The sequence below is a fragment of the Syngnathus scovelli genome, chromosome 10, assembly GCF_024217435.2.
Source record: "Syngnathus scovelli strain Florida chromosome 10, RoL_Ssco_1.2, whole genome shotgun sequence".
Taxonomy (NCBI): domain Eukaryota; kingdom Metazoa; phylum Chordata; class Actinopteri; order Syngnathiformes; family Syngnathidae; genus Syngnathus; species Syngnathus scovelli.
Genome location: NC_090856.1, coordinates 9,632,514 through 9,754,409, shown reverse-complemented (window position 1 = coordinate 9,754,409; position 121,896 = coordinate 9,632,514). Strand labels below are relative to the sequence as shown.

General features: G+C 44.2%; 5 protein-coding genes, 2 long non-coding RNA genes and 1 pseudogene across 8 annotated transcripts; 4 read left to right on the top strand and 4 right to left on the bottom strand.

The window, feature by feature from the left end:
* Positions 1-500: 500 nt before the first annotated feature.
* LOC125966908 (uncharacterized) lies at positions 501-39,492 on the top strand. The gene is made up of 4 exons (XR_007480565.2): positions 501-771; positions 848-952; positions 1,354-1,455; positions 39,158-39,492. It is a non-coding gene; the product is annotated as an uncharacterized lncRNA (long non-coding RNA).
* On the bottom strand, positions 38,906-43,503 carry LOC125966900 (kynurenine--oxoglutarate transaminase 3). Its single transcript, XM_049717476.2, has 13 exons — positions 43,447-43,503; positions 42,374-42,443; positions 42,227-42,291; positions 42,005-42,149; positions 41,573-41,809; positions 41,371-41,493; positions 41,184-41,304; positions 40,813-40,889; positions 40,468-40,554; positions 40,205-40,394; positions 39,924-39,997; positions 39,714-39,800; positions 38,906-39,610 (listed from the first exon to the last, which is right to left on the bottom strand). The coding sequence occupies exons 2-13, from the start codon at positions 42,440-42,442 to the stop codon at positions 39,542-39,544; spliced, it is 1,344 nt and encodes a 447-aa protein (XP_049573433.1). The 5' UTR covers position 42,443; positions 43,447-43,503; the 3' UTR covers positions 38,906-39,541.
* Positions 43,504-43,838: 335 nt separating this feature from the next.
* Positions 43,839-47,751, bottom strand: LOC137839513 (kynurenine--oxoglutarate transaminase 3-like). Its single transcript, XM_049717487.2, has 11 exons — positions 46,575-47,751; positions 46,269-46,410; positions 45,879-46,115; positions 45,677-45,799; positions 45,505-45,610; positions 45,188-45,264; positions 45,011-45,100; positions 44,764-44,950; positions 44,589-44,668; positions 44,094-44,180; positions 43,839-43,995 (listed from the first exon to the last, which is right to left on the bottom strand). Exons 1-11 carry the CDS (start codon positions 46,670-46,672, stop codon positions 43,927-43,929), a joined length of 1,296 nt encoding a protein of 431 aa, XP_049573444.1. The 5' UTR covers positions 46,673-47,751; the 3' UTR covers positions 43,839-43,926.
* A 194-nt stretch (positions 47,752-47,945) lies between these two features.
* Positions 47,946-53,022, top strand: lrrc8c (leucine rich repeat containing 8 VRAC subunit C). Its single transcript, XM_049717464.1, has 3 exons — positions 47,946-48,094; positions 48,886-49,028; positions 49,599-53,022. The coding sequence occupies exons 2-3, from the start codon at positions 48,891-48,893 to the stop codon at positions 51,825-51,827; spliced, it is 2,367 nt and encodes a 788-aa protein (XP_049573421.1). The 5' UTR covers positions 47,946-48,094; positions 48,886-48,890; the 3' UTR covers positions 51,828-53,022.
* A 139-nt stretch (positions 53,023-53,161) lies between these two features.
* lrrc8db (leucine rich repeat containing 8 VRAC subunit Db) lies at positions 53,162-58,744 on the top strand. 2 transcript variants are annotated; one of them, XM_049717462.2, is made up of 2 exons: positions 53,162-53,523; positions 54,671-58,744. In XM_049717462.2, the coding sequence occupies exon 2, from the start codon at positions 54,673-54,675 to the stop codon at positions 57,178-57,180; it is 2,508 nt and encodes an 835-aa protein (XP_049573419.1). In that variant the 5' UTR covers positions 53,162-53,523; positions 54,671-54,672; the 3' UTR covers positions 57,181-58,744. The 2 variants fall into 2 exon arrangements, with proteins under 2 accessions (XP_049573419.1, XP_049573417.1); XM_049717460.2 differs by having other exon boundaries at positions 53,162-53,704.
* A 36,332-nt stretch (positions 58,745-95,076) lies between these two features.
* Positions 95,077-97,477, bottom strand: LOC125972555 (vitellogenin-1-like; the record flags this gene model as incomplete). The annotated part of the gene is made up of 10 exons (XM_049726315.1): positions 95,077-95,418; positions 95,505-95,630; positions 95,710-95,875; positions 95,941-96,098; positions 96,187-96,337; positions 96,420-96,568; positions 96,645-96,806; positions 96,875-97,126; positions 97,212-97,363; positions 97,450-97,477. Coding segments are annotated over 10 exons (1,671 nt in total), but the record flags the coding sequence as incomplete, so codon positions are not given.
* Positions 97,478-100,737: 3,260 nt separating this feature from the next.
* LOC125971798 (uncharacterized) lies at positions 100,738-102,426 on the top strand. The gene is made up of 2 exons (XR_007482616.1): positions 100,738-101,524; positions 101,598-102,426. It is a non-coding gene; the product is annotated as an uncharacterized lncRNA (long non-coding RNA).
* A 1,020-nt stretch (positions 102,427-103,446) lies between these two features.
* LOC125971790 (vitellogenin-like) lies at positions 103,447-105,532 on the bottom strand (annotated as a pseudogene).
* Positions 105,533-121,896: the final 16,364 nt, after the last annotated feature.

Below are 121,896 nucleotides of genomic sequence, written 5' to 3'. Positions count from 1 at the left end.
GTAAATTTCAAACCAGCAATCCAATGTGAAATTGCAGTAGATATATTGGATAACAATATTTAGGCGTATATTTAAAAACACGTTATTTAAAAACTACGATAAGTGTTATAAAATCAAGATCACCCAAAGAGAAGCATAATCTCCCCGTTGTTGCATAACGGCGCATCCCTTCATGCAATAAAGTTAGCCGTTAGCTTGGAGAAAACGCGCATGAAAGAAGTGGTGTTTCAGTGAGTGTTTCTTTCTTTCCATGGCAGTCGTAAATCTACATTCTGGCTTACATAGTTCACGCCAGGAGGGAGACGCAACAGGTTCACTGACTGATCCGTTGATATACGGGAAGGAAGGCACCTGACCCATTGACTCGTTCGCGAACGGGAAATTCAGGATTCGTTCCCTCACTGATCCGTTCTCGCGATGAACTGGAAATGCCAATCACTCACTCACTGATTCGTTCACTCACAGATTCGTTCGTTGGTGAACGGGAAATGCAATTCACTTTAGGAAGTGATTCGTTCACTGAAACGATTCGTTCTTTTGAACCCATCGTTCACTCACGAGCCAACACTATGTCACATCTCGGACATGTTCCGTTGACTTTACACGTCGCATTTGTTTTTGTCATGTAAACAAGTACATAAAAAAGACGTTAAAACAGCCCAAAGTACATATTTTTCCACAGAATCAGCTTTTTTTGCACATGGTTCACTAATTACTGCACCTGCTCAGAGCAGTCTGCTTTCAGCCGAGGCGTTCGCCGCTTGATATGTGGTAAGAGCACATTTATCGATGGGTTACTTTGTTTACAAACCATTAAGCAACTCAATGTTTTTTCCTACAATTAAAGCAGTTCCGAGATGTGTTCAGAAAAAAAAAAGTGTGATGCGCTTTGGTTAAAATGGCCCATGTAGGTCAAGAATGACAACACAACTTCTTCACCCAGCGAAACGTGGTAAGAGCACTTTCGACACAATCGATGCCTTGGTTTTTGTGTAGCCCAAATGCTTCACGGCAAACCAAATCAAGTTCTTCTTTTATAAGACACAATTGTTCAAACAGGAAGGAAATTCGGCGTTAGGACTGTAACTCGTACACGTTTTGGACAAATATCCCATCCATTAATACCGGGGGCCAGATACGTCCTGCCACATCATTTTATGTGGCCCGCGAAGACAAATTATGCATCAAATTCGTGTCATTACTAGAATTGCAAATTGTCTTCACTTTTAATATCTTTTTTTTGAATATTTGAGTTTTTACATGTCTGATTTGAAAACGAGTTATTTGTCAGTTTGTTTTGTAGCTGTTACTGTTTATAATATGAGGTGCTCATACATTTATTTGCGTTGACAGTCATAATGGCCCTCCGAAAGAAGCTACGACTACAATGCGGCCCGTGAAAAAAATGAGTTTGACACCTCTGCACTAATAGATGCTAATCCTGTGAAGTGTTAGGTAAGTCATCTTGTTTAAACTCAAACCTGGTTGTTTTTACCAGATGATTTTCTACTGTGCCTCTAAAAAAACCCTTAAACAGTTGCACTAAATACAACTAAATACAGTTACACAAAATATAAACTCTTGGAACCCATAATAATAATTTTAATTTAAATATAAAAGCGATAGTAAAACTTTATTTAAAAACAGTCTTGCCACCCAGACAGGAACGTTAAAGTATTTGCAATGTTGTCTAAAGAAATGTTGTGAACTGAGCGGTTTATTGGTATTGTGATTCTCAGAAGAGGCAAAGCAGTCCAAATGGACCTGATACAGAAACACAAATAAAAGGCACACAAAAACAAGCCGATGGAGCAAAAAGCCAAGTCACAAATGCATTTAGGTCGACTTGATCCCAAATCAAACAATCTAAAGGGATAATTCCGCATTGAAATGGCGCTCTGGCAGCAGCGTCCAGCGACCACTTAACGCCAAAACTGCCCTTTTATCTATTTTATTTATTTATTTATTTATTCATCATTCCACATTAATGACTTCGGAGAAGCATCATCCTCATTTAGCTGAGCCCCTGCTTTTACATTTAAGGTGATTTAAGGTGATTTCGACCACTCAACAAAAAAAAAAAAAAAAAAAAAAAGCTCACCAAGCGCTCACACACTCAGGTGCCGACGAGACGGGCTGCAGCAGCGTGAGGTCAGGAAAAAGTAATGCTGACAATAATCTTTCATGTTTATTTTGGGTCTGATTTTTGGCTTTAGCTTGTAATCCACATCCTAACAGCATTATGCCGTGCCGCAGCAAGCTGGATTTTTCCATTAAGAGATCTGCTTGCGTCCATTAAGCTTGTTTGCGCCGACACGCACACATTGACACACGTATTCACACTACTTTTTCTCAAAGTTAACTTTGTGAATGATCGTCTCGTACGTGTTTTTGTGTTGAAATTTAATAATGTCATTAGTACATTACCATTAGGATTTACTTACTTGTGGAATTTGAAGAATAAAAGTGGTGTTAGCTGTGAGCCCTGAGGCGCACACTTACTTGGAAAAAGGCTAAATCAGGTGAGTACAAAAAACCCCACGTAACGATTCAGGTATGTAAGGAGAGTCAGCTAGCGAGTGTCGTCTTCCCACAGGCGATCCGTCAGGTCGTCGGCTTTGAAGCCGGCTGGCGGCGTAAGCCGGCTGGCGGCGTAAGCCGACACCTGCAAAGACGCCCTTAATGGCCGCCTTAATGCGCTTGATGATTGTCTGGCAGTGGAGGAGGTGCCGTTAAAAAAAAAAAAATAATAAAAAATAGGTATCGTGAGTTTGGCCTCGAGGAAGACACGGAAACTGGATCCTGTCCATTATGTCTGCTTTTTACTAAAAAGGCTGCTGACAAAAAAGTAGAAGCTCCTCTTACACGCTTGAAGGTGGAACTGTACGTGCACGGAAAAAAAAAAACAGCTGCTCGGATACGTTTACTATCGGACGTGTTAAAGAAGGTCACTAGTACAGAGTTGAGGCGTGAAAAAAAAGAGGATTCGATATCCGATCTTGAGATCTTTGAAAGTGGAACCATTTGATTTGCACCTTTTGAATCAAAACCGACTTTCCGATTCAAAGCTATTTTTGGGTACACTGCTAATGTGATTGCAGAACCGAGTTGCAAGTTTGTGATTACGTGCATATTTGCGCAGTGGATGTATAGCTTTGGATTTACTTTCTTTGCATCGCTGATTTATGTGTTGGTGTCATTCAAATACGTGTTTGGATGAGCATGTGTTCATACCTCAATTTACATGTTTGTGTATTTGATGAACAGGTTTGCAATGTGGTGTCTGATTAATTGATACCTCGTACATGATTTGTTTGACGTGTTTGGAGTCTTTGGCTTTGTTTTGTGTGTTTGTGTCTCCGGTACCTTGTGCTTGTGTTAACGTCTAATGTGGCGGCGGCGGCGGTTATCATGAATAACTGGTGAGTAGAGAGAAGCTGCGTGTCCTCTCCGTCTTGTTTCTCGGCATAACGAGCCGCCTCATAAATAAATGCATGGCCCTAATTAGCCGGCACGGTGGCGACTTCGGAGACGTACAAGATGAAGATCATGATGATGATGATGAGGGCATGGGGAGGCATCCTTTTGGAGCAGATGCTAACCTCCAGCAGCTCCTTTCATGTAAATCTATTAAGCTGCTCCTCACTGGGCGCTGATCCTTTTGCTTCTCGGCCCACCAGCTGGACTCCGGCAATAGCGATAATCTCGAGACCGCGTACCGTCAAAGCACTGAGACACGGAGTGTGAATGAAAAGGAAAAGGCTAAAAAAAAAAGACCATCAAGGAAAAAAGGGAGTGTGGATAAAAATTGTTCAGCAAGCGTGGATACTTGACCTGGTTGTTATTAAATTGAATTAAAGTCCAGAGTTACTAAAAAAAAAGAGGACAAAGACTAATAAGACATTTTCAGTGACAACTTTAGCCGGTTATCATTCAAAATAAATGAGGTACTTGGCCTGAAATGATAAAGATCATAAAAAAATCGAAAGTGGTAGAACACCGGCAAGGAACGCAGTCTCTTTTGACCTCAGCTACCATTGACGCTTCAGCCGCTTCTCATTAAAAATCAATTCGTCTTTTGGCCTAAAATGTCTCACGAAAGTCAAAGGATAATTGAAACTGGTTGAAAAGAATCATGGACTAATTTCTGCTTCTACCAACACTTTACCCGCTTCTCATTAAAAATCCATCAAGCTCTTAGCTTCAAATGGTATCTGAAGAAAATCTGGAAAATTAAAATGAGAAAAGTGACAAGAATTGAGTACCAATTTGACATTTTTCAACTTTACCTGGTTATCATTAAACATCAACAGGATACGTGACTCAAATGTCATCATTGGAGGAGTTGTGCCTTTACAAAAAGGACCTCATCGAGCACGTCATTGACACTTTACTCGATTATCGTTAAAAATCCATCGGCCCAAAAAAAAAAAAAAAAACGACCTTAGTAGGAAGTTGACAAGGGACATTTTGTGAGTTTGATGCTCATTCTGGTGTGTTGCGTCCTGACAGGAAACGGCGGCAAAGTGGGTCTCATGTTGCGCTCTAAGTTACACCACACACGCACACGCGCACACACACGCGCACACACACACACACGAGCATCAACATTTGTCCCAAGCAATTTGCCGAGTGCTGCGGATCAGCAGCAGTGCATCAGGGCCGGACATTAGCAATATTAGCGCTCCGTATGTGCGCCCGGTCACCTGACGCTCAAGGTCACCTTCATTAAATGCCCGCCCTCTAATCAAATCCCGCACGGCAACCCGTTTATTTATAGCCCCCCCCCCACACACACACACAAAATAGCTTTTGGTTGTTTAACTGTGATGGCAGGAAATAGGATTAAAGACAAACAAATTACCTAAGTGGGCCGGCCGCTCTCTGAACAACGAACATGACATCCCTCCGTTATTGGACTCGGACCCACAAGTTCCAATCTGGACTGGGAGTGTTATGAATGAAAAAAGGATCTTCACTCCCATAGTTTGTTAGTGTGCCACCAAGTGGTGATGGGAGCTGTCCCCCCAAAAGTATGATGGGCTTATGCGTCGCAACGGCGCAGACCAGCTGGCCAACTATCGCCGATCATGCACAAAAACAACAAGCGCTCGCCCTTAAAACTCGTCATTCTCAATCCAATCACTTTGTCTGGAGTAATTAAAATGATTATCTTAATGAGCTTAATTAACTACATTTGACTACGGGACACAGCCATATGGCGGTGGAAAACAAAGACGGCAGCTAATTAATGTTAAAATAATGCAGGTTTTAATTAACTCAACCCCGAGGCGTCAACATTTTCACATGTATCCCAGCTGATAATTAAAAAGTCCTCCTGCCCGAGCTGTTTTTTTTTTTCCTCCTCCTTCTCTTTCTCGTCGTTGTACTTGTGAGCTAATTAAATCTGGAAATAAATTAGCAACGCCGCAACGCCACAACGCTCCAAATATGAAGATGACTTAACTTTCTAATGAAATTAATTAGCTACGCTGGACGGAGGGACGGACGGAGACTCGTCCGTCAGCCTCGGGCGGTGCATTTGCAATTGCAATCAAGATGTGACTCTCTCAGCCAATCAGAATGCAGGTACAGCAGCCCCCCTCCCCCTGCCCCATACCAAAAAAGAATTTAGCCTGTAGCATTCAATAGTCGCACATAGCTTGTAACCTGTAGCATATAATTTAGCATGTAGCCTCTAGAATACAAAGTATGCAATGAACATTGGGTATAAAAAGTCTGCACACCCCTCTTTAAGGTAGTATGTGCTGCTGCCCGTTGAATGACTTGAACTAAACTTATTTTATCCATGAAATTATTTATCTTGGTCTAATATCTTTCACATCAAATCTGGCATTTGTACAGGGGTGTGTAGACTTTTTATGTCATTCACTGGGATTCTGATATATTGATGCCCCCAGTTTGTACACCAGGAGAGGGAGAAAGTGATGTGAGTATGGTGGGGTTGGGTGCCCTGCCACAAGGCCATGTCAGGACCTGCTCCACAGCCGGCGAGGGCCTTCATGTTAGCCTATTAGTGAAGACCCCCACCCCATGGCTCGGCGGCTCTGGGGCGTGATGCCGTGTTCACAGGGGAGGCACAAACGTGATAATGTGTAGTGTGTAGCCTGTAGCATACAATGTAGCTGGTACAACACAATGTAACATGTTGCCTGTGTAATGAAATGCACCCGAGTACGCATTATTTCTAGCATGTAGCTTATAGCCTGTAGCAGACGTCATGTTTAGGATTTTGGACACTTGGTTCATTAAAGTTCATTAACATAAAATAACAAAAAAATGTCAAAATGATTGTGTGCTTCACTCTGATTGGCCTACCGGTGTTTCAGGAGAGTGACTGAACAACGGCTTCAGACCTTCTTGAATCTCTTTTAAGCAAAAGGGCTCGTCTTGCTTAATTGAGAGAACAAGACAGAGGTCATGTCGGCCACCCGAAGAAATGAGCAAAAACATATCAAGATTTTATTTCGAGGCCAACGCACCTGACAGGGGTTAAAAAGTAGCCTCCCCCTCTCCGCACGGCGTAACGTTGCAATTACGCTAACAACCTGCCCAAGGGAAGAGAAACGACGCTGATAAAAGTCAAGAAGATAACGTTCTTATCTTCATCTAACGACCAGGCCGGCTTTCATTTGTCAGGCTGGAGTGTGAACAAGTGAAGCTCGCCACGTCGTATATGTTGTAGCGTGTAACCTACTACAGTGTACGATGTAGCATATAGCGCCTGGTATACAAATTCTTTGAAGCTGGCTCGCAATCCCGAGTAAGCGACACGTACTAACAGCAATCAAGGGAGGGATAACATTTTCTTGTGTTTTTCTGTGTGCTGCTAACAGTTGCTAATTAGCACCTTATCACTCTCCGCGAGTATTTATAACTCGTCTCCCGCAACAAACGGGATCCGCGTGGCCAACGGCCAGCGACGACATTTTGCCGGAGCTAATTAGCCGCATCGTTGCCCTGACAACATTTGTGAGCAAAACGTTGCAGCGCGTGTGTCATGTCATGTAAGTGTTACTCTTAATTTTTGTAACCCTCGACACTTGAAGTGGTTCTTTTTGTTACACCTCTCGTCATCTTGGAGCTAATGAGTCAACTGTCCCTTTAAGAAACAGACGTTCATGTGATTGGTCAATGTTGCATGACTGAAAAGACCAACATGCTCAAATCAAATATGTATGTACAAGCTGTTCATAATTCAAAGTTGTTGGCGTATCAAAAAAAAAAACTAAGATCGAAATTTCTCTTTATATGATTGTTTGGTGTTTTGATAACTGCTTCCAGGTACATGGTTCATTAAGACAAAAAGAATGTTTGCATGTTTGGTTATTGGACACTTGGTTCATTAAAACCAAGTAATGGCAAGCATATGTCTCCAGGAGAATTTTGTTACTAGCTCACTGCTAACCCAAATATATAGACTTGTTCGCTGTCGCTTTTAGACAGCGGCGTCATGCTCAGCTGGCGGCATCTTACACACACGCATACACACACACTCTTGTAGATTCATTTGAAGGGCTGGCTGACTTGTGATTCCTTTTAATTAACGGGAGAATTAGCGGCTTTGTTAGCGTGCCCTCCCGCAGGAAATGAGCCGCAGGGCTAACAAAAGCAGGACGACGCGCTTGTGACATTTTCAGCAAGTTTTGCCAAGCGATGCCCCCCAACGCCTTGAGGCTAAAATTCACGGTGCAAAAATGTTAGCAGACGCTCTAGATCACAGTTTGTTGCTGGTAGCGCAAAATGCTACCACGACGGGTATCTGTGGCGTTAGCTAGGTCATTTCAGAATTGGAGGATAGTTCAATAATTTTCTATTTTAAAAAAAAATCTCCATTTTATTTTATTTTTATTTTTTTTGCCTTTTCAAGAAAACTACATGCACTCTGGAATTTTTTTTTACTTCATCTAATCTAATGTTTTAAGGTTGGCTCAAAGTTTTCAGGTTGTCTTAATTTGAATCTTTATCCATATGGCCTATCCCCATTACAACTAATATGCTTACATTAGCACCAAAGGACAACTCAGAGTCTTCAATGAACCCATAAGGGAGTGTCACCTTGTCCCGGCAGCTGCTCAGTTATTCCCCCCGCACTACCACTTTGCCACCCCAGACCGCTGCCCCCCCAATACTCTACCTCAACGGGCCTGTCTGGTGTGATGTACGCGGCGGCTACGCTATCTCCCGCCGCAGAGCCCGGCGCGATTGTTCTTGATATTTTTATGACGGCACCCTCAATCATAAACGTAGATTAGCGATTAGCTATCGCAAACTTGGTAGCGCATTAGCATGGCGCGAAATAGCATCTGCATGCTATTATGGAAATGCTAACATCTGCTAACCGGCATGCGCGTGTTGAAATGACCTCTCGGGTCTCTCGGTCTTTCTGCTACTTTCTCCTACCTCCGGGTACAGATCAACAGCTTGAAGCAAGCACATGTCGATTTAAGTGTTTCTAGAAAAGGGCTATCTTTTTTAAGTCGGATGCACTGATATTACTATTGTTGTTGTTATTATTATGAATTACGTAAGTGATGTCTCATTTCTTGACCACGAAAGAGTTCAAATAGGCGCTAAGAAATGTGTTACAAATTGGTGTTTTAATAAGTTAACATTTAAATGTTTATCGTGATCGGAAAGATTGAATCTTGGCAATCTTCACCTCTTTCGGGTGGTTTTGCAGCATATCACACCAACAGTTGCGGACAGACAACATGACGAGGGAGTAATCCTTTTCGGTTTGAAGCGTCCATTTTGGGTCAATTTCCAGTATGCGCTCTTCCCGAGAAAAAGGCTGTCGCTCGTCCCGGGGCATCCGTGCAAAGTGCTGTCGACAGCAACGTGAGGTGCGAGGACAGCGGCGGCCACATTGGATCACATCAGCGCTGGCGGTCGGACGCCATCGCCCACCGCGGTGTCCCTGTCACCAATCGCGCGCATGCACACACGCACGTACACACATGCAGCATTATCACGTCAATGCTGCTTAACTAATGTTATTAATGACTTCATTAACATTTCCATAATCTATTTTAATAAATCCGAGGCGTCGTTAATGAGTGCTGGGGGGGCTGTAGGCGATGGCGGCGAATGGAAATTCGAAGAGCAGCCTGACTCATGTCATGTGACTGATGTCATGTGACTGGGGGGTATGTGCCTAATAACGGAGTCCTTCTTATAGTAGCTGTCTTGTCCCGCTCAGGTGTTGCTCAAAGAAAAGAGTAGAAGTCTAAAGACTATCAGTGTATGAGAAAGCACTTCCTCCTCCCATCTCCTATAGTAGACCATATAAAACATTTCAAAATTTTTGTACTTCTGGGTGGCAGAATATTTACTAGCTACCGCTGACCTTAACCGAAATATGACAAAATTGCGCCGCCAGATAGACTGTACCCTAAAAGGTTGAGGTTATTTTTTCCTTTCATTACTATCAAACGTTCCAGAGTCTGGAAAACTGAGGAAAAGTATTTCTCCAATGTCCAGTCTCGGGACGATGAGTTCCAGCAGTGTCACACGGCCGGTGCGGTAAAAGGTCCTTATGAGGAGAGGTGGTCTTCACAGTCAGGCCCCCCTGCCAGCTCCCCGCGGCACTGGTGCCAGCGCCCTGCTGCCCCATGTCAGGGATGTCAGGCTGCATCCAACTCACCCCTTGGGGAGCTGCAACGAGACACCCCCCCCCCCCCCCCCCCCCCATCCCTCCCTGACAGACCACATCAGGGTAGGAGAGCGGTACGACTTCCGTCTACTAACTCAGCCTTACCTCCTTCAACCATCTACTACTTCCTGTCTTGGATTATACAGTACATAATATTCTCCTGGTACTTGATACTAGTTCGAACCAGCATGAGTGCAAGTATTGTATTTTTGTTGCTAGCATCGCAATAAGAAGTCCGACCAAGTCGCGGTTCGAAATGCGGTGCTGTTAATTACAGGTATATGTTTTATGACTCTGACCTTTATGCGCTAAACTAATCAATCAATATGGGAGGGAGGCAGCCTATTGGGAATATTTACATATGCAGATTCCCAAAGTAGGCCACGGTTTATCCCCACACAATCATTATTAATATCTGGACAGTCAACCCAAATACATTTTCTGCATATTTTACACAACCGTCATGTTATTAATTAGCCGCCGCTGTGGTAGAGTTGGCTCAGCCATGTTTGACCCACATGACTAGGGTTTTCTCGGACACAAAAATATTACTAATTAGAATTTATTCTTAAATCACTCAGATACATAAAAGTAAGCTCACAGCTAGTTTTAGTGTTCATCATCATTTTAGTTTGTTTGCTAGTGAGACCCTACTTTCTGGTTGATGAAAAATGATGTCCTAGTCCCATTTTTAATTAACAAACTGACAAATGAGGAAAAGAATAATCAGTGCCTGCGTAAGGGCTGTTAATACTCACCCTCCTCTTTGTTTGTTAGCTAGCCGGCCACTTCCCGGTTCAGGGACAATGCTTCCTTCTATTGCTTCCTGATATCTATTGTAAGTCTTAGTGTCATTAATTTAGCTTTTTATATACTATTTTTATTGTCTTTGTAGTTGTATTATTTTATGAGGTATGTACAATGCTTTGTTACAACTGCAGCTGTTGTGAAATGTACATACATTTGTACTGCATTATCGTATATCATAATGTGCCTCTTGTAGCATGTTCGGGTTAGTCCGTCACATCAGAGGCAAACGTGTTACACAAGCGTCAGCTGCGATGCACTTTGAACAGATGAAGGTTCGAGTGTGCAGCTGTGCATTCTTGCTGAAGACACTCAGACTTGCTGGTGCATGAGCTACTGTAGCCCCCTGAAAAGCACGCCCGCAAATGCTACACAAGCCGACGTGTTCTGACAAAGAGGGAAAGTCGTCATGTTTGATTAAAAAGTTGAAAACATGTTTGCTTTGGCACTGGAGCATCGGAAGTTATGTCTTGCCTCCGGGTACTGCGAGCCCCGTAATAAATCAAAAGATTTTCAGGAAAACTAAGGCCCATTGGCCATATCGGGACACCATTTAATTTTCAAAAAACTAAAAATACATCAAAGGAACAATTCTAAGTCTTCCAACAATGAATCCACACACCAAATAACCAACCAACAAAACAGTAACTTGCTAGCTAAGTAGCTAACGAACTAGCTAACTCACTCAATCGTTGTGATTCCAAAAAATGAAAAAGTCAGTGAGCAAGCTAGCTTGAAAACGGTGTTGTTTTGAAATGCTTGTGTCTGTCTATCTGCTGGCTTACCTGCCAAAGTCTAAATAACCTGATGCCATTTTTTATCATGTGAGCATAGTGCTGAGCAAACAGGAATGTGTGATTAGGACTTTTAATGATGACTCCAACTTGACAAAGTCTTGTCGCAAAAATAAATCACAAGCTCGGAGAGTCACATCAGATCTACTTTTTTCTTCAACTTTTTGAGACCAACACTCATCATCATTCCTCATCATCATCATCGCCATAATGGCAGCCGCCCACGTCCACGTAATTTAAAAACTCATAATGTGCAACGACGTGATGGCTGACGTTTTATCGTGAAAGGTTCAATCAGGATCCTGCCGATACGCGTCGTAACTATTGCAATCAGACGCCCCGACATTGGAGCCACATCTTAATTGACCAAAACCGCATGATTTACTCTGTTTCCCCCCCGCACACTCTTTATGTTAGCCCAGCTTCTCCATATTTTTAGTTAGTTACTATGGTTAGCGTACATGTTGGAAAATTGTAGCGTACTCAGGCCAATCAGGCCTTTTATGTCATGATTTTGTCCTTAAATTTGTTAGCTTGTTATTTGACATACTAAATATGTATGATTTGCGTGAAAATAAACTAAGATCGATTTTCGAGGGTACTTTACTGGAGGAAGAACTTTTGTTTAAAAAAATTAAGTCATCACTTGTTAGCATAGCCTGCCAATGAAACGTTTCAACATGCTTTTTGGATAACAATGACCAAGAATTCAATATTTAGCTTTGGCATAATGACATATTTGTCCTTAAATTTGTTAGCTTATTATTTAACATGCTAAATATGTATGATTTTCGTGAAAATAAACTAAGATCGATTTTCGAGGGTACTCTACTGGAGGAAGAACTTTTGTTTAAAAAAAAAATTAAGTCATCACTTGTTAGCATAGCCTGCCAATGAAACGTTTCAACATGCTTTTTGGATAACAATGACCAAGAATTCAATATTTAGCTTTGGCATAATGACATATTCACAATATTTGCATGATGCGTTTAATTCGCCCATTAGCATCACAAGGTTACAAATCAGTGATTAGCATAAATGATGCTAATGTTCTTTTCTCCCCACAGTTATTTATGACACATTATGGTGATAATGGTGATCCTAGCAATGCATTTAAGCCTAATGAGCCAAGACGGTGGTAAATCAGCGGCGGATAGATTGATACATTGCTTGTCTTTGCCAGGATTTCTCCTGCCAGAAGGCCACCGCTAATGCTAACACTACCACGCGAGGAGGAACTAACCCTAACCCTAACACTCCCTTTCCAGATGGATAACAGGCCCACTTTAGGAGCATAATGTTAGCATTAGCTAACAACAGCACAATATCAATATTTTATAGAATGTTTACAACATTGTTTACCTTCGTGCAGACCAAGGTGTTCCTGTTTTGTTTTTTTAATTAAAAAGTTTTGCAGCGATTTGAATAGCTTTAGTAGTTAGCAATAGTTTTCACAGACAATGTAGCAGGAAATATGGTGCTCTTTAGAAACAAAATGGTAAACGCTATGTTCTAAATTTATAATCAGTTAGGAGTACGGTAATTACAGCTTTTTTTTTTCAGTATGTTCTATTTGTATTTTATGATCTCAATATATTCTGCTTTACTTTGTTTTGGAATGAGAGATAAAGTGCATATGGGAGCCAAACCCCAAACAGTTGTTGTGCGTTAATTCCTTAGTAAACCATTTAATCACCTTCAGATGGGAACAACTTTAAAGGTCAGTCAGCAGATGCTTCCTGGTGGTCGGCCATGAGCAAAAACAAAACAGATATATGACAACAAACCGAGCAAAAAATTACCCCCCTGACACCAGTTTGACATAAGATGTGTGAAAAATTGTTTGAAAATAAATGTACAAAATAAAATTTGAAAAATTGAGGAAGGCAGCCATTTTGATTTGAAGCAGCCATTTTGTGATGAATATTATGGCTCAAAAGTTTAAAAAAAGAACCCCTGGCACCAGTTTGACTGTTGAACAAAAAAAAAACTTGGTGTAACATGTCATTCACAAAAAAAGCTTTGAGGCCCCATGCCCGGAATGGAGCAGGAAGTCGCTCAACAAGGAGCCAATTCAGTGCAAACTCTTGCGAGGGAAGGTGGCCAAATACGCCCTGATTTTTCATAATAATCAAAGCTCAGGTTGGCAAATTTGGTGTTATTTTTCACAGTACTAATGTCATTCATTAGAGTAAGAGGCACAAATGGACATATCGATTGTCCTATGAATGCGTTGGAAGCACAGAAAAGAAGAAACAAAGTGCGCTTTTGCTAATGCCTGTCGCTGTTAAAAAGACTCTTGCGCGTATTGTGGGATCAAAGCTATGGGGTGGCAATTACTGTTCATTTGCAGCCTGACGCTCATCAGTGGCCACAAAATGAAAAGACGATAATAAGCATTATGAAATATCAAAGGAGAACAGAAATCCAAATAAAAGTGTGTGTGTGTGTGTGTGTGTGTGTGTGTGTGTGTCTGTGTGTGCGTGTGTGTGTGTGTGCGTGCGTGCGTGCGTGAGAGAGAGAGAGAGAGAGAGAGAATTAACGTGTATAATAGAAATAATCACCATCACATGGATTTCAATTCACTTCGTTATAATCATAGAAAATTGCTCCTCTGGAGAAAATTTTTATTAATTTTTTTTATCTAAAAGTGCCTAAAACGCGCACAAACCAAAGTGATTATCGTAATAACACACTTTAAAAAAACTGTCAAATGCACAAGTTAATCATTAATTGTTACATGTAGGAAATACGTAACTCAGATTTTAAATGAAAATTTAATTACTTTGGCTTTGCTGCTTAATTTGGTAAATAATGATATTCTCAAGATGTTTTTACAAAGAAAGCTTTCTTGGACATAGATTTGGTTTCATTCCATTGAATAAAAATCAACAATGTACACGTGCCAAGGTATCGCTAACCCTGCTAGCTGAGAGCTGTTTTCATTTACCCTCCCGCTTGTCGGAAAACTGATCCGGCCTTCATGCGTGTGATGACATAAAATCTTTATGCAACGAAAAACAATCGGCACCAATAATTAATCTATAAACAAACGTGTGGATTCTCGTTATTCTTTCCCGTACTCTTGCCTTTTCACTAATGAGCGCACTTTTGCGTGGAACGAGGCTCGTAAAAGCTGGCCTTGGAGCGGTCTTGAATGAAATACGGCTGCCATCACAGCAATCAGCGCTGGCCTAATTGTTGTTATTGGCGCTTTCAAGGAGAGCAGAGCAATTAAAAGTAGTTGAAAGCGCCAATTAGCTCGCACATGTCTAACAGCTAACAACAAAATATGTTCGCTGATGAATGAGCGTACTTATAGCTGACATTCAGAAAAGTTCAATGCGAGTGACTTGAAAAGCCAAGCCTGAAAAGTCACAGGGAGTCGGCCAAAAAAGTCAGATCACTTTGGTCCTTTCAAGATGTCCTTCCAAGAAGTCCTTCCAAGGTCGCCTCCTCATATCCCTTTGCCTCTTTGCCACCAAATTCAGAATAGAACATGTTTTGGTCACTGTGTATGAGTGGAGCGTGACAGCAAAGTTTTGCTGACTATTCTTAGCTTTGCGTGGCTTGGCTTCCATTTGGCCGGTAGGGTAACGCTGCGAAAAGATGTGCTGATGCGGCAGATATCGTCGTCGGCGTGGCGAGCGAGCGTGTGATCGGGCGGGCGTCTGATGTACGGCCACGTTTGCGGGTAATAACAGCGTCTCTCCACGCCTCCTGCTGATTTAGATCAAGGTCATTAACGCTGATGTGTCAGTGGGGGAGGGGGAGGAGAAGGAGGCAGTGATTGGGACATTAATCCTGCACAAATAGTTATCAGCCTGCAGAGGGGACCATCCTAAAAGAGAAAAAACAAAAAAAAAAAGACTGGAGGCTGAAAAATGCGCCGAGTCGCGGTGGGCAGACACTATCTGTCGCGACTTTTCACAGCGGCGACACGTGTGCTGCTCAACAAGTCATCATTCTCAGAAGCTGGCAACTGTGCTTAGAGACAACTCAAACAAAGCACAAAAAACAAACACCAAAGTTCGGATAAAACAGACTTGCATTTATCACTCAAAACGTTCTTGAACAATATCCGCTCACAAGTGAAATGAATCATTAGTTGTAGTTTGTGCTCAGCTACTATTTGCATCAGATACTTTTTGGCTATTGTGACCATTTTTTACAAATCAATGCTCTGAGAAATGAAAGAAATTTAAGAAAAAGGTCATTCCGCCCTTGAGTAAAAGTTATTTTTAGAAAATTTATTTTTTCTGAAAAGAAAAGACTTGTCACCCTAAAGAAAAATCATTGAAGGCTTGACAACTTCTGAATCAAAGACGGCAGCCATTTTGCAGGTAAGCGTTACACAAAGGAAGATGTCGGAAGATTACGCCCAAGAAATTATCTTCATAGTAGGATATTCCCAAATTCTTCTTCCTTAGACGGAATTAAATTAGATAGCGCTTTCATTTCTATTTTTATTCAGTCGCCAGGTTAACGTTTGCACGCTTTTAATCAGCCGGCTCGCCTCCAAGACAAAGGCGGGGTCAGCCCTCACCAATCGCACTCTCTCGCTTCAAATGAAACGGATCAGTTTTACATGCCAGGATTAAACGGAAGTTTCTGGAAAAGTACGCCGTCGCACCTGAGTCCGTGCCTTTTCTTTTACTTCGCCTTGACAAAGGCGAGAGTGGTCACATAAGAAGCCAAATTTTCAGAGGTTTAACGCGGCGCCGTTGAAAATTCCCACCCTCGTCAAAGGTGAAGCGGCAACACTTTGTCCGGTAAACGATACGACAAGGCAGCGTTAACCTTTAACGGCAGTGGTGGCAGAGAGCCTCCTTTAATGAGAGTAAATAATCTTCTGGGCTGGCCTTTCTTCTCGACAAGCGTGCTAATTAAACGGAGCGTCCGAAGGTGCCAATTAGGAGCGCTCGAGAGGCGGCAAGTACGACAATGCCCCGCCGGTGTGCAAATGGCAAGCCAGTGCGTAAATCACAAATTCTCAAAAAATACAAAGTCCGGGAGAAACAAGCCAGATTTTGTCATGTAAACATTTTCAGTTGTGACTTGAAAAAGTTCATAATCTTTCTTGACATTTCTTGAAGATTGTTTAACTTTTAAAATACAACTTTTTTGTACACGTTTAAATGTGATTATACATATTTTAAAAGTTAAAAGTCGATGCCATATAGTATGCTATAAAGACAAGTCTAGTGAATATTTGAATATGGTGTTTGTAAATCGTGGTTCTTACATATTGACGCCAATTGAGGCAGGTCAACTGTAATCCAAATTTTGAAGCCAATCAAATTCCAATGTCCGCTGATAGTTTGACTTCCGCTGTTAAAGTTGCGCTTAGCTTGTATTTGCTCGGCGTTCGTATCGTCTTCGCTCGATATGATGAGTCGTGTTGTCATGTCACCTGCCGCAAATTATTTTTCCCTTTGGTGACAGGTAGTAACCCGTCAATGACCTCGTTTTGAAGATTCATGCTGTTAAAGAAGAGCAATAACGCGCAAGAAGTGACGGCAATCGGTGGCAAGCGTGCTGTTGAAATTTGATCAAGATGTTATTTTTCATTAATTAATCATTTTTCCTTTTTTCGCTGAGGTCACATTTCCATCAAGGTAGCCCGTCTGGGCTTGATTAGCATCCGCGGCGCATCCCCCGCCGTAACCAAGCGGGCTACTTAAAGACGATTTACGATATCTTTAAAAGTTGATGGCCGAGGATTTGGGAATTATTCATAAGAGCGCCCCCTCGTTCGTCACGGAGCCCGCGAACAAACGCTCGTCTTCGTACTTTTTCAAATGAAGCGGCGGTCTGATGAGCTATTTGTATGCGCGCACGCGTCCAAGCCGACAGCGTAATTAAGGAAAATGTGTCTCAGCTTACAATTTTTTTTTTACATGCCTGCAAATGATTCACCAATGAATCTTTTGGACGAAGCAATCGTGCCCCAAAGATTTTTCTAGAAAGAAAACCATCAATTTTCATTTCCTCATGAAAAATGACCCCCAAAAAAGATTTGTTTGAGAAAATAACTATATTTTGAAGAAAATGCCAAATTTTAAAAACATTTCGAGAAAGAAAATCATCTTTATCAATTTTAATCCCATGAAAATCTAAACAAAATATTAGGAAATAAATATTCTTTTCTCACATTTTTTTTCAACAGATACCAGCATAAAAGTCCTATTTTTTTTAAAAAAAACATTATTTAATTACAAAAGTTGTCCATCCTCCTCTCCTCATCTTCATTCTCATCATCAGTATCGTTGTTGTTGTAATGGTCATCCTGGGCTGGCTGCCGAGGCGATGGCGCCGCTGCTCGAGTGTCCTCGGGCGGCGCCAGCTCACTTTTGTGCAACTTATCGTCTCGCAATGACACCATCACGCGGGTCCTCGGGACCGCTTATTTTACGCGCGTGCACACACACAAATCTACATACTTTGTGAGTGTACAGAGAACGAAAAAGCGTCCTTATCTGGATCCACACGTAATTACGCGGTCTACATTTCAAACGCTGGCAATTTCATATGCTCCATTTAAGCGTCCTGCGCAAGACGTTTGCTACAGTCGAGGCACAAAGAAATGTTCTTTGACAAAACATAAAACTTCCAAAGTATGTTTGATTTTTGTTGATAAGAGCGCTATTGTTGTTTGTTCTTCCGTCAGTAGCATCTCATTCCCTCAGTCCTCCCCTCAGCCCCGCTAATCAGGGCCAAAGACAGGAAATCGCCCCCCTCCCCTCGCCGCCGCCGGAGTCCCACGACCGCTCGTTAGTGCCGCGCCCTCCTGCGCTGACCAGCTACTTTGTGCTAATTAGTGGCCAACGTGAGCCGCGGACATGCCAGGCCGCTGCCAGCAGGCCCCGCACGTGCTCGCAACCGCCATCTCCATCCTGTCGTCCGTGGGCGACTTGTGTCACATGGGGTGGAGGGGGGTTGGCGTCCCTCCCCTCCACTCCGCTCCCGACAAAAATCTGAATAATGAAGCGCAACGCGGCAACATGATTGCTTGTGACACACCTACTCTGCTAATTATTGCTGTAAGGCCAAAGTGCTAATGAAATGAATGCATTCCCTTGCCCCCCCCCACCTTCCTCCCATGCATTAACATAACTCATTGCCTCATGTGGCCCACATTCGACATCCACCGAGATCATCATGAGGGAGGCTTAGTGATGCGCTAAAAATGAAGTGTTTTGTGAAGGTGAATTTTTTTTTTTTTACATTTCAATATCTAAATTCAAAATTTTCCACAAAAAACAACCCCTTTGACAAAATATTGCATGGTTTAATATTGTATTTGTCTGTTCTGAAATCTTGCTCAGAAATAGTCTGGCAAAACATCTTGAAATGAGTTTGTGTAGTGACACAGCTACTGTGCTAATTATTGCTGTGAGGCCAAAATGTTAATGACATGAACGTAACCCCGCCTGCTGCCGTCGCTGCCGCACGGTCACATGACTGGCGGCGATGGCCCACATTCAGCAGCCACCAAAGAGAAAAGGACAAACGTCTTAATGGTGGTGGCGGCTTCTTAATGTTAAACATTAGCTGGATGGAGCGAGTGATGATGGCCGCCCGTTATGATCATGATGGTCATTGCTGGCCTTCATCTGGCGCTTGTGCAAGTGGCAACATTAAAACTCGATTATATTGAGAGATGAAGTCATCACAAGAACACACACAAGAAAAAACTTTGTCCAAATACAAAACAAGATTTTTTTTTCATAATGCATAAGAAAAACCTTTACTTTCATTATTGTCAAAACGTAAATGTATCCAATGCTCGGATTTTTATTCTGGTGCAATGAGACTGGTATGCCACTAAACAGCGCACCACATGGAACCTGACTCTTTTATGTGAATCCAAATAATATCAAGTGAGAAAAAAAAAGACAATTTAAGCAGGCAGCTGCCCTTTGCCCAGCCAGCGACGTCAACATTGAGCAGACGCCTGTTGCCATAGCAAACCGTTCATTTAGCCGACGTTAGCGCGTCCTGTTTCATTTGGTATCAGGTGCGCACGTACGCCCGCCGCGCCCTGAATAAAAACAGCAGGCCGCCGGCTGGTGACGCTCTGACCCGCGCCGCCTCCATGAATACAGGCGAGGCATCAACGCGGCTCGACTGTGGCGCCACGTCGGCACGCCAAATAAAAGGCGCGCAAACACCGCAGCGGCGCCAGCATTAGCACGAGGGAGGCAAACGCGCCATTAGCCGCGGTGCGTGAAGCGCATGGCGAGTTTGTCATTAGGCTGCTTGTGGTAATAATAATCAGAAGGAAGACGAGGTGGCGGAGAAATGGGCTAATACACGGGGTAGCAAAAAAATAAATAAAAAAACAGCCAATTGTGGATGTGGGAGTCGGACCGATGACGCACGCACATCGCCAAAACAGGCTGCCAGAGGAAGACAACAAGAAGTCCACAAAATAAATATTCACTTAAAAAATTGCATTTTGTTAGTTCAGACCAAACTATTTTTCTGCCTCCACAGGTTGCCTTAGAAACCGAAAATGGCACCATTAAAGCATTGTTTTGGTTAGCTATGTTCTGCCCTTTTGCTGTTTGTCCTTCTGCATGCTGCTATGCAAATGAAAGTCGCGGCGTCCATGCTTGACATGCTAGATGCTAATGGCGCCTAATTAAGGAAGTCCGCCGCTTAGAGGGAACGTGATTTGCTAAAGAGGGGCATCACCCCCCCGGCCCTGTGGCCTGATTGCCGAGTGCGGGGTTAATGAACGCCAGGCGAGGCCCTCGGCCGCCACGAGAACGAGCCGGCCGCGAGGGACAACGGGGGTGGCATGACGCCGGCGGTGCTGCCAAGACATGCCACATAAACGGGTAGCCGCGTCTACTATTTGCACTTCTGTGCTGCCATAGCCGTTTTGTGTGTTTGTTTTGACCATGAGGCAGGATTTGGACACTTTTAATTTGGCGGTGAAGCAGAGGAAACAGCTTTGGCGTCCTTGCCTTCGTCTCCTAGAGGTCCGTGTGGACTTCCCCAGCGCCAGAGGTGGTGCACGCATCAGGCCCGACTAGGCTGGTGCTTCACGACACATGCGTCCTTGCACTTTGCGCCGAAGGGGGTAGAGGGAGGCGATGCGGGTGGGGGGTGGGCTATTTGGTGGGGTCAGGTCTTGCACCCCTCCAGGAATGTCCCCCCCTTTAATGAAAGAGGGTGGGTTCATCTCCTCGCTCTCTCTACAATGAAATCCCGCCTCAGGTCGGATTCTTTAAAGGGCGTCTAACTACTTCCTGGTTGCTAATTAGTTTTGGCCCGTGCTATTTGTCTTTTTAAAGGGGGGGGGGGGGTCGTACAGGGAGTGGGTGTGCGCAAATGAGTCGCTCTAAAAAAAGAAAGCGTATGGCTCGCCTCAGCGCACATGATAATTATTCACATAGTCCTCTGCTGCCATGGCCATGACTTCCAACCATGAAGTAAATAAGTGACGCTGGCGTTAAGTGCGATGTAAACATCCAACATTAAAGCTAATAAATATGGCGTAAATATGCTTCATTACAGATGGATAGACATGAAACGTATGATAAAGTACTGCACATATGCAATTGTAGTACAAAAGGTCTCTTGGAGTTGCATGAAATGATTTTGAAGTTGTGTGGCACAATAAATGTGATGTTCACATGCAAAGTTGCAGCATAGAAGGAGGAGAGTTGCAGAAAGTACTTTTGATGGAACATCCAGGAAGTGCGTGGTCAGTAATAAAAATAAAAAGTGCCTACATGCACGAAATGTTGTGAGAGGTTACTCGAAGGTAAAAACCTGATCAAAGGATTCCTCGTGTACGTTTTTACCCGAGGCAAAGTGCTTTCGCCGAAAGGCCTGCAATGAGAAGGGGAAGAAAAAGATGGCAGCGGGTTGACATGACAGCGGCTCTTTAGTATTATTATTACGATTACTATTATGGAATGGAAGTCCCGCTCATGGCTCCAGGCTAAGCTGTCTGCTATCTTCGCTTCAAAGACGCTTGCTCGTCTCGTGCAAAATCTGACATGTTGCCGCTGCTCGGATAACGAACCGCTGCATGTCTCATCTGACACCTCCACAACCACCTGACATTTTAAAAACGCGTCCAAGGAACACACGCAAAGCTGTGTCCCGCCGCATTGTCGTAAAGTCCTTAGGCTATGTTTAAAATAAATCAAAATATAAGAACATATTAATATTTAATTAGAATGAAAAAATATCTAAATAAATAAATTTAATTAAATAAATAAATACATTTAAATAAATTAAGACATACAATTTTATAAAAAATATAAAGAAGTAAAATTTGTACAAGATCAAAATACAAGAAACAAAACATTGAATGAGGTTAAATTAAATACATGAAAGTTACCTTCCTGAGGCACCGCTAACAATGAATGGCTAATTCACGACTAACTTTTCCTAAGAGCCAAAGTGCTGATTTCTGTGTGTGTTGGATTCACCGCCTATGCTTGATGCTCTCCACTCAGCTGTCAGAGTGCGGAGCCACTTCCATTAAGTAGTCTTTACACACGCACACGCGTGTGCACACGCACTCGCTGAAGAGACTACTTTGCAGTTGAGAGCTTTTAGCACACTGCTGCTAGCGAGCCTCTTTGGCCTTTTTAACCGAACACAAATGACCAATTGACCTGTCACTTTGCAGTCACCATGGCTGGCAAGCACACGTGTGAGTGTCTGTGTAGAAGACACCCACTGTCATATGTTCAGTGTTTGATTTGATATCAGCCCCCCAAAAAAGCCATAATCCTGTGTTGTATCTGCTTCTATTGAACCATACTTTAATAATAATTTGAATGAGTTTTCTATTCATTTTAATACATTTTTAATCTATTCAAATTTAAACATTTAAACACATATAAACAGCTACTTGGTAACATGAGCTAATTATTAGCGTCAAGCTAGGGGACACTTTGACCAGGAACAGACTACTTAAATCACGTGTAACATGATGTAACTCGTTGGCTTTTAGCATTGCCTGCAGTGATTCCGTTCAAAACCGTCCGCCTTGCGCTTTTTAAGCAAACATGGGAAAGAGGAAAGACGGGAAGAAAAGAAAAAACGTCCGCTCTCCACTTTTGGTTAATGTGAACATTTTCAAAAAGTGAAGTAAAGCCCAGCTTAAGCGCTGATAAAACACTTTTTTCTCTCTCAGGGGAATAAATAATGTAGGCAGCGGCGCTTAGCGTTAGCCTCTTTGCATATTTTAATGGCGTTAAAAAGGGAATTTAGGCGATAAAAGGTATTTAAGACACTGACCTGCTCAGGTCATTTCGTGCTTGTGTCAGGTACAACTGAGGACCAACACCAACAACTTTTGGCCATGTCCACTTGGTCAGCGCTGGCAGGGAAAAAAAAAAAATCTTGGACTTTTCTGTTCAGTGTGGCCTTACTATTCCTTCGCATTGTATAGACTGCATTAGATTTTCTGGACAAAAGTCAGACTTATTTCTTGGAAAAAAGAAAACTTCTCTGTCAATCAATGAGATCTGATTTGTGTATTTGTAGGCGCGGCATTTCTCTAATTGTATTGATGAGGGCCGGCATGCACGTCCATCCGCTGAGGCCTATTTGGCCAGCTCGGTGCGGTTAATTAGCTGCTAGCATGCCGCGCCCGTCCCCACCTTCAAACGTACACAAAATGGCGGCCGTACATGAGCGTGAATACATTAGTACATTTTGACACACCGGACGAGGGGGGCGGGTGCTCGGCAGCTTCTTTTTTTTTTTTTTTTCCTGATGTCATTTGTCTTCCTCTCATCAGGGATTTGACAGAAGCTCGCAATAGTCAGCGACACATTCAAGGAACTTCATGAAGGTGCCTTGACGTACAGTTATGAGAAAAAACATGTTCCTATGAGATTACAGTTTTGTTCTAAAAATAGTACAATTTAAGAAAACATATTTTGTTTTAATTTTAATTTTAACTGTACGATGCACATATTTTTCACAACTTCTTGCCAATTGTCACCAGTTATTGTAAAAAAAGCAGTCATTAACTAAAACCGTTACAAAAAAAGTAAGTAATCCCGCCTCCAAATATGGTCGGCAGCCGTGGTAATTGGATCGTCATCAACATTCAGGCTACTTTGCTAAGATGCTATCTCCAAAGGCGGCGTAGATATGAGAGGCGTCCTCGTCGTCGTCGTCTTGCTTTCTATCTAAATGGATCTGCTTTTCAAAGCCTCAAGGACACGTCGCACTTCCACGCTTATCTTCATCTAGTGCTCCACGTCTGTAAACATTTGCATGCCGTGCGCTAAATAAAACGCTCGCGCACACACACGCACACACACATAAGGATATGTTTTCGCCATCTATCACAGCAGACGTCGACATCGACGCGTCATCAGAAAGTAGCCGCTACCCTGCGAGTCGGGGCCGCAACTGTCGTCAGCTGTATTGCGGGCGTCAGCTTTGTGCAATTTTGTCGCTTTTGCAAGGAAGCAGGGCAGCACTCATTTCCCAGAATACTTTGCGATCCAACATCAAAGCACGGGGAAAAAATATACTGGTCGTAGTTGTCAAAAACAAACGGGGAACCTCAGAAGTGCGAGGTAGTCGCGTTTCCCACTAGTGACTGACTGCGCAGTCTAATCGGATTTGTTGCACCATGCCAATTTTTACTTTCATTGGGTACCTCCCTTCATTTATTGGGTGATTCCCCCCACATCCCCACCCCGCAGACCAAATGTCGTCAAAGGTCAAAATCCACTCCAGCAAATAGCATAGCTCGTTAAGATTTAATCAATCAGATTTTTTTTTATGGTAATGTCAGAAAATGACATTTCAAGAAAAGAAAAGAGGATTTTTATTGCATTTTTTTAAATTAAATTTTCTCTCTGAGAGCACTCAGCCTTAGAAAATGTCCAAATCAAACTGTCTTCAATCATCGACAAATTACATTTGAGACAACATGGTGAGGGACTGTGGCCATGTTGGCAAAGGTCGTAGTGCATGTGTCCCGAGGAAGTCGCGACAAGGCGCTGGGTTGGTAACCACTTTGCAGTGTTAGCAAGTAAACATAGCTAGCTAGCATAACTGGTCGAAAGTAGATAACATGCCAAAATAAAACACGTGCTGCTTTTAAGGTGAATGGGAAGTAGGAAGTACGCTACAACTTCAATGTGAACGGACATAGCATCAAGAGCTAGTCTAGCTAGTGAGCTAGCATATCATGGCTAGTAAATGTAGACAGCAAGCTCCAAGCCCGCACCTTCATTCGCACACCTTCTACCTTGGCGCCAATTTGCCACTGCTAAAGATTAGCCCACTACACCACAGATTACATTCAATCATATCAGTGGCGTGTTTAGCACGTTAGCCTCTTAGCCAGGCAGTATGCTGATTTCCTGGTTTAAAAAACGGCTTATTTAAATCTGACACATGACACCTTTTGATGGGATTTTCTCCCAATGTGTTAATTTTTTTTTCTTTTGCAAAAAAAAAAAAAACGTATCATAGCCGGGCTGAGATGATTAAAATATTTGGTTTTCCCTGGTAGATATATTTGTTGGATATATAATGGCTTTTTTCCTGGAAAAAATTTATACAAATCTAAAAAAAACAAAAAGTACCACTTTCTTCTTAAAATTAAAATATAAAAAATATTCCTACAAGGCTCCTTCAATTCTGGAGTGACCCATTTCTCTCTATATTTGTATTCAAGTTGTTGTCTTTCTATCAGCCTAGCTCATTAGCAACGGACACCAGGCTGTGGCGGCGCTACCGGGACAGATGGTGTTCCAATCTGCCTCCATGTGAACACTGACTCATCGTCATCATTCTCGTCATCGCACATAAGATGCTGTTCAACACATGCCTTGCGCCTCATTTTTTGTTCAATTCTATGCCATTTTGTTCTGGAGCGGCCATTTCGGCCTTATTATGCCCATTTTCAGGGGTCCTTCAAATACAAACGCACTACCAAACCGGAACCAAGCATACAAGACAGATTAGGCTAAACTGTGATCGATTTAGATTTTCATACCTGTGTGTAGCCAGAATGTGGCGGTGAAGTTTGGTGAGTCACAATAACAGCTCTAAATCCACAAATTCGTTCTCCCCTTGTTTCTGGGCATTAGCGTTAAAGCCCCTTGACACAACAGGGGTGTCTTCGTTGTGTTTGCTGCTCTTTCATCTTCATTATGAAGCTATCATTATAACAAGGGTATTTGCTGTACTGAATCAATCACACTCATCCACGTTGGACCACTTCCTTTCTTTCCGCATATTTTGTACCCTACCTTATCACATTTTTCTAATTACGTTTGTCCCCTTCGCTAATGGGACGAAAAAGTCCCACCTCCCTGAGCTTCCCAACCTTGAACATGTGACCATACGCCAGGCTATTTAATACTTCAGTGTGAAATTGAAATTAATAATGTTTTTTTAAAAATGAATGAACATTGTAAATTTTATAAAATTCAATTTAAATTAAATTTAACATTGTAAAATTTCTACACACTGTCCCTTTAAGAAAACAAAACTGTCTTTACCAGAAGTCCGAGACAAAAAAAAGTAACGTTGTCATGCTGTTTAAACTAACGTAACATATCTTATCGCTGATTGATTGACGAGCTCGTCAGTGCTTCTCATTTATTTCTTTAACGGAGCATAACTCTATTTGGCCGCCGAATTCCGAACGCGTGCGACAAGGAAAAATTAGCCGGCGTCAAGCGGATTGTTGAGAAAGCCGGCGACAAAATGAGGCGTCTAACCCAAAGTGACGTTTACAAATTACCTGTTAATTCGGAGGAGGGGGGAGGTGGAGGTTCGGTTGGGGGGGTAGTGAGGGATGATGGGACTGAGTCGCAGTGACAGGAGGCTAACTGGCTAATGGAAGTGGCTAAATAAGTAACACTAGAAAAGCGATAGAGAAGAGGAGAGAGCGAGGCTTTTTGGGCCTTTAATAGTCATCGACGCCCACCTGAGAGTTTGTCGACCGAGCTGCAATTAGGAGCGTCGGGCCGGATGATGAATAGGCACAATCACGTCGGAGTTTTTGCCAAATAACTCCAGAGAATTGCAAGGTGTCACGGTGCAAGGTGAAGGTGAACCTCCCCTCCACACTACCGACGAATAATTTTCACGCAAATGAGGCGTTATTTACTCATAATTTCCACCCTTTCCCCGGCTGGAAACTTTTATTTGAAACCTTCACCTGAGCTAGGACGTTAACATCTAAACCCAAATTCTTATTTTAAAACTCATTAGAAACATTAAACCAGGCAACACTATGCTTGATTTAAATTGAAGATTTGTATCAAAATATACCCTGGTGAAAAACAACAGTTAAATTATCATCTCTGCAAGGTAGAATTTTTGAATTGGCACTTTTTGGATGGCGTGTCTAATGAAGTGTCCAGGCTATGAGTGTGGTTGCCCAATTCCGGATGCACTGCACAGCGACGCTCCCAGTTGGAGAGGAACAAAACCATCTGGTCCCCGGCATGCCACTGTCCCAGGATAGAAGGAGGAGCGCAGTCAGCAAAAAGAAAAAGAAAAGAACAGCAGGAAGTTAAAGTGTCCCGTTCTATGAAGACGAGCCTTAAAGATCAACTCTTCTATGGATAATGTCATCAAAATGCAGAGAGAATGTTCAAAACCAACAAGGGATTTTAGTAACTAACAACCAAGTATTTATTATATTAGATAGCCCATCAACTAATTTAAGAAAAAATTATATTGTCCATTTTGGGCCATGATTCTACACTATATTAGTATCTACTACACAGAATTATATAGGCATTTAACTTGGACTGGATTCACTATGTAGCTAATGCTAATTCGCGATCGTGCTAACACGCAAAAACGGACTTCTAAAGGAATGTAAACGAATATTTGCGTTGAGAATATGACCAACCACGACTAAAAGTGTTGAGATAAAATTTTGCAGTATCCAGCTTCATACTGAAAAACAACTTCGACTTATGCAAACGTGTGGCCTCAGGAAAGGCAACACGGTGATAGGATCAGCCGATAGAATCGCGTCACGTCGACAATCAACTCGAGTTAACAACATCAAAGCCACCTGCGCTAAACCTGCTCTGCCTTTCATGTTTATACACGTTAACCACACTGCTAAATTCACATAGATAACCTGATTAAAAAATAGGTTGTTGTGTTGCCAAGTTTGGCAACATGTAAACTAGGACAACATGACTCTATTATGTTGTGGTTTTATCTGGCTAATGCTAATGTGGCTAAAGATAATGCTAACTGTATACAGTAATCCCTCGTTTATCGCGGATAATTGGTTCTAAAAACCACCCGCGATAAGTACCAACAAGAAGTACTGGGCAGGCTAACGAGTTAGCGGAAAGATGCTAAATCGCGATCATGCTAACACGCAAAAACAGACCTCTAAAGGAATGTAAACGAACATTTGGAGCAATACTACATTGTCCTAAAGGTTAGACACGAGTTTCCTCAATTTAGAAGTTTTATTTTGACTTTTAAATGTTTTTTTGATTTGGAAAAAAAATCCGCGATCTAGTGAAGCAGTGACAAACGAAACGAGAAGTAGCGAGGGATCACTGTACGTGAAAAAAGAAGTGGACGTGAGCTGGCTAATGCTAATAGACTATGTAAAACAGAAATGCACAGTGGTTGTGTCAAATTGCTAAAGCTAATGCTAATGTACTACTGTCACGGCCTGTACTGGGAGGTTTCCCATGGCAGGCAGGCGTGGGGCCACCTGAGTGGTGGCACCTGTGCTGTTAAATTGTTTGTGCTGTGCTCATTCACTCTTTCCCCAACAGGTAACACCTTTGGGTTTGTCAGTTCATCTTGCGTTGAGTTATCGTTGATTTACACAGGACAACACCTTCACATTCACCCAGTCATTCGCATTCATGCACTGCATGCACCACTGATTCATACTCGTACTACCTTGTATTTATTTTGGTCTTAAAACTATTCTTAGTATTTGTGGAATAAACTGTATTGATTGGCCCGAGCCCTTTGAGTTATTTTCCCCACAGTTAGTTTGTGTTGCGACTTGCCGTCGAGCCAGGCTTGTTTCACTCCTGACTGTCGTTGTCATCAAAACTCATCACAGTGATGAAATCCATCAATTCACTTTATTTTGTTTTGCCATCTGGACAACATCAAGAGAACATCTTTTGATTTGATTGACAAACTCATTCCCATCTCGTCAGCGTCCAATCATCCTTCTCGTCGCTAACACGATACGATGGCATTTTAAAATCATCAAATCACGTCTCTATTGCATCATGACCGGGATTAAGAGGAGTGGAACATCTGTGAATCATTCCGCTAATTCTTTGGTTGTGAGTGCTCATTAAGGAACATTGTTAGCTGCGGCGAGCTCTTCTTATCGTGCATTTAGGAAATGAAGCAAATAGAAAGCGAGGCAGTAAGCGCACAATCAATAGCTCTTTTCATTTGGCCTTAATGCTCGCCTCCATTTTGTCCCTCGTTGAGGAGTCGAGCTCGGCGTTCCAAGACGGGATGTCTCCCATCGTCCCTGTTCTGGCACGTTCCGCCGACATTCAGCGCGCAAATGAGTATGGATTTAACATCACCAGATGACACGATTCCCTTTTTTTCCTCCAAATGAGATATTGAAGTCGATATTTCAAGTGGCGGCACGGTCACATGATATGAGCTGGCGGGTAACATAGAGCTCCCTGAAAATGACAAATAGGGAGAAAAAAAACAAGGACACCGGAAAAGCCTTAGGAGCCCACAGACTCACAAAATCAAACTCAAAATGGACCAGTTCCCCCAAATTTGCAAAGACGTTAATCCTCGAATTAATCTAGCAGTTGTGCTAACCATGCTAACAGTGGTGGAATGAAGATGTCAAGAGGAGAGCAGAGTTGTTCCAGACACTCAGCGTTTCTCCTTTCAGTTTTTGCATAAACAGGCGTCCAATCCGTCACGAGCTCCCTCATTTGCCGGACGCAGATTATGCTTATTTTTCATTTGGACAGAGCGACGCGGACGCCAGGTGTTTGGCACCAGTCGAGTGTTCAGGTGTAACCGCGACGCTGACGGGACATGACGAGCGCTCGCACATGAAGGATGAGGCGTGCACGGCGATAGGCGGGTGGGGGCGGGGCTGCAGTCCACCGCAATCTCCCCTGAGAATATGCCCCGCCTTCCAACCTATGCTCGGTTGCTACAACTTTTCAGCGGAGTTGCCCGAATCTGCTGCAGTTTGTTAATTAGCCGAGCCGCGAGCATATTGGAGATCCAGCTGTTAACGCGGGAGATCGGCACGCTTGTACCGGCAAGATTAATTCCCGTCCCTCCGTTGGATAATGGCGGCGCGTAGCTGTAACAAGTCCATTAAGCCGCAGCGAGCGAGAGAAAATTAGCATGGAAAGCGTTACGACGAGTTGATTACAGAGCTTGTTTGGCCGCAATAAAGACGCTCTGACGTTCTTTTAATCAAAGTTCAGCCGTTGCAAAATGCTGACTGAACACATTAAACAGGGGCCAACCTTTACCAAGGAAAATGCCTGAAAAGCTCACATTTTTGTGATGCGGTATTCATGTTATGACTTTATGGGATTCGTCTACTCATGATAGACATGCCAACCAAATTTCAAGTTGCTTAAAATGTATTTGCGAGCTGAATTTTCGTAGCAATTGGACACAATCTGAAGTCCAAATTTGTCTTTGGAAGACCACTAAAAATGACCCAAAAGCATTGTTTCAAAACAAAACTGCAGATTTTCTATTCGGCATGAAACATGGCTTCATTAGACTTTTTTGTGGTACACTTACCAAATACTCTGCTAAGTGAAAGTTGTTTCAGGGGCTGCATTTTTTTAAACTACTGAGCGCTCAAAATGTTATTTTATTTGAGCAAAGCAAAACTACAAGAACCAATTTAAAGGATGAAAAAAAAAAACCTTATGGCAGACTTGTTTGTTTTTTTCCTCCTATTCCTGTTGTGTTCTTGGACATTTCCTCCGTCACGACTGTGCATTTAGCACTGACAGTATATCCCGCTTTGGAGCTCTTTAACCGTTGCTTTAGTGCATACAAATAGTGGGACGTTAACATCTTTTAGCGTGTGTGCACTTTAAAGTCGCTTTGCGAGCATTAAACAGTTTGAGCGTTCAAACGAGCGGCAGCTTAATGGACGGCGAGTACCAAACACGGCCGCACTCTCACTTAGCTCGCGTCCGATAGCACGAGCGCTAATGCGCGTAAACAAAGAGAGCCCCGCCAAACGTAACAAACGAGAAGAGCCCTCGGAAAGCCGTTGACATATGAGCGGACATTTGCATAGCTTCCACAGAGAGGGGGCGCGCAGGAATAATTTAATATTCAAGGCATTAAGGAACAAGAGGCTCGCGGCTAATTAGAATTTGCACATTTCCAAATGGGCCGTGATAGCGACGCAAATGATGAAATATAACCGGCGGTCACGTGAGCCATCTCGGGCCAATGGGTGGGCGGCGAGTCGCAAGACATCACGCTGCTAATGCACTGGCAGCGGTCGCGTATTGATAGCTTCAAAGTACGCGGCGCTAGCTCATTGCGCGCGGCTCATTAGCCTCACGTCCTTTCAAAGAAGAGCAGAAAAAGAGAGCAGAGGAAACGGCCGCCGCTGTTGTTGTTGTTGTCGTGGTGGTGCCGCTGATTGGATTAGGGATGCCTGGACGTGCACATTTATCAAACCATAAAAGGTCCACTCATTTTCACTGTGTTTGTCACAGAGACTAAAAAGTCACATAAACAAGCAAAGTGCATGATGGGGAATCAAAACTCATATCCCCAGTTTCCTTCCTTACTTGCTTGCTTCCTTCCTTACTTGTGCTCACTGAGCCATCACAGCGGACCACCACATGAAGGTTGACAACGTCGCAACACATTCGTTACGGCGAAAGGTCACCTTTTGATCCCCCGATGGGCCATCGCTCCACTCGTGATGCTCCTGTGATGACTGGATTTTTAATTATGACCCCCGCCAAGGCACTATTATGTCATCATTAAACTTTCTTTCTTTTTTTTTTTTACTTAGAAAGCAATACCTTTTAGTTAATGAATTTGTACAAAGCGTTACTACAATCAAGTGGGGGCATTTCTCTCGCTCATAATCGACGTAGCAAGCAGAGTTTCTGCCCCTGATCTTGATCTTGTACTCAAAAGCTGTGCCTTCAACGTTGGCAGCAGCGAGACAGAGACGAAAGCATTTTGACAAACAATCTGTAATGGAGGCAGCATATGAGAGGCTTTTTAATTATCCGACTCAATCAGCTGAAGACGGCGAGGACGGATCGATGTCCGCTCCATTACGCTTTGCTTCCAGCCACCACGTGACGGATTACGGCCAGGAGCGAATCGAATGTTCTGCCTGAGCCTTCGTGTCACTTCGCTGCGACGACGTGCCCCAAAAGCTGCCAAGCCCTTTTTTTTGGGGTGTATTAGTCAGGTTGCAAACACAACTGCATCCCACTTCTGTTAGCGTACCTAGCATACCTTGATCTGAACATAAGTTTATTCAGGTTGAAAAACATCGTTATCGTCAGTAATTGAACATTGTAATTGTTTTTGAGAGTTAACACTTAAACAAACTCGATGGAACACTTAAGCGAGTTACACGTTGATCATCACTGGTGTCATCGCAGGCATTCGGTAGCTAACTGTTGACGTCCCCCTGCCAAGCTAAACGCGACAGAGCAAAGCAGAGTTGGGCTTGTATTGATATAATTTTGGGAGCTGCCAATCGAAAGTTATGAATTTGGGGGGGATTCATTTCAGCGCAACAAAGTGAGAGTTGCTTCCAGGAAGAAAACGCGGTAAGCTGATCACACCGGCGAGCCTCGAGTACCTCGTGACGCATCGATCCGCTGTCGTTGTAACGACACCCGACACAGCAAACGTACTGAAACAAGCAATTTATTGTGGGCAGGAAATAACAATAATAATAAGTCTACATGGGGAGAGAATGGACTAGTTCTGACAGCGTGCGTTTGTCTGAATGAAATTTTACATTTGCTCTCTCAGTGGAAGAATTTATCACTTGACACCAAAAACACAATACGCCGTCTGCCAGTACATTTTATGGTCGACTGATTTTTCTCCAGTCTGAACTTTTAACTGTTGGCTATCACTGCTTATTACTGCCCTCTAAGTTGAAGCCACAACTTTTTTCAAATGACTGCCACACGCAAAAAAAAAAATTCCAGTCAAACAGGCTACTGTACAAGTTCAACATTTGGTCTAGCAGGAACAATTGTTCTTTCGTAATCCTTTTATTTATTTTATTTTTTTTCCACTGTGGAACATTTTTAGTCTTAAATCCTAACCAGAGAGCTGAGATAATTTTGTTTTAAATTATTGTCGTGGTAACCTTTCCAGTGACTCTTTAAAAGGCGACCGAGGCGTCACAACCGTCGCCTGACGGATTTTTTTCTCCTCCCCCAGTGCATCAGAGATATATTTCTGTTTCTCTTCCCATTAGCCAAGCTTTAAATAATAACGTCAAATAAATAGCCTCCATTACCGCCATCACATAGTGCTAACGCACATGCTGTTTATTATGCTAATGGGACTTGAAATTAAGAAAAAGACCTCCGATGCCAGAGGATTTAATTAATGGGCTCGGAGAGAGAGAGGGAGAGAAAATAAGGGCATATAATTCATTTGTGAGTAAGTCTCATTTGCACTTTGCACCACTGATTGCCTCTGACTGCTTCTTCTTCTTCTTCCTCTTCGCCTCCATTAGACGTGAACACCTCGTTATAGCAACAGGCTAATTAAAGCTAATATGGCGCTGAGTCATATGAGCCAAGCCTCCTTTCACTCTCAAGGAGACAAAGTGCTGTTGTAGGGGGCAGGCCAGATAAAACACCATCTGTGTTAAGATCATCTTTAGACCAAAAAAAAAATAAAAAATTTTGACGTTTACATGTAACGTTTGTGAAACGCCATTTTAGGTATTTTTGACACAGACTGTTCAGGCAAGAAAACTAGATTGATTACACTCAAACTTATTTTGTAATCATAATCCTATCTTGAAACACTAATTTGAGACCCAAACCCAAGTTTGAACTCCAATTATTTTAAACACCGTTTGAAATCCAGAACCCAAGTGTGTAACCCTGCATTTGAATCCCTTCCCCTTGTTTTTATACCCTAATTTTAAATGCATCTAAACATGCCGCCCAGTATAATGACCGGAGGCTCAGACACTGGCTGACATACAATAAACATGTCTCCAGTACTAGTTAGTACAATGGTCATATGCTAAAAACACAGGCTAACATAAAAATGTCTATATATAAGCTAGCGTAGCCATAATGACCGTACAATAACATAAACATGTCCATGTTACCAGCCAGTATAATGACCGGAGGCTTGCATGAACATGTCGATGTTACTCGCGGCTATAATGACCAAAGGCTTAAATCACCGTGTAACATAAACATGTCTACGCCGCAAGCTCGCCGGGCGCTAATGCAACGTAAAGAAGAACAAACGAGTGATGTGCAAACGGAGGAAAAATGAGGCCAGAACGGCCCGGCTCTCCCTAACCAAAAAAAAAAAAAACACTGCCTCTAACCACCCCCAAAGCCCTGAAAGCAAAGCAAACAACATTTGCGTGAGTGGCAATAATTCAACGCTAATTAAGACACCAGCGTACACAACCACTTTCGGGGCCGCGCTGTCATCAATCGCTGACACGCAGTTGTGTTGCTTTCCTTGTGTGGGATGTGCAATACATTTTTTTATCTGTGATATTTAAAAAAAACATGTTTCCTTGACTTGAGCGACCACTCATGAGTAGCATCATAATAGTTTTGTCATTTTTATAATCGTTCGAAAAAAACTATAGTCCGGAGTTCATTCCGCTATTAGTCCAATAAATTCGAGCAAAACAACAAACTTTATGTGAAGTGAACCAGACGAAATGCTTTCTTTCCCTTCCTTTTTTCCCAGCCTGGGTCGTAACAACTTGTTTAAGTGCACCACATATTTCCACAAGGAATGGAGGATTAAAAGATTATTTGCCGCACTAACATAAACACTCACACACCCACAGTCATATTTGATAAGTAGCATTAATTAGCAAAAGATAAAAGTAAACAGAAAATGAAAAACATGGCAATTGATGGCAGGGGCTATTAAGAATTTACCTTCTTAATTAAGCCACGCTTGAGCTTCACAGTGTGTGTGAGTGTGTGTGTGAGTGTGGTGCCGGATGCAAACAAGTCATCCCCAGACCATAAAGTGCACATTAGACGCCGCCGCCGTAATCGCAAAGGTAATTCACAGCCGCCGCAAATGCAGATAATTAGTCTGCTATTGGTAGAAATGAGGCCATTATGAAAGCCTTCCCCGCGTGATTATCTGTTAATAATGTCGCCTGTTAGGACGGATTGTGCTGCAGCGCGCACGCATTAGCTCAGTCCTGGAAATGACGTCAGCGACGCCGTTAAACCTCCACACGGGGGCGTGGTCGAGCGTGGCCGCTCACTTCTATTCTTGAAAATGACCACGGCGTCCGGCACCGCTCCGGCCGCCAGGAACAGCTGCACGGCGCTAGTGAGGCGGTGTCCTAGTGAGGCGGGGTCCTAGCTCGGGCTCGCTGAGGCCCCCCCCACACACACACACACATATATGCCCCACCCCCCACCTCCGGGGTACGTAAACAATGACTTAATGAGAATGGCTGCCATTACTGTAATTAACACAGAGCACGTCAAAGTACTGTCAAGAGTTTCAGGAAGGTCTCGCGTTCGAGGGGGCTGGCATGCGATGACCAGAGGCCTCCCCCTCCCCTTCCTCCTCCACCACCACCACTACCGAATCGTTCACCACCACCCGAGACATAAATAGAATTAATGAACACACAAAACCCACAGCAATGAAACCAGTCAGCCTCACAATCAGACGTGAAATATTCTCTCTGATTTGTCCTGAAGCATGAGAATGGTCAGCAAGCTCATAAAAATTTATTGATATTTTTCTTCCACTATTTTTTAAATAGACAGACAGATTTTACAACATTAAAAAGTTATATTAACTATAAATTGCCTTCACTAATTAAGAAAATGAAACTCAACCCTATTGTGGAGTTTGTTCAATAAAATCCAGGTTAGCATATAAAGTATTATAGATGAATTCTTTAAGACTAAAATCTGCATTCCACCTTGAATATTTTGGAAAATAAAAAAACAGCACGACTTGAATAATTTGTGCAATAAAAATCATGAGCAGCGTGTCTTCATTGAGCGATGTTGTCAGCAACCTTGTCTACTAAAAGATCATAAACCAAAACGAATTTCTTAACAATAGCTAATGCCCCAACCTCAACCCTATGGAGAGCTATTTTTGTCTAGTAAAGTCTACATTAGTACATAAATTCATTTATTGTTTGCGATTGAAAAAAATCACCGTGACTATTTCAAAAAGTAAGGAAATAGCATCACATGAACACAGCATAACTTAATGAAATGATGTTTTGTGGAACTTTTTGCCAGGTCAAAGGTTATAAACTACCATAATGAAATGTTTCTAAAAATAGCGAATCCATTTTTTTTTTAATAAATAGAGAAAAGAGCATTTGTAGAAAAAGATTCATGTTCTTATCGTACGGCGAGAAAGATAGCGACTGAAGCGTCTTAGCAAGAAAACAGCGGCGATAAAAGCTTTAATTTGCTATCGTCGTCCGAGATCTGAACGTCGATCTGTGTGTTCCTTATTTCGGCCCGAAAACCTTTCAACGGGCTGCTTCCTGGAAATGAAAGGCAGAAGATTAAAATATGGTTAGGTGCCCCCTAATTGAAAGAAACTTGAATTCAATTCTCGGGGCGCTTGAACGCGGCCCGTCTGTTCTTTCGCTCTCCGTGTGACTGCTTTGTGCCAGTTTGAAGCGCTCAAATGGAGTTTGTGCACCGCTTTGATTGCAGCAGATGGGCCACACGAAAAAAAAAAAACACGTAATAATATTTAATAATCAAAACCCTCGCAAACAACAGCCGCCAAGTGAAGTAATCTGCAAAAGTGTGCAGCTTCATTTGCATAATTGACGCATGTGTAAAGCCCCCCCAGCCTCGCTCGGCACCCCTGCCCCCCGCCGATGAGTGATGAAGACAATAAAAGAGGCTAAAATTGGGAACAATAACAGCAAAATTTCATCAGGGCCCGTGCACGCTCTGATTAATCTGCTCTTGCAAATCAGCGCTGCGGGGGGGGGGGGGGGCTAAAGGTGGGGGTTGCAAGATCTTCAAGGGAGGCAGGTGATTAAAACTCGAGGCCCCTGTTCTCACGTTTCCTCATTTGACTTTTGTTGCTAACCAAAACAGCAGCACGTGTCCCCTCCAATTTTCATACCAGACAGGGAGTTGTTTCAACGATTTAGCTAAGCTAATTATTATTGTTATTATTATTATTATTATTATTATTATTATTATTATTATTATTATTATTAGTTGCTATCTGTAATCACTCGCTATGACGGCCTCCAATTCAACTTATTACTGTAAGACAATGAGAGCGCCTCATTCATATTCAGCTTTTCTAATTAACAAGTTATCTCTGCGCAACCTCGTCCATCTCGCTGATCACCCAGATAACAAAATTATAATCAGAACGATAAAGCAACCTCCATTTGCATTCGTACCACGCAAATTCTGCTCTGATTTAAATGTCAAGTGTTAACTTTTTTTCTATTTTTGACCCAATTCATAATCTAACTTCACATGAGTGGGCTTTGAGACGACAGCTGACGTCTTTCTCTTCTTTTAAATCCATGATAGTTTCCTGTGATTTAACGCTCAGCTGAAATTGACTGTGCTTGCGCTCTCTCTGCTGGCTCAAAGACGTACTGCAAGTAAATGACACCCTGCAACTACGTCTACACGCACGTCTACAAAGAACTTTTACAACCAGTTTTTCTGAAATGGAAATATGGGACGAGGGTGCAAAGACACTCAGTGCCTAGTTTTGCTGTGTTGAAAACTAAAGTTGCTGTATTTTTAATTTCTTGTCACACTAGATGCCAACTTTGGAATTCCATATTCTACTTTTCCCACTCTGATATTCAAAGTTCTGCCTGAAACAGTAAAAAAATAAAATAAATAAATAAAAATCCCGCAATAATGGATCCTTGTCATGGACGCGATAACAGGCATTTCCGCCTTGTGAGTGTCAAGCGTCAGCCTCCAACATGTCACCCCTTAACTGCCGTATTGTCCCATAAAGCCCGTCGGCGTCGGGACGACATCCCTTTTGAGTTGAACAGCGTCGGCGCAATTAGGGAAATGTAGGTTGGAAAATAAACAGGCAGACGCCAGCACAAATTAATTATGCGTCCGGCAAGCTGTCGGGCAATGGGCCATATGGCCAGTGTGGGAACGTGTATTATTGGGGGCTTTATTGGGGATTGTATGTCGGCCTCAAATTCTCACAGATATTTGAGGGCGGGACCTTCTCACCACTAACAGGACATGGACGTTGGCAAAGCCAGATGAACATGTTGAGAGGTCAACAAGAACTTCATCATGGTGCTTGAACTCAGTTCGTCATTTCTTTATTTTTCCCACATGGGAAATTCCAACAATAGCTTGAAAGACTAATTGGAGGCCCGAAACCGTAACAGAGTTCAAATTATACTTTGCGATGCAAACTTGCTAACAAACTGGGCTTTAAAGCTGTCATGCCACCTTACTTTGAATATATGCTGAGGTTAAAAACCCTGATTTGAAACCTAGACTGTCTTGAAACCTTACTTTTGAAGGACTCATTTTTTTTCAAATGCCTAACCCAGTTTTCATACTCCCAGTTTAAATCCCAACATTGTCTTGACACCCTAACATGAGCTTGACCAAACCCTGTCTTGAAACCTGCCCAACCGTTTTGAAACTCTAATCTGCAATCCAAATAGTGTCTTGAAAGCGCAGCCCTGTCTTGATCCCCTACTTAATGGCCTTAACATTATACGCACCTGGAGGACACCGAGCCTGCACTGTCAGGTTTGCGATCCACCGTTAACCTCATTGGCGGTGATAGCAGATTGTTGGCACAATCAGTGTAATTTGCATAAATGACGGCGGGATTATTACGGCGGTGGCAGACAACTAATCTGCGAGCGTGTGATGACTGCACGCTATGTGTCTGAGAAAGACGCAGATAAACTGCTTGATAACACACATTGTGTCAATTGATTTGTGCATTAAACAATGCTAGCTGCTACAAAATCTTACTTTGATACCCTAATCATTGTTTGAAATTGAAACGGTAACCAAGAGTTTCAATCCTAACTGTGTCCAACATGATTACACGACAAGGGCCCGCTCAAAACGGACACCACATGCATGGAAAGTGTCGAGGCGGCGAGCTCACGTAGGCAACAAAACTCTTTTGTTTATTTTGTCCATAAATAAACACGAAGCGGGCCATCTGCTGCACAGTTTTGACTTTACACGGCAATTAAGATGCGTCGCTCCCACACGATTGCAAAGGGGATCAAATGACAGCATCGCCGCCAAATACATGGATTATTCATTCCAAATGGATTACCATATTTGCATAAATACACACCTCTGTTGTTTCCATGATGACGTCATTGACCAGAGTATCTTTGTATCACTTCACATGTACCCTATAGAAATCAAAACTTTGTTGATTTTACAGGTCAGGCCCAAAAATGTCATTTTAATTAATATTGACCATTTAGACAAATGATTTTTTTTATAGTCTACAGTATGATTAAATTTTACAATTTTGCTTTACATTGATGTGTTAAAGGTTTATTTTCCATTAGGTAACACACACAAGAAAATCCGATTCAAACAAAACAAACAAAATACTAAACGTACAGTACAATAGTGTTCAGTACATTATTTCTTTTCAACTGTTGTGCTTTGTCTCCCTCCAGTGGCTTGGCAGGTACGCTGCAAGCAGATAATATCACTCGATTCAAGACGACCAATGCTCGGCAACAAAGTAGGACAAGAACGTGATTGAATGTTCTTTTGACTTGTTGGGACACCACATACTAAATACTGGATGGATGTAACGGACAGTACGTAAAATGTAATGTACTGGACTGTTTGAAAATGACATTTCATATAAAGTATGCACATCTCTATAAAACTCTAGTGTAGAAAAGTTCATTTATATCAGTAATTCAAGTATTTCTTTGTTTTAGGAATATTGCAACATTAGAATTCATTATTTTTACTATAACTAAGCCAAGTTTCCACTAGCTAACAGAAAGATGTTTTATGACCCCTGCAGGGTTAAAAAAAAAAAAAAATCTTCAGCTGTTGCTTCCAGACAAATTCCAATTCTTCAGGATGAGTTCTGCTGCGTCCAGAGTTTCATCTCTCTGTCATCACAAATCCCAAGAAAAATATATACGGTAAATAATAATAATCATATTGAAATACATTTGTGCTGTTAAATAAAATTTTCATCAGCTTGATGTTTACCTTGATGAAGCAAAGACGAATATATTTCTCAAAGGCCTTGGTGGATTCTTCCCCAACAAACGCAGTGACAGGAATGGCAGCCAGTTTCTACATCAAACATCACATTATTAAAAAACTATATCAATAAAGATTAATGTAGCGGCCCTCGGAGTGTTTTAAAAAGTAACCCACTGAAGCCATTTTTACTTTGCAGCATGAAATTTAATTTACCTTTTCTTTAATCATCCACTTGACAAATTTGTAATCGTAGGCTTCGTCGCTGGCCATGTGAGACAGGTCCAAATCTACAGGTAAAACAACAACAAAAACATGTCAATTGCAGTTCCTTCCACCCTTAGAAATGCTATCCTTAAAAATAATCGATTCATTGATCGTTCATTTTTGCCCAAGCCTGATCAGAGAATATTGTGATACGCTCATCCTAGCTGTGACAGTTGTTAGCATTGTTTTTTTCCCCCATTTGGCTGGCTAGCGTTAGCACATGAGCTCACTTAGCGCGGTGACGTCAGCCAACATGAAGTAACCCCCTTCGGGGATGATGGGGGACAGTCCAGCCTCCCTCAAGATGGCGGCCAGGCGGTCCCTCTTCCCCTCGAGCTCCTCGGCCAGCGATGTGAAGTAGCACTCCGGCTGACCCATCAGCTCATAGTTGAGGAGTAAACCTTGCGCCACAGCCTCCTGCCAGCAAAACAACTCATGGTTACAATTTGATAACTTCTTAGGTTATGTTGCCGCATTTTCCCCAACTTTCCTGTAGTGGTGTCGGGCAGGTGTACAGCGTGTTTTGCATGACGGTCTGAAGATGGCGGATCAGGTGTTCGGGTCCGATGGACCAACCGAGCTGAGAGAAGGGGTGACAATTCCAACATTACTCAATTCGGGAAATCAAACAGTAAAACAGTAACAACACATTTTAAAGCAAACGAAACTATATTCGATTAATCGATAGAATAATCAATTCTAAAAATATTGAAACAAGAATGCCTATCCCTCGTCGTGACGTAGTTTACTGTCTGGGGTTCAAGGAGCCAATTCAGAGTTTTAATCAAACGACATGGTCATGGATGAGCATTGTGAACTGTTCAAAATGGCGTCTTACTTTCCATCCGGTGACACTGAAGGTCTTTCCCGCGCTGCCGATGGTGATGGTTCGATCCCACATTCCTGGGAAAGTGGCTGCAAATATGCCAAAAGTTTCTGTCAGTCAATTAGCCTTTTTTTGCTAGTAGTAGCTACCATAACTACAACTTTATTTTTATTTTTTTTCAATTTCAATACTAGAGCAATGTATTTGTTATAATCCATATAATTAAGATTAAGCAATAATTTAATAAAATACATGCACATTGTTATAATCCATACAATTAAGATTAAGCAATAATTTAATAAAATACATGCACATTTGTGAGTTTACAAACATCTTTTAACATCACTACTTAAAAAACAAAAGCAGATTCCCATGTCACGTACCAATTTTATGGTGCTGGTGTCCACGATAGACCATCCACTCATAGACCTCGTCGCTGAAGCACAGCGTGTCATGCTTGACGCACAAGTCGGCGATCATCTGCAGCTCATCTTTAGTGAAGACCTGCAGGAAGAAAAAAATCACCTTGTCAGAGGCAGCACCCCGATTAGTTTTTTTTGTCCAACGTGCCTTTCCGATGGGGTTGTGGGGGGTGTTGATGAGGATGGCCTTGGTCTTGGAGTTGAATTTACTGGCCAGCTCCTCTGGGTCCAGGAACCAGTCAGCGCTAGAGGTGGTTTTCTGCCCAGATTTCTGCCACATGAAGAAATGTGCGTATGAATCCATTTCAACTGTTACTTCAACATTTTGGGAAGTGTCTGATTGCTCTTACAGGTCGAAGAGGTATGAGCACAGGTTTACCCCCCGCCATGCGGACCATGGGAACGTAGCAGTCAAAGAAGGGTTCTATGATGATGACCTCATCACCCTCCTCCACCAGAGCCTGTATGGTGCTGAACAAGGAACCATAGCCGCCCACCGTTACCAGGATTTCCTTGAGCGGGTCAACGGGACGCCTGTACACTTTGCCGTAAACCTGAGAGAGCGCCTTCACCAATGTAGGGTGCCCCTGAAGTCAACAAGACAGACAATCATGGTTGTGTTAGCCAGCTAAAGCTAAGAGAATGTGTGAAATTGTAATTTGATCGGATTAGCTGGCTAAAGTTAATGGTGAATGTTAGAGAAGTGTGTTGTGCAATTGATAGTTGACTAAATGGTAGAGGGATAACGCTTACTGTGACTATAAAGCAGAGGTGCTACTCACAAAGCCTCGGGTGTACTGGTTCATTTTGTCCACTGACACTGCCTGCACCAAAGCATCCTTAACGTATGGTGGCAGTGAAATATCTGGGAAGCCTTGACCCAGGTTGACTACTGAAGGATCCGCCGCCAACGATGTAAACGCCACCCTGGGTTTTACCACCGTCAACTCATTTTACTGTACTTACTTGTCAGACAATAAAAAAAAAGGCTAATGTTCACTCACCAAACATTCTTGTCCAATCCTTGGATCCTCTTGGTGTTACCATGTCGAGACGCCATCAGTGTATACTGCAACACACCAGTAGTTTGCGTTGTTTTGGGGTAGTATCATGCCATGCTAAGCATTGCGGCCACTGTTAGTCACTTATACCTGTGACGTAGAAAAACTTCTTCGGAAAGGTAACCTGCAGCAGAGTCTGAGCTGCCTGGCAAGGCTCATTCTGCAATTTAATAATTTAGTTAACCATGTTTCAATAAAACTACGAAGCAAAACCACTAGCATAATGAACACTTAGCATAATGTGGGGAACAAGATCTCATTTGTAGAGCTATACTGTCTTCTAGGGGTTGTCTATCAATATAATTGTGTTTATTGCACTAAGCAATTAGCGCTACTTCTTGTTCTATGGTTATGGTCACGCTTTACATAAGCATCAAGCACAACAAGGCAGGATGTCATGTCAGATGTCGCTCTTCATATTAGGGAAAAAATGTCCCGCCTAGATCCAAGCCTAATGAGTATCATTTCTACCTTGCAGTCAATGAGCAGTCAGTGATTAATTAAGTCGCACAAGCAAATTTGTCTGCATAAGAAAATCATTTTTTCTGTGACAGCAAAATGCATCTTTTGATTTTCTGAGCATTGTTTTTCACTATATGAAAATACTGTTTTGAAAAATATATTTAAAATGTATTTTTTCTGTCCATAACAAGGCCTGGATGTCATAATTTTTTATATTATTATTGCGCCACTTTCGCCTGAGCGCTTCATTGTCATTACTTGCAGTAACGTGGTGATCCATTTGGCGGCACTGCTGCGTATTACATGCTCATAAAAGACGATGAAAAAAGGTACAGGAAGTAGCCACCGTGCTGCAGGCGCAGACAGATATTGGAAAGGGTCATATACGGACGTATATACAGTACATGTAATATAAGTTCATGGGCGCAGAGAGTTTCAAAATAAAATGTATCAAGTCACTCCCTCGTTATACGACAAAAAGTATTCGTAATTATTGGCACCATATTGGCACTTAACCGCTAAAGACGAGCTGTTCGAAGGCGTTTAGGAAATAATCGTCAGCTAAGCATTAAAGTAATTTGCAGATATTCTAATCGGAGTAATACTGGCGCCTCTCCTGTTCCAACAAAAAAAAACATCCGAATGTTTTGCAATGTTTATTTAACAAACAGAAGGACAGAGACGTCTGCGGTGACTCCTACCTAGAACAGGAAAATGGATGCGTTCAAGTACAATCAAGGAAGACGTAGTATTGTCACAGCCACCTGAACATTTTTTAAATGCCTTAAGAAAAATATTTTTGGGGGCCGATGAAGTATTACAACGTAATACCGTGGGACTGTCGATTTTTTTTAGGAGTGAGAAAAACGACTTACCTCTTTTCTATCGACGGGTAACGATTGCGAATCTCTCCGTTCTGTTTTTATGCGATCGTGTGAAGGCACCACCACAGTACCACGTGAGCGGCAGAAGTCGAGTTTGTCGCGATATTTGCTTTTTAAATTAAAAAATAAAAATAATTTAATGCATAAAAATGATTCAAGTCATTCTAGTGTACTAATGCATTGCAATACATTTAGAGCTGCTTCTAGTATACGAATAACTATAGTTTATTTCCTGAAGTTATTTAAAAAAAGAAAACAGCTTTGAGAGAGTTTACTGATCATTGATATTGATCGTATTTAGGCACTGCTTCTGGTTGACTTCCACTTTTTCAGGATGTGCTCAGCCGCATCCAGAGTATCATCACGCTGTTGGGAATGAATAAATAAAGAAAATAATAGTTTACAAATTGTAATATGTATACGTATGGTTCCAAATATGTTGTTTGTTGTTGTCTATCATTTACCTTGAAGAAGCAAAATCGAATATACTTGTCAAAGGCCGAAGTGGAATCCTCACGAGCAAACGCTGTCACGGGAATGCCCAACAGTTTCTACAGAAAATGGGGGTTGGTTCAGAAGTTGGTTCGTTAGTTTGCTAGTTGTTGGCTTTGTTGTTTGTGGTTACTTTTTTTTTTGATTAGTTGCCCATTTGTTGGCTTGCCTGTTTGTTTACTTGGTGGTCGGTTGGTTCGTCAGTCATTTTGTAATTTTGGTATTTAGTTGGCTTGTCAAATGGTAGGTGAGTTGACTGTATACTATTGTCAGATGGTTACTTAGTTGGCTAGTTATTTTAATTACTTAGTTCGATAAAAAGAGCCTGCCATCCGCTCTTCTTCCTGAGGTAAGTCATGTTGATACATGGTGACGTATCAGCCCGAGGTGATAGAGAATGTAACACTCGTGACACCACACGGGACAGCTAAGTTGTTGTCTCAGCGGATCACGTCAGCTCACTTCACCTTTTCTTGAATCATCCATTTTGCAAACTTGTAGTCGTAGGATTCATCCTTGCCATCGTTGCCATGTGGCAGGTCTTTAGCTAGAAAGATGAAGTGCGTCTTGATCAGCTGCACATCGAGCAACCGAAGATTGCGACCTGCGCTTGGTCTTCATATCGGTCTGGCGAGAACTCACAGAACGCTGACACGTCTGCCATTATGAAGAAACCTCCCTCGGGAATGACCGGCGACAACCCGGCCGTCTGTAGCATGGCTGCCATGCGGTCCCGCTTCCCCTGCAGCTCGTTGGCCATGGCCTTGAAGAAGCACTCGGGCTGTCCCATCAGCTCATAATAGCGCAGTAGCGGTTCCGCCAGTGCCTCCTGCGGGGAAACGTGATGTCACAGTGCCATTTATGTCCGGTTACCGTTTGAGACGCTTGCCTGCAATGGGGTGGGGCAGCTGACCAACACGTGCTGTATGACGGTCTCGAGATGCTTGATCAGGTGTTCTGGTCCGATGGACCAACCGAGCTAGGTTGGGCGACAGTTACAGGAGAGCACGAGGTTTCGGATTTGATGACTTTGAGCTGTGCGGGATTAGAGGTGGCAATATCTCACCCTCCATCCGGTGATGCTGAAGGTCTTCCCAGCGCTGCCGATGGTGATGGTTCGATCCCACATCCCTGGAAAAGTGGCTGCAAAGATGCCAACATTTTCTGTCAATTAGCTTTTGCTCGTTAGTAGTAGCTACCATCACACCATTCTTTCATGTTTTTTTTTTCAATTTCAATATGTTAGCAATTTATTTGGAATAATCCATATAATTAAGATTAAGCAATAACTTAATAAAATACATGCACATTTGTAAATGTTTTGAATTTGTAAACATCTTTTAACGTTACTACTTCAAAAAAGCAGATTCCAACCTCACGTACCAATTTTATGGTGCTGCTGCCCACGATAGACCTCATCGCTGAAGCACAGAGTGTCGTGCTTGATGCACAAGTCGGCGATCATCTGCAGCTCATCTTTGGTGAAGACCTGCAGGAAGAAGAAAATCACCTTGTCAGAGGCAGCACCCCGATTTGTTTTTTTTGTCTAACGTGCCTTTCCGATGGGGTTGTGGGGGGTGTTGATGAGGATGGCCTTGGTCTTGGAGTTGAATTTACTGGCCAGCTCCTCTGGGTCCAGGAACCAGTCAGCGCTGGAGGTGGTTTTCTGCCCAGATTTCTGCCACATGAAGAAATGTGCGTATGAATCCATTTTTACTGTTACTTTAACATTTTGGGAAGTGTCTGATTGCTCTTACAGGTCGAAGAGGTATGAGCACAGGTTTGCCCCCAGCCATGCGGATCATGGGCACATAACTGTTAAAGAAGGGTTCTATGATGATGACCTCATCGCCCTCCTCCACCAGAGCCTGCATGGCGCTGAACAAGGAACCGGAGCCGCCCACCGTTACCAGGATTTCCTTGAGCGGGTCGACGGGGCGTCCGGACACCTTTCCGTAAATCAGAGAGAGTGCCTTCACCAACGATGGGTGCCCCTGAGACGTCAAACAGATGAGACAAGCTAACAGGGACAGCTTTGGATTCTTAGTCTGGCCTTAGACATTAGGAAAAGTGTCGCTGGTGGTTTTATTTTTTCAAGCCCATATCCTGACTTGAAACTCTAGGCTAAAATTCTACTCAAGACTCACAGCCCCCCTGGTGTACTGGTTCATCCAGTTGACGGAGGCGGTCTTCACCAGTGCCTGCGTGATTAGCGATGGCACCTCCGTGTCCGGGAATCCTTGGCCCAGGTCGACCACTCCAGAGTCCATCTGCAACCACGTTTGTGACCTGGGAAAGATCAGAATGCGTATTCTTCAACGATAAGTCACAAGTCGACAGAACATCCGAAGCTCACTTTCCCAGTGGTAGAACCCGTATTCCAATTTCCTCTTTAAAACCTTCACCATGAGTCCATGACCATAGCTTGAGGTTGTCATCATCACCGCACTCACCAGAGGCTCTTCTTCAGTCCTTGGATTCTCCGGGATACTCCGTGTCCGGACGCCAATGATGTGTACAGGCGAGAAAAACTCATTCCGAGAGTTGTCATGCTAAAAGCAACTTGACAGAATTATACTGGTGGACTTAGACCTTGGTGAGCTCGCGTTCAAGTGAAATCGACTGCACACACCCACCCCATCCGGATATTTGTTTGGAAGTAATGAGATGCATCATTTGCAAATTACACATGCTACAACAAGGCAGGCAGATCCAAGTGTCCTGGAAAAGATGCAGTATAATGAATAGCATGCGTTTGACATGATACGTATGTTAGCATTAAGCTAACAGACCAAATTATTCATTATTCATCCAATCATTTCGGGAGCTGCAGCCTGTTCGAGCTGACTTTGGTGGAATGGCACACGACACCTCACTTTGGACTGGTCACCAGTCGGATGCACCGAGAGACGACCAGTGGCGCTGAAGCAGGATTCCTGCACCTTAATCAGGTGAATGTACCACTACACCAGGGGTGTCAGACTCATTTTTTTCACGGGCCGCATTGTAGTCATAGCGTCTTTTGGAGGTCCATCATGACTGTCAACCCAAATAAATGTATGAGCACCTCATTATATACAGTAAACGCTACAAAACAAACTGACAAATAACTCGTTTTCAAATCAGACAAATAAAAACTGGTCAAATATTTAAAACAATATTATTAAAAGTGAAGACAATTTGCAATTCTAGTAATGACACACGAATTTGATGCATAATTTGTCTTCGCGGGTCACATAAAATGATGTGGTGGGCCGTATCTGGCCCCCGAGCCTTGAGTTTCACACACATGTGCACGACACTATTAGTGACGTGTTTCAAGATGGAATGTCTGAAGGGCCACTGCTATGCTACTGTATGCTAATGTGGTAACTCAGAGCAAAAAAAAAAAAAAAAAACCTATAAAAAAATTGCAAACCATATTACACATTAAATAAGCGCTGCAACAGATGGATTAGTTGAAAGATAGGAAATATACGTCAATTAATCTATATTTATTGGAAATTGCATGGGTTAATTCTAATTTAACAGACCGCAATTAGATCCATTAAATAATGAAAAACAATTCATACAAGCATATAAATGACGCATCAACATTAGGGTGATAACCACCGAGATGCAAGTTCACGTTTGAAGAAATACATTCCTCATAGTGGCCAGAGGAAACCTCCACAGTCTCCACTTGCTCGGCCAGGCTCGATTCGGTTCGTCTCGCCTCATGTTTCTCGCGCGGCAGTCCACGCCCCGATCCACGTCCAGCCCGCCTCCGTTCACGGCGCGCACCCACGCCCGACCGGCGCGTGCTCGGCTCGGCTCTGCCCTGCACTACGCCGCCGAACCTCAATAAGACGGCCAGGAAAAAGCATTACGGGACCGGACACTGCGGAGCACGACGATGACGAGGAGAGCCGACCTGGTTGCCGTTTGAGAGAAAAAAGACGACCCTCAAAAGAAAGGTGACCCAACCCCCAAGGTAACGTTACTTTCTTTTTTTTTTTTAAATATATATAATTCGCTGCAGCATCCTCGTTGATAGCGCTCGTTCAATTCAGCCGTTTCCATTCCACGAGTCTGCATGAGTATTTTCATTCTGCACTGCGGTGAGACTGTGTAGTAGGTTTATTTATTTATTTATTTATTTATTTATCTCTCTATTTGAAGGGGGGGCGGGGGGGGGGGGGTGATACCGCCCCCAAGGACACACTCATTCACATCCACATGTGTACTTCGTCGTAAGAAGTCTGGGTGTGTTCCAAACATGTCTTTTTTTGGATTCATCTGGGATCGGCGACAAATTTCCTGTCAGGAAAGGGATGAGGTGGAGGATGTGTGGCTGGGCTGGCTGACTCATCGGGCAGGAATGGGAATTTTCCTTTAGACAAAGTGGACTTTATTGGCCTCATCACTCTTGTGACCGTCATAACAAGCTAAAATTGGCATAATAGTGTTGCTTGAGTTAGTTGGAAATTCATTGGTTACGGCCCCACTTTATCACCAGAGGGGCCGTTTCTGAACCAAAATAGCCGGCCTGCCTGTCTTCATGCATTTTTCTTGAGTCTTCAAGTCCACCAAATTTCATCTGAAGTTCAACTCGCTGTCTTTTCCAACAATAGCATGTTGGTTTGTTGTTGACGGCACTCCAGGGAGTAGTATCCCACCCTTCTTCGAAGAATCAATAGAAGCATCCTGTGCGAGGCATTCCATCAGTAATCTGACCTCCTGCCAGCGCTCCACTTTTCCAACGACTGTCCTCTCTCGTTGCAGGCATCATGATACCCGTGATGGAATTCCGCCAGTTCTCGGAGCAGCAGCCCGCCTTCCGAGTTCTGAAGCCGTGGTGGGACGTGTTCACGGACTACCTCTCCGTCATTATGCTTATGATCGGTGTGTTTGGATGCACGCTTCAGGTTGGTCTCCTTCGTCCGTGGTTCTCGGCCGCGCTAATTTGCCGCCGACTTTTTTTTGTACAACCTGAACGCGGCAGCAAAGGAGCCATTCAGCAGCGGAAAATTTCCCCCGCCCAGTCTCCTCTCATAAACACGAGGCTGTAAATTGTAAATGCTTGACCTTTTTTTCTGTGTGCCTTTTCTTGTTATTTTAACAGAAACTTGGCAGCGATCAACGTAACAGTACGCCGCGTTTTTACACACTCAGAAAGATAGAGTGTGCAAAGCGGCCTAGCTTTTCTGTGTGTATTGGTCCTTTTCACATGGAAAAGTAGACATGACATGAATCTGGCTTTGAAGGACCTTTCAAAGCCATAAAATGTGGGGATCAACCCAGTAGAAAAAATTGTGGGTTGAAAAGGAGCTTTCACAGCCAATTTTGATATGGGACCTTGGAGGGAAAAAAAACAACAACAAAAAAAAACGAATGGCGGTTTTGTTTCTATCTCCAAAATAGCCCAATTTCCGCCTCAGGCTGGAAAGAAAAGAAATCTAGACGTTCAACACGATTGTCTTTGCGTTCTTTTGTAGGTCATGCAAGACAAGATCATTTGTCTCCCACACAGAACGTCGTCCCACGACAACACGAGCGAAGTGGCCACCAAGCCTCTGCAGCTCCGCTACAACGTCTCGAGTGGGCCCAGAGAAATGAGCGGCCTCAAGACAGACCTGGACCTCCAGCAGTACAGCTTCATCAACCAGATGTGCTACGAGAAGGCCCTGCACTGGTACGCCAAGTACTTCCCTTACTTGGTTCTCATCCACACGCTGGTCTTTATGGTGTGCAGCAACTTCTGGTTCAAGTTCCCAGGCTCCAGCTCCAAAATTGAGCACTTTATCTCCATGTTGGGCAAGTGCTTTGACTCCCCGTGGACCACGCGGGCTCTGTCCGAGGTTTCCGGAGAAAACCCAGAAGAGACAGACCGCAAGAAGAGTGGCGTGATGGTGTCCCCCGAAGGCGTGGAATTGGAGAAGACTCAGTCGCTGCGCTCCATCCCGGAAAAAATTGTGGCGGACAAACCGTCGGCGAGCGCTCTGGATAAAAAGGAGGGCGAGCAGGCGAAGGCGCTTTTTGAAAAGGTGAAGAAGTTCCGCTTGCACGTGGAGGAGGGCGACATCCTCTACATCATGTACGTGCGGCAGACGGTTTTCAAGGTGTTCAAGTTCCTGGTGATTATCATCTACAACAGTTGCCTGGTGGACCAGGTGCGCAACTGCGTCCCCTGCGAGGTGGAGATCCAGGATATGACGGGCTACAAGGACTTTGAGTGCAACCACACCATGGCGCACCTCTTCTCCAAGCTCTCCTACTGCTACCTGTGCCTGGTGGCACTCTACGGCCTGACCAGCCTATACACGTCCTACTGGCTCTTCTACCGCTCCCTGAAGGAGTACTCCTTCGAGTATGTGCGCCAGGAAACGGGCATCAGCGACATCCCCGACGTGAAGAACGACTTTGCCTTCATGCTGCACATGATCGACCAGTACGACCCGCTCTACTCCAAGAGGTTTGCCGTCTTCCTGTCGGAGGTGAGCGAGAACAAGCTGAAGCAGCTCAACCTCAACCACGAGTGGACAGTGGAGAAGCTGCGGCAGCGGCTGCAGGTCAACGCCAACAACCGGCTGGAACTGCAGCTCTTCATGCTGCCCGGCCTGCCCGACACCGTTTTTGAGCTGAGCGAGCTGCAGTCGCTCAAGCTGGAGATCATCAACAACGTGAGCATCCCCGCCTCCGTCTCCAAGCTGGAGAACCTGCAGGAGCTCTCGCTGTATCAGTGCTCCATCAAGCTGCACACGGCGGCCACATCCTTCCTCAAGGAGAACCTCAAGGTGCTCCGCGTCAAGTTCGACGACAGCAGGGAGTTCCCCAGCTGGCTATACGGCCTCCGGACCCTGGAGGAGCTCCACCTAACCGGCTCGCTGTGCCCGGACGCCTCCAGAAACATGATCCTGGAGTCTCTGCGGGAGATGAAGTGCCTCAAGACGCTCTCGCTGAAGAGTAATCTGACCAAGATACCGCAGTCCATCGTGGACGTGTCCAGTCACCTGCAACGGCTCTATCTGCACAACGACGGCACCAAGCTGGTGATGCTGGGCAACCTGAAGAAGATGACCAACCTGAGCGAGCTGGAGATGGTACGCTGCGACCTGGAGCGCATCCCGCACGCTATCTTCAGCCTGAGCGGCCTGCAGGAGCTGGACCTGAAGGAGAACAACCTGCGCTCCATCGAGGAGATCTTAAGCTTCCAGCACCTGCGCAAGCTCACCTGTCTGAAGCTCTGGTACAACGGGATCATGTACATCCCCGAGCACATCAAGAAGCTGGGCAGTCTGGAGCGCCTCTACTTCAGCCACAACAAGATCGAGATCCTGCCCTCGCACCTCTTCCTGTGCAACAAGCTTCGCTACCTGGACCTGTGCCACAACGACATCCGCTTCATCCCGCCGGAAATCGGCGTTCTGCAGAGCCTGCAGTACTTCTCGGTATCCTGCAACAAGATCGAGAACCTGCCCGATGAGCTTTTCTTCTGCAAAAAGCTCAAGACGCTGAAACTGGGCAAGAACTCTCTGTCTGTCCTCTCGCCAAAGATCTCCTACCTGGCCCAGCTGGTCCACCTGGAGCTGAAGGGGAACCACTTTGAGCTCCTGCCGCAGGAGTTGGGATGCTGCTGGGCACTCAAGCGCAGCGGCCTGGTGGTGGAGGACGCCCTGTTTGAGACTCTGCCGTCGGACATCAGGGACCAGATGAAAGCGGAGTGAAGACGCCTTACTCTTACCGCCGTGCCTGCTGGTTGCCTCCTCCCGTCTTTTGTAGGATCTCACGAGGGCGCATCGAATGTGCACTATTTTTTTACTACGTCTGTTTTCCTGTACCCATTTTCGTAATTCAGCCCCCATGGCCAGTTTCACTTAGCAACGTGGAATTTGGTAGCTAGTACATCTATTTTGGTCAGAGCCACAAAAAAAGACTCAAGATCTGTAAAGATACAGAAAGTCTGCCGTTTTGATTTGAAGCAACTAGTTTAGGGACATTTAAATAATTTGCCTTCAAAAACCAAACTCATCTCAAATATTTGGCTTGATGGATTGCTGACAAGCAAAGCAATTTGTGTCTGTCCGCCTCAGGTTAGAAAATGGCGGCAAAGATGGATGACTCCCCATAAAACACTAAACGTCAAATTCACATCCTCTGACTGACTAACATTTCTATTTTGTGTCCGATGCAATTCAGTCAGAAGAGAAAAATACCAAAGATGAAATAATACGTAATGCAGTACCTCATCTTCTTGTTAAGCTACTTTTGACATATTGCTGCAATCCCCTGGAGCTTCGAATCTAGGGCTCCTTGATTTTTACCGCAACTAATTAAAGGCACTGACCTTATTCAATCCTCATTTACATCGATGGTCACTGGTCACAGCATTAGGTACACTTGCATGATGTAAGGTGACCCAAAATAAGACCTGCATTCAAAATTATGAGACAAAAATCTTCACTTTGGTCAGCAAGCTGTCGTTGTCACTGGCGTATAATAAAGTTTGTTACCTTGTGTAGCTAAAGGAACATGTATAGCCATGTTAGCAGAGGTAGCAAATCCAGATAAGGAAAGTAATGACCCTGCCACAGTTTGGCAACTTTCTGAACCTGGATTTGACACCTCTGCATGTAAGTAACTATCAAAAATCCAAACAGTATTATTATGTCATAACATAAATTATACTATATATTTTTTAATTTTCTTCATGTTTGCTTCTGTAACTATGGAGATTTTATTGTACGGGTCCTTGCTAAGATTGTGCAAGTATACTTAAAGTGACTAGAAAGCATTTATGGGTAGATATTTATTTTGTACACATACGTATACTGACAACAAGGGGACATAGCATATTTTACATCCAACCATGCCTTAATTAAAGCCTTATTTACAAGGTTAAATAAAACTTTGGGAACTTTTTTCTTGATTGCTATCAATTCATACCTGACTTTGCAGCCCTCCATTTTCTATAGCACTTGTTCCATTATTACTGTTTTGTGTTTATGCTCTTACTTGTCCTACCACATTTCTCATGTTTTCTTTTGACGTGCCTTTATTTACAAGATGCTCTGATTTAGGTTTTTTGTAACAGATTTTTTAAAATTTTGTTGTTTGTAGCGTTATATTCCGCTTTGCACTTGTTGGATGGCCCCTGAATGTAATCTGCCGATCTGGTGCCAGCTGCCGTTGCTTGACACTCCCTTGGGTGCGGCGGGCTTTGGGCGTCACGCGATACGCGGCTTCCACCTGCCGTCCGCAAGCGGAAAGCAGCACAAGAACATCAGCGCGTAGGCACGCCATCGCGGTCTTCACTTTCCACACAACTGAGAGTTCACCTCCCAGCCGCCTACCCCCCACCCGCGCCCGGCGGCGGAACAAACCGGACCAGACCATCCGCGGCGAGGCGAAGCAGGACAGCCGGTAGGCGGAAAAGGGGGTGGGGGTAGGGGGGCAGCAGCCGCCCTAAGCCGCTTAGAAGCGGCCCGAGCAGCGCCTTGACCAGGAAGAATGGACGCCTTCGACACGGTGGTTGACCGGCGACCAGCTTCGGTTCTGTCGTAGCAGGAGGACAATAACGCGCGTCGAGCAGACCTCTGTGAAGGTTCGTGTTACTATTTTCTGTCAAATGCAAAATAGTCGCGTGGCGCCTTTGAAGCAGCGAGTTGATTGATTTTGCGTCTTTTATTTGTTCTAAATACATTGGAGCGAGTACACTGTTTTTCAACCCGGCTAATGCGGAAGAGAGCGTGCGGCGTTTAGGGAGGACTCGGACATGGGGAAACTTCTTGCTCATTGTCTCCTGAACACGCTGTCACCCAGGAAAATGTGAACATACAAGTAATTTGTTATATTAGAGACTTATTATACACTCAAAAAACACTTGTTATTGTAGTGCTAGCTATTGAGCTTGCTAGATAGATAGCTTAGTAATATATTAGAACCCATAAAGTACAATAAAAAATAAAGAGCAACTTTGACAAGAAATTAAATTTAGGCCAAATCTAATCTTAAATGAAAAATAAATCCTCAAATTAGGATTTTACATGTTGGTATGATCTTGGTAATGTATGTAGTCTAATTATGATGCAGTAATTATGTAGTTATTAGTAGTCAGGCCAATAACTAGTATGTGGAGCTGATATTTATTTTCAGTGAAAGGGGGAATATTGACATAAAATAGATATATTCCAAACACTGTTTTTTAAGACGCGCTGGTATACATGGCGTATTACCGAATAATAAGTGAAACAAACCAGTACAGCAGATGAGTTCAGATGTCATTTCTGATGAACGTCAATGCCTCCATTTTGTAAAATCTTGTTTGTAAGGCTCCGATGACAGCGCCTTTTTGGAAAAGCACATCTGGTACAGTATGACAGCTTTATTTACAGACAACAGGCACAGGCTTGTTAGCGTTAGCATGTCTGTGCAGGAGGTGAAGGAGTGTTCAAAGGACAAGATGAGATATTCCTCTATTTGTCCCACACAGGGAAATACCAATATACTACAGTGGCAGATGTCTGAGCCACTAACTCACCATCATCATTTTTGTTTTTCGGTTCGGTAGGAATGTTCACCCTCACCGAAGTCGCCTCCCTGAACGACATCCAGCCGACTTACCGCATCCTGAAACCATGGTGGGACGTCTTTATGGATTACCTGGGCATCATCATGCTCATGCTGGCCATCTTCGCCGGGACCATGCAGCTGACGCGCGACCAGGTGGTCTGTCTGCCTGACTTGGACTCGGACCCCGACAAGGTGGCGCCCCTGCCGACCGAGGCGCCCGACAGGTTGCAGGGTAAGGAGAGCGCCGCGGTGGAGCAAGGGGCGCCCCTGACGCCAGCCCCTGATCAAGCACCGACGCAGCAGCCGCCCCCCGCCGGGATCCGAACCAAGCTGGACTTCCAGCAGTACGTCTTTGTCAATCAGATGTGCTACCACGTGGCCCTTCCGTGGTACTCCAAATACTTTCCTTACCTGGCGCTAATCCACACACTCATCCTGATGGTGAGCAGCAACTTCTGGTTCAAGTATCCTCGCACCAGCTCCAAGATCGAGCACTTTGTGTCCATCCTGGGCAAGTGTTTCGAGTCTCCCTGGACTACCAAGGCGCTCTCAGAGACGGCGTGCGAGGACTCAGAGGAGAACAAGCAGCGTCTGGCGGGGGCCACTGCCCAGCACAAGCACTTCTCCACCAGCAGCGAGGAGGGCAGCCCCAACCAGTCGGCACCCATGCTGAGCAAGTCCGGCGTCACCTTCTCCACCGAGAAGCTGGTGAGCGAGGCGCCCTCCATGACCATCCTCGACAAGAAAGACGGCGAGCAAGCCAAGGCACTCTTCGAGAAGGTCCGCAAGTTCCGCGCCCACGTGGAGGACAGTGACATGATCTACCGCCTGTACGCCCTGCAGACGCTCATCAAGACCGTCAAGTTCATCGTCATCCTGTGCTACACCATGAACTTTGTGACCTCCATCGACTTCTACCACTTGTGTGAGCCGGAAGTCAAACACTTGACCGGATACGGGAAGTTCCACTGCACGCACAACATGGCATTCATGCTGAAGAAGCTGCTTGTGAGCTACATTGCGCTCATTTGCGTCTACGGCGTCATCTGCATCTACACGCTCTTCTGGCTCTTCCGCCGCCCCCTCAAGGAGTACTCCTTCGAGAAGGTCCGCGAGGAGAGCAGCTTCAGCGACATCCCCGACGTGAAGAACGACTTTGCCTTCCTGCTGCACATGGTGGACCAGTACGACCAGCTCTACTCCAAGCGCTTCGGCGTCTTCCTGTCAGAGGTCAGTGAGAACAAACTGAGGGAGATCAGCCTGAACCACGAGTGGACCTTTGAGAAGCTCCGGCAGCATGTGACCCGCAACGCTCAGGAGAAATTGGAATTGCACCTCTTCATGCTGTCAGGCGTGCCCGACGCCGTGTTTGATCTCACCGACTTGGAGATCCTCAAGCTGGAGCTCATACCCGAGGCCAAGATCACGGCCAAGATCTCGCAGATGATCAACATACAGGAGCTCCATTTTTACCACTGTCCGGCCAAAGTGGAGCAGACGGCATTCATCTTCCTGCGGGACCACCTGCGATGCCTTCACGTTAAGTTCACGGACGTGGCTGAGATCCCCAGCTGGCTGTACCTGCTGAAGAACTTGCAGGAACTCTACCTGGTGGGCAACCTGAACTCGGAGAACAACAAAATGATTGGACTCGAGTCTCTGCGAGACCTGCGGCACCTGAAGGTCTTGCATCTCAAGAGCAACCTCACCAAGATCCCCACCAACATCACGGATCTGTCGCCGCACCTGGTCAAGTTAGTGGTGCACAACGACGGCACCAAGCTCCTGGTGCTCAACAGCCTGAAGAAGATGACCAACCTGTCCGAGTTGGAGCTGCACAACTGTGAGCTAGAGCGAATCCCGCACGCCATCTTCAGCCTCAACAACCTTCAAGAACTGGACCTCAAGTCCAACCTCATCCGGACCATCGAGGAAATCATCAGCTTCCAGCATCTGAAGCGGCTGACGTGCCTCAAGCTCTGGCACAACAAGATCATCTCCATCCCGCTGTCCATCACCCATGTCAAAAACCTCGAGTCGCTCTACCTGTCGCACAACAAGCTGGAGTGTCTGCCCAGCGCCCTCTTCAACCTGCTCAAGCTACGGCACCTAGACGTGAGCCACAACTCCATCGCTGTCGTCCCCCCCGAGGTGGGCTTCCTGCAGAACCTCCAGCACTTTGCAATCACCGGCAACAAGTTGGAGGTAGTCCCCAAGCAGCTCTTCAAGTGCACCAAACTGCGGACGCTGTGCCTCGGCCACAATTGCATCACCGCCCTGCCGGAGCGGGTTGGGCAGCTGGGGCAGCTGAGCCACCTTGAGCTGAAGAGCAACTGCCTGGACCGTCTTCCGCCGCAGCTGGGTCAATGCCCGTTGCTGCGCCGAGGCTGCCTGCTGGTGGAGGACCACCTCTTTGACTCGCTGCCCGTGGAGGTCAAGGAGAGTCTCAACCAGGAAACTGCCGGCGCTTTCGCAAACGGGTGCAGGTGTCTGACGGACGGGCGATAGCACGTCCGGGCATCGTTTTTGTTTTTTTAGTTTTAATGCTGGGGCAGGGGGGCAAACAAAGTTGTGCCTACAGTTAAATACTGCAAATAGTATTATTTGCCGTAGTAGTATTCTTAAGACCCCTCTGCCCCCTGCCTGTGACCACATCAAAGCCTGTAGTGCATATTTCCTCAATTTCTTCTTCTTTTTTTTTTGATACAGCAGCTCACAGACCAAGCAGAACTGGTACCGCTTCTTCACCAGCTAAGGCTTTGTTGACAAGTGGCAACTCTTTACTGGCCCACAGAGGAGGATTCTGTTACATGGGCAGCAACCTCCGATTGGGTGGCACTAGTGCAAGCACCAATGGTGCTCCCCGGGTATTTGCGTTCTGGCTTTGTGGAAAACAAATAAGCAGACTCCAAATACACGTCAGTGAAGTCCAGTGCCCTCTGCTGGTTATCGTAGGTATCTGCCAGTGTGGTACAGAAAGGGCCATGAAGACAGTCACAAAAAAGTTGAAGCACTAGAAAAGCCAGGTTGGAAACCACTTGGATGAAAAATCTGTCATCATGTTGTTTGTCCTCATGTTTCTGCATGTAGCAACTTAGCATTAGCGTTACAACAAGGCACGGCAAGATCACCAAAGTCTGAAGACCTCAAGTTATTTAAGTTGAAATATGTCAAGTCGGTGTTCAACAGTCTTTTGGTTTTTCCAGCAGGAATTTTCTGGCAGGTGCTAAATGTCGCACCCTGTTTCGTTCACGACATTTGGGATGCTTTGGTAGTAGATAAAATGCAACTTGATTTCTCTTAATATTACTTTGTAGATGTAAGATTGCAACCTTATTACTCATTTGATCAAGATTAGCCTCCCAGAATTGTATTTTCCACCTATATTAATATTCAAAGTAATCCGATACAATTGAACTGTTCCTCCTGAAATTAATTACTTTTGTAGGCGAGTTTTAAAAAAAAAATATATTTTATTCATACTACGTATTTTTCCCCAATTGCAGTATTGTCACTGCTAATACTGAATTGCACTTTTTGTTGTCAATTTGACAAAGATTATTCTTGTCGTTAAATGAGCGGCTCCAAATATTTGAAACTTTGACTGCAGACCTCCAGCCCAAATTATCAACGTCCTGTATGTAATTTTTGTGAAGTTAACCAAAAGTCAGCATTGAACTTTTTGACTTGTTCAGGTGTACCAATTGTTGTGGCTTGTGTGTGTCTTTAGTTCTTTTGGCACACACGTCCACATTGAACTAATCTTCACTGTGTCAAGAGCAGGATACCAAAAAGACCAAAAGCAAGGGAACAAGAATAACAGTATAGTAAATGTTTTTGTTCAGAGGTGAAAAGGTTTATTTGTGCAAGCTTACACATTCCACTGCGTTCTGTGTGGTCAAACATTGACAAAAAGGACCAAATATCCATCAAAGTGATGATTACAAAACAGACCACATTTTGTGTTCTATTATTTTTTTATGTTTTACTTTGATAAACTGCTTGTACCAAGTGTGGCATTTAAATAAATTAGTTCAGCTTGTTAAAAAAAAAAACGCTGAAAACGAACAAATCTGTTGTATTTCGTATTATTTACTTTAGTAAATGTAATTCCAATGAGATGTTGAGTTAAAAAAAAGCACCTTAGTGCAAGTCAATTAATTTCCTGGGGAATGCTGCTGTCTAGTGGAAGACCGTGGTTACCACGATTTTTAAAAATGACAAACATTTGCTATTGTAAGCCAATATATTGTGTATATTATATTATACTGCAGTATTTTTTGGGATTCTTTTTACCCAGGAAGTAGTTAGTTTTTTGTTGAAGTAGTCAGCGGTTGAATGCAGAGTTGTCAAATTTCCGTCCAGGAAGTAGAAACCTTACCACGGTTTGGCTTTAGCCACAGGTACTTCTAATCAAAGAAGAAAGAAACCCCCGATAGATAGCTTGTTGAAAAAAGTCCTTGGCAAGACCCCAGTGAGCCTGCTTAACCCCCGCTGGAGGTAAAATCCGTAGTAAATGTTTGATGGAGGCCCTGAATTGGACACCTGCAAGAAGGTTACGCGCGCTCCGGGTGTGAAAGAACGTGTCGGAGAAAAACATTATCGCTGAACGTAGTGACCGAAAACACGGGGAGGGAGCTATCTTGCGGACTTGAGTGTTTATACGCGGATGGAAGAGAGATGGCAGCAAAGAATCACTCTTGGAATACAAACACAAGGACGTTCAGCAAGAACCGAGTTGGAGACGGTGTACTGGACTTAAGACTACTTTTCTACTCTCTTGGTGAGTTTGCTTTTTGTGCTAATAGCTAACTACTAGTGTCTTGTGTGCTAATTGGCGCTAACTGCTGTCATGAGCAGGTTTGCCAATGAGAATATACTGGTGTAGTACTTGTCATACTGTGTGTTGACAGAATAGGAAGGTAAATGATAAACTATCCATTTAAGGACTTTTCCTTTTAAAAAATACAAATAAGTACGTATATTGTAATTTGTGGTTTGTAATTGATGTGTTGGTTCAAAGTATGGTGAATTTATGTTTTAAAAAATGGACAGTTGACCTGTTAATCTCAATTCATGTGGTTGATAAATTGGAGGTTCCGGAACAAAAGAGCACCGTGACTAATTTTCATAACTTTGACTTGGATACTTAAATGCTGAGAACAATCACATTTTCCATGGAAGAAAAAACTATTTTATTATTTTGAGGTCCTTGGTAACTTGCTGTGCCAGTAAACTGTCTTTCGATAGGACATGATTGCAAATATTATTTTAGTTATTGTAAAAATATGTTTTTCTATTCAACAGCATGGAACAAGCCTTATCAAACTTTATACCTTTTTAACTTGGTATCCATCCCATTAGCATTCAGTGGTTAACGTGACATGTAGTTGGGATATAAAAAAATAAAAAGCCACGTTCCCTTGCGGCGGCGATGCATTTACACATCTGCCAGCAGCTTCTGTGTTTGCTCTCTGGGGGCCGAGAGCACTTTGCCTCCGTTAAGGTGCTCGTCATTGTCAAAATGTTGCGATGAGGCACAGAGAAAGCATGGAGGTGACCGGGCCAGGTAGGCTCCAGGGAGGGAGCGCCCTCCACCGGCCACAAACCTGAGTGTCCATCAGCGACGTCTCGCGGGTGTACACAAAGGGCTTGATGGCAACCCTTCCATTTTTCCTCCTCCAATGCACCAAAAAAATATAAGCCTCAATATTGATGTGTCTGAGAATGGACAAACACACAAAATGGCAAAAAAAGCACACAGACACGTAAAGTAAAAAGAGGCCAATTAATATTTCTGCAGCGGGCAATTAAACGTCGGGCATTAAAGGCCTTGGAAAGAGGTCGACATATCCCGGGAAGGCCGTTAGGTCCTCGGAGCGTATATCGATCGTACTGCGCCGTCCGCTGGCATCTATCAGTGCTGCCTTTGAAGGAGAAAATCGCGGCTGATGCGAGCCGACCGCGGGATTTCCCCCTCTCTCTGCGGTAATAAATGCACTCGCTTTTTTTTTTTGGGCCCCTGTTCTAAATTAGCCCTCGGAGGAGCCGTAAATCACGTTGGCGTATTTATGGAAGTGAAGCGAGAGAAAATGAGAGAATTACAAGTACAATTGTATCCACGTGGCGGGAAATATTCCCGCTGATATTTGTGCTTGTCGGACAGGAAGCAGCGGCGCCCGCTCAGGAGCTGATCTGATGTCAGCAGACGCTTTAATTATTCAACCGCATTTGCAAATGGGATTTTGGGCACGATTCAAAGTTGTACTAAATAATGCTGCATTTTCTTCATGTGTGGTATGCAGTATTTGAAATGCTCCTGTGTCGTCTTCGTATTCTTTGCACGACGCATTTCGCAGCCCTGGTTTGTTGCTAAAAGCTCCTTTTAGCGGGTGTAGTGATGCTTTTTGCTTTTAGCGTTCTGTGGGGTTATTCTGGTCACTTTTGTTTGCGTCGAGTCTAAAGCGTTGAGTTTGGCCCGGCTTGTTGGATCCTTTTCCCCTCCGTTTGCCTTCTGAATTTGTGATGGGCGCGCTCTCACGCTGAAGTAAAAAGGTTGGAGGCTCAGGATGATCTACTCGGCGAGAGCGTGAGTTAGCCGCTAAGCGCGCGTATCGATGGCTGTCTTGATGCCCGGACGCGCTACACCGTGCCGCCGCTTGTTAACAGCGTGTATGTTAATGACTCCACTTAGGAGATGATCGATGCTCTCGCCACTTTGAAGGGGCAACCGCCAATCGATACGCAATATCGCTCGCTTCAACTGTTTAGCCGCATAGTCTGCTAACTCCGACTCTCGCACTTCTGCGGAGTAGATTTGAGTTGGTGTACTGCGCATGCACCGTGGACGTGTTGAGGGTGGGGGTCCAACCGCTGTGATCAGGGGCCCGCACCCATTCTCTTTGAAATGCCAATGTCCTCATTTTCATTTTCACGGAGGCAACGAGGGAAGCAGGGAGGGGGGTCCCTCGTGACAGCACGCTCAACCCCAGGGGCTCGTCATTACACCACTGACACACACTTCTGCCAGCTAGCTTTTGTCTTGGAAAATGATCGTATTTCAAGACCAAAAAAAAAATAATGCTCGGGCAGCAACTTTCTTATATGATAGTCAACAAATCCGACTTGGTCAGATTTATTTTTCTTTACATTTGGACTTGTTGAACTTGAAGGTCGCAGGGGTTGGCACACCGCCTTCCTGTCTCTGTAGTTTTCATAAAAAATGATTTATCTTAATTTTTTTTCCTAAAATGTCATTATTGTTACAATATTACTACAACTTTACTTGACTATTTTGGTAAAACTACGCCTCCATTCTTGTACGTTCTTTTTTCGGTGCGTCCTCGTCTCAGTCGGCGCTACAAACTTTACGATCGCTTTAACCGCGCAGTTGATGAACCAGCGCAATCTTTGCATGCGTTTTTACCACAAGGCTTTGCGTGACCTTGAACGCTCGTCGACCTCCAAGGCAGCTCGCTCAGTGACTTTTGTAGTCTTTTTGTGCTCGGAGGAGCCATGAAATATTTAAAAGCCTAGCCCTGCTGCAGCGACTCCATCCACAGATCTGGTGGCGATCCGGTCCGGAGGACCCACCCCCTTTCCAATCCTACGCGTGTTGTCAATTGATGTCCAATGGCGAGGCGGTGCATTATACAGCAGCAAGCCGAGCGCTTTGTTTTATTCACAAGCTGGCACGTTGAAAGGAGAGCGGCGCGGGCGGGTGCAGAAGGGGGAACGGCCAATACGGCAGCGGTCCGAGAAACAGGTACAAATAAACTATGTATAAAAGCGGCGCTAAGCTACAGCCTCGGGCCAAGCTCGACGGGCGAGCGCGTTGCCCCCCCCCCCCCCCCCCCCCATCTCACCCGAAGACTGACGATCAATTCTTGGCTCGCTCTCGACAAATGTTTATTTTTGCTCGGCTCAACGCGATGACAGGTCGCTTTTGGGCACTTTGCTCCACTTTTTACTTTGCACTGGCCATGCTGACGCTTTGGCGGGGTTCACGTACAAAATGTTTGACGTCACACAGTTGACAGTTCAACCAGCGGCGCACCGAAATCAAGACTTTGGTCAAAGTACACTTTTTTTCGTAAAAACAAGCAAACTTTTGGTGCCTTGTATTACGTTTTATCTTGAAAGTTTGCAATATACTTCGCTCAAAACATATCTTTGGATTGACAATATTTTCTGTCAAAAAAGGCTTTTTTAGTTGGCTTTTAGACCAAGATTATTTTTTAAAGGGAAAAAATTAACAGGAGTTATTGCCTCCACGAGTTTGCGCCCAAATGGGCTGTTGCGGACATATGGCATCAAGCCACGCGCTCCCTTAATTAAAACAACTATAGTGAGTTGTAAGTGATTGTCCGATGTACTGCAAGTTGATTACCAACATGCTTTCATTTTGCTCCCACAATCCCAATCGGTAGCGAGTCAAAATCTGAATGATGGCAGCTAACAGGCGAAACATATTACATCTCCGTCCCGTAATGCCGCGTCTAATCGGACAACATTAGCATCTCATTAGCATTCGTGAGCCCGGATGAGAAGATTTTACTGCAGCACAAGGCTTTTCTTTTCAATCCATCCCGGCAAAAGGAATGGCGGGAATTCCACCTCAATCAGGAAGTCCATTAACCCGCATCTGGACTGACCACATGACCAGGCCGTGCAAACATGCACATTAGGCCCACAAATTCAGTCCGAAGATGAGTGAGGGACTAAAAATATTTTTTTCTGCTTTTCAAAAAGTACAACAAAATATTTTAATATCTATTCATAACATTTAGATTTTTAAAAACACGTTGCTAAGAAACTCACATCATTGACATATTTGCTACTGATTTAAAATTCTCATTTTTTTTCAAGAACTTTTGAGCTCTGACCGCTTTCACTTGGATTAAAAATATTTATTGTGCCATGTCAAAAAATCCCCAAGGTGTTTAAAAGAAGTCTATGACACCATGAAAGTATTTCATGTCTTAAAAAAAACCCTGTGATATCTTTAAAAAAATATTCCATGGTGTCCTGAAAAAATGTCTTCCCTCTGCACTATGGTAGCAGTGATTAGCTATAAATGGTTTTTACCACAGGGGGGCAGTGTGTGACTTCTGATGCATGTTTAGCTCCCGCCAATGAATGAATCGGGTCCATTTGAAGTGAAATTGGTGTGATCCTCTTCTAAAAGCATCATTCGCTGCATAATGGCAGCCAATTTCAATCCTAATCTCATCTCATCTCATCTCACATACCAGCGTGCAGAAGGTTGTCCGCTCGCCCGCTCAACACCGATTCGAGTATTTTACCTTTTAGACACGCTTATGCATTCGGGAATCTTCCACTTGCAAACGATAATGCAATTTTATTGATTGTTGTTGGCTTGTTGTCATACGGTATTCCGTAAATACAGATGCGTGTTATACTGCCCCCAAGTGACCAAGCCACACACAAGATGTAGCAAAAACTGATTAATTCCTCACTATATTTTACCATCGCAATGAAGCAATAATCGTGGGCGCGTGGCTGACAGAAAGCGCGAGTTAACATTGATTAGGTGGTTGAACAGCAGAGCCTCGCCGTCGCCGCTGCACAAGCCCGCCATCTCTCCTGGGCCGCCGCACCTGCCTCCGCCCGCTGCATCTATAATGCATGCAATACAAGCATGGCCACCGCAACGCAGGGGAGGCCACAGCACAAAGCAAAAACACGCCATGCACACAGTACAGTATGCACTGTAAATAAACAGGTTTTGGAAAGTGCCAAAACTGTTCCTGTGCCTTTAAGGGGTGTGGCTGAGTGCGTGACGTCAGGCGCTTGAGTAGGGATTACAATACAGTTCAATCTTTTTCAATTACAGTAACATATAAAACAATTATGTCATTTACACCAATAAAACACCAATTAAAAGATAGGAATATTCCAATCCGATTAATTCCACGGGGAATATGATATCTGCCAATTATGACATACTACAATTTCAAAAGGATTCAGTTTATCCAACGAAACGGCAATGCAGTTCTTTCCAGTTACAAGAAGATTCGATTTACTCCAATTCCAATCCTCCAATAGAAATACAATTCACACCTATTACGAGTTGACTGCAGTTCATTCCAATCACGACACGATAGAGTCCATTTACGATTTAATAAGATTCGGAGAACAAGTTGTCCGACCAAGGTGACAACGAACACCGTTATCAGCCTGGACCGATGGGCCTGAGATTAGTTGTAATGAAATGTAAATGTAGCATGGCCCGTGTCAAAGTGCAGATTTCACCAGCCTGCTACCTTCACAAACACATCCCCCATCGTACATCTAATTGTTCTGAATATTTCCTTTGAAATCAATGCACTGGTGTATAAATTACACATGTAGAAAGAAGATGGAGTTCAAATTGAGGCAGTCGTTGTGCGTGTGGGTGCTTGCACGCAAAAGTCAACAGGCGGCAGGCGTGCTGGGCGGGTAAATAGGGCGTATTATTTCCTAATGTAGCGCCGCTAAGCCCGAGCTCACGTTTTCCGTCGGGGAGCAAACAGCGAGCGGCGTCCAAATGGCCAAAGTAATTAATGTTCGCACGCGCCGGCGACATATTAGAATGTTAACAGTGTCGGAGCCGTGTGCCGGCGAATACCGAGTGACGGCTTTATTACGGCGGGCCCAGACGGGGGGCGACATCCCACCTAATTGGGGACATCACACTTCCCGCTGCCGAGTCTTATCCTGCGCTCTTCTTCTTCTTTTTCTCATTTATCCAGCCTCCCCTCTCCCTCCTCTCTCTTGCTCTCTCTCCATCCTCTTTGCAGCGTCTCTCGTCCCTCATCTCCAGGATGTGCTTTCATTAGCAGTCGACTACAAGACCCCCACCCCGCCTCCCTTCTCGTTTTGCATTTCAAGTGGAAGAGAGGGGGAGCCGTCTTACGCCGACATCTGGGCCCGCTATCTTTTTCTTCTCATCCCTCCCAGGAGCGCCGGCGTGTCATTAACAGGATTAATCTGGGCCCTAATTTCCTAATGATGGCTCTTTTAATGCATGTGAACCAGCGCAGTCTCTTGACTCATTAGCCACAATTTGCCCGCCAACATTTATTTTTGCTAATATGACTTTTTTTCCACCCTGCCCGCCCTTCCCTGCTCCTCCTCCTCCTCCTCCTCTTCGTCAGTAGGCGCTAACACAGGGAGAGCAAACATATTTTAATTGTGCTCAAGCGACTTCCAATCAGCACGCACTTAGTATGCACTCCCCTTACTCGTAAACTAGGGAGGAGAAAAATCCATCGCTGAGGTACAATGTGACTTGAAGCCCGGGAAAAAGGAAGAGCCTGCGGCAAAAACATCCCTTTCTCAAATTTTGTATTTTCATGTTTTTTGTCAAATTTGATATTTTGGTTTTGTTCTATAATACTCCCTTCCGTACAGTTGACTCGCTCTCATTGGACAGTGTACCTAATATAGTGGACCGGTGAGCATATATGAAACATTGATGACGTTTTTCCAATCACATCGGAGGCCGTGACCTCATCATGTTTTCCTCGTGGTAGGGATACCAGAGGGACCGGGGTCAAAGTTCAACCGCCGCAGCAGCCGCCCGCCATCCTCCCGGGTGAGGCTCTTTGGGACCCCCCCCCCAATAATCCAACACGTCGACCGGGCCGGCCGGCAACCCTGCGGCTGCCTCGGGGCGTGAATGCAGGGGCACGTTAACCGGCCACTAAAGCGTGACGCCTTGCCACAGGCGCGCTTGTGTTCACATAGCTTTGCCGGGCTAGCGTGTTATTGTTTAGTCGTGCGTCTCCACAACATCGTCACTTGCGTGCGAACACCATAAGCAAGGGCTATCGCAATAGCGAAGAGGAATTTTCGACCAAATCACATTTAAATGCTTTGTATCATAACTGAAATGAATAGTATTGCGTCATAATCTTAGGCAATTGCACTGTGACTAAGTTGAATGATTTCATATCCTAATTTAGAATCAAATGAAGAATAATGACGGCTGATTCGAAATCGGAGCAAAAAGTCAGTTGACTACTGCAGTGTGGTGGTTACTAGTACAGTGTGGTGGTTACTAGTGCAATCCCAAACCACCAAAAAAACAAAACTGGAAAATTGGTCTCCACCGATGTGACTCAGAGTGACATTTCAAACGCGCCCTTCACTTTTCCATTTCCGTCAAGTGCCTGCTGCTCTCCCGCTCTTTTCCGACCTTACCTGTGTGACTAAATATTAATTAAAAGTCCTTCAAATGCCAGCTCGCTAATTGGTTAGCACCTGCACATTCCGAGATAATTCCATGAGGAACCTGCCTAGGAGCCCCCCCGCCCCTCCCACACCGTAGAAAGTGGCGCTACAAGTGCGGGAGTGCCGAGTAAATATTGAATGTGGGGACTTAACTCCTGCCGAACATGAGGATGGAGATGAGAAGCTGTCCTAATTAAGAAGCACTAATCAGGTTGCCATACGGGAATGTGGGGGCCTCACTCCTCTCCTTCCAACCTCTGTCATTTATGATATGAAGCCCCCCCCCTCCCTCCACTTGTTGTGCTCTGCTGTGCTAATCCTTTTTTAATATCGCAGCAAATATGCAAATGTCCGTTCCAATATCGGCAAACCTGCACTGGTGGATCCGCTTTTAATTCAACGCAAGTCAAGAGCGTCACCTTGTCACTCAAATGCCGCCCTCGGAACAACAATAATGTTTTTCAATCAGGCCCAACTAATGAAGGATCGGACCTGACGGGAAAAAACAGACTTGGGGATCACTGCACCGCAATAAGACGGCAGCGTTTAGATGATGAATAATGCACGACCGGGGCGCGCCTGCATCGACATGTCGCAAAGCGCTTGAAGGTCTCGGCGCTGCGGAAGTCTCGGGATAAAAAGGGCTAACGCAAGCGGAGGGGACACGCTTCCACTTCGGGGAATACGAGCAGAGCGGCTCTCGGCCACTAAAGGGAAGCTGAACGACGCTATTAGCGATTAGCTGCTAGCAGCACTTTGACAAACAGGCCTTGAGTTGCCTTCAACATGTTCCATGCGTGTCGCCATCTTGTGGCATCTCGCTGCCAAAGAGTTTTTTGTGGTTGATATTTAACTTGAGTGCGGCAGCATTTGTTTGTTTCCCTCAAAAATGGCGTCGGAGCACAATTTCAACGATTCCCCCTCACCCCCATCCCCATGTTTGCGTCACGAAAGCGACATGAATAGGCACCGGGCGCTGCTTGACAGATGCTCTGAGGTGTTACCTACAGCAGGGGTGCGCGGCGTCGGGCTACGACCCGAGCGCGGCGTCAACGCCGCCTTCCCTGCGGGTGAGAATGAGGTGAAAATGAGGACTGGGTGCGAGCGGCTGAGACCATGTGTTCACTCCGCGACAACAGTGGATGTCGTGTCGAACTGCAAATAATGGCAACTCCCACATGTTCCCCCTTGAATATTTACAAATTTGCCTATTTACTGATTTGTCAGGGAAACATGCAATCTGTGATTCATTGGAAAATTCACCTATGCGCTGTTTTTATGTCTCGGAAGTACATTGAAGTGAGTTGTTTCATTCAGACTTTAGTGCTTTGCTACCAATTTGCTGTGGCATCTACAATCTTTTCTTCAATCTCTAACTTCCAAGTTCTAGCTTTGCCCTTAATTATTATATCAATTATTGATTGACAGTAAAAAGCTGCTGGCTTCAGTACCGCCCTAAAAGTGCTTGCGGCGTGACGGGCTAATGCGTGTAAAAGTGGGCTAACTGCGCTGCACTTGAGTCACAGATGGCTCGCTAAGTACGTCACCACGGCTGCGAGGAAGAAGACGACAACCGCCATGTAGAAGAGCAGACGGGAGTCGTCGCTATCACACGCGAGCCGGTGTCGGCGCGCCGGCGAAACACGGATCCGCCGCGCGGTGGCTGACGATCTGTTGTATGCGCTCGAGGGGAGCTCGGAGCAAAGTCCCGGCGTGATACTCCGCCTCCTCCCACCCCGGGCCGCTAGCGTGCTAAAGCTGACTCGTATGTCGGCCTAGCTTGCGCATAGCTGAAGCACGAAATGCTTCGTAAAGTTGTTTATTGTGCAGTGCAAGAAAGAATAGATTCTTCAGAGTAGGTCTTCAGACTAACTTGGTGTCTATTTTGCTTGTAAAAAAAACTCATGATCATTGATTGAAGGCATTTATGTAGGTCACTTGAAGTGAGTGCATTAAGACCACTAAATTATTCATCATAATTTGGGCACCTCGAAGGTTGAATCAAAATGCAGGAATCACTTGAATATTAGACACTCGAATATTACGCATCTTATTATATAGTAATACGAGTGAATCACGCCCTAGCTTAATGTTATTGGAGCGAATCTAATTGCATTCTAATTTAAGTGAATCACCTCACCGAAGCTTTCTACATATTGGAAATTTATAGCATAATAGGCATGAATCTGGTCATATTTTTGCAGGAGTTAAGTGTTTTGAAACCTCAAAAGTAGCCTTATAAAGTTTCTGAGAGCATCTTGTAACTGCAGTCAGTCTCATCAGAATTGAGTAAAAAGCATTTGAATTGAAGTGAATCTTAGCGACTGGGATTGTAGTGAATCACAGTATTATCGGAGTCAATCAAATAGCTATTGGAATGAATCACAGCTCACGGGAGTCGCTTTATATACCTTGTGAATAAGTCGTTGTCGGGTTGAATTGGTGGGAACGGTATTGTGATTGACGTGAATCACTCTTTGTGCCTAGGTCACTCAGTTGGCATGAATCTTACAGTGTTTGGATTGAATCGCATTGTTATTGAAGTGAATCGAATCACTCTGAGGATATCAATGGGCAGTATTGTATGTACTGTGTTGTAATTGGGGCGAATGGTTCGGACCAAAATGTTCTTGACTCTGACTTGTTGTGTATGTTTAATTACAGTAAGCCTGGCGAAGGCCCCCCCCCCCCTTCACCATGCTCTGAGGTGGTCCGGGTTAAATTGGGTTGAAAATGAGATTGGATCTTGTAATAGCGGGGAGCTGAACTTGGCTGTGTGCGCGTTAATAGAGTGCGAGCGCGGGAGAATTCGGGTGTTACGCCGTGAATGGAACGCGAGCAGGTGGAGAGCGCCGTCGAGTTCGTGCACAGACACGAAGTCAATTAGGCGGCCGGGCGGGAGTGTGAAGAGCACAGGAAGGAAGGAGTAGGGGAGGGAAAGGGGGCACCTTTGCAAAAGAGGCTTAACTTAGACCCTTTTGAAAATGACTTCCTCATCGATTATGGGCCGAGTATGGTTCTTTTTTCCCCCCACCAGTGCTTTATATCCAAAAACAATGTTACACCATAGGGACCATTGGTTCTCAAACTTTTAAGTACCACTCCAAAAAAAATATAGTGACGCCTTGAGATACGAGTTCAATTCGTCGATCGCGCTTGCAACCCTAAATACTTGTTTCAAATCATCTTTCCCCATTGAAATGAGTAGAAATGCTATTAATCTGTTCTAGACCTCCAAGAAACATGTCTTGTTTTGTAAAAGGCAAAATAGCACTATATTAAAAAATAGCATTTTATAAAAAAATTTGAATCACCAGAATTATGTATCGGGCAATAAAACATGCAGAGCTTTCTCACAGAAAAATCATTTTAAGAGTGCCACCCAGTGGCCACCAAACTATAAAATCAAGCAGTAAATGGGTTACCTATATTGTGTTTAAGAAAAGTCATGGCTCATCGCTTTTCTGGGTTTGGCCGCGTGACGATGTGAACTTTAACGTCAAATAAACAAGCAAAACAACAACAACAACAAAATCTCAACGTGGATCATGCAATATCAAAGAAAGTCTCATTAGATCTTGAGTTAAAAAAAAGAAGTAGCGTCATCTTTGCTCCCTGCTGCACCTTCTCAATGGCTTTTAATTACGGCCGTGTTGCTTCTGTTCGCCAAATTGTCACTTATTGCATTTTCATCATTTATTTACTCTTAATTCCACTCGACTCGGATGCCCCGCGAGCATGTCTTCACGTGCTCGCTTTGTTGAGAAGCTCTTTGATGCGCTGCTTCGTCTGCGAGGTGCTTGTTAGCAGCGTTTGTTATTATAAAAGGTTGAGGGAGGTGGCCTGTGCTGACAGATTGGCCACCTGTGTGTGTGTGTGTGTGTCTCAGTGGGGGAGTCGCTTTCAATTAAAGCCCGCTGTCTTTAACAGTGCAAATATGCAATTTAGCTAATTGCTACCGGGGCTCGACGAAGGATGATGGCGAATGAGGGACTGCTTCGCCCGGCCCTTCTCGCTCGCCATTAGCCCGACGGACCCCCAACACCCGGCCCGGCGGGGACGACACTGTGACATGGTCGTTAATAATACATTAATGAAGGTGGCCGCCCCTTTGATAATGGGGGTGTTGGAAGAGGGCCAGGCAATCACCTCGCCGGTGTAATCCAACCTCGGGTTAAATAAGCTTTTGTTAGCAGGGGAGCAGAGTGAAACATGGAGGTGGCGGCATGGGCGGGAGGGGGGCTTTGAGGGGGGCTTGGGCCTTGCCCAAGGAAATGTAAATGACTCTTTTGTCTGGGACGCAGGTGGAAATGCGGAACGGTGAAGAAGCGCCACTTAAAAATTGTTGTCTGCGGGCATTGTTGTTGTGTGATGGTGGGTGACGGTTGCAGTGGCGCAGGGTGGGGGAGGCCCCCCCCCCTCGCGGTTTGCTATTTTGGGAGGGGCAGTATACCAAAATAAAAGTTTGAAAATATATTTCTCAAAAGAATAGATGTATAGTCATAAAAGGTTAAATACAACTGAACTGTATAGGCAGGGAGTATTTTGTGACATTGGAGGGAGCCCGTGTACCACTGATGCTACTCGTACCGAACAAGAATGTTTTTTTATTTTCGCTGCTTCTGATTGTTCATCTTATATAGTGTTGGTTTTTTGTTGTTTACCAAAGGTATACAAAGTGCTTCACACTGAATATTAAGTGATTTAGGAAATGGATGTATGGATTTGGCTATTCCGCCACAGATTCAGCAACTTTCCAGAAGCCCAAGATAACAGGTCAGTGCAAATTTGGAAATTGCAAAGTTCTCCTTCAAGGTCACATGCTTGCACACGATGTATGAAAATATTTCTGTCCATTTTACGCTGGACTCTGCGGTTTGGTTTTGCGCGTAGCGATATCCATTGGTAGCAACGTGCAGTGCCGTGTTGCCGCTGGACGCTGACGTTGTTTTGCCCTGCTTTCCAAAGCATGCAATCAACAAACAAACTCACAATAAAGCAGTCAGGGCTTCAATATTTTAAATACCCGCTATTCTCGCGCCATTCCCCCCCCCCCCCCCCCCCCCTTTCCTCCCATCCCGTCTCACGCCGCGTTTGCTTGTCGGTTTTGGCAGCCTCTCGCCGCCGCGTGGAAATGTTGCGGGTGATATCAGAAAGAGATTCTAATCACAGGGGTGTTGTGTTAGCGCCGGCACAAAAAAGCAAGAACAAGAGTTTCCCGCCTGTCAGCCCCGGTGCACGGCAGCCTCTGTCAGCCGGCGATACGCCTCCAGACACGTCTGCCGCCGCTCGGCAAAGTGCGGCAAACTTAACAGCGGCCCAGGAACAAAGGGAATGAGCAAGTGACGGAGAAAATGAGACGGGATGCAATGTTTCCTAGAGTCAAATACAGTATGTTGAAGCAGAGCCTTGAGAGGAAGCCTTCGATGTGTGTGCGTGTGTATCGTGTGCGCGCGCGAAGGTAAACACAACCATTAAGTTGCTAACTGGGAGGAAGCACGCGGGGAATTTGTCCTTTTGTTTCTCGTCCCAACACACCTTTTGTTTAGTTTTCCCGCTCGCACGCTTGCAGCCGACGCGACGCATCCCTCAGTCGAGCGTTTAATTAGAGCGTCAGCTGACAAAATGCAGCCGAAAGCGTGTCAACGTCGAGCCACCAATCACATCAAACGCTGTCAAAATGCCAAACGCCTTTGGGGGCTTGGATCGCTGATTTCAGTAAACCAGCAATTTCCAAAGTCAGTTTGTTCCCTTGTTGAACTATTGAAATGTGAAACCTGAACCAGGAAACCAAACTAACTGAACTAGGGATGACTGAGTATCGATACTAGGTATCGGTATCACGCCGATACTGGCCTTATTATAAGGTGTCCCTGTACTCATGGAGGTTGCCGATATTCCATCCATTTTCTGAACCGCTTAGTCCCCACGGGGGTCGCGGGCGTGCTGGAGCCTATCCCAGCCGTCATCGGGCAGTAGGCGGGGGATACCCTGAACCGGTTGCCAGCCAATCGCAGGGCACACAGAGACAAACGACCATTCGCACTCGCACTCACACCTAGGGACAATTTGGGGTGATCAATCGGCCTACCAAGCATGTTTTTGGGATGTGGGAGGAAACCGGAGTGCCCGGAGAAAACCCACGCGGGCTCGGGGAGAACATGCAAACTCCGCACAGGGAGGGCCGGAGGTGCAATCGAACCCGCACCCTCCTAACTGTGAGGCGGACGTGCTACCCAGTGCGCCACCGAGCCACCTGTTGCCGATATTATCCATAGCAAAATATATATTTTTTCTAATAAAATATTGTAAGAATGTGACTTTCCTGATATATATTTTTTAATTCTTTGGAAACTTTACTTTTTACTCAACAAAAATGCAACAATTAGATCAGGGGTCTCAAACTCCAGTCCTCGGGGGCCGCATTCCTACATGTTTTCCAAGTTTCCCTCGTTAAACACACCTGATTCAATTATCAGGCTCCTGCAGAACGTGAGGATGAACTGATCATTTGAATCAGGTGTGTTTAACGAGGGAAACTTGGAAAACATGTAGGAATGCGGCCCCTGAGGACTGGAGTTTGAGACCCCTGAATTAGATCATTTTATGAATCTCTTCCCCTGGTAAAAAAAAATTTGCAAATATATTCTGTCATGAAAAAAAATCCAATCCAATCTGGGAAGATGAGCACTTGATCCTGTTGGCATCCTTCATTTTCACCGCAGTAAAGACGGCGGCAGCCAAAGGCGAGGCGTGTCTGTGATAAATAAGTCAGCGTGCAAATAAAACCAGTGGCGAGTGGATTAAAACCAAAGTCAGTCGCGTCCAATTAGACGGCAAAGAAGCAATGTTCCATCTAAAGTCGGATAATTCCAAAGTCCCTCGTGTTCCCTCCCCCCTTGCCCCTCACTCATCTCCACATGAAAAGAAATTGTCCCAAAGTAAGTTCTTAAAAGAGCTTGAAATCATTAAGCGGGACTTTTCAAAGCGCCGCTGATGGAAAGCCAATGGGAAAGTCCCGCCACTTTAATGTACAGAAGAAGAAGGAGAAGATGGAGAAGGGGCCCTTTCACACCAAGCGAATATATTGAATGTTTGAAAGAATCACAGAGTGTTTGGCGTCTTTGGTCCTTGTGCCCGCTGGGAGCCAAGTGCCGACCAGTCAAACTTTCAACAGCATCCCTTCTAGCCAGAAACCCCCCGCCCCCTTTCGCTCGCTCGCCCGCACCTCCTCGCCGAGCCGCCGAAGCAACACCGACGGGCCCTCAAACCTAAGTTGATTTATTTAGCAGGTCCACTCGGCTCCCTGGTGATGTGATGTGAGCCCACTCCTCACCCCCACTCTTCTTCCACCCTTTGCCGTCGCATTAAGCTGCACCATCAAGGGAGGCTTTCGTAGACCCGTCCGACGGTCAGAGACTTGTGAAAAATTACTCTCCAACGAACCAAAGTCTCTCACACCAAATACTTTAAAAAATAAGAAATAGGATATTTGGGCTAATTTTTTTTTATGAAAACATAATGATTTTCTTGAAAATGAATTTTAAATGTATTGTCATTTCACGCATTTGTTTCCCTTTTGCAGTTAAAAATATGCTTTGAAAAGAAAACCAGACTTTTTTGTAAAAATAACTTTTTTTGTCACTAACTGAAAAAGTACCTTTTTCTAAAAAAAACCCCTAATAAAACCCCAAACAATATCCAAATATAAAATATAACTGGATATTCTGTGGGTGCTAGTTCTGATTGGCAGCTCCTCTCGATGCTAGTGCTCAGATCTTCCCCCCCCCCAATACCCCCAAAGCCAATTGTTTACCTTTCACCCCGTCGACGTCCGTTGATCTATTCGGACAAGGTCGGACCCGGGGGCGGCAGGTCCGAGTGGGCGGCGGTGTGGGGTTCAAAGTTCAAAGGTAGGGCCTCGGGGATGCGGCCGGTCCCGCTCATCGCGTCAGTACTCCTGACAGGCTGGCTAACACCTTCCCGGCGACCGCGGGTCGGGAATTGGCGGGTCCCTGCGTGACAGCGGAGGACTTGTTGACCTTGCCGTGGGCCGCCAGTGTCGCTAGTAGAGCAGTCGATAGCCGAGTGTCGTCGCATTAGCGCTTCAAAGCGCAGCCTTAGAGCCACTTCGCCGATGTTTGGACGCCGTCAGGATTGTTAACATCAAAGATGTATGACAATCAGGAGTGTGCTAGCATTTATAAGCTAACATCAGCAAGATGCCAGATTGCAACTATCTTGTTGTGAAAGCAAATATGGACAACAATTTGCATTCTAATATAAACCTGAAAAGAATTGTTCTTGTAAATCTCAAAATAAGGCATTTTATGTCGAAAGAAAGGCATGTCATAAATTGGTGAAAAAAAACATTTTTTTTCACTGCATTTGTTTTTGAAAAATACTATTTTATTTGAAAAGAAAACACCACTTAATCCTAAAAAAATAAACAACTTCAAATTGTCTGCGTGCCTAGTAGTGTGATGGAAAATATTAACGAAAGAAAGCACTAAACATTGGCAATAATCCACAGAACCAGCAACAAAATCCTCAGCATTACGTTTTTAGCCAGCAGCGAACCTGAAACAGGCAAGCAGTGAAATTCGTGATGCCAACTGCTTCGCACAAGCCAAGTGCGAATCATCAATTTGGCAAAAGCGCAAGAGCTCCAATCAGCGCTTGTTTTCATTGATTCTAAAAAGTATGACTAGTCTGGACAACCCTGATTATATTTAAAAAAGTGAAACTTCAAAAAGTCAAAGAAAATAAAAGGCCAGAGCCGAAGCGAGTGGGCGCCTTGTCAATCGGAGGCTTTTTAGACCAACTCCCATCTTCAATGGGACGGAAAAAAAAGGATGCGATCACGGCGAGCGCGGCCAGCTCATCCGTCATTTGTGGAAAAGGTCAAGATTTTGCAGGTGGAAGGCGGCCGTCGCCGGGATTTTTCCGCTGCCGTGAGCAGCTAAGCAGCGCTGGCTTAAAAGGCATCTGCCAGTAAACATTTGGGTTCCACCGCGGGTCATCTGCGGTCTCGGCGCTCGGCCGAGCGTGAACGCGTACCTGCTGTTCGCCGACTTCCAACTTTCCTTTTTAGCCTCGCCGGCTCCTCACTAAATGCTCGTCCACGCGGACATGACTGCTTGCGGGAATCGGGACGTGGTCAGGCAACTCCCAAAGCTTTACGACACAACGATTGCAATCGTAATATCGGGAAAGACGAGCGAAGGTTATAACTGTAGCTGTGGTTCAAACCCAACAAAAAAAGTCAATGTAAACAAAGCCTTCGGGCAACGAGTCATCCAGGACGTGGCAACACACAAAGTAATGTGGTGAAAAGTTGTGAGTGGTGCAAATGTCATCCCAAATGACACCTCATTATCCGACTTGAGCAACATTTGGGAAAATGGAGAGGAAATGGGGCAAAGCAATCACCGCTAAAGCCTAGTGACGGCTGGCTAAGTGCCTCTTTACCTCCTTCAAGGCCACCTTCTGCCATTATGGATGGATGCGGGAGGGGGAGGGGAGGGGGGTGTCACTCATAAGTTGGAGAGCACTTTGCACGTTCCAGAGCAGGAAGTCACCCCGAGGAAGATGATGTTGATGAGAAGGAAAGACGCGCTCCCCCTGGATGATGGCAGGCGGGACAGATGTAGATAACCCCCCAGCCCTCCCGGGGTGGCACACCCAAACATCTGGAGAAATCCCTATCGGGATTGATCGGGATCTGATGAAATATGAATGTTCCCGTCGAGATGTAAACACCAAACGACCCGAGCCAAACATCTGCAAATAAGTGAGAAAAGCTTTGTGCGTATTACAGAACACTGTCGTTATTCTGTTGTGAGAATGACAACAGGTGGATGAACTTGTTAGTCAATTTTAAATTATTAAAGACGTCGTCGTAATAGCCAGATGAACAAAAGCACGTCACTGGTCGTGAAGAATAATTTTCCGACCAATCAAGTAGAATTGGCTCATTCCCTCACACGGCGGTTAGGAATGTCTGGTTTAAAGGCTTCCGCCGAGTTGGCGTTGTTGCGTCGCCATGGCGATGCATTAAACATGAATGGGCAAAGGGCAGCAGACGGCGTAAAAGCATGCGGAGACGGCAAGGGAACCGATCTGCGGCTTGTTTAGAGCACCGTGATTTGTTTTTTTTGAGATTGCCACCCCGAGGGGGCCGGCAGTGGGGCGGCCCGAGGGCATCCGCTGTGTGCCATGAGCTCGCCATTATATCTTCAACTCCATTTAACATCACATTTCAGCCTTGGTGACCACGCAAGCATGTTGACTAACTTAAGCGGGGAAGGAGGAACCCCGATTGGAAAGTCTTTCAAATGAGATTTAGCAAGATTGAGCCCTACTCATGATCAACAAAAATAGGAAACATAGCTAGCTAGCTATTTACTCACAATTGTGCATAAAAAAGTTTTGAAAATTTTGGTGAAAATGATTAAATGAAATGAAATGAAAAGAATAAAAATATAAGTCCAAATGCATGTTTTAAAAGTTACATCCATGCTAAGCAACAAACAAAAAAGCATCAGAGGAAAAAGGGTAAAACAAAAATGACAACTGAGTTATAAAAAATGAGGGAGGAAAGCTTTTCCAAGAAAAAAATAAAATAAAAAATTAACCCAAAGAATTATAGCAAAATATATTAAATGATGCCATTATAATTAGAGGTTATTTGAATAATTCCTCCCAAAATACCCTCCAATAACTGATTAAAAAAATAAATAAATAAAGATTGAATCTGGTCTGGTTGACGTTGTTTGGTCTGTGTATGTGTTCTCGTCCACACTCGGGCCACAACAATACAATTGTCCCCCACTTCTAAAAGCCCCGCCCCGTTCCACCCAAGGGACGTCTTCATTATGTGTCATTAAATGTTTTAAGTTTGCATAATTGATTGTCTCCAATAAGTCCTCATTGATTAATGGAGGTCTGGCATGAAGAAGGATTAAAAATTCATAACCTTTTTTTTTTCTTCTTCACAATCCATTAGGCTCTCCGCTCCCGCCATTGATTGACCTTGCGCATCTTGCCGACCGAGTGTCCGACTTTGATTTTTTTTTCCCCCTTCACCCGTCTCCGAGTCACCTTAACTGGTGCTCGTTCGCTGGGGAGACTGCAAATAAATAAATGAAGCGCGTCCCCGTAAACATCTTTCCGCTATTATTTAAGCTTGCAGGAGCTGACAGCCTCAAAGACGAGTGTGTAAATTTTCTAAAAGGCTCTGAATCTTTCATGATCATTTCAGCCAATGATGGAGAGTCGAGCTCTTGCTTGTAATATTTATACGCCGCGCCTTCAATCATTCATGCGACAGGATGTCAAATCAGAGCTGCGGGACGTTATCAACCTCTTTTGACGGAAAATATTTGTTTGCTTTTTTTATACCCGCCTCTTGTTAGCGAACGTTTATTTTTAATCCAAAGGGTCTTTCTTGCATGTAAATGCGGCCTTTAGGCAAAGTTTGACTACTACGGAAACCCAACGGGGACAATAATGATTCAACGAAAAAGGAGCAAAAAAAGGAGTAGATGTTGCAATATATTTATAATGTATAAATCCAATTTTTATATTCAGGAAAGATAATTATGTCAAGTAAATTCCATCACGCCAATCAACAACTAGAATTGTCAAAAAGTGTTTGCCTTGAAACTGAAGTATGTCCGGGCGTGTGGTAAAGGTGAGCTGTTGCCGCATTGGCGTGTTTACTCCTGTGACGCTCGGGGGAGCGCCGCGCTATTTCATGCCCACTTAGTGCACTTGAGTCGGGTCGCAGATGGAAAAAGCGTGTTGAGAAGACGTCTGCCGAGACATGAGAGCCGCTAGCCGGTCGCTGTTCAGAGCGCCCCTCAAATGTCACGGCCCCAAACGATCCCGAGCTCGGCCGCTTTCTCTTGTGCACGTACTACGATCACCAAAGCGTCAACACTCAAAATGACCGCTCCTACTCCTGCGTTGCAAACATGGCTGTCCATCCGCCGCTCGGCAGGCGCCATCGTAGGGGCGGGCAGTTGGTGAGGGGGTGGGGAGTGGCGGTCCACTTTAGCCGGCGGCGTGATTGACAGCCTACTCCATCTCTTCAGAAGTGTGTGAAGCAGTCAAGCTGCTTAATAAAACATTAGAAGCAGGCAGAGGGCCCGCCAGGCCCCAGAGGCTCGATGAGGAGGAGGAAGATGAGGGTGATGAGGAGGAGGAAGATGAGGATGGTGATGCAGCACGTGCTATGAGAGGTAGGGGGTTGTTAGTCGGCAGGGTAGGACGAGGTCACGGCTGTTGAACCTCCCTCGCCCCCGTCCCCTCGCCCCGCTGCATCACAGGGGGTCTGGTCCGCGTGGCCTCATTAAAATCAAGAGGATCATACGGAAGGACCAGAACAAGACGATGGGCAAGGCCACTCTTGGCCTCAAAGCCACCGGCACCCTCCGTCCTCCATCTTCTTCTTCTTCTTTGAGGACGCGCACCAGGCCAGGCCGCTGACACTTGAGCCCCTTGCCATGTTTTCACCGACTCGAGAAACCATCTTAGTACCTTACACAACATCGCTGCTGGTACGACACTACTCATACGACTTTGATTACAACTCTACCATTCCAACTACCAATATGCTGCTACTGCCAGTATTAACACGAGGACAGTGGGCAATTTCCATAACTATTCTTCCACTACCATCATGCCGCAAATATCGCAGAGTAGTAGAGATTTTGAAAAAAAATTGAAAAAGGAAAAACAACAGTAAATGTTTAGCTTTTCTTGGCCATGACGTGACATCATTGTGACATCACCAGCTCAACTTTCAACCCCGAACGCAAGAAAGTTTGAATTGTAGGAAATAACATCTCAACAGTCCAGCATTGTGTGTGTGTTTGCTTGTTTGTTTACGGATAGGCGACGATGGGGAAGAATGTTGGGGGGCGTCCGAGGGTTCGTGGTGGCGAGAAGTGGGTAATTAAGCTCCACCCTGCCTGCCGCCATCGGAATGCTTTCGAAAAGTGACACAGGAGAACTGGAGCGCCGTGACAAACGTCGGGTGACAGACGTGTCGTAACGTTAGTAAACACGTAATGTGTGTGTGTGTGTTTGTCAAGTGTGCAGAGGGGCTAATGAGGACTTGGCTGCACACTTTTCGACTCCCTCACACCGAGAGTTACTTCCTCCATCCTGGCTTCCTTCCTGTCAGCGCATCCCTTCACACTCAAACGTATACACACACACACACACACACACACACACACACACACAAGATGGTCCCCCACTGATGGCAAGTTTACTTGCTTGTGTGTGTGTGTGTGTGTGTGTGTGTGTGTGTGCGCGCGCGCGCGTGTGTGTGTGTGTGTGCGCGTGTGTGTGTGTGTGTGCGTGTGTGTTTATGCCTGTGTACAAGTGTGTGCTTGCCTATCCATTTGCGACGATGTAATGCTTTACTCGGTCAAGCTGGTTTCCACTATGCCTCCACTACAACCGCAACTACTACTACTATTACTACTATTACTACTATTGCTACTACTGCACTGGTACTTCATGACTACTCCTCCTGCTGCACTAGTACTCCATACTGCTACTACTCCTATACTACTACTACTACTACTACTACTACGATGACCACCACTACGATTACTAGACAGCAACAACTAGTGCTTATACTTCTATACTGCTACTACAAGGCCTCTACTACTTCAAGACAATTGCTTGTACTACAATGTTTCTGTGAGCTGTATTACTACTTTTACTAATACACAATTACTACTAATACTAGAGTACTTATCTCGGTAAGCATTTCTAATATACGAGTACAACTTTAAGTACAACAAAATCTACTAAATCTGCAACTTCTATTACAAGTATTACGACTACCACTTGTCAGGATGTCAGGAGATATTCATTTTTCATGTGACGTTTTAGTTCATCTGATTTTTATTTTCACAAAGAAGGCTTTTTCTCGGCTGCTAACATGCTAGAATTCAATGTCCTCCAGGAGGCGAGCTTGTGTGGACTCGCCGCTCAGTAATTGTGTGTCAGAAGTGTCAAAACAGGCGTGACGCGGCTACCTCACACTTCCCGGTAAGAGGCAGTGTTTAGATGCGCCTCGGCTTGGCGAGGAGGCCCCGGGTCCATTTTTTGTTTTTTTCTTGTGGAGGGGGCGCCAGGGAGCTAATTGTGTGTACGATCGCACCTTGTTGGCCCGAGTGTTGCTCAACCGCCACCAAACAAGCCGGGACGCCTTTCATCGCCATTTATTGGCACATGTGAAAAGCTGCCACCTGTGGGCATGTCACTTTTTCAGTCCCGCCGTTGTCCTTCTGATAAGGTGAAATATGGACCACCTTATATATGGACCACCTGCCACTTCTTATGAGCGAAGAAATAGCCACCATTGCAAGCCAGGAAAAAAGAGGCAGCTGTCCAATCAATCAAAATCTTTATTCACACGGTGAGCTGGTTAAAAAAAAAAAAAAAGCAGCAGACTAATTCTATAGCAGATTCTTACCACGTTAACAGCTAGCTTGCTAATTAAATGCTAACAATTGGGAAGCTAGTATGTAGCAGGATAACAACCTAATTACCAAAAATGCTAAATCAGATTGATAAAGATTCTACATCAAGCTACATTGCAGATTTCAACAGTTGAGAATATATCTAGGCAAATCCTCAATTCTTCTTAAATCCTTCTCTTTAGTCTTTACTCTTTCACATAGGACTTGGGAAATGCTAATATCCCCTGTGTTTAAGATAAAACTGGATCAAAATGCTCACACGCTAAGAGTTGTTATTCCAGTATATACCAAAAGACAGCGCTAAGTGGTGCATATCTGAGTCTTGCTGACAGTGGAGACGTGGAGCATGTGCTGATACTTCCTGGCAGCTCTCATCTCTTTCAAAATCCATCAGTGGAGCTTTTATTTTCCTCTTAAGAGGTAAAACTCTGACTTTAAATAATCTAGCGGCGGCGCTAACGTTAGCAACACCGCTAGATTATTTAAAGTCCAAGAGTTTTAGGAGGGAAATGGGCGACGTGTTGATGAATCACGGCGGTGACGGCAAAAGCTTTTTTCATGCTTTATTTAACAAAGAGCCACTCTGATTAGTGCCACACGCTAATGGCGCGCCAGACCCGTCACGCTCTGCCCGGGCGGCCACCCAGGCAGCCTTTAATTAAGACTCATTTGCTGCCTAAACGAGCTGCAGAAAAAATAAAGACAACAACATGCACTGTAACAGAGTCAACGGTGTTTTGGTATTGGCCGTCATTGTCGAGTGTTAATAATGTGGCCAGAGAGTGTATTTACGCAGCACCGATCAACCAATCAATCAATCAATCAATCAATCGAGCAACAACGTTGACGTCTGGTGCTCAGTCAGACGTCTTGAGTGGTCGCCATCGATCCTCCGCCGCGAGCCTCAAATGTCAATAGCGAGCCTCTTTGGGGGCTTCCGTCACATCAGCCCTAAAAAAACAAAGGGAAAAAATAATTGATCAGTTTGGTCTGAGAGTACCTCAGCTGGACAATTTGCACGTTAACAGCGGATAAGACGCTAAGACGCTTATGTTTCGCTTAGCTAGGCCCGCCTGTCAATCACTGCCCACCATTTTTTTACTTTTTTACGACTCCTAGTTTGGCATCTCAAGGTTTTGTTGCAGCATAGCGTAGCATAGCACGACTGCTTCTCAAATAAACGCAGTCGTGTTAAAAACGTCATCTCATCATTGCCAAAACGGGGTCGTGCGCGCACTTGGCAGGAATGATAGTCGCCATCACAAAATGTCTGCGTCTTGCCGCTTTTTCTTTTCTTTTTTGGCGACAAAGAAGCGATTGTGATCAAGCGCAGGAGCGTCACCGCCTTCTCTCCCGCCCCTTCCTTTCTCGTTGCACATCGCTCTCCCGCCGACGTGCCTTTGAAGCGTCTGTCGTCTCGTCTCATTAAGACATAAAAGCGGCGGAAAGAAATGAGAATTTCAAATCAACTGTTTACGAAGCGGCTTTAAAAAAAAAAGTGCAATTTAGCCGCAACGCCTCCTCGCGATTACACCAGGTTGCCTCTCCCACGTCCATTTAGCGTGAGTTTCCCGAACAAACCCGCTCGCTAATCATCTGGCACATCAAAAAAGCTGCTGCACACACCAACTTTTAAATATTCAAATGTGCACTCCTTAGAAATCATGCGGCACATCAAAGAGTTGTGCTTTAATTTTTCGAGGCCCGCCAACTCCGCAACACGTAAATGCCAATTAAATATCACTCACTCGTTGATATTTATCTCACTTAGAGATATATTATTATTATTATTATTATAATCTCATATTTACCTCCATGTTTATTTATGATTGTGTGCATGAGAATGATTGGCCCCTCGTTTCCCGTCTTCAACTTAAGAAAGAAGTAATTGATGGGTAGTAATTAGGCCTCACAGCATTAGCATTGTTAGCATTTTAGCTAACAGCAGCATTAGATTTTCTTTTCAGCATTTTAACGCTTACAGTAGCAATGGTTGGAATCTTGAAACTGTAGCAACGTCAAAAGTGATGCATGTATTATTTCTAAAATTGTATAGAATCATTCATTGAACAAAAATGTCAGATTAAACAAAAATCTGTAGCCACCTGGGCATTGCGCATAGTTTTTTTGAATCCCGTTTGAGAAGGAAAACGATCGAGACGCTAACATTTTCCGACACAATTTGCTACACGTCACGCTCCATTTTGCTCGTTTGAGACGTTTGTGAGCTAAATCGTCTCCGATAGAAAAAAAGGAGCAAAAAGCAAAAGCCACATGCACGCTCATGCACACAAAAAAGAAAAAGTGGCATAAGTTTTGCGTGTTTGTGCTAACGCGACGTGACAAGTCATCCTCCCCGAGCGGTGGGAAGAAATGGTGACAGTTTATCCCGTACACGCCGCTGCTATTGACACGTTTCCGTCTGCCGAAAAGACGACAAAGCAAATGGCGGCTTCAGTCACGAGACATTTTTTAAATGTGACAAGCACTCGCTTTCATCTCTGCTTTGTGCTGCAGAATAAAAATAAATAATAAGCATCCTTCGCAATGATGATGATGACAACGGCGTGATGTCGATGTCTCGGCCAACACAGATTCAAGCAGGAGATGGCAATAGAGCAGCTACGGACGTCTTTCCTCGAGAAACATGCACCTGAATATGTAGGCTATGTTAGAGCCATATAAACAAAAACTCTGGTACATTAGCATGTAAATCCTCTCACAGCTGGGGGAAAGACAAACAGCGCGAACGAGTTGATTGACCCCCGAGGAGGCTTGGCCAGGATTTGTCAGCCTGACGTCTCTAGCGGGAGTCAGAATCGATGAGTCGCTCGGCCCCTTTATTACGGCTCCCTTGACCAGTCGCCGGGACCAAATCAATAGTGTCAAGCGTCCGGAGCTACCAAAGGTCCCATCCGCTTGTTAACATGGGCGGGAGAAATGTGGCTGAGTAGGATGGAGCGGCCTGTCATTGTTGTTATTATCATGTTGTGATAGACAAACAGCAGCGTTCTCAAGATTCGTTGCGTCCACAGTTAATTGGATGCAACCAATCACGCTCCGTTAGCGATTAGCTTTGTGTCCTGAAGGAATCGCTGGCACGTCTCACTAATGTGTCGTTTGCACATTAGGCAACAACCGAAGGCACTGGGACTTGTTACATGAATGGAACTAGAATTATTGCCGCTAATCATGCATAAACTGTGGAGTGTACTCGGGAGGACGTCGACGGAGCGGACGCTGCCCGAGCTAGCTAACACGCCATTTGGCTTTGGTGTCGCTTCATGTTAACGCGCCTTCATCAGCATTTGCGTCTTACATGTGATTTAGCGTCGTTAGCATCTGCTGGCTGCGTCACATGAGCGGGATCACTGAACAGGACGTCTGTGTAAGATGCTTGCTTAATTGATGAAGGCGCCAGGAACAGGCTGCTACCTCTGGTCACATCAGAAGAATAGTTTGAGACTTGGCGAAGTAGCATGTGGTTCATTAGCCAAGGTTATTTTGAAGTTTGAGAACTCGGCAAAGGGAAAACTATATTGGCACCCAGCAAGTTTGGAGAATGCAAGTTTGACAATGAAAGTTTCATTTATAAGCATGACATTTTGTAGGCATGTCTAGTGCAGTGTTTCCCAACCTTTTGTCATCCACAGCACACCTTTCTTTTCCTTGGAAAAAAATCTCGAGTCACATTACCAACAAAAATCTGTTAGGTCTTACACCAACTTCTATATTAAAATTATCTACCGTAATATCCGGACGATAAGTCGCGTTTTTTTTTCATAGTTTGGGTGGGGGGGCGACTTATACTCAGAAGCGACTTATATATGTTTTTTTCCACAAATTCTTTCTTGATCATTAAGACATCACTTACTTACAAGTATAGTTGACCACTTCCCATGTTATTTTTAGCATAATTGATCACTTCACATGCTTTTATAGCTTTATCTTGAACATATTCAAAACATAAAAAATAGAGAAAACATCAAATAAAGCAATTAACACTTTAAAGCACCATATCCAAGTCCACTGTCTGCTGTATGTACACTTGCTCCATTTTTGCTCCTCTTATATTTATTATTATTATTTGTTTATTTATCATTTATTCAACACTCTTATTTATTCATTGTTTGTTCCTTCTTGGGTTTTTTTTGTGTCGCTTGTATGCATATGTGTACTATCTCACCGAGGGATAGTGGGAACGTAATTTCAATCTCTTTGTGTGTCTTGGTATATGAAAAAAAATCGACAATAAAGCAGACTTTGACTTTGATAAAACAACCAAATAAACAAAACAAAAAACTACATCTGAAAAAAATTATATTTTCAGACAAAACTGGATGAGGGCGCTCTAAATTTCACCGTTGGCCGTGACTCATCAACTGGGTGGGCTTAAGAAAAATGGCACCAAAAAGAAAGTCATATTTTGCAGGTTACAAACTTCAAGTTGTAAAATATGCAGCTGAAAACAGTAATCGAGCAGCAGAAAGAAAGTTTGGAGAACCGTGATGTACCAATGGATCACTATTTCAAGTGACGTCAGTGGCACAGCGCGGCGCGGCGGTTGTCTACATAAAGGACAAACGTACCCACGTAAGGACTACCGGCATCATTAGCGGTGATCATTTCTAAGTGACACAGAGGACAAAGAGTTTGAAGGAATTAAGGATTTGGAGTGACATAGAAGGTTTGAAAAACTATTATGGCTTTTACGCACGCCCGGTCCTACTCTACCGAGTCGGGGGCCGGCGCTCGGCCGAGTGGCTGTCCGCGAACGGTGCATGGGGCTCGGACATGGCCATTACGCACGCCCGGTCCTATGCCATGGAGTTATATACTAGATTTGTGGAATAAAGACGAGGCTGACGTCAGGGCGCACGCGCGGCGATGTTGACAAAGGACGAGGAATTTGATCGATGGATTTAATGGATTTAAAGTGCATGGATGGTTTGGTAATATTATTGGCTTATATTATAGTTATTTGAAATATAGTTTATCTATCGTTATATGAGCCTGTGGAATATTTTGAAGTGCAAGCGCCCTCAGCCGCGCGCACCCATTGTTGACAAAGAACGATCGATGGATTTAATGAATTGGAGTGACACCGATGGTTTTATAAACATGTTATTCATGTAATAGTTGTCCTTAATCACTCTATATGTTACGTCAGGCCCGTTCTCAGCTCTTTGTTTGTGTTTGTCACGTTAGCATACCTATCGTTTAGCCTGTTGCTGCTATTTAAGGAATTGGAGTGACACCGATGGTTTTATAAACATGCTATTCATGTAATAGTTGTCTTTAATCACTCTATACATATGTTACGTTAGGCCCATTCTCAGCTCTTTGTTTGTGTTTGTCACGTTAGCATACCTATCGTTTAGCCTGTTGTTGCTATCGTTTAGCCTGTTGCTCGTTCATGACTGTTTTTGGTGTGGGATTTTGTCGAATAAATTGCCCCCCAAAATGTGACTTATACTCCGGAGCGACTTGTATATGTTTTTTTTTCACTTTTTGGGGCATTTTATGACTGGTGCGACTTATACTCCGGAGCGATTTATAGTCCGGAAAGTACGGTATATTACCACGAAACATGTGAACGTGCTATATAAAGTTATATTCCCATATGCGAATATATATATATATATATATATATATATATATATATATATATATATAGAGAGAGAGAGAGAGAGAGAGAGAGAGAGAGAGAGAGAGAGAGAGAGAGAGAGAGAGTGGGATAATTGAATAAAAATAAATGAAGCAGGGGTGGGCAATTCCGGTCCTCGAGGGCTGGTGTCCTGCATGTTTTATAGGTCTCCCTGGTGCAACACACCAGATTCAAATGATCAGGATTGTTATCCAGCTTCTGCAGACCTTGCTAATTATCTGACCATTTGAATCAGGTGTGTTGCGACTGGGTGACATAGAAAACATGCAGGACACCGGCCCTCGAGGACCGGAATTGCCCACCCCTGGAATACAGTAATCCCTTGTTTTCCGCGGATAATTGGTTCCAAAAACCACCCGCGATAAGTGAAATCCGTGAAGTACGGTCACCAACAAGAAGTACTGGGCAGGCTAACGAATTAGCGGAAAGATGCTTATTCGCGATCGTGCTAACATGCGAAAACGGATTTCTATAGGAATGTCAACGAACATTTGGCGCAATAAAGCATTGTCCTAAAGGTTAGACACATGTTTCCTCAATTTCGAAGTTTTATCTTGACTTTTAAAGTTTTTTTTTAATTTGGAAAAAAAATCTGCGATGTAGTGAAGCCGCGATATAAGAAATGTGAAGTAGCGAGGGATCACTGTATACAGTTTTTTAAAAATTGTATTTGTTTTTTTCCAATAAAAGTGAGTTTTTTTTAAAAAAAGTATTTTGACAGTGTAAGGATTAAACTATTGAAAGTGATTGTGATTAAAATGCAAAAGAATCAACATGACTTTTTTTGCTGTTTTCGACTAGCTCTATAAATATTGTGACAATCAGAGCAAAGTCACGTTTAAAGACACTACTGTTCTGGCAGCAGCTGAGTGGTGATCACAGTCAAGGTATTGTGTATTTTGTGTTGGTGTAAATCAGGGGTGGGCAATTAATTTTTACAAGGGGCCACATGAAAAACCTCAGTTGTGTCAGAGGGCCACACCTACGATAACTTAAATCTGCTCAATTTTCTTCCATTGTAAAATGCACTAAATTATTTATTTTAAATAGTTGGTACTGGTAATTAGAAGAATACAATTATTCTGTTTATATTTATATTAAGCTATGTGAAATTGTGGTGTAAAGGTCAAATAAAAAAACAATTATTAATCAGTACAATTTATTCTTAACTTTTTTAACTTTTCCTCAAATGACAAAGCCGCTCCATCTCTGGGTGTGAAGTTTGATAAAAAGTCCTTGTTGGGCTTGCAGTTTTGCTAGCAATGTATCAGCCTCTGATGCGCCCTGTTTATCAGACAGATGTGTTTTTTCTCATGCTTGGTCGTGTAGTGGCGACTCAAATTATATTCTTTAAACACAGCGACCTGTGTACCACAAATCAGGCACATGGCTTTACCTTTCATTTCTGTAAAGAAATACTTGGCAGTCCATGTCTTGTTGAAAACACGGCGCTCCTTGTCAACTTTTCTTTTCTGAGGGTCAGCACACATTTATTTCTCGGGCAGCATTACTTCGCACTGTTCACCTTCACGCACAGCTCACATACAAGTACGCTACACGGAAGTGCGACACCTTTCAAAATAAAAGCGAAACAGTTGTATTGTATGCACGACACAATTTTTATTTATTTTTTAAATTAGGTAGTAATCAAATATAATTTACGATTGGCCTCATGCGGGCCGGACAGGGACGCACAAAGGGCCGGATGTGGCCCGCGGGCCGTAATTTGCCCAGGTCTGGTGTAAATGAACAATCCAAGTTCTCCGGTTGAACTACATGCTGGGATTTCCGTCAGACCGCAAACACATCACGGCCGGCAGAGCGTCACTGTTATCAAAAGCACACAGGAGCAAATTAATATACGCCGATGCAGCTCAATCAGACCGACCCAACATGAAATCTCAAGATCCTTCGATTATTCACGCATGCGCGATTAGCAAGTGGCTGACCAGGCCTTGCGCTAGCTGACCAGTGATCCTATTTGCCGTAATTTTCGGACTGTATGGCGTTTTTTTTCATAGTTTGGGTGGGGGGGCGACTTATACTCAGGAGAGACTTATATGTGAATTTTTTCGCAAATTTTCAAAATTCAAAAATCCACGATGTAGTGAAACCGCGATAAACGAAACGCGATGTAGCAAGGGATTACTGCCATTTGACCTGCAAGTGACGTCAGCAGCGCGGCGGTTGTTTACATACGGACGAAGGATTCTATCACGCGATGGCGAAGATGACGAAGGGCGTTTGAAGGATTTAATGATTTGGAGTGACACAAGGTTTGGAAAACGCATTTATGTTATAGTTAGTTATTAGTTGTTATAGTTGTTATTTGATATATTTTATTTCGTGTAGCAACTTGTATATGTTTTTATCGTTACAGTTCAGTAGTTGTTGGCTCGTTGAACTCTTGTTTTGTTAAATAAAGACCTGTTTACCAAACCCACGTCTTTACTGGTACTTTGTTAACGCTACAACATAGTTATACACTAGATCTGTGCGGCGCGCGCGCAGCGTTGTTGACATAAAGGAAGAGGAATTCGATTGATGGATTTAATGATTAGGAGTGACACAGATGGTTTGATAATATTGTTGTTATATGATAGTTATTTGAAATATACTTTATATATCGTTATATGGGTCTGTGGAATAATTAGAAATGCAACTTATGAGTCCGACGTCAGCGCCGCATATGCGGCGCATACGCGGCATTGTTTACATAAAGGACGATCGATGGATTTAATAATTTGGAGTGACACAGATGGTTTGATAAATGTGTTATTTATGTAATACTTATTTGAATAACTCTGAATGTTACTCAGGCGCATTCTCAGCTCCTTGTTTGTGTATATGTCACATTAGCATACTGTATCGTTTAGCCTGTTGTTGCTGGTTCATGTCTGTTCTTGGTGTTGGATTTTGATAAATAAATTTGCCCCAAAAGTGCGACTTATACTCCGGTGCGACTTATATATGTTTTTTTTCATTGCATTGTGCATTTTATGGCTGGTGCGACTTATACTCCGGAGCGACTTATAGTCCGAAAATTACGGTACAATGCGCTCCGTAATTAATATTGGACAATTTCCCATGGGACAGCTGAATATCACCTGCGGCACAGTGGTTGGCAAACACTGGTCTAGTGCACGCACAATAAAGTGTAAAAATCTGCCGTTTTGGCAGTGCGAACACAAATACACAACGAAAACCCTCGCAAGGAGCATGGAGGAGAGGCTCACACCCGCTGACATGACTTATTCAAGGCTCCCGATGTCACTCTCTAGGCCACGCCAATTAAAGGCACATCAAATCACAAATTTATGACCTTGTGCAAGACTCTCGGCATCATTACACTGCTTACTTCTTGTCGCTTGTTCACCTCAGCTTCTAACATGATTTATCTTTCGTAGCCGCAAAGGCCAAGTTGTAGTTTGTTGTGTTTTTCCAAGATGGCGATTCAACACGCTATGTAGTGATTACAGATTCGTACGCAGTTTGGCTTTGAGCACCGCTAACGTTTCAAGATGGCATGTCTCTCCACTTTCTCTTTTTGAAGCCAAACAGCGAAGGCCAAAATAATTTGTTTCTCTTCAATAAAACATTAAAGCGCACCGTCCTGAGCTCGCGAGCGCCCCGCAGGCCCGCTTCCACCCCGCACCCTCCAACCCCTCTCGCTCTCCGGCCCGCTCTCAAAGGTCTTGTTAATGTTTCAAAAGTGCACATAAGACGTGGCAGGCAGACGATTAATGTGAAAGATAGCCACGGGCTACCTGCAGGATTTATTATTACGGCTTCTGCCTGCTTCTGCACCGTAGCGCTAACACCTAGCGTAACGCTAACGAGAGTGCCGGGAGTGCCTGGATGGGGTGACGGCGGTGCGTTAAAAAGGCTACAAAGCACAGCCTGCAGTTATGAATCGGCTTCAAAAAATGAGACGTTTGGCAGCGGAGAGAAGTGGGTTAAATGTTTTAAACGTGCTCGCGTGACGTCGATGCCGCCGCAGCCCGCCAGCATGTTGCCGGCTAATCGGCGGTGAGAACCTTCTGTTGTTTTCCAAAATAAATGGCTTGATGTTTTCAAAATATCTGTCAGAGACAAAGTAAGATGACAGGATTATCGCCCCCCCCCAAAAACATCACGAAACATGCATTTGGTGTATAAATGATAAATGATTGAAATAGCAGTTTAACACTATCGTTATTGGTCTTGCTTGCTCAATTTTCCAAACGATCACTAATCCGATTCAAGCCTGCAGATTTAAATCAACAATTCTGCTCGCCTGCGGTGGTGAAATACATATAAAAATAAATGAGTAAATATTGACACTAAATGCTCCAAATAAGCCGTTGCAATTTTATTTGAACTACTTTGAGCGCACGGCAAGCGGCCCGAGAGGTGGTCCGAAGCCTTAAAAGCAGAGACGTACTATCGTAAAAAGTCGAGCAATATGAACGCAGATATGCTAATATCTGGAGCGAGGCTTTAACCGGCCTCCTCTAATGGCCAACGCCGGATAAATACTTGAAGCCGGCGCTAAATAAATGATTTATCCCTGCTCATAAATTATTGGCGCTAAATATCCCAGAGCACTTTTTGCCTCATTGTACATCTTTTCCCCCCCCCCCTCCTCACTCTGGTTTCTCCCAATATCACACATGGCAACCGTCTCGTGTAAATATGTATACGGCTTCTTCTACTTATTTATTTTACACGTCTCATTTGAATATTTCATCCTCAGCATAAACTGCTATTTGTTTCCTACAGCGTGACGGCGTCAAAGACGGACAAAATTCGCACTTGTATGAATCATTTACAGCTAGCACGCTTTTCGCTGCTGTGCTGAGCCCGGGCCGCGTTTATCGCGTTAGCAAAAGAAAAAAAAAAATGCTGCCTCGTTAGCAAGTGTGTGTGTGTGTTCGGGGGGGGGGGGAACCATATGGTAACAAACATGCAGACCCCGCAAGCTACTCAGGAGATTTCCATTTTCTATACTACTTCTCCTCATTAGGGTCGTGGTTGAGATCTTCCATGGATGTTTTATCTTTGGGCAAGAGGTGGGTGCACCCTGAACTGATCAGCACCCAATCGCAGAGCGCACGGAACAAGCATTTACGCTCATATTGAACATTATATACATATAACAGTTGCCCAATGCCAAACCCCTAAACCGACCACCAAACCCTGAACCAAACCTAAACCTGAAACCCTAATCCTGATCCGAGTCTTCACCATCACCAATTAAAAGCTAAATTAGCGTCCCATCTTCTTATTTGATTGACTCGGTCTCAAGTGAACGGCACTCATTCATCGTCCGTAAGCGACACATTAAAGACGTCAAAACGTTTCATTACATGAGCAAATTGACGACAAAACACGGCGGCGTCTGCTCCCAGAGGAGCTTGTCGCCACGTTTGTCCCACCTGGCAGCTCTCAAATTGAATAATAAGGCGACAAGGCATCATGTGATCCAAGCGTGGCCCGAGCGGGACGAGCGTTTTTGATGCACGGCAGCGTCAAATGTCCAGCATGTCCCATTTCAACTTTGCAGAGGCGAACGCGTTGCTTTCATCTCCAATCGCGCCGAAACGACGTTAACGCCGGCTCGCTAACAGGCGCTGTCACTGCAATGAGACGTTATGCAAATGAAGGCATTCACGTCTCGTGCTACCAGCCTGATTAGCACCACCTGCTAATAAAAAAAAAATATATATTGTTACACTTTTGATTGAACTTGACATCATGGTTTTGAAAACTCAAATCTTGTCTTAAAACTATCGTTAGAAAGCTTGATTTCAACAGAACGAGATGTTATGCAAATGAAGGCATCTCATTAACATCAGAAATGTTGGGCATATCATTAGAGTTTCCATTTTATGGACATAATGGCTTCAAACCCTCATAGAAAATCCAAATAGTGTCTCAAAATCTTAATTTGGAACTGCTTTGGAACCCTCATGCAAAACCCTGTCTGGAAACTCAAACCCAGACTTGAAACCTTAATATTTCCTGCTAGTTCCCAGCAGGGAGTAGCGCCAGATTAGCTCCAAAACCAAGAGTATAAATGACTGGCGATATGATTTGTGGGGGCTCTGAAGTCGTCGTGTGCAATGGATGGCAAGTGTACATGTACTAACAAGACAGGCTTTCATTTACTCAACTTGAAAGTTGAACCTGCAATTAGCCTGTCTTTGATTGCAACGTCTTGCTCGCTAAAAAAAAGGTTTCTTTGCTGCCTCGAAATTCAAAGCATTGATGATGTCATCACCACGTGTTCATTAACAGCTTCTAATGCTAATTAAGCCACAAAACATTACCCCTAACGCTCCTTCCTTCCTTCCTTCCTTCCTTCCTTCCTTCCTTCCTTCCTTCCTTCCTTCCTTCCTTCCTTCCTTCCTTCCTTCCTTCCTTCCTGTCCCTTTCCTTTTGCTTTTTCTTCCCTCTCCCTCTCTTCTCCTTTTCTACTTGCCTCATCTTCCTGGTACTTCCTCCTGATTTTCCCTGCACCTTCTCCACTTAGTCAGGAGTTTCGCTTAATTAGAAGCCCGCTTTTATGGGTCAAACTAGCGAAGGAAACGAGAGCCGCCACAAGGAAATGAACAAACAGTTTCAAACTATTGCATCATCATCATTACAGTGGCCGATAATTTCGCGAGTGTCGCCGCGGCAACAAAAGTCCAGATGTTTAAATCAGCACGGCAAAAAAAGTCAAACGTTTAATGGGAAGAATGAATATGGGGTGGTGAGGAGGAAGAGGAGGAGGGCAACGCAGCGCCCCTCAAAGGAGCCCCGGTGTCCTGTCCTAATTAAACATGCATGGGGATGTTGTTGTTGTTGTTTTTTGACAGGACGCCAAAACAAGCCCAGGTGGAGCCAGGCGTGCAAACAACTTATGAGTACGCGTATCAATGCTAAAATTAGCCTTTGCTCAAGAGCAAGCTTAGCAAGCGAAGCTAATAAAGCCAGTTGCACGTTCCAGGTTGTGTTAGTAAATAAAGAGCTCGCCAGCTGTACAGATGGGGTGGCTGCCAAAACTGTGATTAAAAAAAAAAAAAAGTTTGCTACATTTTTATCCCGAGGTTGTCAGGTGTGAGTAATTGATACAAGAGTGTCTTCTGTGGCTTGAAGGCTGCCAACAGCAGGTGAAAAACAACAGCAAGGCGGGATGAGCCGGATGGATGACAGATGGACGCGCGGGGGCCCAGCTTGGCGGCCGCGGCAGAACGGCGGGGGAAAAAAAATAGTGAAAAATGGACGGAATGGACAGATGAAGAAGGCACAGGAGAACGAGTCGATACAGACATCTCGCGGGGTTCAAGTGCAAGCTGGTGGGTAGTGAAGTGGGGGGAGGGGGGCGGCGGCTTCAATGAAGACATTACAAGTGCAAGTTGGCTGAGCGAGGGTGGTTGGAGGCCGTCCCCGGCAGAGTACCACCTGACGCCAGGACGTTCAAAATGTCAGAAGGGATGCAATTAGAGGTTCTTTTGCACATATAGTTGGAGTGGGGGGTTGATGTTCAGCAGTAGAGCGGGAAAACAGTGGCGTAAAAAAATATCCTGAAAAATGGATGGAATAGACAAAAAAAGAGGCAAGAGTAAATTATTGGACAACTTCCCATTTTGCAGGTTTCAAGTGTAAGTCATAAAGGGAAATGTGCTTTCGGGAGTTTGCAAACATATTTTAAGGTTGTGTTAAACATATAATCATATTAATATCTAGTATTGGAGTGCTCGTGTGGATTGGTGGGTGGCAAAGAATGTGCAGGCAAACTGCATGAACTTGTTTTCGTTGAAGTGTTGTGGATAGGCCCAGACAGGGAGTACCGGACGAGAACACCTCAAGGTCGTTGAGAAACGAGAACAACAGCACGTCTATGTGGCCGGGCTTCGCGGGGAAATCCAACCACCTGACCTCAGCGATAACACCGACATGGGGAGGAGATGGCCATCGACCCAGGCCTGTATTAGTGCGCTTTGTCAGGAATAAACAATTGGTAAATTTGGTCTGATTGATCTACTGGCCTTCTCTTTGACAGAACGAACTCGCAAAATTGTTAGGTGCGCCAGTGTGTGGATTAGGACATAGCAATTTATGTGTTAAGTGTTGATCGCAATTTGGAGTCAGATCAATAACTAAAATCCGTAACCTAACAAATGCCATGATTGCTTCCGCGTGAACTCTGGTGGGTCGGCTTTTAGCTGGGGTGCCATGAATAGGAAGGACCTTGGTGATTGGCTTCAGGCTCATTGGATGGCCAGCGTTACTCAACACCTTCAAAATGGAAATGATTTGCCATTTGTCGCTCTTGGAGATAGCCTCCGCAAGACGGTCGTGGATGGGCTGTTTGAGAAAAGGACAGGATTGATTTATCCTTCATTCAGAAATAAAATTAACCAGACCAAAAAAAAAATGCTAGGTCATTTCACCTTGACCAGCTCAACAGGGCAGACAGTTCTGTTGGAACAATATTTTGAAATCATGGTACCATAGCCGAGCCATACAATCTCAGTCAGAGCTGGGTTCTTCCTGATTTTGATGTTGTCTCTCAAGCTCTGGAAGAAAGCAGATCTTGCAATGTTTCTTATTCAATCAAAACACAACATTACGAGTGTGGGGGGCGGTTTTACTCACCTGGTACATCTCAATGACTTCATCGCTGGCGGTCACCATATGAACAGAGGCAATCAAAGCTTGAGCAACCTCATAAAGTCTGAGTTCATCAGACTCAAATTTCTGAATGATGAATCTCAGAGCAACAGGAGTTCCAACGGAAGGAAGCGCGTCCAAGATCCATTGCCTGGAAGATAATCATAGGTAAATTCCCTTTTGCCTTTTTTATTTTTATTATTTATTCAAATGTACCTGTATTCAGGTTTTGTCTTGTGCTGGCTCCAGAGCATTTGGATATCTTCAAGTTTGGCCATACGAAGGAGTTGAATGAGCTCCAAAAATTTGAGAGGGGCATCGTCATGGACCCTCTCGACATTGTTAGTGACGAGATGGTTCAGAACCTCGGCGATCTATAAAGAAATGAATGTATATCATTAATTGTGCTAAGAATCCAATTTGTAGATTTTGTTGATCTCCCCCAAATGTTTACTGACGTACCTGAGCTTGAAGGTTGGTGATTTTCACAAGCTGAAGGGGTGTTTGCAGCATCTCTCTGGAGAACTCGTACTGGAGGGATCCACGTTGACGATACTCGGCTTTCACGGGCACGATGGGACTATTCTGGACCTCGATGAAAACCAAACGTTGCCTTGGGAAGAGTGACATAAAAAAAAAATATATATTATTCACTGCTTGGTAGTTTCCTATTTTTGATAAAGATCTTTTCATACTTGGTCTCCATCTGAGCAGCTCCATTCATCTCTTTGAAAGGTGTGAACTCAATCAGCTCATTGACAGATGCTTCCATGATCATGACACCATTGGGAACGGACTTCAGAACATCGTTGTATGCAGCTCCTCCTTTGAAGTTCTTGGAATCCTGGACGACAAATAGTTCCTTAGCACATCACCGTATTCCTCTACCTATAGTTATTATAAAGATTGATTATAGTTGCCCGATGACACTTGTGACACGTCTCAGTGTAGGCCAACCCGATGTCTCGCTGGATCCTTTCCTGACAATGACTCAGATCCCTGGTCTTTGTCAGGAGAATGCGTTCAGCCTTTTCATCTTCATTGATGGCATAGAAAGTCTTGCACACACCCTGAGCTCCGGCCTTGGAACAAAAAAAGGCATTTTATAATCTGCTGTGATATGAGACATAAGCAACGTAAGTATGTTTACCTCCTGCATCTCGTAGACATTTGTTGTCTTTTTCACGTTGAGTTGCAGGACGTTCAGGATACCTCTGTAGATGTTCAGCACCATAACTGGGACTCCTTCGGGTGCAAACATCTTGCCGACAACACCGTTGGAGTACTCAAACTTGATGGGGATCATAAGCTGAGGCGCCAGGACTGAAGTCAGCTTGGCGGCCGGCGTGAAAGCATCCTTGGGCCAAACACCGCTGTACTCGAAGAACTCGGGTTCAGCAAGCTGCAGTTTCAGACACAGGTGTAAACCGTTCTGCTTTTCTCTCGAAGGTGTTGCTTGACTATCATACTGCTCGATTGTACTTCACCTTCAGCATGAACATGTTCTGGTCAGTGGCGCTGATCAAGACTTTGCTGCTCACTTTAAGTCCAGCTCTCGCCAATCCTTCCTCCGGTAGACCGCCAAGGAGCATTGTCTCATATTTGTACACATAAGTCTTACCGGCAGCAAAGTCAGGGGCTAAAAAAAGTCAACATCAATGTATGCAATAAATGTTTTGGAGATGACAGGCATGATCTATTGTTTGTGAAAATTGTCAGACTTACCGAAGTTATGCTGACAGGCTAAAAGGAATAGAACAGAAATGCACAATTAATTATATAGTTAATTAAAATTTACTATTGGTCTAGAAATGCAACCAAAAAAAAGTGTTAAAGTCCCAATGATCATCGTCACACACACATCTGGGTGTGGTGAAATTTGTCCTCTGCATTTAACCCATCCCCATGTGATTTTGATCCATCCCCTGGGGGAGAGGGGAGCAGTGAGCAGCAGCGGTGCCGCGCTCGGGAATCATTTGGTGATCTAACCCCCCAATTCCAACCCTTAATGCTGAGTGCCAAGCAGGGAGGCAATGGGTCCCATTTTTATAGTCTTTGGTATGACCCGGCCGGGGTTTGAACCCACAACCTTCCAGTCTCAGGGCGGACACTCTACTACTGGGCCACTGAGCTGGTAATTAATATTAAATTTGGAAACAAAATAGAAATTAAATATACTAAGAAACTCTGAGTTAGAACATCCCCTGATACAATGATAAAATATAAAAAAGAAATAACAGCATTCTTAAAAGAGAATGGAGAATCCACTGCTTAGCGCATCAGAGTTGACAGGAGGTCCCGCGCCAGTTAGTGACTGAAGCTGGCCAACATTTCGAAGATGTGAACCATGTGCAGTGATGTTGCGTTGTGCAAATAGCTGTGTCAGAAATGATCTACAATTATGCTCATTTAACAAGATGTTCATTATTGTAGACTGATTGTGATTTCCTGCACTGCATCATACATTAATGATGAGAGTAATTATGTAGACATATGAATATATAGCCTCCTATTTATCTGCTGCGTTACTGAACAAGTGTTACCAATGTTGTAGCATTGGTCTCGGTTGCCAGGTTAGTACACTACTACCACGACAAAGTAATTAACACAATGTTGAATTAAAAACTCCTGTTACGTCAGGATTGCAAAATATTTATTGAAGTGGATTAATTTGTGACATGTATAATCCTGTGTACAGCAATTTAAAAACAGTTTAGATAATGTTGAACACAATTCTACAATTATTTAGTACTTATGTATGTATGTATGTATGTATGTATGTATGTATGTATGTATGTATGTATGTATGTATGTATGTATGTATGTATGTATGTATGTATGTATGTATGTATGTATGTATGTATGTATGTATGTATTTATTTATTTATTTATGTTTTTATTTATTTTAACAGCTGTATATCATACATCTTACATACTTTATAACGTTATTGGGGGGTTCAGAGATATTTTATTACAATAGTCAATTTAGATCTGATGTCCTGTCTTTGTGGTGTGTAGTAGTAGTAATAATAATAATAGTAATAATAATAATAACAATAATAATAATAATAATAATAATAATAATAGTAATAATAATAATAATAAAAGACCATTTGTACCATTCAGGGATCCTCGGTTTACGGCAAGTTGTAACGTGTCAGGTTTTTTTAAATTTTATTTTTTTTAATTGCACAGTTGTTTTTTCACACCAATATGTACCTTAAATATGACTTTGGTACCGTGTTGGGCTGTGTGTTCGTGAGATTTACGTTCATTCGAGTTACGCCGCTGCCGTGTTACGAGATTTCCATCGTAACTGAGGATCCTACATGGTCACACACAATATCGGCCCGTTTTCAGCTTGGCGTAGTTTATTTGTTCATACACCACCTTGAATTATTTAGAGTCTAAATAATCACGGAAACGTGATTTGATTTTTTTTATAGTGGCTCTACAGAAGGCTCAATCCACGAGCCAATCCAAACAGTTGTTGTACGTTGCTTAGCGACATGTCAGCCAATCCGCGTGTTTTATTGCTTTGCGTGTTATTATTTGGAGAAACATTTCTGCTGGGCTGTTTTAGTGGAGCATTGAGCGAGAGAAAATTGGCATTTCGTAAGGAAATCAGCCTGATTTGATTTGTTTTCTCGCGGTTAAAACATTTATAATAAGCGTCAGATTGAATCAATATCGAATTACGTTGATAAGACATCGAGAAGTTGGGCCAATCGTACCTGACGCGACACCGACATCTGCCCACACGACATCACTCAAATTACCCTTAAAAGTTACAAATAAAGACAACTTGTGATGATTGCCCAATGATGAGTAGGTACCTCATGTTTGTTCCCTCGTATTAAACGAAACGTCATGGTTATGACACAGTCTGATTCAACAGATTGCGTCGCATTTGTTACCTTCATCGTGGGAATTATTGAGTGTGTTGTTGTGCATATAAGTCACCATACTGCCTGTCTGGGATTAGCTTTATAACAGCAGCACCTCCAGCAGTTTTCTTGTGATGAAGTTCCTCCCTGTCTCCCCGATGTATGATTTATTGCATGATTTGCATGCTGACGAAAAAACGAGCCCGCTACAGGAACCACCTGAGGTTCAATCTACGCTGCCGAGACGAAGAGGTAACGCCAGCCAACCTGACAATCAAGAACCCAATCCCGACCAGGAACGCGGAAAGGATTATCAGAAGAGTGCGGATGACTCTGGTCAAAGAACGGATACGCTGCACAACCAACAAACTCAACAACATCAACGATGAACTACAGCGGCTGACGGAACAATTCAAACACCGGTATGCCCTGGACAACAACACAGAAACCCCCTCGGTGAGTCATCGCCTTATCGTGGTGGAGGGGTTTGCGTGCCCCTATGATCCTAGGAGCCATGTTGTTGGGGTCTTCATGCCCCTGGTAGGGTCACCCATGGCAAACGGGTCCTAGGTGAGGGGTCAGACAAAGCACGGGTCACCCAAGCCCCTTATGACGAAAAACACAAATGGACTTTGTTTTCCCTCGCCCGGACGCGGGTCACCGGGGCCTCCCTCTGGAGCCAGGCCTGGAGGCGGGGCTCGAAGGCGAGCGTCTGGTGGCCGGGCCTTCGCCCATGGGGCCCGGCCGGGCATAGCCCGAAATGGAAACGTGGGTCCCCCTTCCCATGGGCTCACCACCTGTGGGAGGGGCCGAAGGGGTCGGGTGCAATGTGAGCTGGGCGGCAGCCAAAGGCAGGGACCTTGGCGGTCTGATCCCCGGCTGCAGAAGCTGGCTCTTGGGACATGGAATGTCACCTCTCTGGCTGGAAAGGAGCCCGAGCTGGTGTGCGAGGCAGAACAATTCCGACTAGATACAGTCGGACTAGCCTCCACGCACAGTTTGGGTTCCTGTACAAGCCCTCTCGAGAGGGGCTGGACTCTCTTCCACTCTGGAGTTGCCCATGGTGAGAGGCGTCGACACCTGCTCGACATGGCATGAAGCCCCCGACAACATGGCTCCTAGGATCATAGGGGCACGCAAACCCCTCCACCACGATAAGGTGACGACTCACGGAGGGGGTTTCTGTGTTGTTGTCCAGGGCATACCGGTGTTTGAATTGTTCCGTCAGCCGCTGTAGTTCATCGTTGATGTTGTTGAGTTTGTTGGTTGTGCAGCGTATCCGTTCTTTGACCAGAGTCATCCGCACTCTTCTGATAATCCTTTCCGCGTTCCTGGTCGGGATTGGGTTCTTGATTGTCAGGCTGGCCGGCGTTACCTCTTCGTCTCGGCAGCGTAGATTGAACCTCGGGCGGTTCCTGTAGCGGGCTCGTTTTTTCGTCAGCATGCAAATCATGCAATAAATCATAGGGAGGAACTTCATCACAAGAAAAATAGAACACAAGGAGTGTGAGAAGGAGACGGACGGCAACAAGACAAACAAGAGCATACAAGCAGAACAGGAGCACTACAAGTCAGCCATAACCGATCACTGTAAAAGAGAAAAGCACATCATGGACTGGGAAAAGGCTAGAGTCATCCGCACTGAAGAAAATAAACATCAGCGTTGCATCAGGGAGGCCATTGAGATCCGCAAGCGGGGCCCGAGGACCATCAACAGGGATGAGGGAGCCTATATGCTCTCTACAACCTGGAACAGCATTCTGGAGAGGCGAATGGACAGCAGAGGGCGTGGCTTACCTGTCAAATCTGACAGGTGAGCCACGCCTTCATCCATCAGCTGATAAAGACTGACGCGTCACTATCACATCTGTGACACTCTGATGAAGGCGGAAGAAACCGCCGAAACATGTCAGGTAAAGAACCTAAAACAATTTGTTTGATATAAAAGAAACCAGTGAAGTGTTTTCTTTTGTACTTTTGTGTTAGGATATCAAAGCCCTGACTCCCAAGGAGGTGCACAGTCCAAGAAAGAATTCTGTGTTAACGAGTGTCATTTCAAAAAGAAAGTTTATATGGTGGCTCAAAAGCTGATAGCGGCTAGCTGAATTCTCGGGGACCAATTCAAGATGAAGAAACTGCAGCTCAACCTCCTTGAAGACACTGCCAGGACAATCGAGGGCACCTCCGACATCCATTTTTTTTCATTGATTTTCATATTATGTATTACTTGTGCCCTCTCTGCATCCATTACAACCTGGTGATCCTGAAAGGGGGATCCTTCCATCTGTGGTCCCTTCTCAAGGTTTCTCATTTTCCCCTGGCAGGGTTTTTTTTGAGTTTTTCCTTGCCCTTTTGGAAGCTTAAGATCAGGGGATGCTTTGAGAATAATTGTCAATTTTGGCTATGTGAAGCCCTTTGAGACTGTGATTTAGGGCTATACAAATAAACTTGACTTGACTTGACTATATCAAGCGGATGCTGATGTTTCAGATTTCCGGAGTGGAATGTAGATATAATATTGATTATTTTGTTTCATTTAGTCCAATTAAGGATTGAACACCCTCGACTTGCGGATATGAAAGTAACTTTTTTTTTTTGTGATGGGACAACACTATTTTTCATCAGATATTTGACTAAAAATATGTGGGGTTAAAAAGCTATGCAAGTATCAAAGCAATGGCTAACAAAATGTCTATGACTAAGATATAGATATCATAAGAGTACATCGGAAACTAAATTAGGAAAAAATTAGATATGCTTTTGATCAGGTTGTTTCACCCAAAATGAAAAAAATAAAATGCTGCAGTCTTATGAACCACTTGTTGACTTTTCCTTTTGCATCCAGTGATGGGCACTAATTGGCATACATACATGAGGTATTTAGTTTATATAGTTATATAATTTATATTGTTTTTTTTTTTAATTAACTTCTAACCTTGAGCCTAGTTTTGAAGTACAAATTATGAGAAAATGCTTTATTCTTCAGCGGCTTCATCATTTGTTAAGTACTCACCAGCTGGCTGACAGTGGAATCCAACGGTGACGGTTGTGGTCTTGACCGGGGAGCAGCCATCCAGACAACGCAGTACAGGCTCAACAGAGAAACATTTGGTCTCCTGACCCTGGACATTCATACGCTTGTCCAGCTGCACAGACGTAAGCTTCATGCGACACTCTGGAAAGAAGTGAAAGTGCCAAAGTAAGGCAAATTCCTTTCTTTCCAATGGAATGTTTTATGTGTTGTATCTTACGTGTGGTGTCCTGGCAGCTTTCGGCTGGCAGAACCCAGGAATGAGCAAAGCTGGTGGGGTTCTTTGTCACACGTCCGTCCGTTGGAATTGCGGCATTCCTGTCTTTGCTCCCCATCAGCCTTTCCACAAAGTCCACAAGTCTGTCCCTTAATCCAGTCCACAACTTTAATCTGCATGGAAACATGGAATGAAGCATTCAATCACCTGGAAAACAAATCTGGTGATCATCATTTAAAGGTGAGCCTTTTAAGAGTTTTACCTTCCAAGAATCCTTGTTATAGAATACTTCCTGTCTTTCAATGGATTCTTCTTCATCTGAGATGAACATGAAATGAGTTCATTTTTTCCAAATCCATTCTAAGCGTGTGATTTTGAGAATTCTTTCATTTATTGCGCTTGACTGACAGTGAGGCAGAATGTTTTCCAGCCAATCTGTACAACATAATGTCTCAGATAAACGCAGCATTGGCTGTGGCAACCTTGACACAGCCCTTCAGTCCAGTTCTGTAAGCTTGGAAGCAGTACTTTTTCGAAAATGCACGGCTTCTGAAGGGTCTGAAATTTTCCATGTCATCTGGAAGGACCTCTGAAGATGCACGCTATTGAAAGGAAGACAGGTAAATGGTAGTCTGTTTCAGTAGATGTGTGTTCCTGTCTGATATTTGAAAGCTTACCACGCTAGCAGACCAAGGGGATGTCTTTGAGGTGAGGATCTCCCTTGAGTCTGGTCTCACGTAGTCGGTAGGGATAAGCGGAGTCCTTTTGGCATTAGGAATATCTTCAACGTTTCTCACCACAGCAATGCTCTCAACCCTGTCAAAGGATCACAATCTTGGTTCTGTCAAATTGAAGACTGGACTGTGTTTAAAATGAAAGTCAATTCTTACTCGACAGCCACAATCTCTTCAGGTGCAGGAACAGGGAGAGCCGCAAATTTAAATTGACCCTCGTTGATGTCAAGTCTGGTTGAAAGTGAGGCTGGTACAATGGCGTCGATCTTGGCTCTTGAGTAGACAGTAGCCTGGAGAATTTCGGTGTTCACTCCGATCACGGCAAACACGTTTGCAACAACGCTAGAAGGAGAAGACGCAATTAAAATGTGATGATCCAAAGGATGACGTTTGACTTCATTGTCAGATTGGTATGAACCTTGGTTTGATTTCAGCCATCAACTCAATCTTGGTCTTCAGGAGCTGGCGGAACTGGATGGGCTCCGGCAGAGCTGGAGTTACGGTTGCCCTCACTACAAAAAAGTCATTTTGTTTTTTTGTCTTGCGTTGTAACTTCATCATCAACAACAGAAGTCGAGTTTGAAAGGTAGTACATACGTTTGAAAGAGGCAGCAGCCACAGCAGCAGTGTACAGGCTGAGCTCCATTGGGAATCCAGCAGTTGTTGGCATGATACGCCTCACTTCGGTTGCCAGCACGGGCTTAGCCGCGCGGAAAGAAACTCCTGACAGCAGAGATTTGATAGCATCCCGACCAAGCTCCTGAACATACGGTCCATTGGCCAGCTGGGCAGAAAGAATGCATCTCAATGCAAAGTCATTGTAAGTCATTTGAGACTCGGTTCACTACTTACCGCGGTAGCCTGTTTAATCAATTCCTGGTTGATGTCGGCAAAAGCAATTTCTTGTCCGAAGAACCTGACATAGACGGAGGCCAGTGGCTTGCTGTTGGGCATGGCCCTCCAGTCAACCAGCTGTTGCAGCCAAAATAAAACCCAACTTAGGACAGATCTTCATTGTATGGTATCTACTGTCTGAACGATATTGACGGCTTACAGCTTTGATGACACGCTTCATTTTAGTGATTCTGTTCACATCATCAGCCAAGGCATGGTTTTTCAGAAGAGCCTCCTGGAGTCCCTCAGTTCTTACTCCAACCTAGCAAATTGTCAATATGGTCAATCTGAATTTTTATTCTAGTAATTCAAAGTCGGGCCATTTTAGAATATTACTTCAAGAACATCAGCAGCAGCTCCAGCAATATAGGCACTGGTCTTAGCCACAATGGTTCTTGGCAAAACGGTGGCAGCATCATTGATGTAGAAAGTACTGGCAACAGCTCCAAGCATCCAGGGGTCTGGGTAAATGCATTTAGTTAGCAGCAATAAGCAAATTGTTGGCACATAAAATACTGTATGGCGCTTACTGCTGTAAAATCCCATCTGAATGGCCCTGCTGAAGCGGAAGCTCAGTCTGTCCAGTTTCCTGCCCAAAATTTTGACTCCGACGTTGCAAGCAGAGGCGCTGTAATAGAATTGCTAACATTAGTTTGTGCAAGACAAATCACATCATGTGTGTCTCGAGACGGCTTTTACATGGCAGCATGGTTGGGGGCGGGACTTCATGTGAGAGTAGGTGAAGCTGGCCACTTGCAAGTTTTCCTCCATCTTCACAAGGTTAGCAAGACTTGTCACCAAGCCCACCGGAGGTCGGGTCTCGAAGATAACAATGCACGAAAGCATGCGCAGCTCAGGGTGAAGAGACTTGTCCATGTAGAGCTGAAGAGCCAGTTCCTGGACCTAATTTAGGGTCGGGAGGTTTAAGTGGTTAGTTTGGATAATAACAAAACCTCCAGAGATGACCTCAGGTATAGACAGCGCAGGAATGTGTGTTTGACGCGTTGCAGATATACCATGCGTGGTTCCTTCTTGGCGATGTTCCTCAATGTAAAGGGAAATGTGCTTTCGGGAGTTTGCAAACATATTTTTTAAGGTTGTGTTAAACTTATAATCATATTAAGATCTAGTATTGGAGTGCTCGTGTGGATTGGTGGGGGGCGAAGAATGTGCAGGCAAACTGCATGAACTTGTTTTCGTTGAAGTGTTGTGTATAGGCCCAGACAGGGAGTACTGGACGAGAACTTCTCAAGGTCGTTGAGGAACGAGAACAACACCACGTCTACGTGGCCCGGCTTCGCGGGGAAATCCAACCACCTGACCTCAGCGATAACACCGACACGGGGAGGAGATGGCCATCGACCAATCATCTCACAATATTTTGCATGCTTTAATATTCATATTGTGTTTCTTTAAAACTGGGCAACCCGGAAGAATGTGTCGTCTTTTGGTGGTCACAAAAACGCACGAGTTTTAGTGTGAGGGACCCGGGACCCAGGCCGGTATTAGTGCGCTTTGTCAGGAATAAACAATTGGTAAATTTGGTCTGATTGATCTACTGGTCTTCTCTTTGACAGAACGAACTCGCAAAATAGTTAGGTGCGCCAGTGTGTGGATTAGGACATAGCAATTTATGTGTTAAGTGTTGATCGCAATTTGGAGTCAGATCAATAACTAAAATCCGTAACCTAACAGTCAGCTCTGCAGCATCTGCACCAGGGCATTTCCTGACATGGCTTTCAAAAATGTCAATTGGGTTTTAATTAAATGTTGGTACCTGTGGTTTACTTTATGTGGTCCCAATCAGGGAGTTAGCTTTGAGGCAGTGGCGATCGTGAAAAATGGATGGAATGTACAAAAAAGGAGGCAAGGGAGAAGACGAGGAGAACTTTCCGCGTTTGAGCCGATGCAGACGTTTCATGTGCAAGATGGTGTTGCGGGGGTGGTTGGCGGCCTTCCCCCATGGGGGGCGCACCTGACACAGGAAGCCTCACGAAGATTAACGGCATCACCTCGTCCGTGGTTAGAAGGTCAAGAAATTGCTCCCATTGTACCCGCCCCCTCCCGTTCCCACTCGGGTTGGTGGTGGTGATGGGGGCGGGGTCATGTGGTCGTCAAAAAAGAAAAAGGCCCTTTTTTTTTTTACGCCTGGCGATCCAACTTCCTCTACAGACCTTTTTCTGCATAACTTCCCACTAAACTCAAGAAACTACACGAAGGGCGGCTGAATTATGGATGGCGACTTGCTGATGAAGTTGTGCGACATCTAAGCGACACACAACGCCTCCCTTCGGACGCCAACCAGCCGCTCCGACCCCCCTCGGATTCTAATTAAGGAGCGCTCATAATTAAAGTGAGTTAAGAACAAGGCGGGACATCAATAAGTGATGGATTGGCACTCAGGGACGATCCCGCTGAGTACTGTACTCATCTAATAATGAGCTAGTTCATCAGTTAGCATCCTAGCTATCGAACTTACACGGAAGCAATGTTGTCATAAGGCTAAATAATGTATTGTGCCGCCTGTTCAAACGCTAACACGTCCAATTGCGTTAACTCACGGCGGCTTAACGACACTCCTGCGAAGCTACTTTTTTCCCCGCAACTTCCCGGGTGTTGAAAGCCGGACACGCCAAAGCGAAAACGCTTGTCGTCTTCGGCGTCCTAAATTACGTTAGCGGCGTATCCTCCCAGGCGACGCGGCATCCAACATTGATGCCTCCTTTTTATGCTTTTATCACCTCATAAGTGAAGACCCCGCCCGCCAAAGTAAAACGCATTTGTGCCCATCGCCAAAGTAAAACACATCCTCTTAGCATGACCGCTGCTGCTTGGCTTTTAGCGTTTAGCGTCTGGCGGAATCACCCAACTGAGAGCTAACTAACACTGCGCTCTTAGGTTATTCATGAGCTCAAGAGCAAAAGCAAACAACATTTAACAATAACATTGATATTGTGGGAATGCATAACAAGAAAAAAAAGTTAATTTCTCAATCATAACCACTAAGAGCAGATCACACAATCAATGAATATCTGGCTTTTATTGAGTTGGAAATATGTTAGCAAGCATGTTAGCTGCTAATTCAAATAGTAAACAAATGGTTGGCTGTGAGAATGTGCATGAACTTAACTTGGTCTGTTAGGCTAGAGAGGCAATTGTAGTGATGCTAAGAAAGTTGCTAATTTCAATATTAGTTTAACACTTACTTTTAGATCAACAGTGTATGGTAGAACAAGTGACTTGTGATGTTTGGAAACATTGTACGGTATCTCTGAGGGCCTAGAACGCTGCCTCCCCGTGCCTACTAAGTAGTCTGGTATTATTTAATAATCACAGCGCTTGTGTGTGTTAATATGAAGTAGCGTGTTAACGTGTTAACTGAGCAGAGCGCACGAGTCATTCGTGGGATGACTGACGTGAGGCTGTCTTGAGGGAGGCCCCGGCTACACGTGCTAATGCTAATCAAGACCTGTTCGCTGCCATGTCGCGGCGCAGAAACACGGCCTCACCGGCCGTGCACCCGCGCCGGACATGCGGTAGCTACATTAGCGCGCCGTGTTCTGCAGTGTGGGAGAGCGTTTCTGTTCCGCTGTGCAGGAGCAGCCTGTCACGTCGAGTTAAGATGAGAAGAGGTCATGCAGACGTGTAATTTGTGGATTAAAAAAAAATAAAATAGAAGAGGCGGCTTTACAGGAGGCTTTTTAAAAGGAAGCTGCCAAACATCATGGCATGTTTTCAGACATTAACATGGTTTTAGCAAAGTGCCGACCTTCAGGACAAAGATTCCGGCTAGATTTTTTTTTTTTTTACCCGCCTGACCGTAGACCCCATTTGCCGCCAAGTTTACCTGATTGCGATGTTAGCTCTACTGTAAAATACACCAACGTTAGAGGTCAAAAAGACGAGAGATGTTTTCCCAGCGTTCCTTGCCTCTGAAATCTCAGAGCGGAATCACTTTCCTGACAATAATTGATAAATAATGCAGAGGAACGGGGAAAGGCTTTCGTATCTCTTCCATTAACTCGGATTAAGATTTCATTGTGACGCCGGGGAGAATGCTAGCAATATCCCAGCTCATTGTCATAAAATTTTTATTACCGCTTTTTTTTTTTTCTTCTTCCCCTGTACGACATTCCTGCCGGGATGTCGGAGACGGGACGCTGGACATGAACTCCCCTTTGGTGCCGCCGCCGACCTCAATATTTCATCAGTCGGCTGTAAAATGCTGAGATTCAATTGCGATGGAATAAGTGTGACAATGCCGACGAGATTATTTGAAACAATAGTTAACAAAATGTTGACCATTGGGAAAAAATGTGGGACTACAGTAAACTTTGTGGTTTGGCATTCACCAATTTACATTTTTGCAGATTTTTTTAGCGAAGCTTGTTTTTGTGCTTAGGCCAAAGTATGTCTAATGTAAAATTATTGCTTTGGCTCCATCTTGTGTTCAAGCTACAATGTTAGACATTTTTTCTTGAAAAGTAATTTTAAAAAATTCAAAACAAAATAATAAGCTTTTCTTTTTGGTTTGTGAATGTTGTGGATGCTGCATGAAACCACAGACATGTACAGTTGTTGCTTTGCTGCGTGTAATGAATCTGGTTGGCAGTAGGAAAACGTCTTACTGACCTTAAAGTGAAGGCTACTATTACATTCACATCCATGAGTAAATAATTCAATTTGATCAAATTTATCTCTTTTTTTTTTCTTTACTTGCAAGTTTTGGACCGCTTTACGTAAAGCGGCATCTGAGTGGCAATAAGAAAACGTCGACCTTAGATGTGAATATTTGATGGGCCAAGTCAGCCATGAGATTCCGGCGTAAAAGAACGGAATAAGTGCTAAGGAATACGTGGGCAAAAGTGACTCCGAAAAGGGGGAAAAGGGGGCGTTTAGATGCACACACCACTCCATTGTGGCTCCAAAATGACCCCCCCCACCCCCCCCTCACAGACACATCTGCAACCCCCCCCCCACCCCCCCCGTGTGGCCCGGGGTCTTCAAGCGACTTCTATTGTGAGCACTCTTTAGCTTGAAAGCTAATGGCTAATGCGGGAGAAGAAAGTGGACATCCCGTTCACATTTCTTTCTTCAGGGCGCGTTTTTTTCTTTGAGGCAATTCCAAGCATTTGGAAAAATGTCCATTCAGCCAGGTCACATGAGCCATAGAATAATAAACAAGAGCGCCCCCCGGAGGGATGCGCTGTCTTGTCTTTGTGCCCGTTAAGGAAAGCAGAACGTTTTCCGCCCAAGGCCCAGAAACACTTTGACACGTTTTTATTCTTTATTCTTGCTTTATTATAGGATTTATTCTCCATGGTAAAAGTGGACTCAAGTGGAAATATTGGTCTTGACAGGTGATTTTATCTTCATTTTTGCTATCATTCGACCTCATGATGGCTAAATTCAAGCTTATGCACTTATATTCAAGCACAACTAAAGCACTTTTCAAAATGAAAAATGTTACTTTAAACAAATAATCAGTTCATTTCAGGCAATGATATACTGCCGTGTGACTTGCAAGATTAGCTATATACGTAGATATTAAAATAAATGTGAAACGTCACAGAGTTGGAGTATGTTGAAGTTGTGCATACTATATTAGACTTTTATATTATGTTACTTTCAGATTTTACCCATCTGATATTTTTGTTACATTTTAGTGTCCGTGTTCCTGACTTTTTCTGTGAGCATTTCAACCCCTCAAATGGGAAATTATATAAATATGCTAATTCAGATTGACAAATAAAAAAAATAAAAAAAAGTCAAAACTCATTTTACAAAACTAGCACCTCTGCCACCACATGTTTCTCTGTTGTGTGTCTAACACAATAATCAATTTTTCAGACAGATTTCCGGCTGAGTGGCATGTTTGTTGTTTTTGCACTGGGCTGGCACTGCATGTACACTATTTATCACTTGTTATTAACAATAATAACAGTGCTCCTCTGGGGGGCTTGAGGGCTAAGTATGCCCCCCAGCAGTGCAGCCCCTGCCGGACACAAGAGAGCGTCCTCCCGAGGGTCGCAATGCAACACATTAAGTGTCAACTATAGAATATTAGATCAACGGCGACAAGTATTCTGATGGATGGATGCGCCGCTTTCATAAATAACGCAGCGCTTGTCACGAGCGTCACAGCTAATGTCCTAACAAGCTAGTCGCGTAGCAAACAAACGTATAATAAAATGTGAGAAAAATCTATTCATTCTAAAAGAGAGAATTTTTCCCCTGTAAAGTAACTATACTTGACATTTTACATAACTATTCTTCTTTAAAAATCCTCCACTATATTCTTATGAATTATTAACTTTAATTTCGGTGTGCTTTTTTTCAGTATGTCATACATGGTAGCACATGTGATGGTGGCACATGTGCATAAAGGACAAAGGGTCTGGCTCGCCGAGTCACGTGTCTCATTATCAATAACTTTTTACTGTTTCTGGGGTGTCATGACTCGCACAATCAATTAGGAAGTTAAAGCGACGTGATGACAACAGTAATCTGTGCAATCTGGAACATTTACAAGTATCTAGCTAGAAATGATTAGATAAAACAACTTCTACCGTTCGTGACGTCTTGATGCTAATACTGCTAATTTGTCAACACCAACATTTTTTTGCTGCTTTGACCTCCATGCTGTCATTGACGCTCATCTGTCACTTCCTATCCTAATTAATCTTAATCCGCTATTGACGCGGTGCAACTGTTGCCCTTTCTAATTAGTGTTAGCGCTTCAGACATAGTCGAGACAGGAAGCGGCCTTTAATTATCTGGACGCTGGCGGGAGGAGGAGGACTGGGGTTATGCCGGCGAGGGGAAATTAAAGGCAAATTTTTGAAAGAGAAATCCATGCATATATTAGAGCGTAAATGACAAACTAATTGAATTGATTGCAGCTATCGATAGCCAACGCGCTAATCTGACCTGATTCCTTCAGCTGCCACGCTCTGTGAGAACAAAGCCACTTGACGTGCTAGTTAGCGAGCTCGTCAGGACAATTAATAAAAGATACGGCAATATGCATGCCGGGGACAATTAATAAAAGATATGCTAATAGCGACATAATTGTTCTACATGGAAAAGTGTCAGCGATACAGCCAGCATGTGGTTCTCTTTCCACGCTAGCTGTAGTGTGATCTTTATTTTTACATTAGCGACGTGGCTTGGCCTTTTTGTCCTGTAGCAAACAATAGCAGCATGTGCCTCCACCCCTGAAAGCTAAGCCCCCCCCCCCCATCGAGATGACATTTAAATAATAACACAATTTCAAGCATACACAACAACAACCGAGCTGGTGGCAGATTTTTGTCCATTGATAGCTAAACATGACTGTTTAAAGAATTTAATGTTTTTTACTAATATATTCTATTTTACATTTTAGAAAAGGTGGTGCCCTACAGTTAGCTCATTAGAAACAGTACTATTAGCATAGCTTGTTAGACACTTTTAATTTACAATAGCTCATTGGCTGTCGGTGTGGCTCTAAGCTACAGTAGGTGGACGTTAGCTAAAATGCTAACAGTCACTTATTAGCTCAGTTGCCGACAACTAACAGTGGCTATTGAGTTATTATTCGCTAATACTCATATTAAATCCATGTATAGTGTAGTTTTAGGTAGATTTGAGACACTTTTGTATTTGTTTTCATTTGACTTGCTCTTTGTATTCACAGAAATGTCAAAGGAGAAAATGCGGTGTATGAAATGATAGTTAATGAAAGTAAATCTGCCACTATTATAACCATAATGGCAGGTTAGTGTCCTCTCAGCGCCTCAGAAGGGAGAGGTAAAAAAAAAAAAGGCAACACGCGCATTTCCATCAGAAAAGGTCAAAGTGAAAGAGTGCCGCTCGAGTGATTACAATTATGTGGGCGAGCGTTAACCAAGTTTTCCCTTATTTCCCAAAACTCAAGAGAGCTCTCATTTTGACATGTATTATAGAGCACTATCTTTTTAAAAACACATTTCCAAATCAAGCGAATTTACCACAGGGGGACTCCGATAAATATGTCAAAACATCTCAAGGATGCAAATTGCGCTGTATGTCGTGATGCCTCCTATCAGTCGAAGCAGAAGTATCCAACTTTCGATGCAAAAAATATTAAAATACGAGGGAACGGACATGGTCGTCTTTTGAGTTCCTTTCCGTCTTTGTCATATTTCCTACCTCGACATCCACACTCGATTCCCAAGGGGATTTGTGTGTTTCCAGCGTCTTTGTTGTGTTTGCGCTGAGGTAAAGGCGGAATCGTGAACCCCCAGCGGGAGCGTGCAGGATAATAACGTGGACGGGAGCCAGTGGATTTAGCGAAAGCCTTCGGAGATGATGGCGGCCGCCTAATGGCTTCACCTGGGAAAAGGCACGACGCCATCGCGCCGGCTCCTTCCGGCCGCGATCCCCGACAAACAACGTGAAGCTTGTGCTTTGCGGTAATCTCGGCTGAGAGCTTTGTTGTCTCGACCTCCTCCCGCTACTTCTCCTGCCGCTACACACACAAGCCCGACATGTGGTGCGTGCACTCATTTCCGCAACGTTTGCCCGGCGACAGCTAAAACTCGAAAAACCTCGCCTGTGAGAACTTTTCAACTCATTGAATGGTGTCCAGTATTTTTTAATATATTTTTTTGTTAAATACCAAAACTAGAGAGCGCAATCTCTGTGGAAATAGTGTGTGAATGCTGCAAATCTTAACTAAAACTCTGTATAATTATTTGAATTTGAGAATTTTACTTGGAAATTTGGGGAATGAAAATACAATTAGGTCAGCAGTGAGTGTAACAGTAATCACACTGCTGCTTAATGTGGTCATATTGGGCTACTGGATGCCTGCAGGGGCAACATGTTAGTGACCCCTGCTAGCACCTATTAGCCATTAGCAACACTGAGCATTAATAATGAGCCACTTAGGCTTTTTTGTGACATTATTAAAGTCCATTTTGACAGTTAATCTATAACAACAGGCGACCCATCAGCACTTGATTCATTGTGGACTTTTTTGCTCCATTGTTATTTTTTTTTTTCCTTTTCTTGAGAAAAATCCAATTATTAGCAAGCATCCAATTAGCTTCCACTCGCACTCTGCGCCTTAAATCCGAGGTTGGATTTGGGGATTATCCGACTTTTCCCATGCGCCCCTCGCGGGAGCGGCAACACTGTCGACTTTTCCCAGTCTCGCGGGGGACGACGGGGGGGATGTGACGTGATGACGACGGCACCTTGGCATCTCAACAAGTTCACATGTCAAGTGAGAGCTGTCAATGACAAACGGCGGCTAATCAAGTCGTATTGACGTTACAGGATAGACTGATGTGGCGTTTGTAAATCAATTAGAGGGAGGAGGGGGCTGTGGAGGATGTGGCAGGGTCACATGGTCACGCTGACCTTTCAACAAGCAAGCATGCAACCCGAGTTAGCCAAGCAAGTCCAAAGTCACATCTGGCGTAGCAATCTTTATATTGATTGGTCTTAATAATAGCTTTGCACCTGAAAATGGAACAGCCAATATTTTGTTGCTTGGTCCCTTATGGAGTTGTTAGTTTTCAAATGAATGGCGAGTTATCAAACAATAAGCCTAAAATGGCTGCTTCAAAGCAAAATGGTAGACTTTCTGTATCTGGTGAAGTATATACTTGCTGTGCTTTTTGTCATTTTTGAGTGGATCTAGTCTTGATAGACATGCCTACCAAATGTCATATTGCGAAGTCATACTGACTTGTTGGGGGGTTAATTTTGAAAAAGCGTGCTCGTCGCTAAATACAATACTCGAGTTTTGCTAATCGGCGACACGTCGAAGGCAAATCTCGTCCATCTCAAAGCTCGACAGGCTTCATCGCACTTAATGCAAGTTGACAGGCGGCGAACGGAACCTGCTTGGAATCCTCCGACGGAGCGTGTGAAGTGTTGGCTATTAATACGTGGGGATTAGATGCAGTCACATTGCAGCAAAGCCCGCAGTCACCTGATGTATCCTCTTCATTATTGCCTAATTAACCTTGTAATGGCCATGCACACGCTGTCACCTCTTTCTTTTTACCTCCTTTAATTAGGCTGTTATTCCTGACATCCACTGATGGGAGGTAACAAAGTACTAATGTGTTAGTATTAGCTCAGTGTACTTGAGGAAATAAAAAAATCCCGACATTTGTACTCAACTTGAGCACTTATTCTGAATTCTACTTTTACTAATTACATTTTAAAAACAGATACTTAAGAGATTCATGACTTGTGGCAGCTATACCCGATCCGGCCAGACGGCGGCGAAGGAGTCGCGTTGCGTCGGGATGAAGGCCCGGGGAGGTGCCGGCGACCCGACCCGTGAGTCACGCGGACGAGCTGCTGTCATTAATCGTCATAATGAGCCGCTGATTCACAGCCAAGACGCCTGGCTAAAAACAAACATTTCTGGCCACTCAGCAGAGTTTCATGACGCTTTTAGCCCCTCGACCCGACACTCGGCCGCATTGGAGCGTGGCTAAATCGTTGAGTCACATGATGAGCCAGTTGTTGAGTGAGCTGTCATTTGTACATCAGCACATTTGATTTGTTTAGTGGCTCACTTGGTCTTCAGTGCTCCGCTGAGTGCTAATCTCTTCGTCCTTAAGTTGTTGGCAATTTAGGTAACTAAAAACTTTCAGTTTTGCTGCCCGCATGGCGAGGTACGCCCAATTTTGTGCTGGAGGCCCAATTGATCAAACTTTGACATTCTGGGTTTCGGCCAATGTCTTGTTCATTTTTTAACTTTGGTTGCTGAGATTTTTGTGTGCAACCTGTTATGATAGACAGAGAGTCAATGAGCAAAACTGTTGTCGAAGGCCTTTTTTTTTTTTTTTTTTTTTGTTCACACTTCTAGTGAGTTCTAGGGGTTTGCGTTGAAAGCCTAAAATTATTCTCACCAGGTTACATGAACTTGTGGTGAGGTTGGGGGAATGTTAAGGCCCCCGCAGAATCATAAAACCACAATTCCCGATTGCGACGTCATATTCTCATTTTAGATGTTGAATAAAGTCAATATGGTCCTGACTTGCGTGTCTTGCTGCTGTTGCAATATTCAAGCGCCACCTTAACAAATATGACGAGCCGTGATTTACCGCAGTCTTCCTCACCCCCTGCGGACCACCGAGATGAGCGGTGGAGCATTTAAGTCGCAGACGAGTGAATTTACGTGTTAAGTTGCGTTCCATTAGCGGGAGGGAGGCGCCCGGGGAGGACACATTAACACATGTGCCGCCGCTGTAGTTAAACGTCAGGGGTACCCGCCACTGTAGCCTCCATTAGTCGTCTTTGCCTGCTGTGCATGTAAATAAATCATGGCGACAGCCCCCAAAACACGAATCATCTTTTCACAATAATAGAAAATTAATGCCTCTTTGCCGACCTGAGTAAATTATACCAAAGAGCACCCGCAACCGAGGGATGCATTATGGGAGAAGGCAAGTCGGCCGGAAAATGCTGAAATCTGAATAAAACCGCAGAGGCTTTCAAGCTCTTTACAATCACCTCGCATGGAAGTCTAATTCGGTTTGGCCGCTTATTAATTCATAAGCCATTAGTAACAGATTTCACCAACAAAAAGCTGCTACACAAAGGAAGGCAATGAAAAAGCCGCTAACATTTAGAGTACAGAGTTTGAAGGAAAACCCATTCAAATATCGGACTCTCGAGTCCTAGGATTTACCTGGCACCCTCTGCCCACGCACAGAGGCCAAAATTAAAATCCATCCTCATACATTCGGTAGCAAGCAGACAAAATTTCTTGGAGGAGTTTGTCATTGAAGGACCCTTTACCAGACATGGATTATTGATTCTTTATTGTGGATCCCCTCAAGATAGAGGTGCCGTCCAAATTTTACATTGCTAAGTGAAAACAAGCTCCCGGGGTTGAATTTTTCAACAAATGCAGGTGGGGGCGCTATGTAGCCTGAAAATGCACTGGGCCGGAAAATGCTGAAATCTGAATAAAAAGCACGGATGCTTTCAAGCGCTTTACAATCACCTCGCATGGAAGTCAAAATCACTTTGACCTCTTATTAATTCATAAGCCATTAGTAACAGATTTCACCAACAAAAAGCTACTACACAAAGGAGGAAGATTAAAAAAAAAAACATTTAAGATTGTGCCGATGGTGGCGGTGGGGGGGCACTAAAGTGTGGAAGAAAAATGCTGCTGAATGATGCAAACGTTGAAACTATTTCACATAGCATGAGCTTGATGATACATTTAAACAGTCACATGTAGTATTTCTTGCTGCGATGAGTCACCGTAAAGACATGTCGGGACAAATCAGGCCCAATGGAAAATGCACTGCAGCCGTTCAGCCTGACATTGGAAAAATTACATTAACAGAAAAATATTTAAAAAAAAAAAAAAATCTGCTTATTGCAATTGCCTACAGATATTACAAGAGAGCACGAGAAACAGCAAATAGGTGAGTTTTCAGTAAATAATGGAGCATGTGTTCCATAAAAGAATTCTGCATTTTAGATAAACAGACTGAAAAATTTGTGTGTTTGTTTTCCATTGGAGGTGTACAAAGAGCTTTCCGCGTCAATTCTATTGAGGGCGAGGCGTCAAGGCTCCTGTCACTTCCTGGCAGAAACACTTTTTTCTCTCTCACTGTGTATAAATCAATTATTAGTGCCCCCCCCCCACACACACACACACACAAGACCTGCTGTTTACATTTTAAACAGCACCAGCAGCCGCGTATGAAAAGCCAATAAGTTGTATTGTTGTGTATGTGTGTGTGTGTGTGTGTGTGTTTGTGCGCGTGCGTGCGTGCGTGTGTGTGTGTTGGGGGGGGGGCACATAGTGGGGGTTTACGCAGGCGCGGGACAGGAGTCATAAATAAGTCACGGAGCCCCCCGGACCTCCGAGTGAAGGCGGCCAGGCTTTGACACCGAGCTGTTTCATGTGATAGCACCCAAATGTCCCACAGACACGCGCCTCTCATTCTCTGTGTGTGTGTGTCTGTGTGTCTGTGTGTGTGCGCGCGCATCACCGTCCGTCCTCCAGAGACCCCCATAACATAACCTCTACTCCATCTTTGTTTCTATCCCCGCCCCGAGCAAGGCCGGCGAGGTGTCAAGACTTAAAAAAAAAGTGGCCGGCTGACTAATTGGGTGTAATTAAGCAATTAAGAAGCCGGCCGGCAGGATGAGGGAGGCTTGAAGAGGGAATACAAACTTGGAGCATCCCACCGGATGTGTACACTGCGGCACGCCACTGAGGCCAGAGAGGGGAAAAAAGAAGTTGAATACCGTTAAAAAGTTTCCTGTTTGACAACATTCGTCTTAAATCCGCAAAAATATGCAAACGCACATACCAAACTGCCAAAAAAAAACAGGGCTTCAATCACTGTACAGTCAAACCAGTTATTTCTTTACAATTTTTACGTGTATTTTATGATTTTTCAAATACAATACAGTGCTATTTTTTGTTCGCAAGAACACATTTTTTTGTGGGGATCAAACGACGAAAAATCGATTTGCTACACAAGTAAATTGAGTTGAGTCAAGGTAGCGCCGCACTTAACTTGCCGGTTCGTCATGTTGCCGGCCTCGGCGCCCCGCTTTCAACAACCTTGAAGACGAGTGAAGCCCCAAAAAAAAAAAAAAAAATTCATCAGCCCATCCCGCCGCCATGTTTTCCGACCAGCGCCGCTTTCTCGCGTTTATCTGGCAAAGCGCTACGAGGCCGGCCGTCGACACGTGAAGCAAAACTGAGGCGAAGCGCTGACATGCCGACGTCTTAGCGCATAACGCTTAAATCATTTTCCCTGGCAAAAGCGGAGCTGCACTTTCAAAGCCGCTCGGCCGTAATACAAATTTTGCCGGCGTTTGAACTTATTTTATGGGATTTGGCTGTAAGGCCTCGCAATCGATTTGCGGCGCCCATAAAAGCAGATACTTTATCTTTGGAGCTTTGTCGGAAAAAGCTTAGCATCCAGAGCTAGTTCTGCCGATATGCCTGCGGGGCGTTGGAGGTAGGCTGAGTGTGAGTGTCTATGTGTGTGTGTGGAGGGTGGGTGTAGGTGGGTCCGAGGGGGGGCTGCCGGCATTGACATTGTATCGTAGAATGAATTGTGCTGACTTTACACCTCCCGCTGCTTACATTCTGCTCGTTGATAATCTTTCATGAAGCGCACAATGTTTTATTTAATGTCCCAGGTCAGAGAGACTGTGCGGAGAAAACATATTAATAATGTAAGCGAAGGAGTAGAAAATGGGGGGGGCCTCGGCAAACAGGTCAGGATGCCCGTTTGAAGTCGGTCTGCTCGACCGTGGTCCGGAGTATAACGACTCGTGTTATTTTCTCAAAGTCGGGCCACGACGTCTTTGGTTCTCGTCCTTAAAGAGAACACACAGCAATGTTAAAAAAAATCCATTTACAAAAAAAAAAAAAGCGCTTCATATATTTAGACATCAAGTTGAGTGCTTTGAAAAATATTGTGTAGTGCCACATCACAGTCAAGCTAAAGATTTGGAGACATAGGGGACAAGTTACATGTGTTACAAGTTCACTTGTGTGTAAAATAAAAATGAAATCTTTAGCCTCCCACTTGCTATATTGTAAATGCCAAATGTACACGCTGCGGCCCCCGGAGCTAAAGAAAGAACAGCGGTGTCCTCCTACATTTGGAGAGTGGGCAGCTTGTAATTTTTGCGCTCAAAACAGCTCGTGATTGACGGCGGAATCCGACGCACAAGCCAACCTCGGCGGCACGCAGGCGACCCCGGCCGAGTGGCTCGGCCTCTCCGTGGGACGAGCGCCGGCCGCGCTCCCCGAATCCGAGAGCTTTTGGAAAAAGCGCCGACCCCGCCGACAACTTGCTCCTCCAGCCAAAAGAGGAGACGCGCATAAAATAAAAACAAAATCAAATCGATAGTTGGACTTTTTGTGCACGCCGATAAACACCCTCAAGTTCACTACAATGGCGCACAAGTTTGCTTTCACCGCTTGTTGGGTGCCTTTCAATTGCCAAATTGTGCTCCTACGCCACGGGTGGGCTCACCTTTGTGCTCGGGGGCCACGTTTGAGATGGGAAACTGTGAGATGCGCCAGGTCAGTCAGATATTAAAAAAAAAAAAGTTAAAATGTGTATGTAAAATACATAAAAGTTTACGGACGGCGTCACTTGCAAGCTCGCCAAACTGCAGACTCGTGTTGGAAGTCAATTGGAGGTTGTGGTCAGGCCTTGAAGCAAAATCTCAGATTATTTTCAGAGGAAAAAAAAAAAAAGACACTTCTGACATTGAAATGAGCAATGATTAATTGACAAATAATCAATTATCAAATTAATAATTATCTTTAATAATCGATTGTTTGGTCCGTGAAAGTGGACTGATCATATTTTCATAAATTTTTTACTTTGGAAAGCAATGACTGACATTTTTGCACGTTTTATGACACATTTTATATTCTGGACCAAACCAATCAAAACTGATTTTTGTGTGTGCATTTTCTGTTCTGTCAATTTAGAAATAATGCTAATATTGTTACTTGATCGTTAAAAAGATAAAATCTTTGCAACTGACTCGTTGATTAATCAACAAAATAATTAACAAGTTCACTGAAATATTAGAATAATAATTGGTTGTAGAATACATTTGAATCATTATAGTAGTTTTTTGTAGGTGTAACTTGGAGTAAAAAGTTTGAGAACCAATTGTAGAGGCAAGTGGGAACTTGTTCAAGGGCGGCGCAAATTTTCTCAATTCTCATCAGGGCCTCAATTCTCACCAGGAACCCCCTTAAAAGCCGAAATTGACTTTATTTTCATCTTTGCGATCCGGGTAGAATGTATGGAAAAGCGGAGCGGTGGCACACCGGCGCCGCGTGTTTGGCTGCCATCGGCGCTTGTTACCGTCACCATCCATAATTGAGAGGCAAAAGCAGGCAAAATGGTGGCGCATCACTTCCCATTTGGCTGACAAAAGATGCCAGCGTACCGGGGCCCCATGCCCAGGTGGCGCTGGCTGGCTGGCTGGCTGGGTGGTGCTTGTGCGCTTGATTTTGTGACAAGAGTTGGTTGAAATGATTTAGGTTGTAGCTGGCGTCGTCGCGGGATTTGCTGTCCAAAGGTGTTTGGCTGCCGAGCTTGAGCGCTCTTCCTTTTTGTTCCGCCTGTGCCAGCCATCAAAGCTCTTTAGCGCCACGCTTGTTGTTAGCGCTGGCGCTAACACGTCTTTTGATACTGGAAACCACCCAAAGTTGTTCTCATTTCATATATTTTTTAATGCATTTAAGATTAAGATCATCTTAAAATAACTGTTAAAATGGGAAAAGTTAATTTAGGATACAACTGATTTTTGTGACCTGGTCGTAGAACACAAACTTGAAAGTTAAGTACAAAAACGCGCATCCCCAAATAAATTGTATGCATCTTCGTTGTTTTGTGTGTGAGAGTGTCAATCACCATCTGGTCCTCCTCCACGCATCCGTCCGCTCACTCATTCTTTTATTCGGCTCTAACTCCGTGTAATTAACACTTACGTGTTTACCACACGCATCAGTGCACGGTGATTAGCGTGCTTGGCTTAGCAATAGCAACTGTCAACATGTATGCAGGCAGGCACCACATACTGTACACATGTGCACGGGACCGAGAGGAAATCAAACAACGCGCCACCTTGTCGTTAGCAGAAATGAACACTCGTGGAACAGTCACATCGTTCATATTCAGCTCATCTGTACCATTTGCTCTCGTTTTATGTTCAATCATTATTTTATTGCCAATTAGGGATCTTGTTATAGTTGCAGGACATACATACTATGTTATTGTTTGGTTGTTCCGGCCATTTTCCGGTCATGTTTGTTATCGTTATGGATGAGTTGGGGGTGGAGCCCGCCTCTCGTCTAAAGTCGCCGCCCGTTGGCGACCCGGCTGAGGCTAACCGCCACAGAAAATGGATGCGATTCAAAACGGGCGTCACCCCAACGCATATCTGTGAGAACATTTGAGCAAATCAAAAGCTCCCTGGCGTCGCGCCGTCGCCGCATGGTGTCCTCTTCATCTCTCTTTCTGTCAAATCACAAACAAAATAAAATGCTAGCCGAGCCCTGCTTGCACTTTGAGATGCTTCCAAACTTCCAACAGTCTTGAATGCACCGTTCAGTCCACTGCTCGCTTCTTCCTCCGTGACCGGGACGCTCTTTGGAGTCATGGGAGAAAAAAAAAAAAAAAAATGTCGCTTTGATGCGCAGAAATATGAAGGCGTCATGCGGGACGGGGCGGCGGTCTGGTTTGCTGATGGATGAGGATTACGAATGACACAACATGAAGAGAGCTTCTGTCAGCTTGCTGACACCTCCCTTGGCCCGCCATCGTCTCCATTAGGCCGCAGGATGATCACAGGGAGGCGGGAAGAACGACGCGACTGTCAGGCGAGAGCGGGAACGGTGGA

Excerpts from the sequence above, each read along its gene's own strand:
- LOC125966900 (XM_049717476.2), bottom strand. The coding sequence starts at position 42,442 with ATGAGCCTTGCCAGGCAGCTCAGACTCTGCTGCAGGTTACCTTTCCGA. Across the intron at positions 41,810-42,004 it reads ACCAGTACACCCGAGGCTTT|GGGCACCCTACATTGGTGAA; the intron begins GTGAGTAGCACC and ends TGTTGACTTCAG. Across the intron at positions 39,801-39,923 it reads AGTGGATGATTAAAGAAAAG|AAACTGGCTGCCATTCCTGT; the intron begins GTAAATTAAATT and ends TGTTTGATGTAG.
- LOC137839513 (XM_049717487.2), bottom strand. The coding sequence starts at position 46,672 with ATGACAACTCTCGGAATGAGTTTTTCTCGCCTGTACACATCATTGGCG. Across the intron at positions 45,265-45,504 it reads GCAGCAGCACCATAAAATTG|CCACTTTTCCAGGGATGTGG; the intron begins GTACGTGAGGTT and ends GCATCTTTGCAG. Across the intron at positions 44,669-44,763 it reads GGCAGACGTGTCAGCGTTCT|CTAAAGACCTGCCACATGGC; the intron begins GTGAGTTCTCGC and ends TCATCTTTCTAG.
- lrrc8c (XM_049717464.1), top strand. The coding sequence starts at position 48,891 with ATGATACCCGTGATGGAATTCCGCCAGTTCTCGGAGCAGCAGCCCGCC. Across the intron at positions 49,029-49,598 it reads TGTTTGGATGCACGCTTCAG|GTCATGCAAGACAAGATCAT; the intron begins GTTGGTCTCCTT and ends GTTCTTTTGTAG.
- lrrc8db (XM_049717462.2), top strand. The coding sequence starts at position 54,673 with ATGTTCACCCTCACCGAAGTCGCCTCCCTGAACGACATCCAGCCGACT.